This window comes from Zootoca vivipara, chromosome 2 (assembly GCF_965207765.1).
Source record: "Zootoca vivipara chromosome 2, rZooViv2.hap1.1, whole genome shotgun sequence".
In the NCBI taxonomy this organism is placed as follows: domain Eukaryota; kingdom Metazoa; phylum Chordata; class Lepidosauria; order Squamata; family Lacertidae; genus Zootoca; species Zootoca vivipara.
In genome coordinates this window covers 106,908,207-107,042,381 of record NC_142584.1, presented here as the reverse complement: position 1 = coordinate 107,042,381, position 134,175 = coordinate 106,908,207, and the positions used below count along the sequence as shown (strand labels likewise).

The window sequence follows — 134,175 nt, the reverse complement described above, 5'->3', positions numbered from 1 at the left end:
TTTTCCCCTGTCACGGCAAGTCCAAGCTGAGAACGCTGGGTTTCTCACTGTCAACACAGGAAACTGCCATATCTAGTGTTACCAGGAAACCACGAGGGAAAGACAAAGAGTCTCGGCTGCACATTACCAAATGTGCATTTATTCACTGATAAATGCACCTATGAACTTGCTCAATTGGAAAACTATCTAGACCACTTCTGGGTTAGGGTTAATTTTAGGACCAGGTTAGTGTTAGGGTAAGGATTAGAATCAGGTTTGGGTTTGGGTCAGTGTCGTTTTATGTTTTCTTGTGATTTTGATTCATTTGTGGTTGGTTTGCTTTTTTCAATTTGTTGCGTTGCTGCTTTTTCACAAGTTGCAAGTTTGTTGGCTTTGTGGTTTTCTGGAAAGTTTCAGTTTTAATTCAGAATGCTCAGCTGGGGAGCTAAGCCTCCCCCCTTCCTAGCCGAGAGATCCCTGCCCCCACTCCTGCTTGCACGCAGCCAGGGAATGCCTGGCTGCCTTCAGGTGGCGCAGCTTCTGCGGGGGGGGGGGGGGGCTGCCTCCACCTTCCCTGACCCCCAGCAACTATTCGGCCTGGCTACCTTCAGGGAAGGGGGAGGCAGCCCGGAAACCGCATCTGAGAGCCCCTGTACCACCTGAAGGAAACAGAGTTAAATGTTAAATCGTGCATGATAGAAATACCACACCGGTTTTTGATTTGGTGGATCCTTGGAGCTAAGGGGAAAGGAAAGAGGAATTCTGAAGCCATGACTGAAACTGTCCCAAATGGCCGGTTTCCTGCCATGGCTGCTGGCTGCTTTCCCAGAACACCAGACCCCAACCGTGCAGGTTTTCAGGAGTAATATGGGGGTAATTATCCCTGCTGACTTCCCCCCCTCCTCACTACAGAATGTGGGGGCGGGGATGATGGGTGAGACTGCATGACATGAATTGGGATCCCTCCAGAGCGGGAGATCCCCGTTTCCTAAAATCATTAAAATTTGAACTAAGAAACAGGTATGTTCTGGAAAGGAGATGGAAAAAATACCCTTGCTAATTAAATCAGTCACTGGGTGCCAGAGCTTTGATTTGAAAAGGACTTTCATTGTGGGGCTTCATCGTGCGGTGAGCAGCTATATCTTTTTCTGCACTTGCTATTCATGACTTTCTGAACCTCACAAGAAAGGAATTCAATATTTAAGTTGCGTAGCTCTCGGTGGAGAGCCCCAATTAGAACTGGCAAAATGAAATCAGATAAGAAACTCGGGCTGGAAAAAGAAGCATAGGAGATAAATTTATTGCCTCCCCCGGACAGGGGGGCTTAGGACATTTGGACACAATCGGGGAATATTTCACATAAAAAGAACCTGCATTTGATTGCATGGATTTCCTTTTCAATATATAGTGTAATGTGAATGCGAATGTGAAATTTTGATTCGGCTCGCTTCCCTATGGCCCGGGGAAGCAGGCGTATCTTAGATGAGCTAAGCCAAACATTCACCAAACAATTAGTGAAATATATCCCACGGCATTGCTTTTCAATGGAATTTCATTTCTATTTGGAATACTAACACCTTAGATGTATGAAAGACCTAAAGACTGCCGTGCCACAAATCTTATCAAAAGAAGGAGGGTTGGCATCTGTTGAGAAAAGCGGGAACAGAGCCCGGAAGATAAAGCAGAAAATCAAAGATGGGGTCACAGAGAGATTGAAGAACAACAACAACAGAAGAAATTGCCTCCTGCATTAGAATAGAAATATGGATTTAATGGACACGAGAGTCACATACCAGGACTGCAAAAAATAATGGGTTAAGATTGGACTTATGAAGCTGGAAAAAAATCAAGAGAGATGAATGCAGGAACAACTGAAAGAGACTTTCTTCTGACATCCAGAACATGGGAAGCTCCCTTGAAATTATTTAATTCAGATTGTAATATTGGTTTTATTGTTTGTGTTTTAATGTGGCAAGATTCAATTTATTATTGATTGGATTGTCTTTAATTGAAAATTAATAAAAATTTAAAAAGAAAGAAACCGTCCCAAATGAATTAAGTCGCCTCGGGATTTGAGTATTCATCAAGTAATCGCTTGAGTGAATAGTTTAATGGGGAAGCTTGCAAGCAAGGAGCAACTATTTGTTTACGTATGTCTTGCACACACACACCCAGAAAGCGCTGTTTAATCCCATTTACAAGAAATGCGGGGGTGAGTGTCGAAGCACCTCTCGCATTCATGGAAAAATTTGCAGTTCGGCCGCTGGCAAATCCCGTCGTTGAAATCCCAGCAGACCTTGCAATGAGGGTTATGCTTGGAGGTGAACTTGTTGTTATTGTTCATGTGGACAACCTCAAGCCATAATTCCCGGTCCACCTGGTCCCATCTGGTGCTGGATAGGCGGGAAGCGTCCCAGCGAAAACTTGCGTCATAATTAATTGCGGCGGCTTCTCCTGCCAATGCACACACCTCCCTTACAATTTTGAGATATTTGATAAGGTGCCACGCCCGCTTAGGGTAGGCCATAGATACCACTCCCATAAAAACATGGAAACCATCAAGCCAATTGGCGAAGGACCTTACGACCTGCTTTGACTCTCCCCTACGCCTCACTTTCCATGACGGCACTAACTTGAATATGTCCACATATTCCCCATTCAGAATTTTTGCCCGCAATTTTGTGCTCAAATGATAGCCAGGAACATCGCCAGGATGATCGTCTGTTGTGTTATACGTGGATTTCTTTACCTTTCCGACCAAAGCCCCATCCTTCCACTCTAGAGTCCCCCCAAACCGTTTGCGGTGGGAGTTGGCTCTCCGGTCCAAGCACCAGTCTGGGAGGGCCCCCAAATCCTCTCCTTCACCCCAATAACCATCAAGTGAGGCATCGCTATCATCTGAACTTGATGTGCTTGACTCATCAGAGTAGTCCTTGCGCCTTTTCTTCTTTCCTTTACCACTACGCTTCCTTTTGCACTTCTTTGCCAGAGACTTAGGCCCAGCATTCTGACCCTGACCAGCTACTGCAACCGAAACCCCCGAGCCACTTGGCCCCTGCACCCTTGCAGCAGCAGCACCTTGAGCTTGTGCTATTGCAGCCACAGGACGGCTGCCCACTTGGGCACCCTGAAATACACGAGCAGATGTTGTCAAGGACTGGCTAAACGAAACGGATGACGTGCTAGGAAGCTCTGGCGTCGATTGTACTGGAGGCGGGTGAGAATAGGTATGGCCTGGAGAAGTTGGCAAAAAACCTGGAGGCGCTGCCTGGGTTGAAGGGGGTTGGGAATGTGAAAGGCCAGAAAAAGCCGACGATGATCCTGCCACATGACCCCGAGTTGAGGGCAAGGCGTGTGATTGGTTCAGTGCCCGAGCATCGAATCGGTGGGCGAGGGCTTCGAGCGCCTCCATGCAACACATTAAGGCTTGATTGGGAATCGGAGAAACTTGGTGGGGTAACAAACCAGACCCTTGACTAGCGGGGGCTTGCGCGGGAGGAAGCCTAGCAGTCCCATGCCTTGATGCTGCTGCCGGAGGAAGCCTAACAGTCCCACGTCTGGTGCGTGGAGGGGAAACGGCCGCCTTTTGCTTGGAGTTTACAGGCATGGCGACTTGGCCCGAGGTCAATTCAATGAGGAGCCGAAACAACGACCAACAGGTGACAGGAGAGTATTGTCCACACAGGCCGGCAGCAACACAACCAGGGCCAGAAGAAGTCAACTAAGGTTGATATTGCGTAAGCAGGATGGCATCCGGCACCACCCCTGCACAATGCAGCGTAATCAGCTAAGTTCAATATTGGCCACACTGGCAGGCAGCAGCACCTGTGCCCAGCACAGCGCAATCAAGCAAGACCAATATTACCTACACCAAGCTCAACAGACGGGACTTCAAAAGGACTGTCTAGTACTGCCTAGACACTGGCTGCAACACCAGGAGGCGGTCAGAGGCAGTATTGTCGACACTAAAAAGCCAGCGGCCTCCGTATACCTTGGGCTTAGCACTGACCACACTAACCAGCAGCTACAAGCACAAAATAAGCAGGCAGGCGATCAACAATAATCCCCAAAACAACTGCAGAATCCAAATATCCTTAAGCAGGACAAAACGTATTCAAACAAAAGCTAGAGTTGTTATTATTACTCATTTCTTATTACCAATTCTAATTATTTTAACCTACTTCAATTTTGTTTATATTTTATCAATTTTATTTTACTGTTGGGCAGAAAGTAAAAAGGCACATGGAGCAGGGGATATAAACCAGGACTTCCACAGCCCAGTGAGCAATAAGGGAAACTGGGCAGAAAGGAGGGAAAACGCAGAACGAATCTAAAAAGTGTAACAAAACAGCTCAGAATTAATAAGAGGAAGGGGGAGGTGCAAGCCTGCAAAAAACAACAACCAAACAACCGTGCTTAAAAGCACAGAGGAATCCCAGGAAGCAAGTTGAGAGCTGGTGAAAGACCTGCTTCCCGCCGTTTACAGGCCACGTGCCTCTCCCCAAAATGCCCTTAACCAAAATGGCGAAGAACGCGACGTCCCTTAAAGACCAGAAAGCGAACTGGGCAAACAAACCTAGAACAAAAGAGTCAGGACTCAAACTTCCAAGCCAAAAAGGAAGCAGAGTGCCGCAGATTTCCAGAACAACCCCAAAGTAAACAGAAAGCCCCTAGAAGAGGACAAAAGTGGTAAGGACCTAACAGAAGCAGAAGACATCAAGAAGAGGTGGCAAGAATACACAGAGGAATTATACCAGAAAGATATGGAGGTCTCGTACACCCCAGGTAGTGTGGTTGCTGACCTTGAGCCAGACATCTTGGAGAGTGAAGTCAAATGGGCCTTAGAAAGCACTGCTAATAACAAGGCCAGTGGAAGTGATGATATTCCAGCTGAACTATTTAAAATTTTAAAAGATGATGCTGTTAAGGTGCTACACCCAATATGCCAGCAAGTTTGGAAAACTCAGCAATGGCCAGAGGATTGCAGAAGATCAGTCTACATCCCAATTCCAAAGAAGGGCAGTGCCAAAGAATGCTCCAACTACCGCACAATTGCGCTCATTTCACACGCTAGCAAGGTTATGCTTAAAATTCTACAAGGCAGGCTTAGGCAGTATGTGGACCGAGAACTCCCAGAAGTGCAAGCTGGATTTCGAAAGGGCAGAGGAACCAGAGACCAAATAGCAAACATGCGCTGGATTATGGAGAAAGCTAGAGAGTTCCAGAAAAACGTCTACTTCTGCTTCATTGACTATGCAAAAGCCTTTGACTGTGTCGACCACAGCAAACTATGGCAAGTTCTTAAAGAAATGGGAGTGCCTGATCACCTCATCTGTCTCCTGAGAAATCTCTATGTGGGACAAGAAGCTACAGTTAGAACTGGATATGGAACAACTGATTGGTTCAAAATTGGGAAAGGAGTACGACAAGGTTGTATATTGTCTCCCTGCTTATTTAACTTATATGCAGAATTCATCATGCGAAAGGCTGGACTAGATGAATCCCAAGCAGGAATTAAGATTGCCGGAAGAAATATCAACAACCTCAGATATGCAGATGACACAACCTTGATGGCAGAAAGTGAGGAGGAATTAAAGAACCTTTTAATGAGGGTGAAAGAGGAGAGCGCAAAATATGGTCTGAAGCTCAACATCAAAAAAACCAAGATCATGGCCACTGGTCCCATCACCTCCTGGCAAATAGAAGGGGAAGAAATGGAGGCAGTGAGAGATTTTACTTTCTTGGGCTCCTTGATCACTGCAGATGGTGACAGCAGTCACGAAATTAAAAGACGCCTGCTTCTTGGGAGAAAAGCAATGACAAACCTAGACAGCATCTTAAAAAGCAGAGACATCACCTTGCCGACAAAGGTCCGTATACTTAAAGCCATGGTTTCCGCAGTAGTGATGTATGGAAGTGAGAGCTGGACCATAAAGAAGGCTGATCGCCGAAGAATTGATGCTTTTGAATTATGGTGCTGGAGGAGACTCTTGAGAGTCCCATGGACTGCTAGAAGATCAAACCTATCAATTCTTAAGGAAATCAGCCCTGAGTGCTCCCTGGAAGGACAGATCGTGAAGCTGAGGCTCCAATACTTTGGCCACCTCATGAGAAGAGAAGAATCCTTGGAAAAGACTCTGATGTTGGGAAAGATTGAGGGCACTAGGAGAAGGGGACGACAGAGGACGAGATGGTTGGACAGTGTTCTTGAAGCTACGAACATGAGTTTGACCAAACTACGGGAGGCAGTGCAAGACAGGAGTGCCTGGCGTGCTATGGTCCATGGGGTCACGAAGAGTCGGACACGACTAAACGACTAAACAACAACAACAAGAAGAGGCAAGGGACAGACAGAGCCCAGACCAAAGCAATCAATCAGGCCACACACAATCGGTCCCGCAGCTCAAACAAGCAAACGATGCCACCCCGCTCTCAAAAGCACCCACTCAGTAAATGCAAATAAAACACGAGCACAGCCTTCCTTTCTCACAAAATCCACGGAGGAGAAGCAAAAGGGGTGTGTGCAGAAGAGTCAAAACTATCTCGCCCAGAAAGAAGTCGCGCGCGCTGCTCCCTGCCCTTCTGTTGAAATAATACGCGCTGCTGGCAAACTGTACGAGAAGCCTGCTGAGCAAAAAAACACAAAAACGCTGCAGCCCAGCAGATGAGAAGCAGGAGCGCGCAGCTGATGGAGCCTACGAGCAAGCAAGCTGATCATTGGAAGCTTGCTGAAGCCAAAGGCAAAAGCCTCCCTAGGGACAAAGGCAAAAAGCTTCGTGCAGCAGCAGCAGGGAGCAAAATCGAAGATACAACAGCAACAGCACAGTTCTCTAGGTCCTGATCCGAGAAAGAGGCAAGGAAGTAGCACGTGCCGGCCGGCACCGCTGAGATTAAATTGCCCGCGGCCACACCCACCCTGCTAACAGATTGGATGTCCCAGCACCGATGACGCAACCGGCCGTGACGTAGGAGGGGGGAGGCTGCTCCACCCCTACGCGGGAAACTGTCGAGGCGGGGCTGGCTGGCCGTGACGACGCCCCGCCCCCTCCGTGAAAAAGCCCATTTCTGTTGCAGGTGCCTTGTCCTCATGGCCGCAAGGAAGCAGAAGCTGCCCCCCCCCCCAATACTGCAGGGAGGAGGCGCTCGCTTAGTCGACGCCTTGCAGCCCCAAAGGGAGGAAAGCAAAACCCGTCCCTGCTTGGAAATTGGGGGTGCGCGTTGCAATCGCGCAAAGGGTCTTCTCGGCTACGCACAGCAAGCAAGCAATTAGCAAACTCTCAGTTTTGCGCTCTAGGACTGCTAGCAATCTTACAAATGGATTAAGGAAAACCCAGTCTGTGGTCCTCAGTGACTAAGGGAATCCCACCCCCCACATGTGTAAATGATCTTGGTTAGGGTTACTCAAGGGCAGGCATGGCCAACTCGGCCCGCCAGATGTTTTGGGACTACAATTCCCATCATCCCTGACCACTGGTCCTGTTAGCTAGGGATGATGGGAGTTGCAGTCCCAAAAATCCGTAGGGCCAAGTTTGGCCATGCCTGCTCAAGGGGGTTTCCGAAGGTTGTCCTGTCGCTTCCACCCTTTTGCGAGGGAATGAAAGGTTCCATAAAGCAAGTTCCCCAAAAGATAACCTCAAGCTGCTTTTATGGAACTCGCTTCAAGGTTTGCTTTTCTTTTATTATTTTTAGAGGAAGTGGTAGTAGCACATACAGTCTTGGTCTAGTCTGCTCAATCTGCTGCAGCCTGTTTTCGCATGCACGGGAAGTCCCTAAAACAACGAGGTTATTCAGACTCATACACTCCCCTCACCTGGTTTAGCCGGCCACTCAATGCTGTGCTGACAGCTTCTCGGAACCGCAGGGCGAGAGCTGAGTGGAGGGTGGGGACCAGTACCGGATTTACTGTAATTATAAGCTAAACAAAATAAAAAAAAATTTTTTTATTTTTATTTTTTATTTTTATTTTTTATTTTACTTCGATCCAGACCAACACGGCTACCTACCTGTAACCATAAGCTAAACAAGCTATAGTATATGTACACTGACAAACAAAAAACAACACACTTTAAAGATATATACATACAAAAAGACAATCACCAAAAACAAAAACAAAAACAAAAAGATTTACATCTTCTTTATGCTGACTTCTAATTATTCTCTCTGTAATCTATATATGTTAATCTTGTATCACACAATTCTTACATTCTGTTTACATACATTCTTCCCTTAAATTCAATTTAGGTTCAACCTTAATCTGCCTTTGGGATTTTAGACATGCCGTTATTCTTTATATACTCATCAAATATCCTCCATTCTTTTTTTTATTTTTTTGTTTCGTTTGTCCTCTAATTCTTCCAGTAAATTTTGCTAGCTGTGAGTATTCTTTCATTCAAACATGCCAATCCGTTATGCTGGGTGTGTTTTTGTTTTTCCAATTTCTCGCAACCAGAACTCTTGCTGCTACAATTCCGTACATTAACAATATTCTATTTGGTTGGTTCTAAAACATAGGTTTTAGGGAGGGATTTTTAGTTGGGTGTGGGAATCTGTTAAATTTTAGTGTATTTGTAATTTTTATTGTTTTATTGTGTTTTTTGTGTTTTTCTTTTGTTCTGTTCTTTGCTGTTTTTTACAGAGGTTTTATTTTGTTTTTAAGGGGAGGGGTCAGGGCTGCCCGGGAGGGGGTCCCAGCAAGCAAAATGGCTGGGGCAGATTCCACAGGGGGTGATGCACTGGGACAACCGATCTCAGTGGTCACGGGTAGGAGGAGGAGTTGCGCTAAGACCAGACCATGTCATTACCGAGGAGGCAGACTTAGTCGTTGTCTGAGGACTATCCCTGCCTCCGGGTCTGGTCCTGACCGGACGGATATTGGAATCAGCAAGGGATACCCACATGACCTGAAGGTGCTGCTGTGCAATGCCAGGTCGATGATGAATAAGACCACTGCCATTCACGACCTGATTGTGGATGGAGGATTTGACCTGGCATGTGTGACAGAGACCTGGTTGGATGAAGCCGATGGGCCCGTTCTTGGCGCTGCTTGTCCACCAGGTTTCTCTTATGCACAGCAACCCAGGCCATCTGGGCGGGGAGGGGGGGTTGCAGTGATTTTTAGGAAGTCATTAGTTTGCACCAGGCGTCCTATTGGTAAGACTGAGTTTTCTGAGTGCATGTTCTGGAAGTTGGGCAATAGGGGCAGTACAGGATTCCTTTTGGTGTACCGACCTCCCCGCTGCACCAAGGATTCCCTGCCCGAGCTGCTTCAGGTCGTGTCGGATGTGCTCCTGGAGACACCTAGCTTGGTTGTCTTAGGGGATTTTAACATCCATGCCGATACGACCTTACAAGGAGCCGCTCGGGACTTCGTGGAAAGCATGGCCACCATGGGGCTGTCCCTGAATAAGTCTGGCCCAACTCATAGCCGCGGACATGCCTTGGACTTGGTGTTTACCTCTATGGATGTTGGTGATCTGACATTAAGTAAAAGCGAAACAAAAGAAGTGCCATGGTCAGATCACTTTCTGGTGCAACTGGACTTCTCCACAACCCTTCCCCTCTGCAGGGAGGTGGGACCGATTCGGATGGTCCGCCCCTGCTACTTAATGGATCCAATTGGCTTCCAGAGAGTGGTAGGGGATGTTTTATCCCATGTCGATGGCCTTTCAGCTGATTCCCTGGTGGCCCGCTGTAATGCGGAGTTAACCAGCGCTATTGACTGTCTGGCTCCGAAGCGCCCTCTCAGATTGCATGGAGCCCGGACAGCCCCGTGGTTTTCCCCGGCGCTGAGGGCGATGAAACAGTCGTTGAGACGGCTAGAGCGCCGGTGGAGGAAAACTCATTTTGAATCAGACCGGACACGGGCTAGAGCTCAACTTCGAGCCTACCAAGTGGCAATGGCGACGGCGAAGAGGACCTTCTTCACCGTCTCCATCGCATCTGCAGAAAACAGCAGCAGGAGACTCTTCCAGGTGGTTCGCAATTTAGCGGAACCACCTGCTCCATCCGGGCCCAGTACGGGCCACATGATCTCCTGCAATGATTTTGCAAAGTTTTTTGCAGATAAAGTCGCTCAGATTCGGGAAGAGGTAGACTCCACCGTGGGAGCAGGGCCGGGGCGGGGGAGTGCTAGAGTCCTGTCTAGTCAAGTTTTGTGGGATCAATTTCAATCTGTTACCTCCGAGGATGTGGACAGGCTGCTTCGACGAGTGAAACCAACCACCTGTCTCCTTGATCCTTGCCCATCCTGGCTTATAAAAGCTAGCCGGGAAGGGCTGGGCGATGGGCTTCGCAGGTTGGTAAATGCTTCTCTCCATGAGGGAGCCTTCCCAGACCCGCTGAAAGAGGCGGTTATTAAACCGCTTCTTAAAAAACCATCTTTAGATCCGGCCAATATGGCCAACTATCGCCCAGTCTCAAATCTTCCATTCTTGGGCAAGGTGATTGAGCGAGTGGTTGCTGAACAACTTCAGGCACGCCTGGAAGAAGCGGACCATTTGGATCCCTTCCAGTCAGGATTCAGGCCTCATCATGGGACTGAAACTGCCTTGGTCGCACTGGTCGATGATCTCCGGCGGGCTAGGGACAAAGGTAAGAGCTGTTTCCTTGTTCTGCTGGATCTCTCAGCGGCTTTTGACACCATCGACCATAACATCCTTCTGGACCGTCTAGAGGGCTTGGGAGCTGGGGGCACAGTCATGCAGTGGTTCCGCTCCTTCCTCCTGGGCCGTGTTCAGAAAGTGGTGGTGGGGGATGAGTGTTCAGACCCCTGGGCTCTCACTTGTGGGGTGCCTCAGGGTTCTGTCCTCTCCCCCATGCTTTTTAACATCTATATGCAGCCGCTGGGAGAGATCATCAGGGGGTTTGGGCTGGGTGTCCATCAGTATGCTGATGATACCCAGCTCTACCTCTGTTTTAAATCAGAACCAGTGAAGGCGGTGAAGGTCCTGTGTGAGTGCTTGGAGGCGGTTGGAGGATGGATGGCGGCTAACAGATTGAGATTGAATCCTGACAAGACAGAAGTACTGTTTGTGGGGGACAGGAGGCGGGCGAGTGTGGAGGACTCCCTGGTCCTGAATGGGGTAACTGTGCCCCTGAAAGACCAGGTGCGCAGCCTGGGAGTCATCTTAGACTCACAGCTGTCCATGGAGGCACAGGTCAACTCTGTGTCCAGGGCAGCTGTTTATCAGCTCCATCTGGTACGCAGGCTGAGTCCCTACCTGCCCACTGACTGTCTCTCCAGAGTGGTGCATGCTCTAGTTATCTCTCGCTTGGACTACTGCAATGCGCTCTACGTGGGGCTACCTTTGAAGGTGACCCGGAAACTACAACTAATCCAGAATGCGGCAGCTAGACTGGTGACTGGGAGCGGCCGCCGAGACCACATAACACCGGTCCTGAAAGACCTACATTGGCTCCCAGTACGTTTCCGAGCACAATTCAAAGTGTTGGTGTTGACCTTTAAAGCCCTAAACGGCCTCGGTCCGGTATACCTGAAGGAGCGTCTCCACCTCCATCGTTCTGCCCGGACACTGAGGTCCAGCTCCGAGGGCCTTCTGGCGGTTCCCTCACTACGAGAAGCCAAGTTACAGGGAACCAGGCAGAGGGCCTTCTCGGTAGTGGCACCCACCCTGTGGAATGCCCTCCCACTAAAGGTCAAAGAGAACAACAATTACCAGACCTTTAGAAGGCATCTCAAGGCAGCCCTGTTTAGGGAAGCTTTTAATGTTTAATGGATTTTTGTATTTTAATGTTTGATGGATTTCTGTATTTTAGAATTTCTGTTTTGTTGGAAGCCGCCCAGAGTGGCTGGGGGAACCCGGCCAGATGGGCGGGGTATAAATAATAAATTATTATTATTATTATTATTATTATTATTATTATTATTATTATTTGTACTTTTAATATCTTCTGGCATTATATTTAATAAGAACAATTCTGGCCTTTTTCTACTAGAAATTGTACTAATTGTACTAGAAAAAGGCCGTAGCTGGTCTCTAAGGTGCTACTGGAAGGAATTTTTTTGTTGTTGTTTAGACTACGGCAGACCAACACAGCTACCTACCTGTAACTCGTTTCTATATTGTGTGTGTAGGTCAGTTGCATTTTTACCCAGTGCTTTTTTCTGGTGGTACGCAGGGGTACGCATACCCCTAAACATTTTGTGAATCTAAGTTTGGCCTAATTGAGGGGCAGTATTTCAATATGAGCAGGAATGTGAGAGTACCACTAAACATATTTTTTGAAAAGAAAAAAGCACTGGTTTTACCTGTGTACTGGATATGAGATCCTGGGTTTTGGTTTTGTTCATTCAGTGATATAAATTATACTCCAGGATGTGCAGGTTGAGCTGTCCTGTGGCAAAATGCTAGAACAGGAGGCTTGTTGACTGCTTTAGCAAGCCGTTCAGAGTTGCTAACAGTAGGTAGCTGCTATTGCTAACAATTGACAGGTTCTAGGCAGGAGATGGGCAAGGGTGGCGCTGTGCATTAAACCACTGAGTCTAGGGCTGGCTGATCAGAAGGTTGGCGGTTCGAATCCCCGCGACGGGGTGAGCTCCCATTGCTCGGTCCCAGCTCCTGCCAACCTAGCAGTTTGAAAGCACATCAAAGTGCAAGTAGATAAATAGGTACCACTCCAGCGTGAAGGTAAACGGCGTTTCTGTGTGCTGCTCTGGTTCACCAGAAGCGGCTAAGTCATGCTGGCCACATGACCTGGAAGTTGTACGCCAGCTCCCTCGGCCAATAAAGCGAGATGAGCGCCGCAACCCCAGAGTCAGTCACGCCTGGACCTAATGGTCAGGGGTCCCTTTACCTTTACCTTTAGGCAGGAGATGCTGGATGGAAACTGCAACAGGATTTTGTGGGCCTGGTACACTGTATGTGGATTATTATTATTATTATTTATTCAATTTATACCTGGAGGTCTCAGGGCAGTTCACAAACAAGACCACAACGTATAAAATCAAACCAAAAACAATACCCCCCCCCCAAAAAATAGCCATATTCTACAGGTGAAACTTGGAAAATTAGATTAGTAGTAGTAGTAGTAGTAGTAGTATTACATTTTTCTCCAAGGAACTCAAGCTGATGTACTTGGTTCTCCTCTCCTCAGTTAACCCCCACAACAACCCTGTGAGGTAGGTTAGGCTGAGGGACAGTGAGTGGCCCAAGGTCACCCAGTGAGAGCTTCATGGCCAAGTGTGGATTGGCATCCCACTCTCCCAGTTCCTAGCCTGACACTCTAACCACTACACCACACTATTACCCATTTCTACAACAAAATGGTGCTTATTCCTAAGTAGCTGTGTTTCACATCAGAGCAGCAGAAGCAAACTTCATTTTACTCATTGTAACCATAAGGATGCTATGCTTCAAGTGATCTCAAAGCACAAAATCTCCACACACTCAGAGTATTTGTTTTATAATGAAGACTAGCAAACTACAGGTGAAACTCGGAAAATTAGAATATCGTCGAAAAGTGCATTTCTTTCAGTAATGCAACTTTTTATTTATTTTTATTTTTACAAATGCTTTCTTTTGGAAATTCCACAGTAATAAAACAAATTGTTAACAATAGTACAAAAATAAACATCGTTATTACATTTCATTAATTACATTCCATTTATAATTGACCCGCCTAACGACAAATAATTACAATTACAACAAATAAAGGCTTGACATATCTTGCTTTGCATGTCATGCATCTATCTCATATATTGGTTTCACCTTTTAAGTTGCGTTACTGAAATAAATGCACTTTTCCACGATATTCTAATTTTCCGAGTTTCACCTGTAAAAGGGTGTTGGATTAGGCCCGCTGCATCCCTTCAGCTATTAACAAGAGCTGCTGTGCAATGTACATCCATTAGCTTAGTCTATCCGCCTCGCAGGCTGTTGCAATGTGCAAATGTAAAAGGCAGGAGGAGAGGGGAGGAATATATACAACCTTGAGCTCCTGGGTGGAAGAGCAAAAAACAAATATATGGCCTCCAACATGGATGGCTTAAAAAGAGGACTAGATGAATTCATGAAGGATAGGGCTTTCAGTGCCTTCTAGTGATGCTGCCAATCGGAGGCAGCGTGCTTTTGAATACTACGATATTGGCAGCCTGCATATGCGTTTGAGATCTGGTACCGAAGAAAAGTGCTAGATCCTGGGGCAAAGCCCTTGCCTGCTACATACTGTGTTAGATTACTATCTATTATGGTCACTTTTAAGACCTTACCTGTGGTTTCACAGTTGAGATGCCGGAAAAGGTGTTCGCATTTCCTTTGCAACCCTAAGGCCCACACATTCAAGAGAAATAACCAGCATCTAGTCAAGCTCATTCTTTTTCATAAGTCTCTTGAGATATAACCATTTGGGGCCATGGAAGATGAAGACGGCTACATGGCGTTAAGTCCCCAGCCAAGTAATAAAAACTCTACAACGCAAGGTATGGTTTGCCATGTCTCCCTCGGGGTCCTGAACTTGGGTTTGTTTGTTTTTTAAGGAAAAAAAACTTCATTTGCACGTTTATATTATTATTAATATAATATTATTCTTGTGTGCTTCTCTAGGGCACACAACCCTCTCTGAATTAGGATTGAGCAACTTTTGGGGGTATCACTGCTACCGGTAGTTCATATTTTGTTGGTTGTATTCAACTAAGTTTTTACTCAATGTAGATTCGTTGAAATTTATTGCAGCGCAAACCTAACCATGTCTACTCAGGAGAAAGTTCTGCTGAATTCAATAGAGCTTACTTCCAAGGTGAAAGTGGGCTTAGGAGGATAGCCTTGGTCATGTGCATTAATTTCAGTGGGTCTACTCTGAGTAACATTTAGTCGAATACCACCCTGTGTAAGTTACAGGTAGGTAGCCGTGTTGGTCTGACGTAGTCGAAACAAAATTTAAAAAATTCCTCCCAGCAGCACCTTAGAGACCAACTAAGTTTTTTATTTTGGTATGAACTTTCGTCTGTAAGTGAGTTTTATACTTAGTAAACTGCTTAGCAGTGAATGCAGAGAGCAGTGAATGCAGCTTAGCAGTGAATGCAGAGTTTGGCACAAGGTTCATTTTATTTTATACTTTGTATGACTGTTGTGCTAAACTTTTTTATGATTTATATTTGTGTGAAAATTCACAACACCAGTGGCATCAGATAAATTTTGTATCTGATAAAATTGTGTTGCATTGCAAGTTTTACTGTTTTTAGAGCTTGTGGTTTTGTGTTTGGCTTTATTTTTATCATTGATACTGCTCTGATGAATTTATGCTGTGATGTATTCTATAAATTTGTATTATTATGATTATTATTATGATTATTATTACTGCTGTGGTCTACCTCTGGATACCAATTACTGGAGATTACATGTATCCAGTGTCTATAACTGAGGTCAAGAACCTTATTTCACAGTTAAAAAATAATAAAGCACCAGGTATAGACTATTTGCCCCCAGAACTGTTGAAATCTAACATCGATTGGTGGGCCTCCCTGCTGCTGGTAATATTCTCATTTATCGATTCCTCCGGGTTATTCCCTGAATTTTGGGCCACAGCAGTAGTCATCCCTTTATTCAAAAAGGGCCTTATATCCAATCCGGCTAGTTATAGAGCAATTGGTTTGCTACCTGTAATTAGCAAATGACATGCAAAGCACCTTTACAATAAGCTACGTAGTTGATTGGATAATTGATGAAGCTATTCTTGCCGAAGAGCAAGCAGGATTTAGACAAGACAGTTCCACTATAGATAATTGCTCTGTACTAGTCCATTTTATAGATAAGTATGTTAAGAAACAAAGTGGTGTGCTATGCAGACTGTGGGATAAGTTGAACTCTTCAACTACAGAGAAAAGATTATTGTTCTTGATGAAATGTCTATATGAAAACACTGTGCTGAAAGTGTGCTGCTGTACAAATAGGCAGCTCACAGGATCCGTACCAGCCACAAAGGGAGCTAAGCAAGATTGTATCCTAGCTCCCGCATTGTTTAATTCATGTACAAATGATATTTTCCAGAGTTTAACATCTCCAGAGTATTGTGCCCCTAAATTGGCCACAAAAGCCATCTCTATATTATTATACGCAGATGATGTGGTACTTATATCTCTATCACAAACAAAAATGGGCCTAAAATGAGTGATGAGGACATTCTCAGGGCACTGCCAAAGAGAACAGCTGGCTGTGAATTACAAGAAAACTAAAGTCGTGGTGTTTTCAAGAAACCATAGGGCCCATAGATGGTATATGGATAAACAGCTAATTGAACAGATTAAAGTCTTTAAATACCTCAGCCTTATTCTTCAGTCAACAGGGTCATGAGGAGCACATCAGAAATATGCAAATGAAACAGTTTCCCAAAGGGCCAAAATTCTGACACATTTTTTCCATACAAAACATGGCTAAAGCTAAACCCCTAGCACAGTTATTGTATGGGGCTCAAACTTGGACAGGCAGTCGCATTGGATATACAAAAGCTGTTCAATCTAAGTTCCTAAGGCAATTTTTTTCTGTTCCATCCTGTGTTCCAAGTGCTTCATTGCGCTTAGAGGCTAACCTCCACTCTGTTGAATTACAGATTTGACGTAGGACATTTAATTATTGGCTCCGCCGAAATTTAAACCCCACTGGTCTACTACCCCTAGTATTGCAAGATTGTCATGAGAGCGCTCGAACTAAAATTGTCAACCAAAAGCTTTAATTTTCTGGTGTATCGCCACAACAGTTACTAACACTGGGCTTTAGTAAAGCAAATAATTTAAATAGGCAGCACCTATATGATATCAAGCGACAGAACAATCTGGCCACAATAAGGAAAATTTTCCATGGTATGATTATTCTCCCCCTAGTCATTTTGACACTTTGTTACCCTATTTGCAAAAAATTAACCATTCCTAAATACACACACACTTTCACTTTCACAAGGTTGAATAGGCTGCCTTCAGCTGTCCTCGAGGGTCGATTTCAAAAAAATCCACTGGAAAAACAGTTATGTCCCTGTGGAGGTGGCAGTATTGAATCAGTGGCTCATGTGCTTCTGGTTTGCACTATTTATAAAGATTTGAGGAGTGAGGTTATTACCCCTCTATTATTGTCCATGCCAAGCCATTGCTACTGTGTCCTTTCTTTTAGCAGATCAAGATGATCAGGTGACAGCAAAAAACTGCAAGGTTTTTAGCATGGGCAATTAGAATAGGTTATATTATTTGATTATTGATGTAAATCCCCAAAAATGTATTTTCTATAGTTAAGTTTTTACCTCTATTTTCAGTACATTTTGTTTTCTTTTAATGCTATGGCTAGTGGCTGATGCAAATAAAGATACTTCTGCTCTACAAGTGGGGGGAGTGGTATTGTGCTCATATCCTGCTTGCAAACTGTGCATAAGCACCTGCTTGGCTTTGTGGAAACAGGGTGTTGGGCTAACTGGGCCTTTGGCCTGATCCATCAGGGGTTTTTGGTACGTTCTTAGGTCTCCTCCATCAGTGCCACTCAGACACTGCAAAACCTTAGCGCAAAGGAGCCTCTGCAGAAAGCCAATAAGGCGTGTTTAAAACAACAGCTTCTCTGTCCTGAATATAATGATTGTTTCTGATTTCAGATCATACGGTTGTTTCCAGGATAAGGTAAAGGTAAAGGAACCCCTGACCATTAGGTCCAGTCGTGTCCGACTCTGGGGTTGCGCGCTCATCTCGCATTATTGGCCGAGGGAGCCGGCGTATAGCTTCCAGGTCATGTGGCCAGCATGACAAAGCCGCTTCTGGCAAACCAGAGCAGCACATGGAAACGCCGTTTACCTTCCCGCTGTAGCGGTTCCTATTTATCTACTTGCATTTTGACGTGCTTTCGAACTGCTAGGTTGGCAGGAGCTGGGACCAAGCAACGGGAGCTCACCCCGTCACAGGGATTCGAACCGCCGACCTTCTGATCAGCAAGCCCTAGGCTCAGTGGTTTAACCACAGTGCCAAAAATATGAGACAAGGCAATCTTAGTGCTGTGTTTGAATATGTATGCTGCAAAAAAAAAAAAAGCTGCCAAGGGTCAGAACTGTGGTTAAGTTTCCTCATTCCACTTTGAATTCTTGCAGGCAATTCTCAGCTACTTGCTCGGTACAAAATCTCACTGGGGATATTAGGGGCAGCCTGTGTCATTCTGGGATTGGCTGGGATTGCACTGACCGTGTTTGGTAAGTTCTTAGATGTCTATTTTTGTCCCCGACCCCTCCCCCCCAAAACCCACCACCACTTCATTTTGAAATCACACGGCATGTGTAGTGCTCGAGCCAAACTCTGGAAAAAAATGGAAATAATATTCAGTGTGTGTCATGGTCCGGTCGGCGGGCGGTTGAAGCCCTGACTGAGGACGTCAGGACCAGAGGCAAGATGGTGCTGTAGAAGCAGGAACAGGTGCAGGGCTGAGGGTCCAGCAGCAGGCAGTCGCAGGGTCAAGGAGCAAGGCAGAGGCAAAGGTCTGGGAGTCAAGGAGCAAGGCGTCGGCAAGGCAAAGGTCTAAGGGTCGAGGATCAAGACGGCGGCAAGGCAAGGGTCCAAGGAGCAAGGCGGCGGCAAGGCAAGGGTCCAAGGAGCAAGAGGCCAGAGGCAACCAGGCAGGGAGAGAGTTGCTGTGGCAAAGAGCTGAAGGGAAATGCTGAGCTTTTATCCCTCCCAGCTCCTGCCACCAGGTGCAGTGAGGTATCAAGTGGCCTCACCTGAGTGACCACTCCTTGCCTCTCCAGCACAAGCTGAGGCAGCCCCCAGTCCTGCAAAGCACTACAGGCCCCAGAGCCTGACTCCTGCTCATACTCCTGACAGAGTGAGGGGAGGGGGAGACAACGAAGGGGATCTGTGTACCCTCCTCCAGTAAATGTATAGGAAAGGTGGATCATCTTAAACTAGAGCACTTGGTATCTTCTCAGTTTAGATAGAGGTTCTCTGACTCTCAGGGCCGGCTTGCCCACGAGGGAAGGTGAGGCGGTGGCCTCAGGGCGGCAGGCTTTCAGACACCTGAAAGGGTGTGTGTCCGCCCAAATAATGGCTGGCCATGCTGACCATCAGTCTAGACTCTAAAGCTCAGGGTGCAATGTGCCTCTGCCCAAAGCTGCAACGAAAGTGCCTAGTTCTCTTTCTCTCCCTGGTGACACCTAGTAATGCAAAATATTAGGCTTGTTGTTGCATGCAAAGTGTTTTCCATTCCTGGCAAGTGTCAACCAATGAAGCAGGGAGGTGGGGCACTGTAGCCTTTGGTGAAATCGCATTACACATAGCAGAAGATGTTGCAAATGAGAGACAGAGACAGAGACGGAGGAAACTCGAGTTTGCTGCTTTGGGCAAAAGGCATACCGTAACTATCATAATGTTTCATTGCAGCCTTAGAGTATACATTTGCCCTGAGCAGTGGTGCAGTGGTGATTTGTAAAGCACATGCACTGCTAATGACAACCAACGTAGTCAAATCCCTTCTATTTTTTAAAAAATAATTTTTATTGGTTTTATTAATAACACAAAAAAGACAGAACATAAAGAAGAAACAAACATATCCATCCACCTTCCCTCCCTCCCCCCACAAGTCCCCTTCTAAGACTATACGTATAACAAAACTGTGTTGTTGAGCGTTGCAGGCATTATGGCTTCCTAACCGAGTAATAATAATAATAATAATAATAATAATAATAATAATAATTTATTATTTATACCCCGCCCATCTGGCTGGGTTTCCCCAGCCACTCTGGCATAGCTGCCAAGTTTTCCCTTTTCTCGCGAGGAAGCCTATTCAGCATAAGGGAAAATCCCTTTAAAAAGGGATAACTTGGCAGCTATGCACTCTGGGCGGCTTCCAACAGAAAAATGAAATAAAATAATCTATTAAACATTGAAAGCCTCCCTAAACAGGGCTTGTGAGTGTCCTTTCTTTCATCCTTCAAATCATCACTTGAGTGCTTTCTGCTTCATATTATTGGTTCATGGTGGAATTGGGAAGTATGTGATTTAAAGCTCCACCAAATATACAAGAGGCTAGACAGACTTCCTCTTTGTTTCCCTTCCTCTGACAGGATAAGACCTTATTAATCAGGCAGACCATTGAAAAATGAAGTGCAGATGATGTTGACCACCTAGCTGCTGCCAGGGCAAACTGCACTTTAGTGCTGGTTCTGAGTGTGTCTTAACTATTGGTTTATTACCTTGCATTTTATAATGATGTTTTTAAAGCCACCGTGAATCCCAGTTTGGAAGAAAGGTGGAATATATTAAATAAATAAGTAGGTATTTGGGGATGGGGGAGTGCAGTGTGACATCATCTGGAGTGTTGCAAGGCTGGAAGGGTTAAATAAAGATTTTTTTAAAATGGTTCAGGTTGGCTCCCTGCCTTTGATGCTGGGAGGGAATACAGAGGTAAAGGTAAAGGGACCCCCGACCATTAGGTCCAGTTGTGACCGACTCTAGGGTTGCAGCGCTCATCTCGCTTTACTGGCCGAGGGAGCCAGCGTACAGCTTCCAGGTCATGTGGCCAGCATGACAAAGCCACTTCTGGCGAACCACAGCAGCACACGGAAACGCCATTTACCTTCCTGCTGGAGCGGTACCTATTTATCTACTTGCACTTTGATGTGCTTTTGAACTGCTAGGTTGGCAGGAGCTGGGACCAAGCAACGGAAGCTCACCCCATTGCGGGGATTCGATCTGCCAACCTTCTGATTGGCAAGCCCTAGGCTCTGTGGTTTAACCCACAGCGCCACCCACGTCCCTTAATACAGAGGTATAGCAGGCAAAAGGGATGGCTTAACCCTTGCTGCTCCCATCATATTTAACTTGCAGCAGAGGTTTGCATCCAGAAAGGGGGAAATGGCCAGGAGAACAGTATTTTGGGGGGGGGGGAGCAGCAGGAGGAGAGTTTTCCTGTAGTTTCTCCACTTCAGTGGCCCACCACCCAATTCATTTTAGGCCTCAGATGTTAGAAATCCAGTGATTGTTGTCTAAGGACACTTCCTGCCTGTCACTATTTTGGGGTGGGATTCAGTCACTTTCTGGCAAGATTCTGGTTGCACAATTGTCATCGATTGAGCACTTTTATGCAACAAACCCACTTCTCTAAAAGACTTTTATTGGTGTTATGTACTGAGCTGAATCCTAGAACAATAGGATTCAGAAACAGCGGGAGCTACCCAATCCAACTCCAGGTGGAAGTGAATCCGCAACCTGATTGGCCTGCTGAGCAGCCAATCAGGCGGCTGGCAGAAGTGAATCTGCTACCTGATTGGCCTGTAGGAGCAGCCAATCAGGCTGCAGGCAGAAGTCAATCCACAATATAATTGGCCCACAGATGTAGCCCTGAAGTAGCCAATCACGCAAGGCCCATTGTGTAAATAATGTATATAAGCAGATGGTTTTGGGAAAAGAGCCATTCTTCTTCTCCTCTTCTCCTTGATGACTATGAGCTGAATAAAGAGCATGAAATTCACTCTCGACTCCGAGTACATTTCACTGGCGACGAAGGTGGGATCCTGCTGAGCTGACCGCCACCACGCACTGCACCGCAGCACCGCCACCTGCTGCACCGCTGCATCGCACCGTGCATCCAGGCTTCAGCTCCAGGACCCAAGGAACCCAGAATGGCAACCGACAGCAGCTTCTCGCCATTCAAACCAGCATCAGGAGACTGGGAAGGGTACGCCGCCCGTTTCAACTTCCTCCTGCAAGCGAAAGAAGTCACCAACGATGCCATGAAGAGGGCGACATTCTTCAGCGTCTGTGGAGAGGAGACGTTTGAAATCGCCCGGGCTCTCCTTGCACCTAGAGATGTCGCTACCGTCTCTTACAAAACAATAATGGAACGGCTGAAGGAGCACTTCTCACCACAGCCCTCGGTGGTAGCTTGCCGAAATGCCTTCTACGCAAAGCGGCAAGCCCCGGGGGAAACCATAACTGGGTTTGTGACCTCCCTCCGCCAAGCCGCCCGGCTATGCAACTTCTCAGAGTTGGAGAACATGCTTCGTGACCGCCTCGTCGGTGGCCTGAGGGACGAGATGTTGCAACGACGCCTCTACGCCAAAAAAGACCTCACGTTCCAGATTGCTCTGGAGGAAGCCCTGGCAACCGAAGCCGCCGAGAGGTCAACGCAAGAGGCACGACCGGCCCCGCCATCCCAACCGAGGGTCTACCACGAAGACCTCACCGACGAATCCGAATCTGACAGGGAGGAAGTACACCGAGTACAGCGGCGCACTCAAGCAGCACACACACCACAGCAGCCTCGACGAGAAGGAGGGAACTGTGCAAGCTGCGGGGAGAACCACGAGAGGAGGACCTGTCGTTTCCGCAACGCAGAGTGCAGGCAGTGCAGAAAATTGGGACACATCGCCCGGGTGTGTCGGGCTCGACTCACCCGTCGACAAGCATCAGATGACCGACCCAGGAGCCCCAGGTCACACGGCACCATGCACCAAGGCAACTCGACGGAGATCACGGACTACCAGGTATTCCAGTTGCCCCATCCCAGCACAGAGAAAATTTATATAGAGGTACAGATAGAGGGAGCCCCATGCCGCATGGAGCTGGACACGGGTTCAACTCTATCCATAATCTCGGCCCGAACATTAAGGGAACTGTGCCCTAATGGGGGTCCCAAACTAAGGCCGGCCCCATTCACCCTCCGGGACTTCCAGAAACGTAAGGTCCCTACAATGGGGGTGGGGACCTTCAGGGTGCAATATCGAGGGCGAAAGCAACAATTGGACTTGCTGGTAGTTAAGGGCCCCTACGTTAGCTTACTGGGACTGGCATGGTTTGGACCTCTGGGGCTAGCCGTTACCGGGGTGAACCGCACTAGCTTACAAGTGGACGTGGACGCCATATGCAAAGAGTTTCCAGGGGTTTTCGATGGGGCATTGGGACGATATACAGGACCCCCCATTGCCCTACAGCTAGACCCCGCTGTACGACCCATCAGGCACAAGGCCCGCCGGGTCCCGTTCGCCCTGAAACCCCGCATAGACGAGGAATTGGACCGACTCGTGGAGCAAGGAGTGCTGGAGCCGGTGCCCAACGCCCCCTGGGAAACTCCAATTGTCACACCCGTCAAGCCTAACGGTTCGGTCCGCATCTGTGCAGACTACAAATGCACCATAAACAAGGCTCTCACGGCCCATGCATACCCAGTGCCAGTGGTCAGCCATGTCCTCGCCACCCTGGCTGGGTCAAAAATCTTTGGCAAACTGGACTTGGCCCAAGCGTATCAACAGTTGCCTGTGGACGAAGCCACAGCAGAGGCTCAGACGATTGTGACGCACAGAGGGGCATTCAGAGTAAAGCGGCTGCAATTTGGCGTTAGCGTGGCACCAGGCATATTCCAGAATCTAATGGACTCTCTCCTTAAAGGGATTCCTGGCGTCACCCCCTTCTTCGATGATGTACTGATCGCCGGGCCCACACCAGAGGAATTTGAGGACCGCCTCCGCTCCGTCCTGCACCGTTTCCAGACGGCGGGCCTCAAGGTGAAGCGGGAAAAGTGTTTACTGGGAGTGCCGCAGGTGGACTTTCTGGGATTTAAGGTGGACGCAGAAGGGGTCCATCCAACCGGTGACAAGGTACGGGCCATTTGTGAGGCCCCAGCGCCCAAGAGCAAGCCCGAACTTCAGTCATTCTTGGGACTATTGAACTTTTACCATGCCTTTCTTCCGCATAAGGCAGCGGTAGCGGAGCCCCTACACAGACTCCTAGATAAAAGGGCCCCTTGGGTGTGGGGCCAGCGACAAAGGGCCGCATTCCAGGCAGTCAAGGACTTGCTCGTCTCGAACTCGGTCTTGGCACACTTCGACGAGAGGCTGCCAGTGGTGCTGGCATGCGACGCCTCTCCCTATGGCATCGGCGCTGTCCTGGGACACCAACTCCCGGATGGAAGAGAGGTGCCGGTGGCATACTTCTCCCAGACGCTTGCTGCAGCCGAACGAAACTACTCACAGATTGACAAGGAGGGTCTGGCAATCGTGAAGGGCGTAAAAAAATTCCATGATTTCTTGTACGGGCGGCCCTTTACCATAGTGACTGACCACAAGCCGTTGCTTGGCCTGTTTGCCCCCGAGAAGCAGACCCCCCAAGTGTTGTCTCCACGTGTCCTCAGGTGGTCAATTTTCCTTGCCGGCTACCAGTATGCACTAATCCACCGCCCTGGGAAGGCGATGGGCCACGCAGACGCCCTCAGCAGGCTACCACTACCAGAAACAGGCCCCGACCCAGCGCCTGCGCAAGAGGTTATGACCCTGGAGCTGCTTCCCGACCGACCCATTCAGGCACAAGAAGTTGCGCACCATTCCACAAAAGATAGGGTCATCTCCCGGGTCCTGGACTGGGTGTGGCGAGGATGGCCCAGCAGCAGCCCCGGGCCAGAATTCGCTGGCTACACAAACCGCAAACATGAACTGTCGGCCCACAAGGGGTGCCTGTTATGGGGAAGCAGGGTTGTTGTTCCCCAGCCCCTCCGCAAAAGGGTCCTCACAGCCCTACACGAGACACACCCAGGGGTAGTGAGGATGAAGGCCCTTGCCAGGAGTTATGTGTGGTGGCCGGGGATTGACAGAGAGATAGAGGCCTGGGTCCAACACTGCCAGACCTGCCAAGAATCCCGCCCGGATCCCCCAAGGGCCCCAGTCCAGCCCTGGGAGTCCGCCCGACATCCATGGTCACGCTTGCACGTGGACTTCGCTGGCCCCTTCCAGGGAAAAACATTCTTCATAGTGGTGGATTCCTACACCAAATGGCTGGAGGTCGCACTGGTACCGTCCACTTCTACGGCGGCAGCCATCCGGGTACTACGTAAGCTTTTTGCAACCCACGGGCTCCCTGACACCCTCGTCTCGGACAATGGAACCGCATTCACGTCAGAGGAGTTCCAGACCTTCACAGCGCAGAACGCCATCCGCCACATCCGCTCAGCACCATTCCACCCTGCCACCAATGGCCAAGCGGAGCGCATGGTGCGGACCACCAAGGACAGCCTCCGCCGCATGACACAAGGGGACTGGGAATACCGCCTTGCCGCATTTCTTCTAGCACAGCACAGCACCCCAAGCACAACGACGGGCCGGAGCCCAGCTGAACTACTAATGGGCCGGCGCCTTGCAACTAGACTGGACCGACTTCACCCCGACAGAGCTCAGGATGAGGTAGTGGTGGGGAAAGGCAGGAACCCCCGGACATTTGTGGCCCAGGACGCAGTGTACGCAAAGAATTTTGGGGCAGGCCCAGCATGGGTACCCGCCACAGTCACCAAGGTGACCGGTCCCGTGTCGTACGAGGTACTAACGGAAGGGGGGCAATGTTGGCGCCGCCACTGCGACCAGCTACGGCGACGATTCCCAGGAGGAACCCGGGAGGAGAGCGGGACAGAGGGGTCCCAAGGGGACAGCAGGGCAGTGAGGCCTGTAGAGCGAGAGGGGTGGGCAGGGGAAGCAGAAGCAGTAGGCACAGAGGGGCGCCCCGAGGCTGGAAGGACACCGGAACCAGAGCCACAACCTAGTGGTTCAGTGGCGCCAGACCAGACAGCCCCGGCACAGACAGCAGCCTCGGAACACGAGCCAGAACCAGAACCCCTGACCAAGGAACACCCCAGGCCACAACGCACACGGAGGCGGCCAGCAGACCTTGGGGACTACGAATGCAACTTCCCGGGCAGGACTGGAACTTAGAGGGGAGGGGTGTTATGTACTGAGCTGAATCCTAGAACAATAGGATTCAGAAACAGCGGGAGCTACCCAATCCAACTCCAGGTGGAAGTGAATCCGCAACCTGATTGGCCTGCTGAGCAGCCAATCAGGCGGCTGGCAGAAGTGAATCTGCTACCTGATTGGCCTGTAGGAGCAGCCAATCAGGCTGCAGGCAGAAGTCAATCCACAATATAATTGGCCCACAGATGTAGCCCTGAAGTAGCCAATCACGCAAGGCCCATTGTGTAAATAATGTATATAAGCAGATGGTTTTGGGAAAAGAGCCATTCTTCTTCTCCTCTTCTCCTTGATGACTATGAGCTGAATAAAGAGCATGAAATTCACTCTCGACTCCGAGTACATTTCAATTATATTAAATTTATATACCGCCCTTCATCTGAAGATATCAGGGTGGTTCACAATATTTCTGGCAACAAGGAAAGAGATGGGGAGGGGAAATGCATTTGGAACTGTGGGCCAACACTTGCTTTGTGCTACCTTGTGCTGCGATTTATTGTAAAACGGCTTTCTGATATCATCTGCCCCTCTGCGGCTCAAGCTTTGCAGGGAGGCATATGTAAAGGTGAGACTCGTGGAACAGCTGCCAGTGCTACTCAGGATGAAGCAGGAACCTTGAAAAGCGCAATGAGAGCAGGTGGAAGCCCTTGTTCTGAGCAGATGGCCATTCACCTGTGTGAGCCATTTACAGGTAAGCTCCCACCTCTTCCTCCTACAGTGCCTGAAACATTTGCCTGTTATTGGTGTAAATGAGGTTCTTATGTAGGGACGGGTCTGAAAATAGTGAGATATTTGAGTCCCGCGTCCTTTAGGACTTCTGAAACTAACCTGTGCACCGTGAATTGGGCTTGGACACTGATAGACAAGCAGTGTGGCTGCTTCATGCTCCTTCTCACAGCCATCCCCACCAGCAATCTGGCTGCTGAATTCTGTAGTTTCCCAAACAGTTTTCAGGGGAGCTTCACATAGAGCACCTTGCAGCTACCAGAGCATGGAGTATTAGTTCAGTCTTCATTTGTAATACACTGGTACCTTGGTTCTCAAATGCCTTGGTACTCAAACAACTTGGAACCCAAACACTGCAAACCCAGAAGTAACTGGTACCGTTTGCGAACTTTTTCCGGAAGCCGAACATGCTCCGTTTTGAGTGTTATGCTTCCGTTTTGAGTGCCACACTTCCATTTTGAGTGTTACGCTGAGGTCTGTCTGTTTTTGCTATTTATTTTGCGTTTTTGTTTTTGCGGCTCTTTTTTGTTTTGTTTTTGTGACTGTGTGGAACCCAGTTCAGCTACTGATTGATGGATTGTGTGACTGCAGTACATTGTTTATTGCTTTTCTGTCTGACTATCGGTCGAATAAAGTATTTTGATTTGATATTGCTTTCATTTTATGCATCAATTGTCTCATTAGATAGTAAAATTCATGTTAAATTGCTGTTTTAGGTACAGGTAGGTAGCCGTGTTGGTGTGACGCAGTCAAAACAAAATAAAAAAAATCCTTCCAGTAGCACCTTAGAGACCAACTAAGTTTGTCATAGGTATGAGCTTTCATGTGCATGCACACTTCTTCTGAAAGCTCATACCTATGACAAACTTAGATGGTCTCTAAGGTGCTACTGGAAGGATTTTTTTTATTTTGTTTTGCTGTTTTAGGGATTGTTTTTTAAAGTCTGGAATGGATTAATCCATTTTGCGTTACTTTCTGTGGGGAAGCACACCTTGGTTTTGGAACGCTTTGGTTTTGGAACAGACAACCAGAACGGATTAAGTTTGAGAACCAAGGTACCACTGTATGTAAAGAGCTGAAATGATGACTAGACTTAAATACAGTGGTACCTCGGGTTAAGAACTTAATTCATTCCGGAGGTCTGTTCTTAACCTGAAACCATTCTTAACCTGAGACACCACTTTAGCTAATGGGGCCTCCCGCTGCTGCCGCGCCGTCGGAGCACAATTTCTGTTCTCATCCTGAAGCAAAGTTCTTAACCCAAGGTACTATTTCTGGGTTGGTGTAGTCTGTAACCTGAAGCGTCTCTAACCTGAAGCGTCTGTAACCCGAGGTACCACTGTAACCGAATGCCTTTTCTTTCTCTCTTTTTTTTCTCCTTATAGAAAGTGCCAGGTGTAAGCTCTGTCCAAACAACTGGGTTGCACGGGAGGGGAAGTGCTACTGGTTTTCTAAAGAGAAATGGCCATGGCTTCGGGGCTACAGCGACTGTTCCAGGAAGAGATCTCAAATGCTAGTGCTCCGGGATTGGGCAGAAAAGGTAGGGAAAAACAACGTGACTCTGGATTTTGCAATGCAGGTCTTCAGTCAAGTGCTGTGTACAAAAATGCACATACTGGAGTTATGAAACATGCATAAAATGATTGCATTAATAAAAATAAAAAATGCACTGTATTAGGGAAGCTTCCTTTGCAAAAATGTATGCATTGGGCAAAACTGCTTCTAAAATAGGTATACTGTATTAGAAGAAATTCACACACACAAAAACGCTAAGTGGTGTGGAAATGTAGAGGACTGAGTTGAAGGTTGGAAAAAATTAGACCAGAGAAACTGAAACCATCCCTGCCCAACAGTCACTAGGTGTAATGTCATTCAACAAAGAAACAAGAACACTGGCAGAATTACAATTTTCCTCATGTTATTGGCAGGAATTCATACAGGACGTCACGCAAGAGAAATATCCTGTTTGGATTGGACTTAATGTTACACCCCTGCACAACACCTGGATCTGGGTGGAAGGCTCAGCCTTAAATCAAACCCTGTAAGTGTTTTTTCTACGTTTGTTCAAACACAAGCTTTCCTGTAATAGCTTTCTCTGAATTGCAGACACCTCATTTCCATCTGCTAGCTGGACTGGATCAGGGGAACCTTTCTTGGTCCGGCGGGGCAGATTCTTCTCTCCTCACCTTGTGGTCCAACTTCCATGTACCTGTCAACCACCTGACATAATGGCATCAGAAGATTGACACCTGCTGGAGTCTGTCAGCAGCTCTTCTCATGTTCCAGACAAATGGCTGGTCCCTACTTCTTGGCAAGATACAGTGGTACCTCGGTTTGCGACCGCAATCCGTTCCGCGGAGATGTTTGCTCGCCGAAGGCACGCTTCTGTGCGTGCACGAAGCTCCAATAGAGCGCTTCTGCACACACACACACGCTGCACAGATCGCTTCTGCGCATGCGCGAGCTGCGCAGGTCGCTTCTGTGCATCCGACGCCGCGGAACCCGGATGTAAACACTTCCAGGTCCACGGGGTTCGCTCGCCAAAGCGTTCGTAAACGGAGGTAGTCGTAAACCGAGGTTCCACTGTATACCTTTGGTCTAATCCTGCACAGTGCTCCTTGAATTGTGAAATTACTGACCAGAGGTTTTCTCTATTTCCACAGGTTCCCATTGCCTCTTCCGGAAACTGGAGCCGGTTGTGGAGTTGTGAAATCCGGTCAAGTTCGCTCTGAAATGTGCACCGCTGAATTTAGGTGGATTTGTGAAAAAGAAGCCATTTTGTTCTAACCTGTGAAAACCAGCCACCAACCTTCACATGCTAGTATAATAGACCCTTTTTATTTCCCTGAAGCAGAAAGGCTGTACGAGGAAGAGCTGCTATCACAAGTAATCACCATCCCCTCTAATAGTACACCTGAGCCTTAAGTTCCCATTAGTTTGGAAACAGGGCAATCTAAAAATTAGTTGGTAGCTTCTGAATCCTCAGGTATGCAGACATATATATAACTTTGTAAATTAAATGGCCAAGTATTTTTATTTTTTTAATTCCTGAAACAACCTCCTGAACTCTGTGACCCCCTTCAGCCCAAGCCCCATATCTCTGTCACACTCTGCTATTTTGCAAGTGTTCATTTGTTTTTCTAGTGCCACACTGGATGTGGCAAATACACACGCTGGAAACGGGCAGGGCAGGGCAGAGTGGGATAGAGGCGTCCTATTGTATGCCATGATGTGGTCTGGAGAATTTTCCGTGTCATATCTTCACTGGTTTCAAAGTTTTTGCATATTAGTAAAATATAAGTAAAAGACAGCCGTACCTCGGAAGTTGAACGCCTTGCGAGTCGAACGTTTTGGCTCCCGAACACAGCAAACCCAGAAGTGACTGTTCTGGTTTGCGAACGTTCTTTTGGAACTCGAACGTCTGATGCTCCTGCAGCCAGTTGGAAGCCATACCTTGGTTACGGAACTTCCGGAACAGATTCCATTCGGCTTTCGAGATAAACATGCTAAATTAGCTGACCAGAACATTTTCCTATGTACATTATCCTGTGCCAATAACTTAATTTGCATAGAATATTCTCCAGGTCAACTCATACTTAGGGTTGCCAGACTCAGTAGAGGACAGGACTTCTGTGCCTTTAATTGGCCTGCTCCCTTTTGAGTCTGGAAACTTTAAAGAGAAACCAGCAGACCCTTTGTTTAATTTCCAAGCAAAGGGTCTGCTGGTTTCCTCTTTAAGGTTTCCAGACTCAAAAGAGAGCAGGGCAATTAAAAGCACAGAAGTCCTGTCTTCTATTGAGTCCGGCAACCCTACTCATACTACTGGCTGCAAGTGGGAGGTTGCCAGTTAAATATCACAGGTATACAAAGGGATCTGGTGATCAGATGTGGGCTGTATGGAAGGAGCCAGCAAAAACAAAATAAACGCACTTGCTTTCCTACCATTGGCCCACAGGACCATGGGACGCAGTTGGAGCTGTGGTCTAAACCACTGAACCTCTTGGGCTTGCCAATCAGAAGGTTGGCGGTTCAAATACACGCGGCGGGGTGAGTTTCCATTGTTCTGTCCCAGCTCCTAAAAACCTATCAGGTACTGCTGCGGCAGGAAGGTAAATAGCATTTCTGTGTGCTCTGGTTTCCGTCACGGTGTTCCATTGCGCCAGAAGCAGTTTAGTCCTGCTGGCCACATGACCCGAAAAGCCAAGCCCAGGGCTGACAGTCACATATACAGATACAGTCTGTCTGTCTGTCTGTCTGTCTATCTGCACCACATCATTCAATAAATAATTAAACAAAATAACTTTAACATAACCATAACCAGTGTTTTTTTCTTCTGGGGGGGATGCAGGGGTACACATACCCTTAAACATGTTGTGAATCTTTGTACTTTTGTCCATTTCCTGCATTAATTTTTCCCAATTTGAACTATAAAATTGTGATTTTCTTGAGTCAAATTGAGAGTACCCCTAAACATTTTTTGGGGGGGGAGCAGTGACTGTAACAACACAGTGCACTAGACTAGAGTTTGACATGTTGGAAAAGAAAATTCCCAAGCACCCTAAATAAATGTACTTAGCAATGCCCACCAGGGGCTGCTTAGCCAGGGAGACGTCTCAGTAATCTAACCAAAACATTTTTCTGGAGATGTGGCTATTGTATTGTATTGTACAGTCGTACCTTGGAAGCTGAACAGAAGCCATTCCGGAAGTCCGTTCGACTTCCAAAACGTTCGACTTCCAAGGCACAGCTTTTGATTGGCTGCAGGAGCTTCCTGCAGCCAATCGGAAGCGGCGGAAGCCCCACCGGACGTTTGGCTTCCCAAAGAACCTTCACAAACCGGAACACTCACTTCCGGGTTTGTGGTGTTTGGGAGCCAAAACGTTCGACTGCTAAGGCATTCGTTGACCAAGGTATGACTGTACGTCAATAAATGGCCACGTAAAAGAAGAAGGGGTTCCACATATGTACCTGAAAACCTGTTCTACCTGCTTTCACCCTTCTTTACCTTAAATCTTTGCTTTTTAGCTAAGGCAAGAGACCAGACTTTGCACCCCCATCCCTGCAACGGGAACTGCATGGATGGCGATGCATGCAACGGGGAGCTCTTTCTAGCCAGGCAGCAGCTGTCAGATACAGTACAAGATTAAGTCTCTGTGTAACAAGCCATCTGGTTAACAACAGCTGCAATTTCCTGTGCCTGCACCACAGAACAAGATCACATGTAAAAAATAATGTGCCAATCTGGTTACACCCTTCCCATCATAGCATGCTCTCTTCACTGGGTTTAAGCATCCCCCCCTGTCTGTCTGTCTGTCTGTCTGTCTTTCTCTGTCTCACTGTTTCATCCTAAATCCCCTTACAATACCTCTCAGAAATTTACCAGCGGTTCAGAGATAAAAGGATAAAAGGGCTTAATGCAGAATTGTTACGACATCCTTCAATTTGGGGCTATCACTGTTGCAGCAGCGTTCGAAAGTCAGGTCCCTGCATGTAGACCCTTCTTTTTAGAGCTTTGCAAGAAGTCTGCATCTCGATTATTTGCAGCCAATTGTGTCACATTTTTCTGTAGCTTAGCTACATGACCGCCATCTAGGGGCCAACCAGCCACAAACAAGTCATTTGTCCAATAATGCCAATTTGCCTCCCATGCTCGGTACTGCTGTGCTTTGCCTAAGATCTCAGAACGTTGGTGGAATAAGGACAACAACATTGCTCTCAAAAATGGACTCGGGACCTCTTAAAGTTTAGTTAAGTATAATTTATTCAGGGATGGGAGCACCCATATACGAGGTAACCCAGTGCCCTAATGGATAAATCATCAGCCTCCAGAGTTGGGGACTGTGGGTTCGAGTCTCACCTGGGTCATTCCTTGTTCTTGTTTGGAAGGGAGCAGGTGGCGCTGTGGTCTAAACCACTGAGCCTCTTTGGCTTGCCAATTGGAAGGTCGGAAGTTCGAGTCCCTGAGATGGGGGTGAGCTCCCATTGCTCTGTCCCAGCTTCTGCAATAGCTGTTCAAAAGCACACCAGTGCAAGTAGATAAATAGGTACCACTGCAGCAGGAAGGTAAATGATGTTTCGTGTGCTCTGGCACTCGTCACAGTGTCCCGTTGCGCCAGAAGCGGATTAGTCATGCTGGCCACATGACCTGGAAAGCTGTCTGTAGACAAACACTGGCTCCCTCGGCCTGAAAGCAGAGATGAGCACCACAACCCCATAGTCGCCTTCGACTGGACTTCACCATCCAGGAGTCTTTTACCTTTTTATATGATGTATAATTGACATGAATCATGGTGCATTTGTAAATTTTGAATCTCGAGACCGTTCAAAGACCGTTCAATAGACGAGTGCCCATCCTCTAACCCAATGGGCAGCATTTGAAATAAGAATAACAGCTGGGGCAGCCATGAGATGTTTGCCAATGAGATTCTAACCAGCAAAGAGAGGCTAGCCCAGCTTTCCTCATCCAGCCCCTCTCCGCTAGCAGTGGATCATAATCCTTTATCTTAAGCTGAGGTCCTTTGGAATTGCAACCCCCAAGTATCTAATACTGCTCAGATTTAAATGCCATAGTCCTTCTGCAGTGGCATTTGTTGAGACAGCAGCCTACCAGACAGACAACATGGCCCCCTTGTGGTCATTGACAGCCATACTTCATAGCCTTTGGACTTAGAAGAGACCCAGAGAGCACGGAGTTCGACATAGGCATGTCTAATAAAGGGACTTTGGGCTGAATGAATGTGCTGGGTTGAATGTTCTGTCTATGGGAGCATATTAGAGGGGCTTGGGCAACCCAGTCAGATGGGCAAGGTATAATTGGTTGTCATCCATTTGTATTGGGAGACAATGGAGGACTGCGCCTTTGGAGATGAGGTCAAGCTGTTGGACGGTTGCAGCTCCTGCTGTGGCTGGAGAGACTGGTGCGGGAGAGACATGTTTTGTTGCATCTGGGGCAGATGAAGGCGTCTGGTTGTGCTGCTGCAGATCATAGAATCATAGAGTTGGAAGAGACCACAAGGGCTATCCAGTCCAACCCCCTGCCAAGCAGGAAACATCATCAAAGCATTCCTGACATATGCCTGTCAAGCCTCCGCTTAAAGACCTCCAAAGAAAGAGACTCCACCACACTCCTTGGCAGCAAATTCCACTGTCGAACAGCTCCTACTGTCAGGAAGTTCTTCCTAATGTTTAGGTGGAATCTTCTTTCTTGTAGCTTGAATCCATTGCTCCGTGTCCGCTTCTCTGGAGCAGCAGAAAACAACTTTTCACCCTCCTCCATATGACATCCTTTTATATATTTGAACATGGCTATCATATCACCCCTTAACCTTCTCTTCTCCAGGCTAAACATACCCAGCTCCCTAAGCCGTTCCTCATAAGGCATCGTTTCCAGGCCTTTGACCATTTTGGTTGCCCTCTTCTGGACACGTTCCAGCTTGTCAGTATCCTTCTTGAACTGTGGTGCCCAGAACTGGACACAGTACTCCAGGTGAGGTCTGACCAGAGCAGAATACAGTGGTACTATTACTTCCCTAGATCTAGATGCTATACTCCTATTGATGCAGCCCAGAATTGCATTGGCTTTTTTAGCTGCTGCATCACACTGTTGACTCATGTCAAGTTTGTGGTCAACCAAGACTCCTAGATCCTTTTCACATGTAATGCATCATGGCGTTTCTTCTCTCTGCACTCCTCCTCTGGTCACTCCTGTGGGTGCGCAACCTGTGTCTCTGGGCACTGCGGTCACCTGCAAGGGTTTATGTTGCCAACCTTCACGTCACATTTGCATACATATTTGGTCTGCCAATTGGCCTTGTGCCAGGGCAGAGTATCAGTAACCAATTATTATAATCATCACCATCATCCCCCTGTGCTGTTCTGGGGTTATTCCCAGTGGCAGAGCAAGCCACTCAGACGCCCAGGGCGGCGTGCCTGCCCTGCACCCAGGGTCAGGGCCAGCTGCACCCGGCAAGCATCCCAGGGGGGTGCCACGCTTGGTGAGTGTCCCAGGGGGGTGGCACAGCGATGTCAACCCCCAGGGCTGTCTTAAGCATACCCGGCGCCCTGGCGCGACAGATCCCTCTGGCGCCCCGCCCTGTTTCCCAGTGTGGCAGGCGGGCGGGCGCTGCTCCACTGCGCCACTCAGCCTGCCATAGGGCCGGCGCTGGGCCAGGGGGTGCTGCCCGCCCCGTTGCAACACCCCTGCGTGCGGCGGAGGCGGCCCCAGGGCCCGCGTGCCTCCGGAGAGCAGCCTGAAGCCGCTGAACAGCTGAGAGGCGCGCCTGGGGCTGTGCCTGTCAGCAGGCGCAGTGGCGCCCCTGGTGGCCTGGCATCCCACACCACCGGACCCGTGCCTAGAGACGGCCCTGTCAACACCCCCCCCCCCGATGACACCCGGTGCGGGCCGCACCCACCGTACTCCCTTCCTCTGCCAGTGGTTATCCCACCCACCCCAAGGTAATTGGAGGGGCATAGGGGAAGGAGAGCCCATTGCACAGGGCTGTTCTGCAGACAGGGTTGGTGAGATGAATCTCACAGTTTTATATAACTCTGGCCTGGTGCTTTGGGGGTTGCAAGCCCCACTTGAGAAACCTTGTCTCAAGCCCCACTTGAGAAACCCAATTCTGCTACTAAGCCAGGCAGGTGGGAAACCGGTAACAGCTACTTGATAAGGCTTCTTGATAAACCTCTTAAGTGGTTTTTTTTCTTACAATCAAGTGGCATATAAATTTTATTCAATAAATCAATCAATCAATCAATCAAATGCTAGCAGGGGACAGGGATTGGAGGAACGTGAGAAGGCAAGTCTGAAAGAGCTGCCATGCAGCCTCTGAGTGACATACAACAAACAGCCATGTGTTCTTCTCTCCACCTCCCCATCCTTCCTAGAGAATCACCAGCTACCAAGTGGAAGCATAGGAATCAAGCATGACAGAGATAATGGGCTGTATTTATTTATTTTTATTTATTGAATTTATATTCTGCCCTCAGGGCGGAGGTCTCAGGGTGGTTCACAGAAAAGATCACGACTTCAGAATAAAAACAATAACCCAATAACACACACCCCCACCAACCAACCTCTATTCAGAGTAGACCCAATGAAATCAATGAGCCCAAGTTTGCCATGTCCAACAAGTTCAATGAGTAGGATTAGCATTGGATGCCACCCAAATCCAGAACACCCTTGCCTTCTAGGATCCCACTGCATGGACAGAGCAACCAGCTGTTATTTGGGAAACATTTGAAACCAGCAACTGAAGTATCCCTCCCCCCATTCTTTTGATCATTATTAATCGATGGTGTTTGTTTTTTTACAAAAATATATTTCAGGATCATCCATTATACAAACATATGAAAATAGATTTCAAGATGAGTAGGAATAGTTAAATGTGATTTAAAAATGTAGCACCACCATTTTCATTGTGATTAAAAGGTTTTTTTTGTGGTACAAAACAAACAAGGAAAAGTAGCACTTCAACTTTCAATTCATAGATTCTTTTTTCATGGTTCATTTACATTTGTCATAGACATTACATTGTCATAGACATTGAGGAAAAAGAGAGGGAGAGGGTTGTGGGGGTGATGCCGTTTTCATTATATTGCATAGTCTTTGTGGAGGGTTTTTGTGTCAGCATATCATGGGTAGGTTCTTTATTTATATAGTTATTTGTTTTTATTGGCATTGTGAGAGATTGGAGGGTCCAGGGTTTGGTTGGTTGCAGTATGGTTTGCTTGTATGGGGGGGTGGGGTGGGGGGTTGTGTCAGGTTAACCAAATTGATTCGTGTGCTGTTGGGGGGAGGGATAGGCAGCGGAGGAGGAAGTCTATTGGGCACCTGGGGCAGCGTGCTCATACGGACAGGGTGCGCAGCATCCATAAGGACAAGACGGGGTGCGAGGCCTATGCTGCCCTACAACTGGGGGGGGGGAGGCAGTGGGCGGACAGCGTGGAGACTGCAGGCACCCAAAACACATAGCTTGGGCGCGCTGCAGACCCCGTGGTGAGTGCTACCCGCCATTTTGGCCCCCCCTCAATGGGGACACCTGGGGCGGACCACACCTACTGCACCCCCCTTGCTACGACCCTGGGGATAGGTCATTGTCTTGTCATGCTGTATATGTGACAAAGGGGAATCACACCGCGGTGAAGGTGTCCTCCTTTGCTTGTTCCAGTGCTAGTTTGAGTAGCACCATCATTGACTTCCGGTCTACCGCCAGTGCTGATCAGCAAGGAATCCTCGAGCTCTGAGGTTCCTGGCACTGTGAGGGAGCGGGGGAGCCGTGAGAGCAACTCAGACCCCCCAAAGAACCCCAGATTGAGCTTTCTGGGGGCATGAGAGCTCAGCTGCACCCCAAAGTGACTCCTCTGCCCCCCGGTTAGCTCTTTTTAAGAGCTCCAAGAGTGAGCGGAGTGAGTATTTCCGAGTATACCGCTACCCTCACAGAGCGAAGCTCCGAGCCGGCAGTGGAGGAGCGGTGGATTTTTTTTAAAAAAAAAAAAGGATTTGAAGACATTGGACACCGTGAATAACAGAAAGAAATTTAAGGGGGGGATTTAATTGAAAAGAATTGGCCACGGGAGGAGATTTAAACAGGAAGTCGATCTCCCCCATTGAGAGAACTGTGATGCAGTTAATTTGCCTGTACCCGGAAAGACTGAAAGGACTGGGCCCAATACCTTCCCCCTGAAGCAGGGTAAAGGGGAGAAGGGCTGAATCCACTAAAATCCCTGTAAAAAATTTTAAATTTGGACTGGGGAAAGTCCCCCTGGAAGCTGGAGTTGGGTCCCTGGAGAGATCAGCAAGCTGCCATTATGATATCACAATAGAAAGGAATTTGTTTACCTCTTTGAAGTTGAGAACTGTCAATTTGAAGAGAGCGCAAAATATAAAGCTGGGTATAAGAAGTTTGATAAATGCTCTTTTCACAAATGCTCACAAGATTTTTATTTTTATTTTTAAAAAATGTTTTTTAGATTTATTTATATACAAATATACAAACAGAAAATTGAAAGAAGAAAAAACATACAGAAATCATATAAAAAACTATCAATTATAAATCATATATAATTGTAAATCATATATACTATAAATCCTCTTTAAATCATAAAATAATCTTATATGAGAACAAATGACAAAACATGAAAAAATTTTAACATAACAGAAATATATAACTGATAAAGAACAGAACAAACATAAAAAATATAGATAGTAAAATACAAATAATAAATAGCTACCTCCACCTCACCCCCTACCCCCCTTCACCTCCCTTCACCTCGTGTGACTTCCAGTCTTTCCTCTACTCTGGTTTATATACATCTCTGTCATTATGCATACTTTTTCTTATTTTTTCCATCTTTAACTTTGGGCCTTTTATATTTCTGCCAGGAGGTTGGCTTTTTCCACCTGCTTAAACATTTTCCAATCTTTTTCTAATTTTTCTTCTTTCAAGCCTTTCACCTTTTCCGCTTTTATTGTTAAATTTTGATAGGTTGTCAATTTTATAATCCACTCCTCCTTATTTGGTATTTTGTCACTTTTCCAATTCTTTGCAATGAGCAATCTGCTGGTCACAAGATTTTTAAGATACGAAGAAGAATTAAAAATGAGAGTATAACCAGTTCGGATATAAACTTGGTCCCTGATGTTTTTGGAAATAAGATCTGTGCCACTTCCTGCTCTGTTCTGTTCTCATGAAATCTGAGATGAGCAGGATGTCTGTATCCACAACATCACCTGATGGCCTGGACTTTCAGAAGGAACTTTTGGAATTGCTTTTGGACCATAGCTGCCAAGTTATCCCTTATTTTAAGGGATTTTCCCTTATGCTGAATAGGCTTCCTCGCGAGAAAAGGGAAAACTTGGCAGCTATGTTTTGGACTTGAGAAATGAATTGCGACAAAATAATATATTGTTGCGTGAAAGTAATATACAGTTGCGTGAAATGCGTGAAAGGAATCAGAATTGTGTGGACAGTGAAAAGGGATTCATTTTTAATAGAGAATGAAGAGAAGCAAGAAGAACAATCATCAGTCTTGGACAATGTAATTGACTTTAAAGAAGGGGAAGATGCATGGGGGGGGGGGGACAGAACATATGTCTGATCCAAAGAGTCTCCAAAGAAGAACCAGCATGGAATAACGTCCTCCCAGTGAGAGAGGGAGGGCAGGATCCATACTGGGGCCAGAACTTAAAGGGGGGGGGAATTAAGATAGGGCTGGAAAGTGGAAATATAACTGGATGGTTTTGTACTACAGTATTTAGAGAATTGGGGAGGCAGCAGGGGATGATCAAGGAAGAATGGGGGGGTAGGCTGGGACAGGGTGGGAGTGGGGTGAGGGGTAATAATGGATGTAATTTTTTTATTGATTTAGACGGTCCGAAACTGGAACGACTTATGGAACTCGCTGAAGTATCTGGGAGACCCTGAGTCCAGGGGAAGGGGGACTGAATTAGTTTTAAGTGCCAAGTGGCGCTGCGGGTTAAACCACAGAGTCTAGGGCTTGCTGATCAGAAGGTCGGCGGTTTGAATCCCTGCAACGGGGTGAGCTCCTGTTGCTCGGTCCCAGCTCCTGCCCACCTAGCAGTTCGAAAGCACATCAAAGTGCAAGTAGATAAATAGGGATCGCTCCGGCGGGAAGGTAAACGGCGTTTCCGTGTGCTGCTCTGGTTCGCCAGAAGCAGCTTTATCATGCTGGCCACATGACCCGGAAGCTGTCTGCGGACAAACGCAGGCTCCCTCGGCCTATAGAGCGAGATGAGTGCCGCAACCCCAGAGTCAGACACAACTGGACCCTGATGGTCAGGGGCCCCTTTACCTTTACGATAGAAGAATTAATATTTAAATTTATGGAAATTCTTGGTAATAAATTTTAGGCTAAGGGGAGAAATAGAAGATAAAAGGATGGGAAAATAAATTTTGATTTGGATAAATTGATTAATTATTGGTGAAGAATAGATGGTGCTTTTAGAATAGAATATTTGAGTGATAATGATAAAATGTGTTAGAATGATTTAAGATATAAAATGGAAATTGCTTAATTGGAATTTCAAAATGGACCCAGTGAGGGGGGAATTGAGGAAGTCAACAATGTTAAGTAAAAAATGCAAGAATTGGTATGTTTTTTTAAAAATGGTTTTTTTGTGATTTTGTAATATTGGAAAATGAATAAAAATTATCTGAGAAAAAAAAGTAGTGCCATCATTTGCGAACATGATCCGTGCGGGAGGCACGTTCGCAACCCGCAGCATTCGCAACCCGCGTCTGCACACGCGAGGGTCGTGACTCTGAGCTCTCCTCAAGTTTGGTGACTTCTTCTGCATATCCAGTATCTTTTGCTTGTACACCATGAAGAACTCACATTTCCGTCATTTAAGTACGCGCACTGGCCATCTGCTCCAATTAGAAACCTGCAATATTATTGTTGTTATTATTATTATTATTATTATTATTATTCATTAAATTCGTATACAGTGGTATCTTGGTTCTCGAACACAATCTGTTCTGGAAGTCCGTTTGACTTCCAAAACGTTCGAAAACCAAGGCGCAGCTTCTGATTAGCTCAGGCACCCTGGATATAATAGCTGACGGCCAAAACGGATGTTCAGCTTCTGAAAAACGTTCGCAAACCGGAACACTTACTTCCGGGTTTGCAGTGTTCGGGTTCCGATTTGTTCGGCAACTAAGCCGTTCGGGAACCAAGGTTTGACTGTATGACCCTTCATCCAAATAAACACAGCAAGGTTCACAACATAAACATGCAAAATAGGAATACAAAATACCTAATAAAACAAAAAACAACAACAAATACAACACCCTGCTCCCACAAACATGTTTAAACAGCCAATGAAAATTAATCTCCCAATGGCTTGGTTGAAGAGAAATGTTTTTATCTGGTGCATAGAGACACGTTATGATGGTGCCAGTGAGTCTCCCTTGGGAGAGCATTCCACAAATGTGGACACTGTAGAGATGGAGCCCATGTTTATTATTCCTTATTTGGAAAACAACTCAATCACTTCATATTCCAAAGAGCATACAAGCGAGATATCAATACAGTGGAACCTCGGTTTATGAACACCTCGGTTTATGAATTTTCGGTTTATGAACAGCGCGGACCCATCTGGAACGGATTAATTCATTTTCCATTACTTTCAATGGGAAAGTTCACTTCAGTTTATGAATGCTTCAGTTTATGAACAGACTTCCAGAACCAATTACACCCATGCTTCAGTTTATGAACGCTTCAGTTTAAGTACTCCGCGGACCCATCTGGAACGGATTAATCCACTTTCCATTATTTTCAATGGGAAAGTTCGCTTCAGTTTATGAACGCTTCAGTTTAAGTACCCCGCGGACCGTCTGGAACAGATTAATCCACTTTCCATTACTTTCAATGGGAAAGTTCGCTTCAGTTTATGAACGCTTCAGTTTATGAACAGACTTCCGGAACCAATTGTGTTCATAAACCGAGGTACCACTGTATGCAGTTTATTAAGGACTGGTTAGAAACCTGTTAAAAACAACTACCGTATGCTGCTCCAAAATCAACAGTGACCAAATCAGGATTACCCTCCTAGAAAGGCACGGTGGGATAAAAATGTCTTCAATGGGTACCAAAACCCCCAAACAGTCAATGCCGATTGGATATCCATGGAAAGGGAGTTCCACAACATTGCTAAATGTCCTGCAGTGGGGCCTAATGGAGCAGCATAGCACTCCTACATTCACAGGCCTGTGGCGCTGTGGTCTAAACCACTGAGCCTCTTGGGGTTGCAGGCCATAAGGTCGGCGGTTTGAATCCATGTGACAGGGTGAGCTCCTGTTGCTCTGTCCCAGCTCCTGCCAACCTAGCAGCTCGAAAGCACACCAGTGCAAGTAGATAAATAGGTACCGTTGCGGGAAGTCAAACGCCGTTTCCGTGCACTCTGGTTTCGTCACAGTGTTCCAATGCACCAGAAGCAGTTTAGTCCTGCTGGCCACATGACCCAGAAAGCTGTCTGTGGACAAACACTGGCTCCCTCGGCTTGAAAGCAAGATGAGCACTGCAACCCCATAGTCGCCTTTGACTAGACTTAACCATCCAGGGGTCCTTTACCTTTTACCTTCTACCTTCATACCAGCCAGAGCAGACTGGGCAGGTGATTATGACAAATGCCTCCTTGCTACACCAGCTTCCAAATCGCAGCAAACTGGCACAGATCTGGCCTGCCTCCATCATGTGACAGCAGTGAAACTGGTTCAGAATCCAATGGATATTGTGCTTCGAGGGATTCTGCTACCTATTGCTGGCACGGTTACCACTGGGAAAGCTTCTGCCCGCCTGCCATGGGGGGGGGGCACATTGAGGCATCCCTTGCCAGCAGGGCTCCCTCACCAGCATAGGCCAGGGATCCAGGCAGAGATGGGAGAAGGAGCATTTCTGCCTCATCCAAGTCCCCTCTAGCACGGTGGATCATGTGACAGAGGTTTCATTTCCAATTCCTTTAAAAAGAGACATGACTTCTCTCTCTCTCTCTCTCTCTCTCTCTCTCTCTCTCTCTCTCTCTCTGTGTGTGTGTGTGTGTGTGTGTGTTTAATGGAGCAATATCTAACAGAAGTCTGTAATCACAGAACCGCCTCAAGATCATCTGAAACCTGAATCAAATGAAGGGTTACCTTACCATGGGGCAAAATCTGAGCCATTTGCCCATTTCCAGAGCTGTCCTTCCTCCCTCCGTAGCCCAATCCAATAATCAGTTGCTTTCTTCTCACTGTGTAGAAATTTCTGCAGTTTGGGGGGGTGGGGGAAGAGAGAGAAAGCAACTCAGTATTTGACAGACCTTTTTCAGAGGACATTATTCTCAAAAAGAAGAACCTCAGAAATTCTACCCACTTGACAGGATTTTCTTCAAATACATTAACATATTTAAACATTTGCCACAGTACAGTGGTACCACAGAAGTCGAACGGAATCCGTTCTAGAAGTCCTGCAGCCAATTGGAAGCTGCGGAAGTCATGTCAGAAGTTCAGGTTCCAAATAACGTTCGAAAACCAAGGCACAGCTTCTGATTAGCTCAGGCACCCCGGAAACAATAGCTGACGGCCAAAACGGATGTTCAGCTTCTGAAAAACGTTCGCAAACCGGAACACTTACTTCTGGATTTGCGGTGTTTGGGCGAGCCCCATGTGCAAGAAAATTGTTGGAGAACTTATCCTCCCTTCAGAGAAATCTGGCAAGATGGCTCCCAAAATAACTGTGGCGAGAGGGCGATTTATGCAGAGAGGCTGGAACACTGAGCACCATTTGGTGAAAAGGCAGGACATGAATTAGAAACAACCAAGCAAAATATGCTATGGGCTCATATTGCCATTACACAATGGACTGTGTTTTATATCGAAAAGTATTTCTAAACACTCATCCAGGGGAGCCTCACAGAAAATGTATTACAGTCCAGTAGTCCAGTTTGAAGCTAAAAAAGCAGGATGGTTCACTTAAAATGTTTTTATACCACTTTTTAGTTACAAAAGAGAAATATTGAAGCGATTCACATAATATCTAGTAAAAAGCAGTGATAAACAAAGTAATGAAGAACCAGCATTCCATGGGTGGTGCCTGACTGAATGCCATAGGGAAAACATTCCACACGGTAAGCACCAACACAGAGAAGGCCTTCTCTGTAAGGAGGGCCTCTCATCCACAACCCGACTTAGGTGTAGATCTAGGAATGTAGGAGGTGCGCCAAACTGAGCTGGCAAAACATCCCTGGATGATACATCAAATTAAAGTTTCAGGCATGGCAGTGAATCCACAAGCAGACCGATGTCATAATTCTGAATGACCAGGAGATGATTTGCACCCAAAGAATATTTCAGGCCCCTCCACTCCAGTGCTAGGGTTGAAGTGGGTGGAAAGATCCATCTACCTGCCCCTTAAGAGAGAATCTCTAAAGAGCAAGCAGAGGGGTGTTATCTACTGATTTTAGCTAAGCCCTACAGCACTAACTTCAAAGATTGAAGTAAGAGCCACTGAAATACTGTCTCTGACAGTGCAGGGAGAACCTAGCCACACTCCTCCATGAATCTGTCTAATTTAATCCTCTTTCAAAGCCGTCCAAGTTAATGATGGCCATCAATTCCTCCTGATGGAAAAGAGCCCCTGTCACTGTTAAGATCAGAGGTGCGATAGGCTTATCTGTGGTATCCATAAAATGTCATGGGATGACTGGTTAATTACTTTTTAGTTACAAAAGAGAAATATTGAAGCGATTCACATAATATCTAGTAAAAAGCAGTGATAAACAAAGTAATGAAGAACCAGCATTCCATGGGTGGTGCCTGACTGAATGCCATAGGGAAAACATTCCACACGGTAAGCACCAACACAGAGAAGGCCTTCTCTGTAAGGAGGGCCTCTCATCCACAACCCGACTTAGGTGTAGATCTAGGAATGTAGGAGGTGCGCCAAACTGAGCTGGCAAAACATCCCTGGATGATACAGCAAATTAAAGTTTCAGGCATGGCAGTGAATCCACAAGCAGACCGATGTCATAATTCTGAATGACCAGGAGATGATTTGCACCCAAAGAATATTTCAGGCCCCTCCACTCCAGTGCTAGGGTTGAAGTGGGTGGAAAGATCCATCTACCTGCCCCTTAAGAGAGAATCTCTAAAGAGCAAGCAGAGGGGTGTTATCTACTGATTTTAGCTAAGCCCTACAGCACTAACTTCAAAGATTGAAGTAAGAGCCACTGAAATACTGTCTCTGACAGTGCAGGGAGAACCTAGCCACACTCCTCCATGAATCTGTCTAATTTAATCCTCTTTCAAAGCCGTCCAAGTTAATGATGGCCATCAATTCCTCCTGATGGAAAAGAGCCCCTGTCACTGTTAAGATCAGAGGTGCGATAGGCTTATCTGTGGTATCCATAAAATGTCATGGGATGACTGGCAACTGAGACAGAAGCACTGAGCTGGACTGGGAGATGTGGTGGATCTGAAGCTCCCTACTACTGATTTAACTGGTAAATCACAGTACAGCCTTGGCCTAAATGCTACTTGCTTATAAAGCACGTCCATAGGGCAGACTGGAAGGCTCTCACCATTTCACTTGGAGTATCGATTGCCGTCAGGGAGCCACCATAAGAAGAGCAGTTGTTCTGACTAGAGTTCCAGGTTGTCTCAGCAGTTGAAAAATAGTAGCACCAGGCTCCATGCATGACCCAGCCCTGAAGGCAGAGGTTGACACAGGAAGGGTACTGATTTGATGGTGAGGGTTTTGACAGAACCCAGCCCTGAGGGCAGGGGTCATAACCTGAAGGGAACTGATCCGTTGGTGAGCGTTTCATCAAGATACCTAAAAGAAAGAAAGAAAGAAAGAAAGAAAGAGAGAGAGAGAGAGAGAGAGAGAGAGAGAGAGAGAAAGAAAGAAAGAAAGAAAGAAAGAAAGAAAGAAAGAAAGAAAGAAAGAAAGAAAGAAAGTAATTTAAGAGCAGCTAACCTAACTGCACAGCTACTGCTCTATAAATAGAGGGGGCTATAACCCAAACTCCACTTAGCTTGGCTGAATTCAATAGGGCTTACTTCTGAGTAGACAAGGTGAAGAGTGTTGCTCTGCTTAGGCTGCAATCACAACCATTCACCTGGGAGTTCAAGCCCAGTAGGACTTGCTTCTGTGCAGATAACATACCGATTTGTAATTCTATAGATTAAATTTGCAAATCTTTGCATAGGAATAAGAACGATAGCTCTGAAGAAAGTGACTGACTGAAAACAAAGGCCTATTACTTTAACAGTAAGAGGGGAAACAGCAGCACCTGCTATTACTGTGGCATAGTCCATTTATTCATCACTGAGGGTAGGGGTGCACCTACCCTTTTTGTGAGTGGTGCCATTCCAGCACAGTTTCAATCCTTACTGTAGGTAAAGGTAAAGGGACCCCTGACCATTAGGTCCAGTCGTGACCGACTCTGGGGTTGCGCCACTCATCTCGCGTTATTGGCCGAGGAAACTGGCGTACAGCTTCCGGGTCACGTGGCCAGCATGACAAAGCCACTTCTGGCGAACCAGAGCAACACATAGAAATGCCGTTTACCTTCCCACCGGAGTGGTACCTAGTTATCTACTTGCACTTCATGTGCTGTCGAACTGCTAGGTTGGCAGGAGCTGGGACCAAGCAATGGGAGCTCACCCCGTCACAGGGATTCAAACCGCCGACCTTCTGATCGGCAAGCCCTAGGCTCTGTGGTTTGACCCACAATACAGTCCTCCAATCCTCACCTATTTGGACCTTGTGATTCTGGCCACAACCCCTCACCTGCCCTGCTGCACGCCCAGGTTTTACCCAGCTAGGATGCATTCTTGAATTATGACTTTTGACATGTAAGCACAGACGTCTCTGGGTGGAATTTAAACTAGCATTAATGAAATTGTACCACCCTGGTAGAACACATGCGCGACTGGCATGTTGTTCGGGAGCTTCAAAAGCTTTCTTCAGCGACTGATGCCAAAAGGCATTAGCACACTCAGGGATCTGCAGAGTTTTCGCAGTTTGCGTAACAGACATCAGCAACTCAGCATTTTGGCTAATCTACTTTATTTACATATAAACACACACAGAGCACTGCAACATGGCTCCCCCTCTCTCTAGCATCAGGCAACAAAGAGAAAGAACAAAAAACAATAGTCCCACTTCACAGAACACAGTAAGACAAACATCCTGTCTCCTTCACTTCCCACTCTGTGGAACGAAAACATACACCGTCACGTGATAGACAAAAATCCCATGACTGCAGACACGGGGAATGAATCTTCTGTGCAAAGCTAAGAATCACACCTGTTGCATTGCCCCCTTTTTGCCCCTGCCCTGCCCATCATCGGCCCTCATCCCCAGAGGTTCAGCTGGGGCCTGGAAAACCCACACAATAAAAGGCAATGCAAGGGGAATGTCTTGTCTGTCTGAAACAGAAGGCCTCTTCTAAAATGGTGCCTGTCACCCACAGTTTTTGGAAGTGTTAATATTAAATGGGGGCTGCTGCCCTGATTAAACACGGGAGACATTTTTAATTGATTAAAAGGGCTTTTCATTGATCAGTCAAATGGACATTGTAGTCCTAAAACCGTGATACATTATAGTCATTGCCAGAGCCGTCTTCTGCTGGTCTTATGGAAGCTAAGGCTGCGGTCCCCTGCAAAACACTAATTCAGGGGCAAGTGTTTTCAGGGGGTAATTGGTTACATGGGAGAGGAGCCCCATCTCACTGAGAATGCCACATGTTTCCTCCACATTTGTGCTACCTTGGAAAACAGACACAGAAATGCATGTTTGCCAAGGTCCCACTGTTCTGCCTGTTAAGGCACAGAAACAAACAATGACCACAAGGTGGCAATCAAAGGTAATGGATAAGAGAAGAGCTGAGAACTCACCATTGCGAACCCCTTGGTAAATATTGCCAATAACAGAGATAGAAAATGAAACTATTAAAAAATACACAGTCCAATCTTTAAAAGTATACTTTTTCTTCTTCGCCTTCTTTGGTAAATTGTTATCAACTACAAGGGAGAGGGGGGGGGAGAAGGAGAGGGAGAGGGGGAGAGAGAGGGAGGGAGGGAGGGAGAGAGAGTAATGCATATATTAGATTTCTGCTTCGTAATCAATAATCTTTTGGCCAGTTTTGTGAGAATTATGTGCTAAAACAAACCGAAACCACACAACCCTCCCAAGTTTTTGCACCATGGTGATCAAAGTTATGTGCAATTCTGAAGCCTTTATAGATTATGCAAGCTCAACGTATTAGCATAAAAAAAGCTTTGCGGATAAATGAAGATTCACCACCACCACCACCCTGGCTGTTAAATAAAACCTTCTTAGCCATTCTTTTGCTTCCAAGACTGAGTAGGCATTGTGGCATGGAATTATATGGACTAGAAACTTAATGTTTTTAAAAAGAAAAAAGAATGAAATGTGGGATTCTAAAAAAGTTGGATTTTCTACAAATCATGGTTCCACAGCACTGTATCATTCACACTGTCTTGGCTGCAGTCATTCATTATTTTGATAAGTAGAAACATTTTCAGGCTTCTGGACTACAACTAATCCAGAATGTGGCAGCTAGACTAGTGACTGGGAGCAGTCGCCAAGACCATATAAGAACTACACTCATACCTCGACTTCCGAAGTCGAAGCCTCCGGAAGTGTTTTCGGCGTGTGCGCCTGGCGTGCGCAGACCTACGAAAACCTCGACTTACGAAGATGACCGCAGAACGGATCGTCTTCGTAAGTCGAGGTACCACTGTACATTGAAAGACCTACATTGGCTCCCAGTACATTTCCAAGCACAATTCAAAGTATTGGTGCTGACCTTTAAAGCCCTAAATGGCCTCGGCCCAGTATACCTGAGGGAGCGTCTCCACCCCCATCGTTCTGCCCGGACAGTGAGGTCCAGCTCCGAGGGCCTTCTGGCGATTCCCTTCCTGCGAGAAGTGAGGTTACAGGGAACCAGGCAGAGGGCCTTCTCGATGGTGGTGCCAGCCCTGTGGAACGCCCTCCAACCAGATGTCAAGGAAAAAAACAACTATCTGACTTTTAGAAGACATCTGAAGGCAACCCTGTTTAGGGAAGTTCTTAATGTTTGATGTTTTATTGTGCTTTTAATATTCTGCTGGCAGCCGCCCAGAGTGGCTGGGGAAACCCAGCCAGATGGGTGGGTTATAATTAATAAATTATTATTGTTATTGTTGTTTAGTTGTTTAGTCGTGTCCGACTCTTCATGACCCCATGGACCAGAGTACGCCAGGCACTCCTGTCTTCCACTGCCTCCCGCAGTTTGGTCAAACTCATGTTTGTAGCTTCGAGAACACTGTCCAACCATCTCGTCCTCTGTTGTCCCCTTCTCCTAGTGCCTTATTATTGTTGTGTTGTTGTTATTGTTATCATCATCATCATCATCGTGATCACGGCTACAGGTGATTTTTCATTAATGCTGACTGACAAGCTCGCTGGACATTTGACCCACCTCGCTTCATTTGGTAACAAAATCTCCGTGCAAGTTATTTGTATCATTTGAAAATGGCCCACATTTTTTTTCAGTCACACTGTCGTGAATATGGCCCATCGTCACCTATGGCTACAAAGGCTGGGCAGGATTTTGCAAACTACCCAAACCTGCTTAGAAAATGGAATGGAATGACTGTGCATTCTGCAAAAAGACATTTTTAAGAGCTCTTTAAAAAAATAAAATCCAACCAACTACAATCTGTCTCCAGTCTCCGTCTTAATACTTTTCATGCATCAGAATTAACTTGCTTACCAGGTATTTCTCCCCTCTCCAAATGTTCAGAATTGTAACTTGCTCCATTCTGTTGAGGTAAAAACTTAACATGTTCTGCTCCATTTACAGGTTGCTCGCAAGTATTGGCATATTCCCCCATTTTTGTCTCACCTTCCAGCAGATCTTTCACCCTTCAGAAAGATAATAGAAAACCTTATTTACAGGCAAAACAACCCTTGCTTGCCTACATGCTATTAGGAGCACCAGACGCCTTTATAAGAAACAAGAGGGAGGTATCAAAAATTGAGGTTTGCAGAGGTACAAATATTTAAGTGAAGAGGACAACCTCCTCAAAAAAAAAACCCATTGAGGTCTGAGCATGCTCAGTAGCCATGGGAAAGAGGAGAGGTGGGGAATCTTTCCCCCTCAAATTTCCTTCTCATCTACTTGGTGGAGGGCGTCACATTCCACAGAGCTAGAAGCAACGGTCAGCAACTGTTTTTTGCCTTTGTACATAAGCTGTACATCTATAGAAGCTTATAAAATTATGCATGGCACAAAGAAAATGGAAGGAGAAAAGATACTAGCCACCTGCCCAGTTGGGGGCAGCAGTGTTTCTGAATACTGCTGAAAATAGGGTTGCTATACATCTGGAATTTCCCTAACATTGCCGGTATTCAGCTCCCTTAAGCAGTGTCTGGTCGGAAATCGCTGAAATGTGGTGTCCGGATTTTCACTTTTCGAAATATGGCAACCCTACTGAAAACCATGGGAGGTGGGAGTGCTCTTGTTCCCCACAGACATCTGGCTGGCCCCAGTGAGAACAGGATGCTGGAATAGATGGGCATTGGCCTGATCCAGCAGGCTATTCTTATGGTCTTAAGCTGGTTTGTACGCTACTCTCACACCCCTCTCTGTCCTTGACGCAGGCAGGCAAGCAAGAAGCATTTTGATTTCGAAGCCACTTTCAAGTGCATCTGAAGAAGTGTGCATGTACAAGAAAGCTCATACCAAAATAAAAACTTGGTTGGTCTTTAAGGTGCTACTGAAGGAATTTTTTTTATTATTCTTATCTCTATGATGCCATTGGCTACTCATACTTGTGATGAGCACCCATACGAAGTAAAGTAGAGTGATCCGCTTGGCTTCCGATTTCATTCTCTCTCCCCTAAATCAGAAGCAAGCGCTGGCTGCCCATACCCATAGAAACTCAGTGAGAGATCCAGTATTTTAAAATAGCTGTGTTTGGGCATTCTCTCTCTCTCTCTCTGCCCCGGCTCAACCCGCAGTGTGGACAAAGAGCAGCGCGCAACTCCAAGGAAAAAGTTGTTGCAGGGAACCATTTCCGCCCACAAGAGACTGGCTTGCAGGGCTTTTTGTATGTCCCTTCCAGTGGGTACTTTCTCATGTCACCACTGCAGCCTAACACTAACTGCATGAATCCCCGTGGCCGAGCGCGCTCACCGCCACCGCCCGCTATTCCGAAGGCCTCTCTGGGATCAGAGGTGCCACCTTCTCTCTTCTCCACCCCCCCCCTCCCCGCCTTTGTTTCTTAAGTGCATCCAGGGTCGGTGCGTCCATAAAGGCAAGCTAGGCAACGGCCTAGAGCGCCATCATCCGAAGGGCGTTGCCAGCCTGCCATCCGCTCGCCTGCCCGCTCGCCGCTCGCCCGCCACTTGCCACTCGCCGCTTTCCCTCCTCCTGGCCCCGCTCCTTCCTCGCAACGAGCAGCAGCAGCAGCACGGATGGACGGGCGGACGGCGCCGTGAGCGGCTGCCTGGATTTCATTTCACTCCTCTCAACTATCAGTGACATTTCTGGTTAGTTGTGCCAGAGATGAAAGTGAGTCCACTGAGCAGAAAATAGGAGTGGGAGAAGTCTTTTTATTTTCATCAAATGAACTTTTGCATTCAAGATGAGGGGTGCCATTCAGAGAGGGCAGTTGCTGTCCCTCGGACTTCCTCCCCCTCCAGGTTTCAAACCACTTACAATGATGATTAAATATGTATTGGTTGCTTAATAAAAAAATACCAGGACTCTTTCCAGCCCTGCCGGGGCCTCGCACCCAAGCCCCCCTGCGCTCTTCCACACACAAGCACAAACCTCACCGCGATTGCGCTGCTCCCCTGCCCCCCCCCCCCGCTCCGCGCAAAGCTCCTCAAGGCAAGGCAGCGTCTCTCGCGACCCCCGCAGCAGCCCCCCCAGGACCCTTGGCGCACGGGAGAAGCCAACACACCCCGAAATGTCCAATTCCCCCCTTCGGCGTCATCCTCTCTCTCCGCTCGCAGCCCTGTATAGCGATGCCGTTCGCGCTCGAGAGGCCGGCATTGAACATGTCGTCATCCATATATATATCCCCCAGCCGCCCCCTCCACACAGTCGTAGGAATTAGACATCCCCACCCCCACCCCGGAGGTCTGCTTACATCGAGGCAGGGTTTGAGTTGGTATCCGTCTGTCAGGAAAGACAAGGGAGAAGCACGCCTTAGCCTGCCGAGCTAACTGAGGTGAGCATAATTCTACAGGCCGCAAGGTGGAGCTTGGTTGCGGGTGGTGACTAGGGAAGTTCCTGAAGTCGGGCAGAGAGTGAGGGACGAAGCCCGCAAGACTCTGCCTCTTGTTTGAGGGAAGACCGCTTGGGTGTTGCCGCCCGCGCCCTCAGTGATGACACCCGACCCCGGAGTGCTGGCACCCATGGCATACAGTGCAATCCTATAAACAGGGTTGTCAAATTTGCAGATGACAAATCTCTGATAAGGAGGGTGAAACGGATTATAGAGATGAGGTGGAGCGGCTGACAGAGTGGTGCAGAGTTAATAACTTGCTCATAAATACAAAGAAAACAAAGGAGCTTGTGGTGGACTTTAGGAGACAGAAGAAGGAGGTCCAGCCACTTTTGAAAAGGGAGATAGGGAAAGATACAGGAAACTGAATGCAGATTTCCAAAAAACAGCAAGGAGAGACAAGAGGGTCTTCTTAAATGAGCAATGCAAAGAAATAGAGGAAAACAATAGGATGGGGAAAACCAGAGATCTGTTCAAGAAAATTGGAGATATGAAAGGAACATTTCATACAAAGATTACCATAATAAAGGACAAAAGTGGTAAGGACCTAACAGAAGCAGAAGACATCAAGAAGAGGTGGCAAGAATACACAGAGGAATTATACCAGAAAGATATGGAGGTCTCGTACACCCCAGGTAGTGTGGTTGCTGACCTTGAGCCAGACATCTTGGAGAGTGAAGTCAAATGGGCCTTAGAAAGCACTGCTAATAACAAGGCCAGTGGAAGTGATGATATTCCAGCTGAACTATTTAAAATTTTAAAAGATGATGCTGTTAAGGTGCTACACCCAATATGCCAGCAAGTTTGGAAAACTCAGCAATGGCCAGAGGATTGGAGATCAGTCTACATCCCAATCCCAAAGAAGGGCAGTGCCAAAGAATGCTCCAACTACCGCACAATTGCGCTCATTTCACACGCTAGCAAGGTTATGCTTAAAATTCTACAAGGCAGGCTTAGGCAGTATGTGGACCGAGAACTCCCAGAAGTGCAAGCTGGATTTTGAAGGGGCAGAGGAACCAGAGACCAAATAGCAAACATGCGCTGGATTATGGAGAAAGCTAGAGAGTTCCAGAAAAACGTCTACTTCTGCTTCATTGACTATGCAAAAGCCTTTGACTGTGTCGACCACAGCAAACTATGGCAAGTTCTTAAAGAAATGGGAGTGCCTGATCACCTCATCTGTCTCCTGAGAAATCTCTATGTGGGACAAGAAGCTACAGTTAGAACTGGATATGGAACAACTGATTGGTTCAAAATTGGGAAAGGAGTACGACAAGGTTGTATATTGTCTCCCTGCTTATTTAATTTATATGCAGAATTCATCATGCGAAAGGCTGGACTAGATGAATCCCGAGCCGGAAATAAGATTGCCGGAAGAAATATCAACAACCTCAGATATGCAGATGACACAACCTTGATGGCAGAAAGTGCGGAGGAATTAAAGAACCTTTTAATGAGGGTGAAAGAGGAGAGCGCAAAATATGGTCTGAAGCTCAACATCAAAAAAACCAAGATCATGGCCACTGGTCCCATTACTGCCTGGCAAATAGAAGGGGAAGAAATGGAGGCAGTGAGAGATTTTACTTTCTTGGGCTCCTTGATCACTGCAGATGGTGACAGCAGTCACGAAATTAAAAGACGCCTGCTTCTTGGGAGAAAAGCAATGACAAACCTAGACAGCATCTTAAAAAGCAGAGACATCACCTTGCCTACAAAGGTCCGTATAGTTAAAGCTATGGTTTTCCCAGTAGTGTATGGGAAGTGAGAGCTGGACCATAAAGAAGGCTGATCGCCGAAGAATTTATGCTTTTGAATTATGGTGCTGGAGGAGACTCTTGAGAGTCCCATGGACTGCAAGAAGATCACACCTATCCATTCTTAAGGAAATCAGCCCTGAGTGCTCACTGGAAGGACAGATCGTGAAGCTGAGGCTCCAATACTTTGGCCACCTCATGAGAAGAGAAGAATCCTTGGAAAAGACCCTGATGTTGGGAAAGATTGAGGGCACTAGGAGAAGGGGACGAGATGGTTGGACAGTGTTCTCGAAGCTACGAACATGAGTTTGACCAAACTGCGGGAGGCAGTGCAAGACAGGAGTGCCTGGCGTGCTATGGTCCATGGGGTCACGAAGAGTCGGACACGACTAAATGACTAAACAACAAAATGCCTATGGAACAAATGTGCGCATTCATCATGTGGAGGCTCCCCCCCCTTTTACATTGTCATCTCTACTTTTACATTTTCTTTATTGTAAGATTCCAATCAATTCCCCCTTATAAGATACAATGAATTTTCTAGCTTTCCTGCTATGCAAACATTTCCATTTCACATTTCACATTTCTCTTCAACAAATCTAACTTCAAAATTCATAGAAGTAAGTTTTGAAATGCACATTAAATTATGTTCAAGTTGAGGAATAAGCAGAACATTAGTTACAATTGTTCCTATACACTTTACATACATGTCTAAAAATGCAAAAAGTGAAATCAAAACAACCTGTATATTCACCTGCATAAGCCAAGATGGTCAAACGCCACAGCCCAAGCAGAAAGGCGTTACTTCTGCAGAGATGCCATTCAGCAGACCCATCACCAAAGATAATTCCACAAATTCATGGAGCCAATAGGAAAAGATACTTTCCGCCAGATACTTCATGCCAAGTGAGGCCGAGCCTTTTACTCTAGGCCCATCTGCCAAGGTTCATGTCTGAACAGCATTTGAAAATGCCAGTCTTCAGTGTCTCAGGTGGGCAACTGGAGAAACGTCTTCCAACCTGTTCTGCATAAGGTTATGTGTGATGACAACAGATCCAGTAAAATAAAGGTTCTCTCAGGGGACCCATGGTGTTTATTAACCTGGAAAGAAGAGATAATAAGGTATGGTGAGATAACAATGGTTCTCAGGCTGGACCGACATGAAATTGGGCTCATTTAGATTGTCCTTGCATTGGACAAGTGAGAAGCCTGGTTTGTATGGCACAGTAAGTCACATTATGACTTACTGGAACCATGCCGATGTGTAGGCTCCCACGGAGGATCTTACAGCCACTTCGCCCCTCCCTGGTCCTTTCTGGGTGGCACTGTGGTCTAAACCACTGTGCCTCTTGGGCTTGCTGACCAGAAGGTCGGCGGTTCGAATCCCGGTGACGGGGTGAGCTCCCATGGCTTTGTCCCAGCTCCTGCCAACCTAGCAGTTCGAAAGCACACCAGTGCAAGTAGATAAATTGGTACCGTTCCGGCGGGAAGGTAAATGGCATTTCCATGTGCTCTGGCACTTGTCACGGTGCCCCGTTGCCCCCAAAACGGTTTAGCCATGCTGGTCACATGACCCAGAAAGCTGTCTGTGGACAAACGCCGGCTTCCCTCAGCCTGAAAACAAGATGAACCCCGGTTGCCTTTGACTGGACTTAACCGTCCAGGGATCCTTTACCTTCACCTTTGACCTTTTACTTGCCATGCTGCGCTGAGTTGCCTGAACCAGGGCTGAAGGTTAACTTCTCTTCTCACTAACCATGTAGCCTTGGACCACATTTGGTCAAGGTACCGGCAGGGCAAGCAATTTCCAGAGGAAGTCATTAATTCTTTATTGCCAATGGACACATACAAGTTAGGGAAAGACATCAGTCCATCATCTCTCAACTACTCCTAGGTATTCACCCGATTACTCAGTCGCTGCAGCAGAGAGGGCCAAAGTCCTACTTCAGCTTATGTGTCTTCTTCCCTGATCCCATCTTCCAAATCCATCTCCAACCCCACTTCTCCTGGTGCCCACACTCATCACTATCCAGCCGGTCCCAGACACATACGCACCATACATTTAAAGCCATATCATGTCACTTTAAACAATCATGGTGTCAGTTACAGGTAGGTAGCCGTGTTGGTCTGAGTCGAAGCAAAATAAAAAAATTCATTCAGTAGCACCTTAAAGACCAACTAAATTTTTATTTTGGTATGAGCTTTCGTGTGCATATCTGGAGAGACTGTAAAGGCCCCTCCAGCACCACAGCTGGTCAGGCCAGTTTTCCCACTTTCTCCCAGTAGCTTCACTCCCAACCTGGCAGTCTCACATTCAGTCCTAGGCTGCCCGCATAGCAGGGTGAAGTGGAAATCAAAAAGAACCTCTGAACAGGCTGCGCAACTTCAGACTGCAGGTGTCTGGCATTTTAAATGATCAATTAGCAACAAAACAAAACAAAACCTCGGATTCAGAGTGTTTCCCCGTGCTTGTGGTGTAAAAGACGACCGTGGGAAACAGTCCCGAGGGTGGCAGAAATTTCTTTGTGTGTGAGAGAGAGAAATAAATACCGTACTGTAAATACAAACACGAAGGTATATAACACGAAGAGAGACTCGAAATGGCGTCGTGACGGTCGTGTGATTCCTGGCAGCTTTGTACTTATGCTAAGGGAATGGGAGGTATTGCCAGAAATCCGAAGGAAAGGAAGGAAAACAATTTCTTTCTCGGGGCAGTGTCAGCCATTCACGATGGCAGGAGGCCAGCAGATCCTGGCGGAGTCCCGCAGCTCTCCTTGCTTCCCTCCGCCTGAGAGTCACCCTTACCCAGCGTTATAAGATTTAATAATAAGAACCCGCACATTCTCATGGTTCAGGAACAGTATTTCGGGCGCCATTTGGCTTTGCTTTGAAAGAGACGGAGATCCAAGACTCGAGCAGGTCGCCCCCTTCCCCCTCCGACGGATGCAGAAGACAAATCGGCAGAAGCAGCAGGAGGGACACTTCCCCGCCTGTCCTGTTTCTCCTGGCCTCCACCCATTTCAAAAACCAATTATTGTACCTTAACGTTACACACACACACACACACACACACACACACACACACACACACACACACGGGAAAAAGCGAAAGGGATACTGCACTTGCCACTTACCCTCATTGCAAGCGTTCCACCTAAACTCAGAAGGACGTCGACTTCCTAATATGGCTGTCAAACTGAAAGCGGAACAGGCCGTTTCAACATCCAAGCACTACGTGGCGCTCCAATAAGCACTTGTTTTTTGCTTTGGTTTTTGGCAGCCTTCACGATAGGACATATTTAGGAAAGTGTGCCATTGCATATGTGCAGATCGCCGTAGCTTTCCACCCCCCCCCCGCCCCAAATGAATGAAGGAATATTGCATTTCTGGGGGCAGGGAGGGGTAAGGATTTGCTCCGTATTTATTGTTCATTATTTTCATTAATAATCTTTATACAGCATAAGGAACTGAATGACTTCCTCCAAACCACCCCGCTTTAAAAAATGTGACCTAGAGACTGTCATTGGTTCGCTTCCCTATAGCTCAGTTGGTTATAAAGTGTGGTGCTGATAACACCAAGGTTGTAGGTTTTATCCCATTACGGAACAGCTGCATCTTCCTGCATCGCAGGGGGTTGGACTAGATGATCCTCAGGGTCCCTCCAAACTCTACAGTTCTATAATAATGAATTCTGGGCGCGCGAACGCGTCCCTCTCCGTTTCCTTTACACCCACGTGCTTAGATGCTCGCCAAGCCAGAAAACGATTTCATAGATCTAATGAAGAGGATTGTTGCACGGGAACCTGAACAAAAGACACTTCGGTTTTACACTGGGAGCGATTTGCAGCAGCACATCGCTGACACCTAGTGGCCGAGGGCGCGAAATCGGCGCCAAAGATGCGAGAACAGGTGTTAAAACAGGTGGACGTAGGCGCCTAGCGAGAGGGGAATGTGACTCACCCAGCTCGGCTCCTCCCAGCGCCACCCGCTGCTGCCCAGGGCCCCTGTCACCATTCGATGGAGGTGCCCCATGGTCAGTCTGGCAGCAAGAGATGGGGGTCAGGCACCCGCCCCCCCAGGACAGCAGAAGAACCTGCTGTGCATTGTAATTAAGACTCTCCCAGCTCTTGGTGTTGGCCCTTGCCGTCTTTCTGCTGCTTTGGGGGTGCTTTCAGTGCTGTTAAACGTTTACTTCATAAAATTTATAAATCGCTCGATTAAAAAAAAATCAGCACCCTCAAAGCTGTTTACAAAAAAGGGTTCCTTTTGCCAAGCCCACCCAGATATGTAAAGCTGACACGTATTTCAATACGTGATTTCATTTTATAATGTATATATTGAAACTGTGGGTTTCTTTTGTATTTTTGTCATTCTTTTAGGTTAAACTTGTTTTAAACTCTTACTTTATGTAAACCGCATAAAGGTGTTTTTTTTAATTAATCCAGATTCTGTCAAATAAATTAAAAGAAATATTTTAATACCTACATCTATCTATACCATTTTCTGCCAATACTGCAATACTAAATAATTACCTTTATATCCCACCAGTGGTGTGCAGTCAGTGGACGAGGGGGACTAGGCTAGTCCCTTAAATTTTCCCCTCCTTCTCAAAGCCCAGGAGGCTTCTGCCTGGTTCAGGGAGGGAGGTGTGATGCTCATGCGCAGAATGTCACACATGTGACATTGCCCCCCCCCCATCACACTTGCAATCTGGCACCTATCACAATCTGGCACCTAGTGTGTGCAGGATTGCAGCCTGAAAGCCCAGTCACCCACTCACAAGGGAGCAAGCCCCATTATCCTGCACAATTATGCCCACTTCAGAAGACAGGATAAAATACATTTCATGCAGACTATTCAGTTTTTTGTGGGCTACTTTTCAGGGCTGATTAACCACCTGGCTCAAACAAGGGTTGATTCAACTTTCGCACATAGTCCAGAGGAAGCACATTTGCCTGCAGTTCTTGACCTCTCTTAGGGTTTCCTCGATGTACTCGGCAAACCGGCGTGCTGAACTCCTTCATAATGCGAGGAGAGAAGGGAAAGGAACCCATCTAAAATAACTTCAGATGTGGGTGTTTTATTGATACTTCTATCCCAATAAAAACATTACAAAAAAGAGACTATTTACAAATTTGACCCAATGCTGTTCAACTGCTCGATCGAGGTTTTAGATCGAATTACCATTTAAACGGTACGAGTCTGTTCCAAATCCATTCTGGCACCCTGGCATGTACATTTTTAATGGCTGTTTAGTTGTCTTAACCTATTCTGTATCAGCAGTAGCTCAACTAGAACAGCAGGGCCACATCCGCTCAGAGAACGAGTGGCAGCAGGCAAGCTCTAGCCACTTCTGTTAAGAGGAAGCTGAACCTAGAGATGTTTTGCTGCTCCTCTTCATCCGTTCTTGACCGGAGGGGAGTCATCAGGCAACCCCTACGAAACCTTCTTCTCCTTCCTCTCTGTCTCTCTGCTGCTCCTTGACAGTTAGGGGCAGGAGGATGCAGCCACACCCCCACCCCGACTTCCGTTTCCCATCAGAAAGTGCAAGGAGAGAGATATGGGAGTGCCGGCAGTTCCCCGGCCTTCAGGAACTGTGTTTCTGCCGCTTCCAGAAGCGCTTGACATCTGAGTGGCCGGCGGGCGTCACCACCATGAGACGTTTGGCCGGGTTCTCGAAGACAAGGACCCCGAGTTCCTTCGCGTGGTTGCGCAGAAGCTCGAAGTCAACCTGGGACAGGAACTGGTTGTAGAGGACACCTGGGGGGAGAGCGAGAGAGCGAGAGAGCAGAAAGACATGGTGAAAAAGGACAGAGGAGGGCTCAAGAGTTTCATATGCAAGGAGAAGATGGGGAGGCAGGCAGAGAAGGGTCAGGGAAAAGAGATGGGAAAGGCACAAGGGAGAGGACTGAGGGGGAGATGGTGGATGCAAAGAAGTGGGGATGAGAACCAGGGTGGATTTGATTTAAATCAAATCGATTTAAATCACTAGTCAGTAAGAGGCATAATCTTAAAATTTACAACAAGATGGTTTCATTTTTGGAATTTCAGAGTAGTTTTTACAGTTATATCAAAAATTACGAAATTGGTTGTACTATTAGAAATAGACAGATGATTACAAAATTATTGTGAGGTTTAATAAGTTAACTGTCCATATTAGGACAACTTTTCTGCTGTGCTTTACTAGGAGAAAAATAATCATTTCCTTAATAACAATTTTTTTAAAAAAATGAACTAAAACAACAACATTATAGCATATGTATCTATGTTTATTAACTGATGTGGTTAAACAATTTTTTTAAATAAAAAGCTGGGTTTTAGCACACATCCTTATTTCCTGATGAATGGCATTTGGAATATAAAGTAACTTAAATACGGTAGAAAAGTACGTTTAGAAAGATTTTTCCTCCAAAAGCATTTTATTTTAAAAATCCGATTAAATTTTTTAAAAAACTGATTATTATTTTTAATCATTGATTTTTATCCACCCTGATGAGAACACAACTGGCATGCTCCTCTTCTGTGGTTTCCAGAAACTGGTACAGTATTCAGAAGCATTGCTGCTTCGGACCGTGGAGGAGGCAAAAGAGGAATGAGAGCTTGATGTGAAAGAAGGAAGGGGGAAAAACCCAACATGGGTGAACCCAAAAAGGTGGATCCAAAGCAAGAAGGAAGTGGTGTGTGTGTGTGTGTGTGGAAAAGGGAAAAATAATCTACCAAAACACAGAGATATTTCCTCTAGAGATATGCCCCTTCTCTTCCCCATGTTCTTCCCTCTTTTCCACCCCACCGGGGTTCCTCACCCACCAACGCTCACCCTCAGAGAAGCGGAGTCTGTCTCGTTCCAGTTCCCACAGCCGGATCTGATCTGTGATGGTGGGAGGAAGCACCGGGGTCTATGGGGCAAGACATCAGAGAAAGAGTCAGGGACGCATATGGAAAAGACAATGCGGAAAACAAAAAACGATCTACCATATTGGCCTGAAATACAAGCCCCACTCCCCCCCCAATTCCAACCGTGAAAAGTTAAAGAGTGGTTTATATTCACGACCTTACAGTATGCAGCCAGGAGCGCGAGGAAAACAGCACCAGGAGTGTGACGGAGTGGCGCCCACCCCGTGCGTGGTCCCCCGTCCTCCCCCAAGGCCAGGAAGGGAGAGAGCGAGGAAAGGGAAACGCTTATATTCGGCTTTTATTTATTTATTCCCCCCCTCCAATTTTAAAGGTGCAGCTTATATTCGGGCCAATACGGTATTCCTATTGCTGCAGCAGCCGAGGCTTGCATTGGAATCTCCCTAGCATAGGTTACCCAGAATCCTCGAGGCCACATTCCAATTTCTCTTGCCAACATGTGACGCCCATCCTTAGCCTTTCATAAGAGCCCCGCAGGATCAGGCCCAATGACCCATCTAGTCCAGCACAATGTTCTCACAGTGGCCACCCAGATGCTCACGGGAAACCCAAAAGTGTAGCCTGAGTGCAACACTAATTAACAATAATAAAATTATATACAGTGGTACCTCTGGTGGTACCTCCGTTCTTAACCTGAAACCGTTCTTAACCTGAGGTACCACTTTAGCTAATGGGGCCTCCCGCTGCCGCCGCCACGCAATTTCTGTTCTCATCCTGAGGTAAAGTTCTTAACCCGAGGTAATACTTCCGGGTTAGCGGAGTTTGTAACCTGAAGTGTCTGTAACCCGAGGTACCACTGTACTGCCCTTTGTCCGTAGACCTCAGGGCGGTTCACAGCATAAAAATATCCCTCTCCCGACTTGTGATTCCTGGCAACTGGTATTCTGCCTCCAAACAGCTGAGCTAGAACACAGACTTATCCCACAAAGTCATTAAAAACAGCACCAAACCCTTTGGAAAGGGAGGTGTGATTCTTTTATATGCAGCCATCCACTGAGTGACCACACCCCCTGCCTTAGTTGGTCTTTAAGGTGCTACTGAAGGAATTTTTTTATTTTACACCCCCTGCCGTAATCCTCACCTGTTTCAGCATCACAGAGTGAGCTCTGGTACGTAGGAAATGAATGATCTGCGGGACGGAGAAAATAAAAAGGGAATGAAGCAGAGCTGGCCTTAATACTATTTGACTGACGCCATTTCTAGACGGCTTCCCACTGTTCCCAGTGGTGGCTTCGTCTGTGCTGGGAAACATCCAAAGGAAGGCAGGCTAACCAGCCCAGTAGACAGAAGCAAACTACACTCTGCTGTTGTTGTTGTTTAGTCGTGTCCGACTCTTCGTGACCCCATGGACCAGAGCACGCCAGGCACTCCTGTCTTGCACTGCCTCCCGCAGTTTGGTCAGACTCATGTTCGTAGCTTCGAGAACACTGTCCAACCATCTTGTCCTCTGTCATCCCCTTCTCCTTGTGCCCTCCATCTTTCCCAACATCAGGGTCTTTTCCAAGGATTATTCTCATGAGATGGCCAAAATATTGAAGCCTCAGCTTCAGGATCTGTCCTTTCAGTGAGCACTCAGGGCTGATTTCCTTAAGAATGGATAGGTTTGATCTTCTTGCAGTCCATGGGACTCTCAAGAGTCTCCCCCAGCACCATAATTCAAAAGCATCAGTTCTTCGGTTAACAGTTTAAAGGGAGCCTAGCAGAGTGTCAATTCTTCAGAAGAATTGATGCCGAAGAATTGACACTCTGCTAGGCTCCCTTTAAACTGGTTAACCCAACAGCCTCTCCCTGGTTCCCCACCTGGTCTGCCGTGATGCCATTGGCGATGGCTTGCTGCACGCTCTCCCGGGTGACTTGAGCCACCACCAAGTTGGGGAAGCGGTAGAGCATCTCGGAAAAGAGGGCGATGAGCGCAATCTGTAGTTCAGAATCTGCAAACCAGGGCAGAGAGAGAGAGAGAGAGAGAGAGAGAGAGAAAGTCAAGAGCTTAACTTTTGAAAGTAAGTACACCCCTTCTACCCAGAAAAATGTCTACCAAGCTGAGATTGTTTTGGTGCGTGCAAGATGAACAAAAAGTTACTCTGCACATGCTCACATGTACTCTCTTCTAGTATTATTTCACAGCTGAACCCAAGAATGGAAAATTCTTAAAACCTGGGTGCTTAATGATAATAATAATAATAATAATAATAATAATAATAATAATAATAATAATAATAATACCCATCTGGCTGGGTTTTCCCAGCCATTCTGGGCAGCTTCCAACAAAATATTAAAATACAATAATTCATCAAGTATTAAAAGCTTCCCTAAACAGGGCTGCTTTCAGATGTCTTCTAAAAGTCAGATAGTTGTTTATTTCCTTGACATCTGACGGGAGGGCGTTCCACAGGGCGGGCGCCACTACCAAGAAGGCCCTCTGCCTGGTTCCCTGTGAGAACCTACCTTGCCTGCAGAAGGTCTCAGATTCAACCTCAGGCATTTCCATTGAGTTGAGTGGACAAACAGTCTGACCTAGGAGCTTCCTAGTCCTGAACTAGACCCCGAGTGAACCTGGCATTCACAAAAGCCCTCCAAGAGGGTCATGGATAATTAGGGGCTACCTACCTTGGTCTCCTCTCCGCGTTTAAGTGCCACTGGGTTACAAAACCCGTGTCATCATTTTGGATCTGCAGAGGTTGTGGCGGGGAGGCCCACAAAACCACAAACAAGACGACCATAGATAGCTGCCTTATACTGAGTCGCTTCACCGAGCCACCTAGTTCAGTATTGTCTACGGCAGTGTTTTTCAACCACTGTTCCGTGGCACACTAGTGTGCCGCGAGATGTTTCCTGGTGTGCCGTGGGAGAATTACTTTATATATAGTCAATATAGGCACAGAGTTAATTTTTTAAACATTTTCTAATGGTGGTGTGCCTCGTGGTTTTTTTCACAAAACAAGTGTGCCTTTGCCCAAAAAAGGTTGAAAACGGGGGTTTCCCAAACTTGGGTCTCTAGGTTCTTTTGGACTACAACTCCCATCTTCCCTAGCTATAGCAGGACCGGTGGCCAGGGATGATAGGGAACTGTAGTCCAAAAGCCGCCAGAGACCCAAGTGCAGAATTCAGCGGCCAGGTTGCTCACCGGAGCAAGACGGTTTGAGCATATTACACAAATCCTGGTCCGACTGCACTGGCTACCAATTAGTTTCCGAGCCCAATTCAATGCAAAGTGCTAGGTTTGACCTGTAAAGCCTTAAATGGCTCAGGACTGCAATACCTCAAGGACCGCCTCTTTCCATATGAACCCACTCAGACCCTGAGATCATCTTCTGAGGCCCTCCTTTGTGTGCCTCCTCCTTGAGAGGTCCGAGGGTGGCAACACGAGAACAGAGCCTTCTCTGCAGTGGCTCCCCGTCTGTGGAATGCTCTCCCCAGGGAAGTTCGTCTGGCGCCTTCATTATACACATTTAAACGTTCCTTTTTAACCAGGCATTTGGCTGATCTGATTTACATCCTATGACCTTTTAAAATGTGGGGTTTTTTTGGGGGGGGGCTATTGTGTTGTTGTTTTTATTAGGTATTTTGTTGCTTTATACCTTGATTTTATTCTGTGAACCGCCCTGAGACCCCCCCAGGTGCAGGGTGGTATATAAATTCAATCAATCAATCAATCATTAATAATATGGGAAACACGGATTAGCTGGGGCTCTCCAAAGTTTCAGGCAGGGGGCATTCACAGCCCTACCTGGAGATACCAGGAATTGCACCTGGGAGGCATGCAGACACTAAGATCCACCTTGGGAGTCAGCCTCTGACCTGTGTAGGCATAGATCCTGTAGTTGGTCTCCACAATTATGAAGCCCTGGTAATGGGTGTCCACTGTGGTGCCCGAGATGCCGGAGGAGAGGTTGATGGCCAGCCGTGTCGGGTAGTAACGGCGAGATTTCCTCTGGAAGGGGAGAAGGACGGATAATGACAGCAAGGCGCCTGCAGGCTTGAAATCCCTCAAACCTACCTAGCTCTGCTTACAAGTGCCACTCCAAACTTCCACTTTGAACTCATTTAAGTTCCGCATCTTTGCAGTAGGTGGAGTACAACTTTCTGTTCTTTTCCCCCACCCTGTTCTTTCCCGGCTTAGGGAGCTGGGTATGTTTAGCCTGGAGAAGAGAAGGTTAAGGGGCGATATGATAGCCATGTTCAAATATATAAAAGGATGTCATATAGAGGAGGGAGAAAGGTTGTTTTCTGCTGCTCCAGAGAAGCGGACACGGAGCAATGGATTCAAACTACAAGAAAGAAGATTCCACCTAAACATTAGGAAGAACTTCCTGGCAGTAAGAGCTGTTCGGCAGTGGAATTTGCTACCAAGGAGTGTGGTGGAGTCTCCTTCTTTGGAGGTCTTTAAGCAGAGGCTTGACAGCCACATGTCAAGAATGCTTTGATGGTGTTTCCTGCTTGGCAGGGGGTTGGACTGGTCTCTTTCAACTCTATGATTCTATGATTCCCGGAAAACCCCACATACGATCTAACTCAGCCAACGTCCTTGGGGGTCTTACCTTTCTCTGAAAGACGAGGCCAAATTCCCGAAGGTGCTGGAGGAAATTCAGCAGAGACTCGCTCATCCCTTCCACGGAATAGTCCTGGGAACAGATGGGTGGAACTGGGGGCTGATTTACTCACACACATGGTGGGGGGGGGGCACCACTTGGATCATTCAATGCTTCGTGCCTGCCAGCCGAATCAGGCCAAACTACTGAAAACCGCCAGGAGGCAATGTGAAATCTGTTGCAGTGATAGCGCATTCACACATGCAGGTCAACATCACCGCCGGATGCTGCTGATATCAAGCGATAGAACCTGCATTTGTGAAAGAGCCCACAGTGGCTCTCTACAGACATAACACACTTAACCATGCTTTGTTTTCCTGAAGCCCAATGTAAACAGCACCCCCAAGTGACTAAAACTAAGAATGTGGTATTCTTGTGGAAGTTTCCCCCACCTCTGCAGTCTTATAAAAATCACAGTTGAAAGGGGCAAGGACTCTTTTCCAGTCTGAGGTTGCCTTCCTCTTTGGGCAACTGTCCAGGCTGAAGCATATTCCCAAGAGGTAATGTAGCTTCTTATGTGGAGGGGGAAAAAACTAAGAAGGGACACAATAAAGATTTGTCAAGTTAAAAATGGGGAAATAAACAGGAATCAATCCTAAAAGGCATCTGGGGGAAAGGGGAATGTTTTCCCTGCAATGCAGAATTATGCTCCCTGCTTTATAAGCTCCACTAAAAGAGTGCTCCCCCTTTCCAATATCAACCATCACAGACCCTACGATCAACGGGGAATGGTGCCACTACTGCTACTGCCTGGATGGAGCTGCAGGGTCTCTTCAGTGGTGGCTCCCTATCTGTGAAATGCCTTCCCTTGGTAAGCTGTGCCTGCCTTTACCATTATTAACACCCAGGAGGAATTGGATGGCTGAAAGACCATGCTTCCTGACAACCCTGAAGTTCTAAATACATTCCTTGTATTTTCAATTGCTTTTAGGCTACTTTGTTGTTTGCCACCTGGGAGCCTAGGGGGGCAAGAGAGGTGTAGAAATTTAAACACCGCTCCTTCTTTCACTCACCTTGCCGAGAGTGGAGAAGCTGAGCTGGAAGAGAAAGGAAAGAATCTCCACCAGATCCATGCCCCGGGTCTGTAGGGGGAAAGAAAAGGTGGTTAAAACACAGCAGGGAGATAGCCAGAGCTGGGGGGGGGGCAGAGCCGGGGAAGTTGCCCCCTCTTCTCCTCACCTCAGCTGACTGGAGATATTGCAGCATGAAATACCAGAGCTGAGATGAGGTATCCAGCAACAGGAACTGGAAGCCGGAAGATGTGATGCAGGGGGGCTCCCCAGGTTCAGAACTAAGGAGGAAACACACAGAGGCTGGAGGAAAACAGAATGAGGTACTTACTCCTCTGTGGTGTACTTGGGTCTAGATCAGGAGAGGGAAAAGTTTTTCGTTCAACTTTCTGAGAGCCACCTGGCAGTGGTAGGTGGGGCCAGAGGTAATACTCGGTGGAGGAAAAGATATAGGTGCCGCATTTTTTCCTCCTCCCCAGTTTATTTATCATGAAAAGAGAGCCATTTTCTGCAAAAAGAAAATTCCTTTCCAGTCCTATGTTAGAAGCAAAAAAAAAAACTTGTTTTGATGAATTGGAAGAGCCGCCAAAAGATTCCATTGAGCACATGGATTGATAATATGGACAGATTAGCTACATACGAACCAATTGCATGTCAACGCAAAATAAGAATGGATAAATATGAAGAAATCTGGAACGAACATTTAAGCGATCAGGCGGATAGTGGTGGGAAGTAGAGGGAGGAGAGAGAGGTGGGAGAATATTTTTTAAAAAAAGGTGTCATAGGCATATCAGTGTATTCATATTTGAATTGTCAAATTGTGTTATCATGGTTTTTGTTGTGTCTTTTGTGGTTGATGCTTGTATCGAAAAATTGATTAAATAAATTAAAAAGAAGAAAAAAAGAGTGACATGGTTTGTGACCCCTAATCAGACAGGACCACTATTGAGAAATGTGCATAGGACGCTGAGATAGCTTCTTTTGCCATTCATTCCTACTCCCTGAACCCCATAGTTTGTCTATCTGCCTGTCTGGCCCTTTCTTCTTTGCCACTCACCTCTTCATCAGTCCAGCTTCAATGAGTAGCTGAGCTAAGTCCTGGCTCACGGCTGCACTTGGAGAGCCCACCATGAAATGCAGGATGACCTAGGAGGAGGCACAAAAATGGAACCGGGTGGGAGACAAAGGGTTTGTCCAGACTGGTTGGCCATTGGAAACAGGTGCATCCACACTGTTCTACCACAACTGTGGCAAATGGCCGGGCAAACAATCCATCTTCCCACGGCCCAGACTGAGAATCAGCAGCCAGGTGGCCTCCTCAAAAGACTCCTATGATGGAGCCCTGTAATGGAGCACAAACAAAACACTCACCTCCCACCTCTCCTCGGCGTACTTGTCAAGAGAAGGGACATCCCGGGCGTGCTTGTCGGGGCCCAGCTGGCCAGTGTCATCAGACCAGGCCTTGCCTCTGCAGAAATAACAATAACAATAATAATTTATTATTTATACCCCAGGTGGCTCTCAGAAAGCAAAAGAAAATAATCTATTAAACATTAAAAGCCTCCCTAAACAGGGCTGCCTTCAGATGTCTTCTAAAAATCTGGTAGCTGTTTTTCTCTTTGACATCTGATGGGAGGGCGTTCCACAGGGCGGGCGCCACCACCGAGAAGGCCCTCTGCCTGGTTCCCTGCAACTTGGCTTCTCGCAACGAGGGAACCGCCAGAAGGCTCTTGGTACTGGACCTCAGTGTCTGGGCAGAACGATGGGGGTGGAGATGCTGCTTCAGGTATACTGAACCGAGGCCATTTAGGGCTTCAAAGGTCAGCACCAACACTTTGAACTGTGCTCGGAAACGTACTGGGAGCCAATGTAGATCTTTCAAGACTGGTGTTATGTGGTCTCGGCGGCCACTCCCAGTCACCAGTCTAGCTGCCGCATTCTGGATTAGTTGTAGTTTCCGGGTCACCTTCAAAGGTAGCCCCATGTAGAGCGCATTGCAGTAGTCCAAGCGGGAGGTAACTAGAGCATGCACCACTCTGGCGAGACAGTCCGTGGGCAGGTAGGGTCTCAGCCTGCGTACCAGATGGAGCTGATAAACAGCTGCCCTGGACACAGAATTGACCTGCGTCTCCATGGACAGCTGAGAGTCCAGAATGACTCCCAGGCTGCGCACCTGGACCTTCAGGGGCACAGTTACCCCATTCAGGACCAGGGAGTCCTCCACACCTGCCCGCCTCCTGTCCCCCACAGACAGTACTTCTGTCTTGTCAGGATTCAACCTCAGTCTGTTAGCCGCCATCCATCCTCCAACCGCGGACGGAGAAAGAAGACGAGATGCAAGGAATGCTGTTGGACAGTTATAGAGCCAGCAGAAAGCTGCAGGAGGGACAGAGGTTTCTCAAAGCCATGACCCCTGGCCGAATAACACGAGAGCTGGCATTCTGAAACGCAGCCACCATTGGCTTCCACAGGTATGAAAGCGACAATGTCGTTCTCAGTCGGAAACAGAATGGTTGTAATCTACGTGCTCTTTTGCTCCCAAACCTTTTACCCTCCGCATCATGGTGAATTGCATTCCATGACATGAAAGGCTCCTCTCCAGCTCTCAGGGCAATTCCTAGTACAGTGCTTCAAATCAATCCCATTTGCTTGGTTTGTTTTGCTTCTAGTAATCATGGTTTCTCGGAGGGGAGATTGACAAGGAATATGCAGCATGCCGTTCCCAATCACTGATTACACCAGGGTTTCCCAAATGTGGGTCTCCAGCTGGTTTTGGACTACAGTTCCCACCATCCTTGACCATCTTGCTATCTAGGGATGATGGGAGTTGTAGTCCAAAAACAGCTGGAGACTGAAGTTTGGGAAACCCTGGACTAGATGCAACCATGTCTCTGCCAATGCCAGCGTGAGCATTAAACGATGGCTAAAGCAAACCATAAAAATGTGCAATAAATAAATAACATGCAAGGAGAAGGCAAGTGTCTGAAAAACCCATGGTTTGCAAGTCGCCCCACTATATCTGTGTGGAGCCATTAGAAAAGTTTTCTTTATTTCATTGCTCTATTTATTAAGGAAAGCATTCCTAATGCAATGCAACCAAAGTACATCAGTCAGAGGCCTGGTTTGCGCTTTACACCTAACCATGGTTTGTTTCGCAAAGATCTGATTGGTCTGAATGTCTGGATCCAGCCCAGCTGATTAACCACGGTTTGTTTCCTAGAAACAAGGTGAACCCATGGCTTGTTGCTGGATTACAAACTGTGCCCTGTTTTAACTGTTGTTTGGCATTATGCCTCAGCCAACAACCTTGGTTAACCCACCCCACCTCAGAACCTTATATGTTACAGAGATACAGTCATACCTCGGTTTAAGTACGCCTCGGTTTGAGTATTGTACAAGACAAGAGCAGCTTAAAAACAAAAGCAAGTGAAGAATAAACAATCTGTGGCTTGCTTGTTGAACAAATTGAGGTTAAAGCAAACTATGGTTTAGCGTTACATGTGAACACAGGCACATAGGGGATTATCCTCAGTGCATTAAATGCACCGAGCCACTCCCTCGGTTCCTAATTCTCTCCGTGGCTCTCGCTTACCCTCCCAGCAAGGCGATGCGCAGGTTCTCCTTAAAGATGGGGTTCAAGACGATTCCTTGGAGGCCGCCGGGGAGCACCTGCGTGTGCCAGAGCCGCAACCCCAGCAAAACATCCGAGCTTTCATCCTGCTCCCTGGAAGGCAAGAAGCAATTGTGCGCTAAGCTGAGTGCAAAACCAGGCTCTGGGGAAGATAAGGATCAGCTGGGCTGTTCCCTTGTCGAAGGGAAGAACGTAATATAAGAATTGGACCAGAAGATACTCGGAAACTCATCTGTGTGTGTGTGAATCACCAGGCTTCCACAGAACAGCAGCTTGGTTTCTCTTGCTGTTCTGATGCCTTGCTACACAGCCTGAGCTTTTGCTCCCACACTGTCCTGTCGCAACTCACTTGGTGAATTCCTTCTTGACCCACGATGCCACAGCGGCCTGAGGGAGGGGCTGTTCCAGGAAAAGCATCCTCATGACGTAGTTCTTGGCCAACCCCGGCAGCTCCCTGAAAATGCAAGAACGCAAGGCCAGCAGCGCTGTGAACACTAAATGCTTTTATACCATAACGCAGGGGGTGGCTAATCCGAGGCCCTCCGGGCGTTTCTAAAAAACAGCTCCCATTACCCGTGCCCCGTTGACAATGCTAATGGGAACTACATCTGGAGAGTCAGAGATTAGCCACAGCATCTACTGCTCAGAAGGCACCATTAAGGGTCAACAGTAGGGGTGGGGAACCTTTGGCGCTCAAGATATTGCTGGAGACAATTCCCACCCCTCTTGACCATTTGCCATGGTCCAAAAATGTACAGAAGACAATTAGTTAGGGAAGGCTGAGCTGGAATAAATTGTTTAAAACACACAGATCAACGTGTGGACGGTTTAGCGTGTAGCAAAACTGCTTTCACAAGTGATGCCGATCAAGTATTTTAAGGATCGACTTTTTTAAAAACTTGGAAACATGCTACTGTTTATTTTATTTATGTATTTAAAGGATTTTATATAGCACCTGTTCGCATAAACTATCAAGGGCAATGTGCAACATGAAAAACCAGAAAACAATACAAAATATAACCATGGGAATCACTGGCTCATCTAAAACAACAACTTGTTGGAATACTACTGCTAAAAAAAAAAGACTCGCCTTTTCCTGTTCTTGTGAATGGATGCAATTAAATACTAAAAGCACATTGAAGCAAGACACCAGAATGCACATAGAGTCGTACCTCGGGTTACGAACACCTTGGGTTATGAACTCCGCAAAACCGGAAGTATTTTTGCTGGGCGCGCATTCTGCACATGTGCAGAAACGGGGGCGCGGTTTGCGCATGCACAAAGTGCAGAAATCTCAGAAATTGTGCTTTGCGCATGCGCAAAATGGCACTTCGAGTTACGACCATTTCAGGTTACAAACTGTGTCCCGGAACGGATCGTGTTCGTAACCCGAGGTACTACTGTACAATAAAATAAAATATCTGCACATCTTGTTTACAGCAGGATTCTCCCCCAGCGCAGGCAACTTTAGAGAATCGAGGATTCGTGACTCAGTTAAGATCAAGCCTAAGGCTGCAATCCTAACTCCACTTACCCAGGAGTAAGCCACATATAAACAGGACTTACTACTGAGTAAGCATGGTTAAGCTTGAACTGTAAAAAAATCTAGTTAGGAAAGTAAAACGATTCTTTTATTCCACCCTCCCCGCTCTGGCCAGCACCCCAATATTTGGGAAGGGGGTTCTTGCTCACCGAAAGACAGCTAGGCATGTGGCAGGATGGTTGTAGAGCCGGTCTAAGATGCCAGGGCTGAGGCCCCGCAGGAATTCATGAAGGTTCTTGCATTTCAGCTGTACCCTCTGCAATTTCATCATTGACTCCATAGTAATCTACAGGAGGAAGGATGTTTTAACATATATATATGTATTTTTTGGGGGGGGGGGAAATGGGATTCTGAACCCAATCATTATCAGCACAGGTAAGCACCCAATTGTGAATCACTGAACTGCAGAGTGGGAAGAGACCACGAGGGTCATCTAGCCCAACCTCCAGAAATACAGGGATCTTTTGCCCAACGTGGGGCTCGAACCCATGACCCTGACATTAAGAGTCTCTAGAAGAAGAAGAAACACCCTGCCGAAAGTATAACAGCCTGAGCTTGGCCTGCTATGCAGAACATAGACACAAGCAGGGTCAGGATCCTTGCTCCTGTGCAACATTGCAAGCTCATTCTTCTTCTTTTTCCAGATTACTTTAACCAAAAAGATCCCAGATCAGGTTGCAATAATATGTGACTGCTTAGCATTTTTTTATGATTACGTGGAATACATAATTCTGTTACACACACACACACAAATACATTATTATCGGTCAAATAATATATAATCAGAAAAATAAGGTGTATGCGTTTTTTTTAAAAAAATTATTGGTTTAAAACAGAACAACAAATCTACATGAATACATGCAAGCTTAATATCTTACAAATACAAAGAGCCCTTACCCTGAGGCGGGAACCAGCTCAAGCAATAAAATAATCTTCCATATTTTTAATCAGGAAGTCTCTCCGCCCCCTCCCTGCCGGCCTCAATTGCCCTTACTTCCACTACGGGCTGCAATCCTCCTCAGCCAGGTTCTGAAGGTGCAACGTCTACTCAGGAGTAAGCCTCACTACGGTAAATCCAGCGGGAGCTACTCTTAGGCAGTAACTGCTTGAGAGCCGCCTTGGAATGGTGCTTACTCGGAAAGCCTGGATAGGAATTGCACCGATCGTTCGTTGCAAGACGGTTGCAAACGTCTTTTGCAATTTCTTGGCAATGCATGCGGCTTTGTGCTTGCACTTCTCCGCCCCACAACTAATTCCCAGACAGTCCCGTCGCCTTGAGGAACCCCTTTTTTTCCTTTCTGCAACGTCCCCTTAGGCTGCAACCCTCACCTCGCTCACGTGAGAGTAAGTCCCATTGAATTCAATGGAACTTCCTTCCTAGCACGCGCTCCCGGAGCTGCAGCGCTGCGCTCTCCTCTCTCTCTCTCTCTTCCTTTTTACCGTCCTGCAAAGAGACTCGGTCCAGTCCTCACCTCGCATGCATTTTCCCGATCTTCAGCTCCTCCGGATTTCTCTTGGCTCAGACAACCCAGCAAAGCCCTTCCTCTTCCTAGGGCTCTAAGCTCCCGTCATGCATTTCACACGAGACAGACAGGAAACCCGCCAGAGAGAGGTCGGGGTCGGCCTCTTGCTCTGCACGTGAGCTTCTTGCGTTTCCCCTCCGGCTGCAGAAAAAGCCGCGCGTCCCCTTCTCCCTTTTTGCAGCGGGTGCCTATGAAGGTAAGACTAGAGAGTCTCTTCGGAAACTTAATTGCAAACATGTCTTTTTCGCTCTCTGACCTGATCGGAGTCGTTGCCTTTCCCCGCCCCAGTATTTCAGATTGACATTTTCTTTCTGAAGCGCAGTTGTTGTTTTGGCACCATGGCTGTTTCCTATTTTCGGCATTGATTTCTTATTTATTTTTGCTTTCCGCAAGAAAATGTCTCAAAGTGACTTACGCATGCAGTAACGTGTGAAAAGAACCTGACAGTCTGTTTGAAAGCGACACAAATAAATAAGGAAAATGCAACAAATGTCCTTAAAGCAGGCATGGCTAAACTTGGCCCTCCAGCTGTTTTGGGACTACAACTCCCATCATCCCTAGCTAACAGGACCAGTGGTCAGGGATGATGGGAATTGTAGCCCCAAAACAGCTGGAGGGCTAAGTTTGGCCATGTCTGCCTTAAAGGATCGGTCAAGACCCATGACAGATTTTAAGTGATTTTGTCTGTGTTTTGGAAACCCATGCCCTATATTGTATTTCATTGTGTTGGCCACACTAGTGGCCAAAATTGTGGAAACGTTTTGGAAAAAGGGTATTTCTGGGGTTTGATGACTGATAACACCACTTTTTTGGGGGGGGGTAATACCATAAAATTATATATCAATGGGAAGATGATTTAATGAAGAATGTAATGCAACACAGTTTGTTCAATTATCTGTATTCTATCAAATGTTATAGCCAAATAACCAGAAAAGGGAAGCACAACTTGCTTAGGTTGATATGCAATAGCTTTCCTTCCTTTGAATGTAGCCAATGAGCATGGTGTTATGAGCCACCAATCCTCGGAAATACACTTTCCCCAAAAGGTTTCCATAATTTTGGCCACTAGTGTAGGTCCTCAGCGTGGAGAGGATGGAGAAATGCAGTTCGGTGACAAAGAGAAGGCAGAACTACTCCACGTCTGCTTTGTCCCTGTCTTCACCCAAAAGGAAATCTGAAAGATAAAAAACTTCCCTTCTTCCCCTCTTCTGATTCTGTCAGATTTCTGGCTGGCTGGGAGGAAGGGACTACAATTTTGGACTACAATTCCCATCTTCCCCGACCACTGGTCCTGTTAGCTAGGGATCATGGGAGTTGTAGGCCAAAACATCTGGAGGGCCGCAGTTTGGGGATGCCTGCCTTAAAGCAGGTCCTGAACGCAACAGGACCCAGCCCACTTGTGATCCCAAGCAAATGGCATTCAGAGACTATTTCATGGAATTGGAGAGCTGGAAGGGACCCCCAAGAGCATCTAGTCTGAGCCCTTGAAATCAGTGCCGAATTTACATATAAACTAAACAAGCTATAGCTTAGGGCCCCACTCTCTTGGGGGGCCCAAAAAAAATGTAAAGGGGGAAAAAACTGGATGTACATTTCCAAAATATAAGATAATAAACAAAATAAAACCTACATACAGCAACAGTGTTTTTGTGTTGTGTATGGACCTATTAGTTGTTGTGTATTAGTGTATGGACAATTTGTTGTTGACAAAGGACAGCTGGACATATAAAGGGCCCCATTACCTTAAGGCCTCATCAAACCTAAATCCGGCCCTGCTTGCCATACAGGAATCTTTTGCCCAACATGCGGCTTGAACCCACGACTCTGAAAAAGTCCAACATATTGCCTTGGAGAGTAAGCATATAACTGTTTTCAAATGTACACCATTCCCCACCCCCATATATTCAATAAACATTTATTTTGCTTGGTTTTCATTTCTGCAGGTTCCACCTACCCACTGTGCAAGGATGGAAAAGAGAGCTTTTGTTACTGCAAGACCGGGGTAGCTGCGAGAGAGGTGTGCTTCCCCCTCCCCTCTGGACATGGCTGAGAACTGAATGCGTCCCATTCCAAGCATGCCGTTGGCCCGGTACAATTCTGGGCCTGTCCGGCACCTGTGTTCTCTCTGCCGTTTGCTTCTCCGGGCTGGGAAGAGGCACTGGGGGGCACCTGGCGTTTGGAGATCTTACTCCCAAGCGAGGAAGCCTGAAGGAAACCAGACGGATCTCCATAGCCCAGCAGGGAAAACGCCCCACCTGAAAAATAAGGCAGAGAAACAGAAACGGCAGCGGGAGAGGCTGGAGGCCATCGAAGCTGGGCTGCTTGCTGGGTCCAAGGTGAGGCGGTGCTTGGAGGACCAGAGATGTCCCCACTTTGCCTATTTATTTAATAGGGGAGAATCAAGTGAGGAAGGGCCGTTGCTCAGAGGGAGAGCATCTGCTCTGCATGCTGAGGATCTCCGGTTCAATCCTCGGCAGGATTTTTAAAGGTCATGATTTAAAAAATAAATAAATTTTAAAAATGGATTTTTAAAAATTTAAATTGGATATTTAAAATTTAAATTGGATTTTTTTTAAAAAAAATGCTTTTGGAGGAAAAATCTTTGTAAAGAGAGTTTTCTACTCAAGTTACATTACAGTCCAAAGGCTATTCATCAGGAAATAAGGATTTGTTTTTAATTATGTCGCATGAAGCTTTATATGCAATGTTTACATTTTTTGGTAAATGAATTCCATTAACCCATTCACAATGTCATGCTCTTCTAGAGGTTTCTGTAAGATTATTTGGGGCAGTTTTTCTAATGAGAATATATTCTCACAGATGCTTGTTTTTGCAGCTCTCAAAAGTGTGAATTTGTGTCTGCAGAGATAACATGCCTTTTCTTCAAAGGAAAAATGTTATCAAATAAACATACAGAGTTGAGGGGAAAACCTTAATCCCATTGTTCTTTTGCAAATTTATATACAGTGGTACCTCTACTTGCGAATTTAATGTGCTCCGAACGCACATTCGTAAGTAGAAAAAAATTTATAAGTCGAATCCCATAGGAATGCATTGGGAGAAAAAATTCGTAAGTAGAAGCAACCCTATCTAAAAATTTGTAAGTAGAAAAAATCCTATCTAAACCGCATCCAAGATGGCGGATGGAGCTCCGTTCGTAAGTAGAAACATTCATAAGTAGAGGTACCACTGTACACAGAATCAACCCCTTACCTGTTTAATACTAAGTTCCAAGAGGTTCAATGAAGAGATGGTTTGGAGTGGAATAGATCTTCACAAGTAGCTAAGTGTGAAGCCGTAAAAATGAAAGTGCAACCTTGTGAGCAGAATACTCCACAAGTCTTGGGATCTTTGTGTAATAATTGTGCAGGTTTACTATTTCAAAAATGAAACCTTCATCTGGTTGTAAATATTAAGATTATGCCAGCAAGAATGAGTCTTTCTGGGGGAAAAAGTTTTTTTAAAAAGTTTTACTGGCTACCGGTAGTGATTCAAATCAATTTGATTTAAATCAATTCGATTTAAATCAAATCCACCCTCATCCTTGGCATCTCCAAGTAAGACTTGCAGAGGAAAAGCAGGAGCCCAGCCCTGGGAGCCATCTTGTCTCTGCTTTATTTTGCAGGAGCAGCCGCCAAACCAAGGCAGGGGCCGAACCTTGAAAAGCACCGTTCTGTACGACATCCCAACCGCAGCTGGAGAAAAGAAAGGTAATGGTGGGGGGAACAGAACTCCTTGCCGTTCCCATAGGCTCCTGCATCTATGTTATCTCTCGCTTGGACTACTGTAATGCGCTCTATGTGGGGCTACCTTTAAAGGTGACCCGGAAACTACAATTAATCCAGAATGCGGCAGCTAGACTGGTGACTGGGAGCAGCCGCCGAGACCACATAACACCGGTCCTGAAAGACCTGCATTGGCTCCCAATACGTTTCCGAGCACAATTCAAAGTGTTGGTGCTGACCTTTAAAGCCCTAAATTGCCTCGGTCCAGTATACCTGAAGGAGTGTCTCCACCTCCATCGTTCTGCCCGGACACTGAGATCCAGTGCCCAGGGCCTTCTGGTGGTTCCCTCACTGCGAGAAGCCAAGTTACAGAGAACCAAGTAGAGGGCCTTCTCGGTAGTGGCACCCGCCCTGTGGAACGCCCTCCCACAGACGTTTAGAGGACATCTGAAGGCAGCCCTGTTTAGGGAAGCTTTAAATCTTTAAGACATTAGTGTATGTATCCTATATAATAATTTGCAAGTTGTCCCTGCGTCCAAGCTGTCCCGTGTGTCCCTGGGGTACTGCGCATGGGCCCCAGGGACACAGGGATTGGACAGCAGAGACGACGTACACACACACACGCGCGCTCTCCCCCCCCCCACCTACCGTTTCCCTGCGGCCGCCAACTGCTGCTCCCAACAATCATTTAACGGGTGCTAAATTTAATGGGCGGCCTCTTGGTGGTGGTGGCGGCGGGGCAGGCCCAAGGTGGAGGTGCTACTCTTGCCGCCTCCTCCGCCGCCCGAAGAGCAGCCAGCGCAGCAGGCCGAGGGAAGCAGCCCCGGCAGCAGCTACACTCTGCAGGCCACGCTGCTGGCACTATTGTAGTGAGAGAGAGAGGGAGGCTGAGCGGGGGAGGAGCGGAAACAGGCAGAGACCACCCCCGGTGCCCATCTCCGAGCCCAACGGCCCCACTCGCAAACACAGGGGCTACTGGAGACAAAGGCGACCTAACCGAAGCCCCCCCCCATCCAAATAAACCCCCGACCGCCGCGCTTCCCATACGCAGCGCACTTTCAACCGACACACACACAAAGCGGGGTGGGGGTGGGGGAAGGAATTATTTGTTATAGAAGCCGGAACTGGCAGTTTTCAATGCGGTGTGAGGAAGGCCAAGTGACGGGCAAAGAGAAGAGCCGGGTGGGGGGCGAATGTGTGGGGTTGGAGGCGGTGGACTGGCAAGCGAGGAAGTTCCTTCCAAGGGGCACCTTGAAGGAGCGGGCGGGAGAGAAGAAGCACGTCTTTTGCCAGCAGTACAATTCTCTGTCCGCTTACACAGGAGTAAACCCCGCTGTCCCTATAGGATTGCTTCTCCCTCCCCCCACCCGACAGAGCCGGCATTTGGCTCTGTCAGGTGGGGGCAGGGAGAAGCAGAGGATCAGATTGCTTCTCCCTCCCCCCACCCGACAGAGCCGGCAACCCCGGGATGTTCTAGCGCCGGCATCCTCAGTCTGCCGATGTGAACAAGAGGGGAAGAATGAGAGCTGTGGAATGCCATCCTGCAATGTTGAAATTGCCATTGTAATTTCCACTCCCTTCTCCGTTGCCTCGCTCGCTTTCTCACCTCTTTGAACCTCCCCCGCCCTGTCCTTCTTTCTTCCTCCCCCCCCCTTTTCAGCGATCCTATTTTCCTCTCCCCCCCCCCTGCACTCTGGGGTCTGATTAAACGAGAAGGAAGTTTGGGAGTGGAGGCTGCGAAGCTCTCCCTTTAAGAGGCAGCCTGCAACCACGAATTGTTGAAATTGTCATTGCAGGCTGCCTCTTAAAGGGAGAGCTTCACTCCCACACTTCCTTCTCATTTAATCAGACACCGGAGCACGGGCAGGGAGGGGACGTTTGAGGAAACCCTTCTTGGAGTGGTTTAAAGCCACAGCGTCCCCTGGTAAAAGGCTGAGATTTCTTCACCAGCCCTGTTTACTTGCTACAGCCTTTCGCCTTCTTCCCCCAGTGTCCTGCCAGGTTGGCCCCTGATCCTGTTATGGCACTTAGGTCTTTTATTGGGCAGATGATGAGACAACTTTATAGGGACAGGAAAAGGCTGGATCTTCCTGAAACTTTTTCTTTCTTTCTTGGCTTTCACGGGGTGGGTGGGGAGGATGAAAGGGTGTCGTTTCCTCCCTGTCACACAGCCTTTCACGCGATCGTGGAGAGTGACGCTGCCCCGTCAAGAAGGGGGACGCAGCTGGCCCCCCTCTTTCCCTCATCCCCACCGGCCAATATTTCATATTGTGTCTTCCGGGGGAGGGTCCCACACGATATATCTGCGCTTTTGGGCTTAGTCACAGGTGCATCGGTGATAGCAGCACTCCCGGGCGAGGGCAGGGCGCCGACTCTCTTCTCCTAGAACGTGAGAATTGGTGTTTTCTAGGCAGTGCCATCTGAAGTATTCGTATTCTTCCCTAGTGCACCATCAGTTCACTAAAGCATGAGACTCATTAATCTCAGGGAGTCAAGGATTCGAGCCCCACGTTGGCCAAAAAGAATCCTGCATTGCAGGGGGTTGGACTAGATGACCCTGGGAGTCCCTCCCAGCTCTATGATTCTATCCATGTATTCTGAATTAAGTGATCAGGCATTGCTAATGTAATCGTCTAACTGCGGTCACTGAACCCTCCTGTCCAAACTGTTCTAAGGCTGCACCTCCGCTGCCCTTAGTACACAAGTTAAACATTATGTCTTATCATTAAAAGCATTTCTTTCTTTCTAGAGAGAGAGGGAAAGCCGCAGCCCCGCTGCTCCTCTCACATATATTCTAGCGCCCGTTATTGAACGGGCTGAAATACACTAGTAAGTTATAAGATGCTGTATAAGTTATGCTGTAACTGCCGCAAGAATATTAATAGCAAAAAATTGGAAGGCTGTTCACGTTCCGACAAAAGAAGAATGGCAAGATAAATTATTTAATTATTATACTTTGGCTATAAAATATGAAGAAATTAAAGGAATCAAGAAGGATGAATCAAAAAATAATTGGAAAGCATTTACAGATTATGTACAAACCAAAGTAGAGAATTTAAATCTCATCTCCAATAATTAAGGTTCTGTTTTGATATTGTAAAGTGTTGATTGTAGTGTGGTAGGAATAGATTGTAATAGAAATTCTGATGGATGTGATGAAAGGTATGAAATAAGTATAAATGTTTGAGTAAGGTATGTAGAACACAAAAGATAAGGAGTAAAAAGGGGATAAGTTCAGATTAGGTTGAGAAGTCATGGGGAAGGGGAAGATGGGGGGAGGGGGGAGTCAGTGGAAAGTAATAAGACAACTGTAATACTGTTATGGCTGTGAAATTTTGTTTTTATTGATTGTGATGATTGGCAACTGTTGTGATATGTAATAAAGTTTTTTTTTTAAAAAAAGAAAGAAATTAGTGTATTTTAATATTTCTGTTGGAAGCCGCCCAGAGTGGCTGGGGAAACCCAGCCAGATGGGCGGGGTATAAATAAAATATTATTATTATTATTATTATTATTATTATTATTATTATTATGTTGGTTGGGAATGTGGCAGTTTCAGAATGCTGGGTTCCACACCTTGTACATTTTATACAGATCAGTTCTGAGATTTAATGGAAACATGCACTATTATTATTATTTTGCTTTAATAACAGGTTCCCTCTGTTGCGTTCTTCCCCACAGATACCTCGGCACCGCTGCCCGTCTCGTATAGCCCACGCTATGTTGAAGCTGCCTGGTATTCCTGGTGGGTGAAGGAGGGATTTTTTAAACCAGAGCACCAGGTAGAAAAATTGATGCTGTAAACAAGTGATTTTAGGTGGGTTGTGCCATAAACAAGCGAGCCAAAGGTGTGCTGCCCTTCAGAGTTGACAGATGGCTGAATGGCAGAAATGGTGGCCTATCAGAAGCACTAGATGTAATAATGAAAGGGCTGAAGCTAAGAGAAAAGTAGGTTTTGGTGGAGGGATGAAGAAAAACACCTTGATGCAGAGTTTGACAGTGGAACCGATGACTTACAGCTGTTAAGCAATGACTTCCAACACCTGTTGGGAATGCACTGACCCTGGATTATTTGCATCCATCACAGGGTTTAACTCATTTGCACACAAAAGCCTCCTCAATCCTGGGATTAGATGGGCCTTTGATCTTTGCCTGCAGGTCTCCCCTTTCTTTTTTTGGCAAACTTCGAAATTAGCGATTCTGCCATGGTACCATGATGGTGCACTGGCTATTGGGCTGTTCTGACCTTGCACGCTGCTGATCTCTCTTCCTGTTTATCTTTCCCAAAGCACCTCTTGCCCCATCGGAAGCCAGAAACCTTTTCGCTCTCTCTCCCTCCGCCAAATGTCACGGGGTCCCTGCACCTGGGCCACGCCTTGACCGTGGCTCTTGAAGATGCTCTGGTACGTTGGTAAGTGATACTTTGCGTGGTCATGTGGATACTTTGCCTCTGGCAGCCGATGGCTCCCCTGCAGCTTCCTGTTTCTCGCGCATGTATTAATTTTTAGACTTATAGCCATCAAGCCCCTTAAGATAAGGGTGAGCGGCTTGCAACAGGTATACAAATATGCACGAGGGAGCTCTGCAGCTCATGAAAAAAGACCCTGTGCTTTGATGTAAGGCAGCTTCCTTGGTTCCAATGGGCAATTTAAAGCAGTGGCCTCAAACTTTTTTTTAATCCGGACCACACTTTCAGAATAAAAATTTGCTCACACCACGCTGAATTCTCCATGGATAAGAAATACATTGGAAAACAAAAAGAAACCACTGCTAGCGGTGTTTGAGTCACGAGAGCATAACCTGATGCTCTTGCCAATTTTTTATTGGCAGAATAAATTTTCAAAAGGACACTTTTGAAAATTTATTCTGCCAATAAAAAATTATCTTGAACTATACTATACCGAAATGTTTAAATGTTTCTCTGACTGTCCTTGAATCTTCCCCACCACACTTGCCACACTCCCCTGCCATATGGGTGTGGCGTGACACGTCCTTTGAGAACCACTGGTTTAAAGAGAGAGGGGTCCACAGTCTTGAATGTATCACAGCCCGATTTTCAGGGCTCCCAGAACTACAGCTCCCAGAATTCTCTTGGGGAAGCCATGGCTGTTTAAAGTGGTATATTGCTCTCTATCCCTCCACCAAATGTCACAGTGTGGATGTGGCATTGGCCCGATCCAACATAGGACTCTTCCAGTATTCTTAACTTTTGTACAGAAGGCTACGTTCCAGCTATGCAAAATTTATAGGTTTCGACAGGCATCTATCTCCATCCTGGAAATGGGGAGGCATTATTACAGAGCAGGGACACGTTCCAGCAAGGCAAAGGTGCTTGAGGAGGTTGCAGAGCATGGCGTGGCATCAGCAGTGTGCCGAGGGCTAGGCAGAGACGGCTGGTGGGCTGAATTTGTCCCTCGAACCCAAGGTTCTCCGCCTACGCTGTAAAGCCTGTGCTTTGTCCTTGGGATCTGCTTCCTCTTTATGCTGGTTTTTTTTTTTGAGGGGGGGGGGAAGCTATGCTATTTCTAGAGATGCTGGTTCTGATCTGGCATCAGGTCACTGTGCTTAGCGTCAGGGCAGTTGCTGAGTTCTGTGTTGTGGTCTTTCGATGTCTTGCAGGAAAAGAATGCAAGGCTATAAAGTTCTGTGGGTTCCAGGGTCCGATCATGCTGGGATTGCCACTCAGGTGAGAAGAACCGCTCCTATCGCGCGGTTCCCCATTCCTGGCATAGAAGTAAATCCCACTTTACCTAATGGGACTTGGTCCCTAGCATGTCGTCTTAGGATGGTAGCCTTAGAGGAGGATGGAGTAGGGTTCTAGTCCAAGTTTCCTGCATGGGCTGCTTTCAAATTCCTGATGTTTTCTGATGTTGTCTGGTCAGGCTGTGGTGGAAAGAAAGATCTGGAAGGAGAGGGGAGTCCTCCGAAAAGAGCTCAAGCGCGAGGAATTCCTCCAGGAGGTCTGGAAATGGAAAGAGGAGTGAGTATCCGAGGGACTCAGGCCATTTGCCATAAATGTGGGTGAGGGGGGCGGTCCAAGGATAGATTGAGGCGTGTGTGGAAATTACATAAAATGGAATGTGCTTAAGCTTAAGACAAGGAGCAGGTTTGCTTCTTGCATGGCAACAAAACATAAAAGTCTCCTGCTTGTTTTTCCTTTTACCTCTGTACATAAAAGGTTTGCTTTTGCTCTGCTTTTTCTCCTGAGATCAGGAAAGGGAACGAAATATTCCAGCAGCTGAAGGTGATGGGAGCTTCGCTGGACTGGGACAGAGTCTGTTTCACCATGGATTCTGTGAGTAGCGGATTCTGAAAATGCAAATATAGTTTGTACGTAACAACGTGTGTTATAGGAATGTCAGTCCATGGTTGATTTCTTTGGTTGCTGATGCCCTATCAAGTTCTGCTTCTTTTGTACTGTCTTTACATGAAACAAGAAAGATATAAATAGGTAGCATTTTGGAAATTGCAGTTGTAAATACAGTGGCACCTCGGGTTACAAACACCTCAGATTACAAACACTTCAGGTTACAAACTCCGCTAACCCAGAGGTAGTAGCTCATGTTAAGAACTTTACCTCAGGATGAGAACAGAAATCGCGGCGACAGCGAGAGGCTCCATTAACTAAAGTGGTGCTTCAGGTTAAGAACGATTTCAGGTTAAGAACAGACCTCCGGAACGAATTAAGTTCATAACCAGAGATACCACTGTATGATGAATGCAGTGGTCCTGTTATGGTTGCCAGGGCAACTTTTTTTTCTTTTACCTCTTTGTTAACTTTGTTGTATTAAATCTGAACACAGTGGTACCTTGGTTGTCAAGCTTAATCTGTTCTGGGAGTCCATTTGACTCCCGAAACCATTCAAAAACCAAGGTGGGCCTTCCGATTGGCTGCAGGAGCTTCCTGCACTCAAGGGGAAGCCGCGTTGGACGTTCGGCTTCCGAAAAACATTGGCAAACCGGAGCACTCACTTCTGGGTTTACGGCATTCGGGAGCCGATTTGTTCAGGAGCCAAGCTGTTCGACAACCAAGGTACCACTGTATAAATAAAGGTGTGTTCTAAGGGGAAATTTTCATGGACTTCAAGTAATTTGCAAGCTGATGCAGAAACGGGTGCAGACTGCGGCTTCCGTTGTCGTTGCTGCTGCCACAGACTGGTTATAGCTACAATCATTATTTCTCTGCCCCTTCCACCATTACCACAGCTCTTTTCTTCTTAGGGCTTCTCCCAAGCGGTGACCGAGGCCTTTGTGCGACTGCACGAACAGGGCCTGGTGTACCGGGAGAGACGCCTCGTGAACTGGTCGTGCGCTTTGCGATCGGCCATTTCTGACATTGAGGTGAGTGGGAGGAGTCTGGCGGCACACTGCGGCTGGGAGAAGGGGGTGCTCTTTAGGACCCAGGTGGCTCATGGATGGTGTCCCTGGCAGGTGGAGAACAGGCAGCTCAAAGGACGGACAGAGCTCTCTTTGCCCGGACTCCAAGGCAAAGTGCCGTTTGGGGTCTTGGTGACGTTTGCCTACAAAGTAGAAGGAGAGGATGGTGAGTTAACAGTGGCAAGATGTCGTTCCCGTTACTTTTTTTTGTATCTTTATTTTAGATCTTGTGATTTATGTTGAAATGGTTTGGATTGGTTGTGTATCTTTAAATGTTTTATCTATTGTGTTATGACTACTTTTGTTATGTTGTAGTGGTGCATTTTTTGATGTTGTAAGCCACCCTGAGCTGTGGGAAGGTGGCCTACAAATAATAGAATCACAGAACAAAGAGGAAGCTGGTAATAACATAGATATGAACTTGAATGGGGACAGTTTAAGATCCACTATGTTCACTGCTATTTTTAGTGTTTTGATTTTCCATCTGTTTCAATCGTGCTAGCCTCTTTGAAGGCTTTCCGTTACATATAAACAAACAGAAGGTTGTCGTCACATTTGCAATCCTGCCCTTCCTCCTAAGAAACTCAAGGTAGCCTCACTGGGGGCGAGGTGAGCCTACCTGCTTTTTAACCTTGCAACAGCCTTGCAATGTAGGTTAGCTGAGAGATGTTGGTTCAAGATCACTATGCTTCACAGCTGAGAGATGCAAAGGACCCATATCTCCCTGGTCCAAGGCTTTGTCTGCGGCATCAAATGCTGTTGGGTCCAGGTTGAGACAAGTTATCTTTTCATAGACATGAAAGATACTCTTCTAGCTGTTTTCTACAGGAAAAGTCAGTTCTTGGATGTTTCAGTTAGCAACCTATTGAGAAAGACAACAACAGAATCTCTTACAAACAATTGTTTTTCTTTTGTTAATCAACGGAAAGAGATGCGGCTCGGCTGTTGGGCAGTATAAGATAGCAGGCCAAGATTTTGCTCAGTTGGGTTAAATAATAATAATATAATAATAATTTGTTATTTGTACCCCGCCCATCTGGCTGGGTTTCCCCAGCCACTCTGGGCGGCTTCCAACAAAAATTTAAAATACATTAAAATGTCACACATTAAAAACTTCCCTCAACAGGGCTGCCTTCAGGTGTCTTCTAAATGTCAGGTAGTTATTTATCTCTTTGACATCTGATGGGAGGGCGTTCCACAGGGTGGGTGCCACTACCGAGAAGGCCCTCTGCCTGGTTCCCTGTAGCTTTGCTTCTCGCAGTGAGGGAACCGCCAGAAGGCCCTCGGCGCTGTATCTCAGTGTCCGGGCTGAATGATGGGGGTGGAGACGCTCCTTCAGATACACTGGGCCGAGGCCGTTTAGGGCTTTAAAGGTCAGCACCAACACTTTGAACTGTGCTCGGAAACGTACTGGGAGCCAATGTAGATCTTTCAAGACCAGTGTTATGTGGTCTTGGCGGCCGCTCCCAGTCACCAGTCTAGCTGCCGCATTCTGGATTAGTTGTAGTTTCCGGGTCACCTTCAAAGGTAGCCCCACGTAGAGTGCATTGCAGTAGTCCAAGCGGGAGGTGGAGGAGGCCTTATGATAAAAGGTTGGGTAAGAAATCCAATAAGTAAATAAGGCAGCATAAATGGTCATCCCCATTCTCATCACATGGCTACATCCTCCCCCCCCCCATCTTGTGTGCTGATGAGCCCCACAGGAACGCTACCTTTCTGACTAAAACACCTTTGTTTCCCCCTGTCTGGTCTCCGCTTCCTTTGACTGAGGGCAGGCAAGGAACTCCCTGTGGCCACAACCCGCCCGGAGACCATGTTGGGAGACGTGGCAGTCGCTGTCCATCCGGACGACCCGCGGTATAGAGTAAGACTTCTCCGCCCTGTTCTCCCTTCTGATGGGGCCATGGAACCGTAGTTTCGGGGGCGCAGCATAAGTAGGAATGCCTGGACTCAAACCACAGCAAGGCCCAGCTTAAAATGCATATTGGCTGGCCTTGGGGGAACTAGTGGACGTGAAACCTGACATGGACAGCCTGTGACAGATTAATTCATGCAGCCCACAAAAAATGGGGTGCAGAGGAGACAGAAAGAGAGAGAGATGGGATAGCACACAGAGAGCAAGAGAGATGCCTTGGTGTGTTTCAGTTGCTTGGTTGATGATGGTGTCATTCGGTTTGTGGGTGTGGCTTAGATTTCTCAGGAAGGGAGGGGGTGTACTGTGGGAGGAATTCCACTTGAGGGCGCTGTTTGACTTGGTGGAAAAGCAGGTCTGTACCTGGGCAGGTGTGCGATTTGAGGGATTTTTGCCCCCAACAACGCTCTAGGAGTGGCCTGGATCGTTGTGTCAAAATTTCAGGACGATCGGTCAAGCGGTTACGGAGAAAAGTGGCAAACGGGATTTCACGATTTTACACATATATATATATATATATATATATATATATATATATATATATATGAACCACAGAATTGTAGAATTGGAAGGGACCCCCCAAGGTTCATGTAGTCCAACCCCCTGCAATGCAGGTGGATCAACTGCACTGCATGCAGAAGGTTCTAAATTCAGTACCTGGCATCTCTAGATAGCGCTGGAAATGACTCTTGCTTTAAAACCTTGAGGAGCTACTGCCAGTCTAAGTACTAAGCGAGAAGAGCCACCGGTCTGGTTCAGTGTAAGGAAATTTCCTATGTTTTGATGAATCTGGGTGTGTAGATCAGGCAATACTGGGCAGGAGGGATCAGTTAGTGTGAAGCAGCTCCCCTATTCACAGGGGTGGCCAGAAGCATTACTGGTAGCATATTGGGACAGTTCATGTGTGGGACTCTCCCACCACCACCAAAGGGGATCTCCTTTGAATTTTTTCTTTATTGAGAGCTGACCGCAGTATGACCTGGTTTGTCTTTCTGGATTTTTCCGCCAGCACCTTCACGGCAAGAGACTCTGCCACCCGTTCACCGGCCGTCTCCTTCCTGTCCTTACCGATCCCTTTGTGGAGCAGGAGATGGGCACAGGTAGGCCTGCTTTCTGGAAGCTGGATGTTTGTGTTGTTGCAGGCTTTCCCCCAGTCAATAGAGACAGACACGGGTTCTCCAAGGAAGGTCAGAATTTAGTTATCTGCACGGAGGCCAGCGAGATATTTCTCAAATGCTGAGCCCCGATTGCTCGCTGGGGGCTGCCTTTTATAATGAGCAACAAACAACTTCTTACAGGATAACTCAAGTGAAAAAGCAAAACTATCCTCAAAAAGCAGAACTTTTCTAGTCTCTCTCTCTCCCCCCCCCCAATCTACCTGTGCTGCCAGCCTGTGCAAGTTTCCCCAAACGTGCAAATTTAAAAACAGACACGACTTAGCTCATCCCTTGTGACTGTCTTTCTGGCCTAGATGGCTTACACAGCACTTTCTGCTAGTCTCCAGAGTGGGAGCTTTTGGGGGGAGATAGTCTCCATTCAGTGTGATGAATACCGACAGCGGCGTCCGGCGTGGGGTACCTGTTCTCAGAGATGCCCCTTCTCACTTTTCCCCGCCACCTTTGCAGGGGCTGTGAAGGTGACTCCGGCACACAGCCACGCCGACTACGAACTGGCTCGGCGGCACAACCTGCCGTTCATCTCTGTTATTGCAGAAGATGGCACGATGACGGCAGAGTGTGGGGATTGGCTACAGGTAAGCTTGGCCTTTTAAGGGGGCGTCCATGCGAGCTTCCAGTTGCTCAGAGCGTTGCAGCAAGGGCCGTTTGCAGTCGCCACCACATCCCTACGCGTTGGGGCCTACCCAACTGATGTAGCTTGCCAAAGATGGCAGATTTGGAGGCACCGTTAACTGGAAGGAAGTTGTCTGATTCTTCAGTGTGGACGGATTTCTTACATGAGAGGTGACATTTGGATTTCCTGCTGCAATACAAAAATGTCTTAGGTGGGGTCTGTCTTCCATGCGCATGAAAAAGGAAGAACCCCAGGAAAACGTATGTTGGAATAAAACCGTTAATTACTGTACTTTTCCGTGTATAAGACTAGGTTTTTTTCTTTCGAAATTATGCTTTAAAGTGTGGGTCGTCTTATACATGGATAGTGTGTAGGGTGGACGTTTGATTGGTTGCTGTCAGTGGCTGTCGGTCGTGTTATTGGTTTCTGTGTCAAGGGCTGGTGTTGATTGGCTGACGCTGCAGCAATTGGGCGGGTGATTGGCAGCTTCTGCCAGTGAGGGGAAAGTTTGCGCCACCTGCGGGTGAGCGATTTTCGGCAACCGCCCCTACAAAAGCTCAACGACCCTGTGGCATTCCCCCCCCCCCCCAAAAAGCAAAACAACTCTGGGCAATCCTCCAGGAAAAAAAGCTCAACAACTCTGAGCCATCTCCCCCCCCCCATTTTCTTAATTTTGAGTCCCCCCAAATAGACGGCATCTTATACATGAAAAATACGGTATATATTTTTTAAGTTAGCACAAGACACTGGATAATAGGAAAGGTGTTCCGCTTTCAGGGGCTGCATAGATTCCTGGCACGTGAGAAGGTGTTGGCTGCTTTGAAGGAGAGAGGACTCCATCGGGGGGGCAAGGAACATCCCATGGTGCTTCCACTTTGCAGGTAATGGTAGAATGTTTTTATATATACCTCTCCCCTTCCCTCCCCAGCCATCCTTCAGTTTCATCTCGCTGTCTTTATTGATGATGGTGCTGATGATTTAAACCCTGCCAAAACAGGGTGCTATACATTAGGGCTGGGGTAGCCTAGGCCCTGGGGGACAAACGCAGCCATCCAGGGTTTTTTGCCGTTGTAGTCGCAAACATGAATAAATTTCTATACGGCTTGGGTAGTTCTGTCCCTATGTAGAAACAGCAAAACTTACCGGGGGGGGGGGGGGAGAGAGGAGGAAGGGAAGAAATCAAGAGGAAAAACTTTTTAAATAAAAGAATGGAAATGGTTTATTGAATATTTAGAAATAAACTGTAAACAGATAAGAACATTGGCAGGATAATAACCTGCAGTTTTATAAGAGTATATATTTAAAGTAGAGGAATAAATGAGCAAATTAAGTTAATTTGGATGTGCAGAAAATATTAAAAAATAAATTTATGGATCCGCAGAAAGAAAGTCGAGTTTTGAAATGTTAAAACGATTGTAAAATGATTGAAATGTATAAAACTGAAAATCATAAATATTATTTTTTTAAAAATACTGCCACCCAGAGGTCTCTCTCTCCCTCTGGTCCCTGCAAACAACTGAGATTGTATTGCTCCTTGGGGCTGAAGCTTATTATTATTATTATTATTATTGTTATTGTTATTGTTATTGCTTATGCTCCACCTACACCGACACCCCTATATAAATAGCACTAACATCCTGATGCTGGAGGATTTTAGCTTTGCAAGGTGGAAGGTATCCTGGGAATCAGAAGTGACCCTTTGTTCCCTCTCTCCCCCCAACTCCCACCCTTCACAGCCGCTCTGGGGATGTGATCGAAACCCTCTTGAAGAACCAGTGGTTTGTCCGATGTGAAGAAATGGCTCGCGGGGCCTTGGAGGTAACTCCCCAAACGCTTCAACATTGCTAGGATAATCTGATACAGCTCACATTCTAAGAATGGAACTGTAAGTAGCTACAGAAGCTGAGACTACAGAAGAGGGGGAACAGGCATGTGTTAGACTGCAGAGATCTTTTAGGGACCCATCAGACTTACGGTGGTAGAATTGCTATATGGCATGTCCCATTGTGACTACAAGATATAGCGATGCCCACCAATGGTGATGTGGCTTCACTCGAGGGGATTGGGTTTAACTAAATAGTTGTGGCAGTGTGAGGCAGCACAAAGAGTCCCACTAATGCAGGGGTCCCCAAACTAAGGCCCCCCAATCACCTTCTAAATCCAGCCCGCGGACAGTCCGGGAATCAGCAAATGTGTCCTTTTATTTAAAATGCATCTCTGGGTTATTTGTGGGGCATAGGAATTCGTTCATGTTTCCCCCCGAAATATAGTCCGGCCCCCCACAAGGTCTGAGGGACAGTGGACTGGCCCCCTGCTGAAAAAGTTTGCTGACCCCTGCACTAACGCAACAGTACTAGCCCCCTTCTCCTCCTCTGCAATGCCTCCTTAAATCTTTTTTAAAAATCATTTTTATTAAATTTTCCATTTTAACAATCCAATCCAATCACATCTAATATCCCACATTATACATATACATATCAAATAGTCCAAATATTCTGCCAAATTATACTTTTGGTAGGACTCCCCATGCTTCGAAACTTTGGAGAGCTCTAATCAACATCGTAATCATACTGCATTTCATATCTTCCAATAATTCTTATTTCTCTGTCTCTTACTGTTGTCATCCTTCTTCATTCACAGCCTCTGAGTTTTCCCCACAAGCGAGTTAAGACAAACAATAATATGCTTCTGTGTGGATTTTATATCTTTGGTTCCCCAATTAGTTCACAGTATCTCATCACACGCTGGTATTCTGCCAAATCGTTCCAAGGGTCTTTTCACAACAAGCAGACGCTCCTGCCGTCTAACCCCTCAATGCCTCCTTAAATCAGCTCTTTGGGTTTGGGAAAGTCCCCAGAACAGCCCGTGGGGGGAGAAGAGTGGAGATTGGTCTATCCGACAAGCAGAAATGCTTGCTCTGATGGAATGATTACATTACGTGATGTTGAATTCCACCCATGGAGTTACTGGCGGTTACTGGTCATGATGGCTATATGCCACTTTGCAGAATCAGAGGCAACCTTCATCTGAACTTCAGTCGCCAGAGAACCAAGAATGGGCGAGTTTTGGGGTTTGGTTCGTCACCTGTTTGCATGCTTCCTGGGGGGCATCTCGTTGGTTACTAAGAGATGGAAAGACCCAGCTCTCCACCCAAGTTATCAGCTTGCCCTGAATTGAGTTAACCAGGTCTATCCGTTTCTTCCCTAAGGCTGTGGAGTCCGGATTCTTGAAGTTGACCCCTAAATTCCATGAAAAAAACTGGAGGACTTGGCTCTTGAATACCAGGTAAGATAAGGCAGTCCTGCCTCTTTGATCACCTGTATTCTTCTTTTCCTCCTTCCAAGACTTGATGTATCTCTTAGGACTGGCCAATCTGAACTCATATGAGTGAGAGCCAGTTCAAATAACAGCTTCCCCTACACTGGATCATTGAACACTGCATTACACTCTCGGGCTATTCATTCATCCAGCCTGTATTGTTTACTCTGAAAATAAATTTGTGGGGTGCTTTCAGGTGCTCCGCTGTTTTTACCCATCACGAATATACCTTGGGTGCTTTTTTCCTTGGAGATGCTAGGGATAGAGCTTAAAGCCTTCTGCATTTAAAGCATGCGCGCTTGCCCCAGAGCTGTGGTCCCTTTTTCTGTTCCACCTTCCCATTTCAACTCTCTGGCACCCTATCTGCATAACCTAGCAATTCTAAAATATAGACGCGCTTTTACTCTCAAGATTGAATGTATTGCCCTCGGCTGCACTTTAGGCACGATTCCAACAGATTCCACACTCAAGATGCTTATGTCCCTGTGGAGATGGCAGTCCCGAATCAGTGGCGCATGCCCTTCTGGCTTGCACTGTTTATAAAGGCTTGAGTAATGAGATGATCACCCCTCTTTTATTGCCCATTCTGGGTCGCCCAACCACTGCCACCGTGTCCTTTCTCTTGGCAGATCAAGAGGAGCAGGTGACAGCAAAGGTTGCAAGGTTTTTTAGCTGGGGCAATCAGAATAAGATCCACCATTTGACTGTTGATTCAAAACCCCAAAATGTATTTTATATAATTGACTTTTAATTTCTAATCTTTGTATATTGTATTGTTGTTTTATTGCTATGGCCGGTGGCTGACACAAATAAAGATTCATTCATTCCTGTTGCTAAAGTAATGAAGAGGGATTTTGGCTGCAATTCTATGGCCATTGGGGTGGGTTGGCAGCACTTACCTGACCTCCTGTCGCCCGCTAGTGTGTTTGCACTGCACCGACCTCGCTGCCACCTCTCTCTCTTAGTAAGCGACGGCACTGGTTGTGGGTCACTGCCGCCTGGGTGTAAGCTCCATTCAACTTGATGGGACTTAATAGAGATGTTTCTATGAAATCTCCCTCTTGTAAGTGGGAGGTGCTGTTTTGGCTACAACAAGCAGAGGTGCTCACAGCCTGAACACCACAAAATAAAGAGAATAATTATTCCAGGAGCATCTAGCTAGTCCAGTCTGATGCCATCCAGCCGCGTCTGATCACGTCCCATCATCCTCCACAAACTTGGCTAATGGCCAGGGATGATGGGAGTTGTAGTCCAAAACCTGGAGGGCGCCATGTTGGGGAAAGCAGAGCTAGACGGACCTTCATTTGATCTTGCAAGTGGCCCTTGTGTTCTTGAAATCCAAATGGCATCATTTTGATTGATTTTTCTCCTCCCTCCCGCTCAGTGACTGGTGTATTTCTCGCCAGTTGTGGTGGGGACATCAGATTCCAGCCTATCGGGTCACTGTTCCCGGATCGCCAGATGTAGCAGAGGTGAGTTTTAGCCTCTTTGACTGGGCGTCAGCTGCTGTAGCAAAGGGGTTTGCAGGGTTGAAGTTGGAAACGACTCTCTGGTGCCTCTGGTCCTACTTGCCATGTGACTTCAACTTCTTTTCATCTGCACTGCAGCAGGAGGAGAGCGATGGATTATGGGTAGTGGGCAGGACAGATGCAGAAGCTCGGGAAAAAGCAGCAGGCATGCTGGGAAAACCAGAAGAGGATCTGGAGCTGGTGAGAGGTAAGGCAGCAGCACAGATATTCATACTTCTGGGAGGGAGAGTGCCAATGCGTCTGGACGAACGCAAGGAAGTGCTTGAAATGAAATTTATTGGCCTTTGTGGTGGAACTGAGCCAATGTCGTTCTCCATCACACATCCCTACTTTTCCTTTCCACCCCCGTCACCTTGAGAAATTGCTTACATTGCCAGATACTCTGCGCATTCCTATAAGGAAGCCTTCTAAGAACTATACATGGCCTCAACCCAGTATACCTGAAGGAGCGTCTCCGCCCCCATTGTTCAGCCTTCTGGCAGTTCTCTCACTGCAAGAAGCTAAGTTACAGGGAACCAGGCAGAGGGCCTTCTGGGATGGGGGCTAGGGGGCCTTTGAACTCATCCCGATCAGGCACCCTGGGCCTTTTGAATAAAATATTCCAATTTGTTTTTTGCTTTCACCAGATGCCGATGTCCTGGACACTTGGTTCTCATCTGGACTTTTCCCTTTCGCTGCCTTGGGCTGGCCCCATAAGGTGAGTAGAACTGGGAGGGACAAGGCACTGAAAAGCCACATGTTCACCCTGTCCCTGGCCAAAAAGAAGATGGCCAGTGGGTAGTGTAATGGAGGAGCCATACCTACCCCTCCACCCACAGCAATCCCAGGCATACATCCTCATGACCTGCCCATCCTTCTGCTTGCTTGCAACCTTTGAGAAGAAGACAGGACCAAGGATGGAGAGGAGGTTCTCCCAACAGGAGACAGGTGTGGGCACGTAGGGTGATGACTTTTTTACAACCTCATTTCCCTGTATCATAATCTGATGAGCTTTCATTAAAGATTAGATAAAATCTTACTTTCAAAGAGATTTGATTAAAAAAAAACCTCATGCACAAAATGATTTTAAAATTTTTATTTATTAGTTTTTTGACCATTTTTGAAGTCACTGTAAGCAGATATAAAATTGAACCCAAGCTTTAGAGTCACACATATACAACGTTATATAGGGTCATCAAACACACAAGGAAGCTTTTTTTTTAGCTGCAGTAACAGTATAGACGCCGCTAGAGGACGATGTTTTGCTACCTCTCCTGTAGGTTCTTTTCCCAGCATGCCCGGCAGGGTCTGCTGGCTGAGTTTTGAGGTCCCCAAAAGGGGCTTTTACCTTGCGCAGGTGTGACATTTGTATACCGTATGTTGCTAAGAACACTCCCCATTGTGGAATGTGGTGTTGTGTCCAAATTTGATACGAAATATATATAGAATTGTTAATACAATTTTATGAAATGGTAAAACGGCGTACAAAAAAATTAAAAATGGTTTGTGCGTAACCTTTTTTTAATATTTCAATGGAATATACCTCATTTTAGTCATCAATAGGCAAAAGTTCATCCATTTGTGCTACAGGAAATAATTTTTGAGGGGGGGGAAATGAAAAAGTCATCACCCTAGTGGGCAGCTATGAACAAGATAGTTTCAAAGGCCCTAGTTCAGGGATGAGGAGCTTGTGAGTCTCCAGGTGTTGTTGGACTCCAACTCCCATCAGTCCTAGCTAGCATAGCCAATGATGAGGGATGATGGGAGCTGGAGTCCAGCATCTCCAGCCCTGCCTTGGAGGTAGCATGTATGGCTTCTTGTTCACTTGCTGTGGGTGAAGCAAGAACAGCAGGCAGGATATTTTTAATGGGCGTCATGGAAGCACTCGCTTCACTCTTTTTTGTGATCGATCCTCTGTATGGTTGACTTTTTGCACCACAGATAGAGAGGTTGTTGTTGTTTTTAAGCTGAGCACTTCGTAGTCTTTAAGCTTGTCTTTGCACTATGCTTTTGAGTTGGGTTAATACCTTTCCCATTTTCTAAATGGGGCGCCGAGACTTAAGTGGTTGTTTCAAGGCTATTTGGTGAGTTGCTGGCTCTAGTTCTCCCAGGTCCATCTCAAATGTTCAGCTTCACTAAATGCTCTCCTTCTCATGAGATTGGTACAGAAACAGAGTGAGACAGCAGGGAGGGAGGAGGAATGGAGGTACTATTACAGGTCTGATGGATATAACAACAACAACAACAACAACAACAACAACAACAACAACAACAACAACAACAACAACAACAACAACAATTTATTTATACCTCACCCATCTGGCTGGCTTTCCCCAGCCAACAACAACAACAACAATTTATACCCCGCCCATTTGGCTGGGTTTCCCCAGCCATTCTGGGTGCCTTCCAACAGTATATTAAAATACAATAATCTATTAAACATTAAAAGCTTCCCTAAACAGGGCTGCCTTCAGATGTCTTCTAAAGGTCTGGTAGTTGTTTTTCTCTTTGACACCTGGTGTTAGGGTGTTCCACAGGGCGGGTGCCACTACCGAGAAGGCCCTCTGCCTGGTTCCCTGTAACTTGGCTTCTGGCAGTGAGGGAACCGCCAGAAGGCCCTCGGCGCTGGATCTCAGTGTCCGGGCAGAACGATGGGGGGTGGAGATGCTCCTTCAGGTATACTGGACCAAGGCCATTTAGGGCTTTAAAGGTCAGCACCAACACTTTGAATTGTGCTCAGAAACGTACTGTACTGGGAGCCAATGTAAGTCTTTCAAGACCGGTGTTATGCCATACGCCAGATAATTCCGGACATGCACAGATATTGGATGCCTAAAATGACATCCGGGGGAAATTTTCGAATCTTAAGAGATGTCAGGAATTTTCAGGACGTATGGCAAACCAGGGTTTCTTTCAGTTTTCTGGGTTTCCCCCGCCCCTGTGTTGTTGTTGTTGTTGTTGTTTTAAAGGGAGAGGCTGCATTCTGGCAGCAGTGGAAGTGACAAGAGGTTACTTCCCTTGGCCGGGGAGTTAGGGAGGAGAGGAAGGAGGCGGGGAAAGGAGGAAGGCCACGAGCTTGGCCATTTTCACTTTTGGGGGGGGGTTTCCGGGAGGTTTTTGCATTTCATTTCATTTTTTTTTAAAAAAATGTTTCCTTTCGGAGCTAGGCAGAGTGGGCTTCCAGATGTGCTGGGCAGCCATTGCCCCACGGTGTTACAGCCTTGCAACAGGAAAGCCGGTGGGTCTCCTCGTCCAGGGGTGGCGGTTATTCATAAAACCCTGCCAAATGTGCCAGTTCAGGGCAGAAAAGAAAAGCTCAACAACTTTGGGTGTGTGCGTGTGTGTCAGGAATGTTACTTTTTGAAATATGGCGAGCCTAGATGTGGGGCATGTGCTGACGCCACTGGGCCTGCCTTCGTCCCCCTGCAGACAGAAAATCTCCAGCAGTTCTACCCCAACAGCCTTTTGGAGACTGGGAGCGACCTTCTGTTCTTCTGGGTGGCCCGGATGGTGATGCTGGGGAAACAGTTGACCGGAGAGCTACCTTTTTCTCAGGTATGGATTGGATGCTAGAAATTCTGTACTTCGGTTCCTGGAGGGCATTACAATGGTACCTCGGGTTACAGACGCTTCAGGTTACAGACTCCACTAACCCAGAAGTAGTACCTCAGGTTAAGAACTTTACCTCAGGATGAGAACAGAAATTGCGTGCCGGCGGCAGCGGGAGGCCCCATTAGCTAAAGTGGTACCTCAGGTTAAAAACAGTTTCAGGTTAAGAACGGACCTCCAGAACGAATTAAGTTCTTAACCAGAGGTACCACTACAAGAAGATCCATGGGCCTGAGAGAAGCAAAGTGTGAGCCCTAACTATTTATCCACAACGTATGATGTACTTCCTGATTCAACGCAGGGTATGTGAACACAGCTGTTGAAGAGGTTCTTGCAATGTGCATTTTAAAAATACTATTTTAAAATTAATCCTTATCAATCCCCTGAGTTCTGCCTGGATTCCGGTATTCTACCTTTCTGTCCTCCTGAGTCTTGAAATGGGTGTGATAAGAACTTCATTCCCAGGTGGCCAGGTTTTTTTTATTTTATTTTGATTAATCCCCACTACTTGCTTTAACCTGAATTGTCATGTTGTGCTTCTGTTCTGCTGGATCTTCATGGTGGGGCTAGAATTGCCTTTTCAACTCTCCTGCTGTGTGTTCTATTTGAAGAAATGTAGCGCATACAGGGCATGGATAGGGAGCCAGCGGCCCTCTAATTGTTGTGTTACAACCCCCATTGTTGCTGACCGTTGGCATTGTCGACGGGGGCAGATGGAAGTCCCAAAAGTATTTGGGCAGCCACGGGCAGGGGCGGCACATCCCATTTCGCCACTTGGGGTGAAACAGAAAATGCCACCCTGCTTTGCCACTCCTGCCGCCACCAGGCTGCTGCCACATTCCCCGCTGCGGGATAACAAGCAGCAGTTTGTGATCTTGAGAAACTGTAGCTGTTTCAGAAAAGAGAACTACTGTAGTCTGTGATTTGTAAGCGTACAGACCAAAGTCTCACGAATCTGCCAATTAAATAAGAACACCCGGCTGTATTCTTCATGTTCCTTGTGCCCTTGTTTTCCCTCGATATCCTGTTGGTGCTCTTTGCAGAGTTTTGAAGACATAACACATTTCCTGTTTCTCTCCCTTTCAGGTTTCCCTTCACTCGATGGTCCGTGATGCTCATGGCAGAAAGATGAGCAAATCTCTTGGGAATGTGATTAACCCTTTGGATGTCATTTATGGTGCCCCCTTGCAGGTACTGTTCAGAAAATGGGAACAAGTCTTTCTCTACACCCTCTGTACAGGTGAAACTTGGAAAATTAGAATATCGTCGAAAAGTGCATTTATTTCAGTAATGCAACTTAAAAGGTGAAACCAATATATGAGATAGATGCATGACATGCAAAGCAAGATATGTCAAGCCTTTATTTGTTGTAATTGTAATTATTTGCTGTTAGGCGGGTCAATTATAAATGGAATGTAATTAATGAAATGTAATAGCGATGTTTATTTTTGTTTATTTTTGTATTATTGTAACTATTTGTTTTATTACTGTGGAATTTCCAAAAGAAAGCATTTGTAAAAATTAAAAGAAAAATAAATAATAATAAGTTGCATTACTGAAATAAATGCACTTTTCGACAATATTCTAATTTTCCGAGTTTCACCTGTAGACCTTGACATCCCACTGCATTGCCTGCACTTGTAAAGGACTGTGCCCCTAGTATTTTTCTTATTATACCACGTTATGATAATGCCATCAAAAGTACCTAATAAAAGGTTTCCTTATACCAGGCATGTCCAACTACCAAGAGACTGCGATCTACTCACAGTATAAAAAAAACTGCCCTCCATTATCACTGGAGGATTGACCAGAGCTGTTGAGCTTTTTTTTTAGGGAGCCAGAGTTTGCTGAGTGTCCTGTAGCCAATGGGAAGCCGTGCCTGACATTCAGCTTCCAAAAATCGTTCGAAACCAATCACTACCGGTTTTAGATCGTTCGGGAGCCAAAACGTTCGAGTTCAAAGGCGTTCTGTCTCCAAGGTTCCACTGTATTCATAGTTAGGAGGTTTAGAAACCTGCTTTAAAAATAAAGTTCTAAACGCCGAGATTCTTGTGGTGTTATATGTTGCCTAAGGTTCCGTATATATGGTGGTGATTTTCCTTTATCTCTGGCTCCTCCTCTCCCTGAAGTTTCCCTCTTATTATTATTATTATTTATTGTTTTCAGGTCCTACAGGAGAAGCTTCAAAACAGCAATCTGGACCCAAGAGAGGTTGCCATTGCTATGGAAGGCCAGGTCAGTTCCTCCCCACACCTCACCCCGCCCTCCAACCGGACCCACCTACCCTTTTACTTTTGGGGTTCCTCTTTGTTCTCACCTCCTCCTGTCATTGTCCCTTTCCAGCAGCGAGATTTTCCTCGAGGAATTCCCGAATGTGGAACCGATGCCCTAAGGTTTGCTCTCTGCTCCTATTCTGCCCAAGGTGAGAAGCTGGAACGTTCCCCTTTATTTTCTGGGGGGCCCTGTCCATGAAATAACCAAAGGGGAAATGGCTTCAGCCCCTGGCATTTCCAGTTGTGGCTGGGAGAGATCCCTGTCTGAAATCCTAGAGAGCTGCTGCCAATATGATTGGCAGACAGAACTGAGCTTCATGTGTTTCTGTTTAGCATTGTTGATGTTGTTTTTAAATCATTTTTATTAATTTTCCAATACAAACAACCAATTAACATATAATCATATTCCAATTAAAAACAATAAACAATAAACAAAATAAGAACCAAATGATAGTCCTAATTATTATTATTTTCCAGGCAATCTGGACCTCTTAAAGAACATTTCTCATGTCTCATTCCTGCCTTCTTCTGTTGTTCTATTTTCACATTCCGATTTTATCGCCTTAAAGTTCTCCGTCCCTGGCTATGCGATTCTCAATCATGTCCAAAATCATATATCCTCACATCCATCGAGTACAGCTTTATTTGTAAATATATATATTTTTCCAACTGTCTGTTTGCCAGCACAGTTTCTCCTGACTTCCTTCCAGTCTCCCGATCCGGGCTGTTATCCAAGTCTTCATTAAAAGTTCAATGACGCAGCAACTCCCATGTCGTTAAATTGTTAAGTTATTCCCATCCGGGCTGTTGTCCAAGTCTGTCTTTGATGTTAGGCATTCTGTTTGCATATTGCAATGTAAATGAACTATATTCCACAGATATAAATCATTTGACAATCGATCGGCTTTCGGAGACCACACAATCCCCCCTCCTGGGTCTGTTTAGCATTGTAACCGGTTTTAAATGTGGTTTTGGCCGACTTGGAAACTGAGGCCCTTAACATCACATGCATGCCTTTCCTCAGGCGACGGCATTAACCTTGATGTGGCTGCGGTGGAGAGCGCCAGTCGCTTTTGCAACAAAGTGTGGAATGCCCTGAAGTTTACTTTGGGAGCCTTGGGAGACGGATTTACACCAGTGCTGCCAGAGAAGGTAACTGGGAATGTGTGTATGCAGGGAAGGGGGTGATTTGCTTACAGAATATGTTGGTGTCTGTCGGTCTGTCTTTCTGCTGTGTAAAACGTAGAATAGAGGTCTCCTGAAGAAACAGACGTCTCCTTAACCTTTCAGCACACCTAGGATTTGACTAGTAAGCATTTTCTGCACTCGTCTATCACACTTACAGCCAAATCCTAGACATGTTCGCTCAAAAGTCAGTTCCACTGGGCGAAGCTTTTTATGTATGCCACTACTGTGGCTCATGTTTTGTTAGGTCAAAAATGGAAAGCGAGCAAGGTCCCAACTAAAGAAGAATGGCAACTTAAACTGATGGAATATGCACAGCTTGCAGACCTAACACACAGAATAAGAGAACAAGAAGAACATATATTTAGAGAAGAAAATGTTTATTGAATATATTGGGGGGGGGAATTGTGTACTCTTGAAAATGCTGGCAGCGTTAAGATAAATTCAACAGTGTCAATAAGTTTTGATGGATGTAATAATGGAATACTAAATGGTTTAGTTTATGTAAAATATGCAGGGATTTATTATATGCAAAATGGACCATGGAAAGAGAAGAAGGGAAGTCACTGATATTTTAAGGTTGTTTAAATGAATATTTTAAATTGTAAAACACTATGTGTGTGTGTGTGTGTGTGTATATATACACACACACACATACATACACACGCACACACACACACACACATACACACACTCACACACAGTGGTACCTTGGTTTGCGACCGCAATCCGTTCCGCGGAGCTGGTCGCTCCCCGAATCGGTCGCTCCCCGATGCACGCTTCTGCGTGAAGCTCCGATAGAGCGCTTCTGCGCAGATCACTTCTGTGCATCTGAGCGCCGCGGAACCCGGATCTAAACACTTCTGGGTCCGCGGTGGTCGGAAACCGAAGCGGTCGCAAACGGAGGCGGTCGCAAACGGATGTTTGACTATATGTACAGTATATGAGAATGAATGAAGTAGGATGTGCTTGAGAGCAAAACTCTCCTCTGACGTTCAGGCGCAAGCTGTGCAGGGAGCACGTGTATTAGGAATACTGGAATACTTCTGCCACTCGTTTGCCTCTTCCTCCAGGTCTTCCCTAGCTCCCCGATGGAGCGCTGGATCCTCAGCCGTCTCTACCACACAGCAGAAGATTGTGGCCGGAGGTTTGAAGGGTACGAACTGCATTCTGTCGCGTCCTCGGTCCATCTTTTCTGGCTGCACGATTTCTGCGATAACTACTTGGTGAGCTCTGCCTGTGGGTCCAGATTCCTACCACCTCTCTGGGAGTGGGATGGGCAGGACTAGATCGTAGCCCAAGAAGTGAAAAACTTGCAGGTCGAGATACAGGTGGGCAATGTCTAGAGAGTATGATTCTGGTTTTCATATTTTCCGTGAGACTTTTCACTGGAGGTGAGGCTTTGAGTAATCTGGGTGCTCTTTACGCTGAAGCGGGGTTTGATTTATTGTGGGTGGCAAGGATGATTGTGTGGGGAAGGGGTCATGGATAAAGAAAGAGAGAGGGGGCAGAAAGAGAATATGGAGTGCAGAAAGAGAAAGAATAGGATGTTGGGAGTGGCAGAGTGCTGTTGCACTCATGTGCAGCTAATAATAATAATAATAATAATAATTTATTATTTATACCCCGCCCATCTGGCTGGCTTTCCCCAGCCACTCTGGGCGGCTTCCAACAGAAGAATAAAATAATTGATTAAAGATTAAAAGCCTCCCTAAACAGGGCTGAATTCAGATGTCTTCTAAAAATCTGGTAGCTGTTTTTCTCTTTGACATCTGACGGGATCGCGTTCCACAGGGCGTTCCACCAAGAAGGCCCTCTGCCTGGTTCCCTGCAACTTGGCTTCTCGCAACGAGGGAACCGCCAGAAGGCCCTCGGTACTGGACCTCAGTGTCCGGGCAGAACAATGGGGTGGAGACGCTCCCTTATTATTATTATTGTTATTGTATTGAATTTATATACTGCCCTATACCCGGCGGTCTCAGGGCGGTTCACTGAACAATCACAATATATGAAATCAAAATAAAAACAATAACCCAATAACATGCCCCCCCCAAAAGAGCCACATTTTTAAAGGGTATAGGATGTCAACCAAAGGCCTGGTTAAAAAGGAATGTTTTTGCCTGGCGCCTAAAGGTGTATAATGAAGGTGCCAGGCGAACTTCCCTGGGGAGAGCATTCCACAGATGAGGAGCCATTGCAGAGAAGGCCCTGTTCTCCAGGTGCAGGTTTCCCACAGGCATCTGGTCGGCCACAATGAGAAAAAGATGCTGGTCTAGATGAGCCATTGGCCTGATCCAGCAGGCTTATTTTATGTCTTCCATCCTTTTTTCGCTCTCTTCCCACCCATTGCCCTCTAACAGGTTACCCCAAAGTAAAGGAAAGCTCTGCCCTCGGCCGGAAAAAATACCCCCCACCCTCATGCTGCATGAGGCCTTTGGTATGTTACGGGACTGGCTGACGATCAGGAGCGATGGGAGTTGTAGTCCGTCAACATCTGGAGGTCCTCAGCTTCCCTCCATGCCCTGGCATGGAGTTGGATCTTCAGAAAGCATCTCTCCTCCCAGATGATGGTAACACACCTGTTTTTCCTCCACAGGAGTCTGTGAAGCCCATATTGAGGAGCGGGGATCCGTCTCGGCTACTCTCCACCCGCCGGACCTTGCACAGTTGCGTGGACGTGGCTCTGCGCCTCCTTTCTCCCTTTATGCCTTTCCTCACAGAGGAACTGTGGCAGCGCCTCCCCAAGACTGACTCCCAGTCTCCTCCCAGTATCTGCGTGGCCGGATATCCCAGTACGGAGCAACTGGTGAGAGCGTTTCCAGGGATCTGAAAGAAGGAAATGTGTTAAAACTGTGTGTGTGTGTGTGTGTGGAGCATTTCAAAGTGGTTCAGAGCTCACCTGTGCATTTTCCAGAAGTGCTTGTACAAGTTTACTTCATAAACCTTGGAGTACAGTGGTACCTTGGTTCTCAAACTTAATCCGTTCCGGAAGTCCGTTCCAAAACCAAAGCGTTTCCAAATCCAGGGCGCGCTTTCCCATAGGAAGTAATGCAAAACAGATTAATCCGCTCCAGACTTTTAAAAACAACCCCTAAAACAGCAATTTAACATGAATTTTACTATCTAACGAGACCATTGATCCATAAAATGAAAGCAATAATCAATGTACTGTACTATAACATAAATAAGACAGTATTGTAGATGATAAAAATAATAATATTTTTTTTTTGTTACCTGCACTGATGATACTAATTGTTTGGATGGAGGGCTTTTTATCCATTTCCGCAGTCACACAATGCGTAGCTGAACTGGGTTCCACACAGTCACAAAAACTAATTAATCGAAAAAGCCTCAAAAACAAAAACACGAAATAAATAGCAAAAACAAAAGCGCCAAACTTAACCAGTTCCGGAAGTCCATTTGTCTTCCAAGAAGATTGAAATTAGCCAGCATGCTAAATATACTTGCTCCTTCTGTGGCAAGACCAAAATGAAGAGGAAAGCTGTGGGTACCTGGAACTGTGGCTCTTGTATGAAAACAGTAGCTGGTGGCGCCTGGACATACAACACCACTTCAGCGGTGACTGTGAAATCTGCCATCAGAAGACTGAAGGAATTAAAAGACCAGTAGAAGCATATTTTTGTTCCACTGTTACTCTTCCTCTACAGTTCATGTCCTTATTGTCAATTAAAGGTGGCTGTGAACATTGAAAAACAAAACAAAAAAACACCAAGGCGCAGCTTCTGATTGGTACAGGCGCCCCGGAAACAATAGCAGTCAGCTGCATCGGATGTTCGGCTTCCGAAAAGCGTTTGCAAACCGGAACACTTACTTCTGGGTTTTCAGAGTTTGAGAACCAAGGCGTTTGAGAACCAAGGTACCACTGTACAAGGTCCCTGTTCTGAATATCCAGTAATGTAGACATTACAGCAAGTTCTAGTTTCAACTTTGGCCACATCTGCACCGTACATCGAAAGCACTGTGGTGCCATTTTGGAGGTGCTGTGAGTTGTTGGGAGATTGTGATTCCTCTCGGAGAGATAGAATTCCCAGAATTCCCTGGGAAAGGGATTGGATAATTAAACCACTCTGAGAATTGTAACTCTGTGAGGGGGCTAGGCATCTCCCAACAAGTCTCAGCACTGTTAATAAACTGCTGCTCCCACGATTCTTTGGGGGAAGCCATGACACTTAAATTGGTGTAAGGTTTTCTACTATTGAGATATATATAAGTTTCACAAAATAAATATGAAATAAAATAGTGTTTTAAAGGTATGGTGTAGCCGTGGCTCTAATTCTACAAGGAAAGAATGATTTTTTTCAAGTTTTATTTTATTTTTTCATTTCTATACCGCTTTATATTTTTAAGAAAAATCTCAAAGCAGTTTACAGCATATTAAAACATCAATAAAACAATCCAGAATCAAACATTTCTGGAGAAATTCAAATATAAAGTATACAGTCAAAAGAAACATCAACAGGAAACTAAAATATTATCTTAATGATTTCAAAACAAAACATTACAAAGGAGGTCAGCTACAGAATATACATTTAACACAAAGTTTTAAAAAAAGATCTTAAACATTTCAAAAGGAAACATTGCTAAGTGAAGTCAAATATAAAATGCACATTTAAAGGTAAAGGTAAAGGGACCCCTGATCATTAGGTCCAGTTATGACCGACTCTGGGGTTGCGACGCTCATCTCGTGTTATTGGCGAGGGAGCCGGCGTACAGCTTCCAGGTCATGTGGCTGGCATGACAAAGCTGCTTCTGGCGAACCAGAGCAGCACACGGAAATGCCATTAACCTTCCCGCTTGAGCGGTACCTATTTATCTGCTTGCACTTTGACGTGCTTTTGAACTGTTAGGTTGACAGGAGCAGGGACTGAGCAATGGGAGCTCACCCTGTTGCGGGGATTTGAACCACCGACCTTCTGATCGGCAAGCCCTAGGCTCAGTGGTTTAACCCACAGCGCCACCTGCATCCAAAATGCACATTTAAAACAGCATAATTAACAAGAGAATAAAATACTATCATAAGCATGTCAGTTTTCCCTTCCTCCACATTTCTAGGCTCACTGGTGTCATCCCGACGAAGAGGCAAACTTCCTGTTAGTACAGGAAGTCATTAGAGCCGTGCGTGCCCTGAGGGCAACTTACCAGCTGACCAAAGCTCGGCTGACAGGTAAGACCTCTTCAAATTTCTGCTTTGTGGAGAAGTGTTCATTTAGCACAAGGGCTTAGTAAGGAAATGTGGTCATTGGGATAGGAAAAATTGTAGTTTCAAAACATCTGGGGGCCGAGTTTGAGGAAGCCTGGTATAACTGGAGCCCCCTCCCTCCAATTGGCTGATACCTTTGATTGTCTGAGGACAATGCCTGTATTTTTAAATCTCTCTTTCTGTCCCTAGTGTATCTGGTTTGCCCAGAGGCAGTTTCCCGTGGCATATATGAGACCTATCGAGAACCCTTGCAGACTTTGTCTTTGGCTGGATCTCTGAGACTCCTCTCAGGTATTGAGGGAGCAGAACTACCTGCGAGTTGCGTGGCTGCGAAGGGCCACGAACAAACTGTCATCTATGTGGATTTGCAGGTAAGACCCAAGTTGGGGCAACTGCTTGGTTCAAGGAGACAGATTCATAAGGAAACCAAAGAAAGGTGGTGTTATAAGGGGGGGGGAACTGTTCCCTTTCCCTTATGGGGTATTCCGGAGCCCGTATAGAGTCCTTAAGTGGGTTTCCTATTGGTAGGAGAAAACAGAGGCCAAGCAAAGTAATATTGAGAAGCAAAGCGGCGAGTAAGCCTGATCTTTATTCAAGGAACTGTTGCAACAGGGTCACCACGTGCAAGAGGGATGAGAACCCTGAACAATGGTGCGCAAGCCCCTATATAGACTTTTGAAATTGCCCACCCTGTAGCCCAAGACCACCACCCCCTGAAATATCATACATACGTCACAGAAGGAGGCCATCTACAGCAGAAATCCTGCCTGCCAGGATACCTGATAATGGCCACTGATTGCTTTACCTGGGCAGTCTGGGCATTCTTTTGTGATGGTAAATACTTTTAGTTCCTGAATCCGGTTCATAGGCTCACCCTATTCATACACATATATGCCCTTAAGACAGGATTTGCAAGCAAAAAGACAATGGGAAGGCTCCCTTATTGCAGAGGAACATTTGAGGTCATTGGGAAAGTAAAAATGGCATCAGAATTGCTCTCCTGTACTATATCAGACACATGGTTCATATATTTAGATATGTGTGTGTTTATGAATATTTATTCTACATCTGAGACCTTAAAATTCTTGTAACAGTGGTGACCAGGTGAAATGCATTGTGGGAGAATTATGGCCACCTTTTGGGGAGTAACTGCAAGTAGGTCTAGATTAGAAGGAGGTTCTTTTAAATGTGTATCATGCATTGAACCTGTGGCTCTTCTCTCACCGTAGGGATTGGTTGATCCCCAAAAGGAGCTCCTCAAATTTGCATCTCGGCAAAAGAAACTGGAGCGGCAGCTGGCAGATCTCACCGTACGGGTCCAAGGGGCCAGATATCAGGAGCAGGTCTCCCCAAAAGCCAAACTGGATCACCAACAAAAGGTATTAACTGCTATTTGGGAGGGGGGCTATGGTTGCACGCCACATTAAACCACAGGTAATGTTTAATTGTGCAACACGAGCAAGCAGCGATCTGGATTGTGTGGCTCAACAGTTGCTTTTTTGCTCTGGATTGTAACAAGCTTTATTGCATTGTCTGAGCCCAAACTCGTGGCTTTATATTTGCCAAACGAAACCGCAAGTGGTACTATGGTTTGGTTGGAGAAAAATAAACCATGAGCCCTGGTTCAGATGACAATCCAGGTTTGTAGTTCGCTGCCTGCGATGTGGTCGGGAGAGGGAAAGGAGCAGAGCAGGGATTTTTGAGGGGCATGTACCAACACAGACTTCTCATTCACGTTTAAACCATAGTTAAACAAGAAACGTGATGTGTAAACCCAGCCTTGAATACTTTCTTTTCTTTCATTTTAGGCTTTTGACCAAAAAAAATCCTCATTATAATTTTCTTTTTCTTTTAACATCTATATTGAAAGTTCAAAGAGTACATAGTTATATGTGCACTAAACACGGTGAGACGTAAATAAAAGAGAGAAAAAGAGAAACAGCACCCATGTAGAAGGGAAAATAAATGGGTGGGGAGGAAAAACCCAAAACTGTATACTTTACAAGGTTGGTATTGTACTTCACCAGATCTTAACCTATTACAGTTGTACTTCGGCTCCCGAACACCTTGGAACTCATACGTTTCGGCTCCCAAACACTTGAAAACTGGAAGTGAGTGTTCAGCTTTCCAAACGTTTTTTTTGGAAGCCGAAAGTTCAGTGGGGCTTCCGCGGCTTCCAATTGGCTGCAGGAGCTTCCTGCAGCCAATCAGAAGCTGCGCTTTGGTTTTTGAACATTTCAGAAGTCAAACAGACTTCCAGAACGGATTCCATTCAACTTCCAAGGTACAACTGTACGGTATTTGTAAGAATGGATTCCAAATATTGAATTTGTCCATGGCAAGTCTGCGTTTATATGCAAGTTGCTCATAAGTTGCGAGTTTGTATAAGTCTTCGATCCGATGTAGAAGGGAGACACAATTTTTATTTTTCCAATTCATCAGTATCAGTCTTTTTGCTGTGGAAAGGGCATGGAGATTATAATTTCCTTCTGTTAACATAGTGCAGGCATCCCCAAACTTCGGCCCTCCAGATGTTTTGGACTACAATTCCCATCTTCCCTGACCACTGGTCCTGTTAGCTAGGGATCATGGGAGTTGTAGGCCAAAACATCTGGAGGGCCGCAGTTTGGGGATGCCTGACATAGTGTATCTGTCCTGTGCTTTGCTATTCAACCATAAACTGTTTCTTGGGGCCGACGTTTATAGGATTATACTGCAAGTTTCACTAAACGAAATAACATAAATACATGTCTGGGACATCCTTTGGGTATGAACTTGTGGGAAAATAAGTCTGCGTTGGCAACAGTGTACCCTCCTTATCTCACTGGTAGCAGTGATGCTTCATCTGCGTGTTTAACTCTCTATTTTTTGTCACAGATTTCCTTGCTGCGTTCCGAGCTGGTGCAAATAGAACAGGCCCAGTCAACGCTCCAGAACATGCCTGTGAGGCAGGGATTGGCTCCTGAACCACTTGAGTAGTGAGGACTGGCAGAATTAGCCTTGCACAGCGTAGGTGGAATACTACAAGACCGAGGAGATATGGAAGACTGGGAAAAGAAGTTGGAAGCTCTGTGTGGTTCTGAGACACCCAGTTCTGCGATGGGGCCTGTCTCGCGGCAGGGTGGTGGGTGGGTCGGCACACTGACTTGATTGGACAGAAGGGATATTTTATCGCCCACAAGGTTCAATGCCAGCCTTTACCGCTGCAGAAGCTGTGGAACCGTTACGATGTGCCCTTAGCCAACCACCGAGGGTCAGTCTTGTGTCACAGGATCGCCACACCTAGTATGCTTGATGGGTTCAGCTGGTCAAAACCTTCTCCAGGCAACTTGTTCTCACTCTCCCAAGGGATGCATTCACACAGAGAGAATAAATATGTGAGCCAGGCTGCCCATGGAGGAAGCCACGGCTACCCACAAGTAATTCACACAATCGTGTTTGCTGCAGTTGTGGAAAAGTCTTCGTCTGTGGCTATCTGCTTTTTACACTAAATTTGTCCATGCGACTGCACTCCAGAGACTGTTGGCACACATCATTCGGAAAAGGATTTGAACGCCTGCGCTTGTTGTCCCATCAATATTTATTTTACTTTTTTAAAAAAAAGAAAGAAACTTGGTCTTTGTAGTCAAACAAAAGGCTGTCTAAAATAATTTTCTTTTTCACTGCTTGCGATAATGCAGAGAGTCAAGAACGTATCCACCGGCGAGGTTAACTATGCAGATTTAAGAGGCTTTCATGCAAAGATGAAGTGTAAAATAATGTTTGGAATTACATCTTCCTTTTAATTCAATACAGACCGTCTTTCTTACCATGGCATTTTTTTAAAACATGCAACATGGATTTCGAACATGCAGCATGTGCTTAGCACCCCCCTGCAGGAGAGATTAAGGGCTGCAAATTGTGAAAGAGGTGGACAGGGAAAGAGAGCGGCTGGAACCCCCCCCCCCAAAACAGAGATGTCCCTCCCAAGCACCCCTAAAAGTTCAAGATGCGATCTAGGTGATTAGGATCATGGGCAGCTTGCTACTTAACAAGACTAAAGAGGAGGACAGGCTTGAAAGGGTTACTCTAGAAAAAGGCTGGAATGAAGTTTAGGTTTGCACAGACCTGCAGCCCAGGTGGGTGTCTCCTGGTCCATCACCTCAAGGTGCAAACTGCTTGAGGTTGATTCCGAACACCTGTTGCACCATGAGAACAAAGGAACAAGAACAAGGGCTATAGCCAACTAAATTATTCTGAGAGCAGAACCATTGAAATTAATGGACCCAAGTTAATCATGTCCATTATTTTTAGTGGATCTACTATGAGCAGGGCTAACACTGATGAGCAACCCTTTTAATGACCAGTTTGCAACACAAACTGAACTTACTGAAAAGCAGCTGGAGGAGGAGCAGAAGCAGCCAAAGGCCAAAAACACAACTGGTAGTATTGGGTGAGTGTGAGTGTGAGTGTGAGTGAGTGACCTTTCCTCATCCTGGGAACTGGGTTTGGGGGGGGCAGATGACCGCTGGTTCGGCCACAGCTGCGGGCGGCCTGAGGAAGCTTCCTTCAACACCTTGCCTGTCTATAAAAAGCAAACCCAGAGAGGGAGAGACTAGGGTGGTGTTAGCACTTTCCAGAACAGCTCCATGGTGAGCTGTTGTGGTGGTAAGTTTGGGCCCCCGGTGGGTGAAGGCATAGGCAAAAGCCCGGCTGCTGCTACAAGAGAGACAGAGGGGAGTGGCAAAGGGATCAGGTGAAGGAACTGAGATTTATCTCTATTAATTTGTATGAATTGTTAGGGAAAATTCTGGGTGTGAGGCTGCTCAGCCACCCAGTTCGTCAGGCAAGAGCAGGGGTCCCCAGACTTACCGGCGTTTGGGCCGGTTCCCACCGCGCCGATTGCGCAGCGGGCCGGAGGGCGGGGGAGCGCGTGCCTGTGCGGGCCGGCGGGCGGGGGAGTGCGCGCCCGTGCGCATGCGCACGGGCGCTTACTGGCGCGGCGGCACGCTTCCCGGGTGGAAAAAGCGCCGAAAATCCGTTGTGCGCGTGGGCCTCCCCCGACCCGGAAGTGCACCAGAAATGACATCTTCCGGGTCGGGAGAGGCCCATACGCATGCGCAGAAAGGATTTTCGGCGCTTTTTCCCAACCTGGAAGAGCGCTGCCGCGCTGCGCGCCGTAAGAGCAGGCGGCGGGGTGTCGCCGCGGGCCGGATTGGCAGGCTAATTGGGCCGCATCCGGCCCCCGGGCTGTAGTCTGGGGACCCCTGGGCAAGAGCCTGCGGTCCGCTGCGGAATAAAGGAAGGAGTCCAGCCACCAACCAGAGCAAAATAGCAAGGTTTGTTGTACAATAGGTTCGAGCCAAGACTGAACACTGAGAACAGGGTTACAAGAACTTTTAAAGCTTCCCACCCAAATCCCACAATGCATTTCAGAAGTGTCATTCCTACATCATAGTTACATAGCTAAACGTCAGAAAAGGGGAGGTACATACAATATTAACATACTGGTAAACAAGATGTAACATAAGGGTAATGTTTCAGGGCAAAAGTAAATGTGTGATAAGTACTGGGAGGAACTTCTTGAGTATTCACAGGAAAAGAACAATAAGGTCCTGGTTTTGTATCATCTGCCACCTGGGTGGGTCTGGTGATAGGGTTGCCAGACTCAATAGAGGACAGGACTTCTCGTGCCTTTAATTGCCCTGCTCTCTTTTGAGTCTGGAAACCTTAAAGAGAAACCAGCAGACCCTTTGCTTGGAAATTAAACAAAGGGTCTGCTGGTTTTTCTCTAAGGTTTCCAGACTCAAAAGAGAGCAGGGCAATTAAAGGCACAGAAGTCCTGTCCTCTATTGAGTCTGGCAACCCTATCTGGTGATGGGATTAGGCTTGGCCAACAAAGTGCCTCTGGGCACTTCCTGGAGTCCCTTTTCAAGGGCAAAATAGCATTGGAATGGAGGAAACGAGTTGATTTTATATGATTTTAAAAACTAGGTAACTTCCCTGAGCTGTCAAGTCGAAAGGATACGTTTATGCATAATATTTATAACATTTAACAACTTTAAAGACGTCCCCCCCCCCCGTGATTTCCATAACAAAATGTAACTTTTGTATATATATCTTTAGTATTGCTGTTTTAAGTTGCCCGTTACTTTGGGGATAGCTCCACACTCTATCACCACCACCACGCCCCCCAAAATCCAAGGAACTGTAGTTTAAAGGTACCAGGAATTGTAACTCTTCGAGGGGAAAACGATAGCTCCCGGGATTCTCTGTGCATTAAATCTGCTTCTTGTGGATCTGCCCCTTAGTCCAGGCGTGGGGGGAAACCTTTGGCCTGCCAGGCGTTGTTGAATCATAGAGTTGGAAGAGACCACAAGGGCCATCTAGTCCAACCCCCTTCCAAGCAGGAAACACCATCAAAGTATTCTTGACATATGGCTGTCAAGCCTCTGCTTAAGGACCTCCAAAGGAGGAGACTCCACCACACTCCTTGGTAGCAAATTCCACTGCCGAACAGCTCTTGCTGTCAGAAAGTTCTTCCTAATGTTTAGGTGGAATCTTCTTTCTTGAAGTTTGAATCCATTGCTCCGTGTCCGCTTCTCTGGAGCAGCAGAAAACAATCTTTCTCCCTCCTCCATATGACATCCTTTCATATATTTGAACTTGGCTATCATATCACCCCTTAACCTTCTCTTCTCCAGGCTAAACATACCCAGCTCCCTAAGCCGTTCCTCATAAGGCATCGTTTCCAGGCCTTTGACCATTTTGGTTGCCCTCTTCTGGACACGTTCCAGCTTGTCAGTATCCTTCTTGAACTGTGGTGCCCAGAACTGGACATAGTACTCCAAGTGAGGTCTGACCAGAGCAGAATACAGTGGTACTATTACTTCCCTAGATCTAGATGCTATACTCCTATTGATGCAGCCCAGAATTGCATTGGCTTTTTTAGCTGCTGCATCACACTGCTGACTCATGTCAAGTCTGTGGTCTACCAAGACTCCTAGGTCCTTTTCACATGTACTGCTCTCAAGCCAGGTGTCACCCATCCTGTATTTGTGCCTTTCATTTTTTTTGCCCAAGTGTAGTACCTTACATTTCTCCTTGTTAAAATTCATCTTGTTTGCTTTGGCCCAGTTGTCTAATCTGTTAAGGTCATTTTGAAGTGTGATCCTGTCCTCTGGGGTATTAGCCACCACTCCCAATTTGGTGTCGTCTGCAAACTTGCTCAGGATGCCCTCAAGCCCATCATCCAAGTCATTGATAAAGATGTTGAATAAGGCTGGGCCCAAGACTGAACCCTGTGGCACCCCACTAGTCACTACTCTCCAGGATGAGGAGGAGCCATTGATGAGCACCCTTTGGGTTCGGTCAGTAAGCCAGTTACAAATCCACTGAATGGTAGCATTGAACTACAACTCCCAACAGCCCCAGCAAGAAAGCACGGGCTAATGCATTGGGATGATGGGGACTGTAGTTCAGCGACGTCGGCGGGCCAAAACTTTCCCCGCGCCTGCTTAACTTTTTTATGTACACCGCTGGAAGTTGGAAATAATTTGTCCTGCAGTAAGCGGTATAGAAATCAAATAGTCGCGTATTTAGGTTCCACGCGGCCCCGCCCCCCTCCCAGAATTTTCTTTTTGCCGCGCGCACACCCACTTCTGGCTTTCTCCCCGCCTACTTTCGGTTTCGGGTGGTGGTTGTTTATTTTTGCACGCTTGAGCAAGAAAGAGGCAGGCGGTGCCAGCCGGGGCCGTTGCAAAAAGCGCTTCTTCTCCCTCCTTCCTCCATGGCCGCCGCCGTCGCCGTCGCCCGCGCCCTGCGGGAAGAGCTCTTCTGCCCGATCTGCCTGGATTACTTCGGCGATCCGGTGATCCTGAGCTGCGAGCACAACTTCTGCCGGGCGTGCATCACCACCTACTGGAGCGGCCTGGGCGACAGCTTTTTCCCCTGCCCGCAGTGCAGGAAAAGGTCCCGCTCCGGGAAGCTTCGGCCCAACGCGCAGCTGGGCAAAGTGGCCGAGAGGGCCAAGGAGCTGGCCTCGCTCGCCGAGCTCCCCGGCACCTCTCGGGGCGCGCCTTCCCCGCCGCCGGCCAGCAGCAGCCCAGGAGCGGGGCTGGTGTGCCGGCAGCACCAGGAGCCGCTGAAGTTGTTCTGCCTGGCGGACGAGGGTCTCATCTGCGTGGTCTGCGACAGATCCAAAGAGCACCGATCTCACGCGGTGGTCCCCGTGGACGAGGCAGCCAAGGACTACAAGGTAAAAGCAGCGAGAAGAGCGGCGCCTTTCCACGAAGTTCCCGCCGGAAGCAATGACCCCCCTTTCGCAATCAGTAAAGTTCATTGCCTTCAGTAGGGCTACTCTGAGTAAGGCGAGCTTTGCACGCAGCCCAGAGTGGTGGGAAGGATCGTAGCTTGGGGAGCGTTTCCTCCAGTGATCTCTGTTCACGAGATACTTGCATTAAAAACAAAACATTATTTTGCTTTTGATTTGTTGGGGGGGGGAGCCGAGGTGAGAGATTGGGGATGCATTTTGCACGCAGAAGATTTCTTAGGAATTGCAGCACCCTTTGCTTTATGTATCGAAACAATAAAAGAAACACACACATGTGTTATGCAGTGTATTTACCCTAAGACTTCACACGTATCAGCTTTACGTAGATATATATATACCGGCGTTACATATAATTTATAGTGTCCATATAAAGATTTATTAATTGTATAAAAAACCATGAATCCACATAACGCCAACAGTCCAAGATCGTATTCATAAATATCCTTCCCTGTTTCTAGAGCAGCTTTTGGGGAATCTTCAGCCCTGCAAATGTTCCTGAACTACAACTCCCATCATGCCTGCTCATTGGCCATGCTGGTTGGGACTGATGGGAGCTGGCATGCAACAAGAAATGGAAGGCCACAAGTCCCCTGTCTGTGCTGTTAAGTGCACTTGAACGTAAATATGCAGAACTATTGTGCACTGCCTGCTTCCTATCCATCGCCCAACACACTGCCTATTCTGATCGTACGCCAGAACAGAATGCATGCTAAAAGCAAGCTAAAATTCAGCCATTCATCTGTTTGGCGGGAGGAAGAGCAGAGTCCAGTTTTCATCTCGCCCCTCTAAACACCAAAGTTTTCTAGCTTTTTAGTTTGTTTTTTTATAAAAAAGTTCTCTGCATGCACAGTAACTGCAGCAAAATCAGAGTCCTTGAGGACCTGTTTGCACACCCAAACAGGGGAACACATGCAGCAAATCTACTGTACTTCTGCAAGCAGAAAGAGCTTGGTGCCCAGCAGATGGATTCCTGTCCCCTTCAGCTCCAGCTAGCATGGCCAGTGATCAGGGAGGATAGGAGTTGTAGTCCAGCAACATCTTGTGGGCTGTGAGTTCCCCCACCCCTGCCCTAGCTGCAGTGGGGCACGCTAGTCTTCCTGGCTTTTTCCTGCTGACATTCAAGCAAGGGGCTCCTTCCAGCAACAAGCCCAATGTACCCGAGCTTCCGCATTTTGCTTTTCTTTTCAGTTAGGCTCCCCGCTCCCAGTTACTTCATTTATTATTATTATTTTTATATATATAAAAAAGCCAGGCAGCGCCCGCGGGTGTCAAACCGCTGGAAGCGATTAAGGGATCTAAGCAATACTTTGGTCGATGGAACCGCTGGGCTAAGCTGGCTCCCCAGGTACTTCATTTGACGTCATTTCCATATTTCTCTATTTCATAACTTGAGGCATTAAAAAAAACCACACGTGATGCACGCAACCATGCATTTGAAACCCTGTGCAGGAAAGAAGTTTCTCAGGGGTGGTTTTGTGGTAGGGAAGTGGCTGGTGGGGAAAAGAGTTAAAGCATTTATTTCCCCCGCCACCTGCTTCTTCCACTCTCAGCCTCTGCCCCTCCAGTGGATTTTTCAAGTTAAAGCAGGCTGTTTGGCTGCTGTTTCTGTTTGCATACTGAATGCACTTTGGCTTAGGAACTGTTGCCTATGACCTGCAGTCACAGGGCATTTTGAGATGGAAGGCTTTGCAAGGGTTCACATTTCAGGAGCCTTGCCATTGTCTGAAATGGGTTTTCAGGATCCTCTTACCAGCATAGCTGCCAAGTTATCCCTTTTTTTAAGGGATTTTCCCTTATGCTGAATAGGCTTCCTCGCGAGAAAAGGGAAAACTTGGCAGCTATGCTTACCAGGTGCTCACAGGAAGCTAGAACTAGAACCTCGCAGGAAAGAGTGCACACCTTTTAAGGAGGCTTGAGGTCCTATACATGACCTGGAAGCTGTATGCTGGCTCCCTCAGCCAATAACGCGAGATGAGCGCCGCAACCCCAGAGTCGGTCACGACTGGACCTAATGGTCAGGGGTCCCTTTACCCTTATATGCTATTTGGTCATTTATGGACCTAATAGGTATCTAAAGCCATTTGCCCATGTTGCCATGCAACCAGTCCATGCAGAATGTAGGCATCCTATATATAGAAATGAGCAAACCACTGATATTTTAGAGAGCAGGCTAGCAGGCGGGGCCCATGACTTACACCATAGGAGCCTACACAACACAAAACACTATTGTTGTATGTAGACTTTATTTTATTTGTTTTTTCTCTTATATTTTGGAAATGTACATCAAGGTTTTTTTTCTTTGTTTTTTTTGGAGGGGGGCACCAAGAGGGTGGGGCCCTAAGCTCTTGTTTAGCTTATACGTAAATCTGGCACTACTCATGCCTATGGAGGGAGCCTACGGCAGAAGAATGATACAGAAACCCAAAACTGTCCACTTCCTAAACCTTGAACACCCACCTGCTCTTTGCTTTGGGCAGGCCCAGTTTCAACACCACCTGGCCTTGTTGAAAAGCGAGAGGGACAGCAGGGAGGTCCTCGCAATGAACCAAGGGAAAAGGCTAGAGATGTTGCTGGTAAGTTTGCCTTCTTAGGCAAAGCTGTCTTTAATAATAATAATAATAATAATAATAATAATAATAATAATAATAAATTTATACCCCGCTCATCTGGCTAGGTTTCCCCAGCCACTCTGGGCGGTTTTCAATAGAATATTAAAAACACAATAAAACATCAACCGTTAAAAACTTCCCTAAACAGGGCTGCCTTCAGATGTCTTCTAAAAGTCAGATATTTGTTTATTTCCTTGAAATCTGGTGGGAGGGCATTCCACAGGGCAGACGCCACCACCGAGAAGGCCCTCTGCCTGATTCCCTGTAACCTCACTTCTTGTAGGGAGGGAACCGCCAGAAGGCCCTTGGAGCTGGACCTCAGTGTCCGGGCTGAACGATGGGGGTGGAGAACGCTTGTATATTTGGGGCTTGAGTGACATCACTTAGAAAAGAAGCACATTTTGTGTCAGAATGTATATGTCCATCCGGCAAACTCTGTTAGACCAGCTGGGGTGACAAATAGCAACAGTAGCTCTTGAAACAATGGTGCCACAGATCAAAATGTGTAACATGTGGCACATGTATGTATATAATTAGCAATTAAGAGGCAAATGACTACACAAATAGAGAGCAGTTGTGCTGATGAATGGATAGCACACAGTGACCCCAATCCGTACCTTGTAGGGGAGGGTTTCCCAAACTTGGGTCTCCGGCTGCTTTTGACTACATCTCCCATCATCCCTGACCACTGGTCCTGCCAGCTAGGGATGATGGGAGTTGTAGTCCGAAAACAGCCGGAGACCCAAGTTTGGGAAACACTGTTGTTGAGGAAGTCGAAACAAAAAGCAGAGTTGCTCTGTTTCAGACCGGTGTGGGATGTAGAGTATAGTCCTCAGCCCAAACCTTAGTTGTAAGCAAAACCCCATAAGACCCAAACTAGACACGGCAGCAAATGCATGGTGTAAGGTAAGCTGACACCATGCATTTAAAGCAGCCATCCCCAAACTTCAGCCCTCCAGATGTTTTAGACTACAATTCTCATCTTCCCCGACCTGGTCCTGGTCCTGTTAGCTAGGGATCATGGGAGTTGTAGGCCAAAACATCTGGAGGGCCACAGTTTGGGGATGCCTGATTTAAAATATGATGTTATCCCCCAAGGGATCCTGGGAACTGTAGTTTGTCAAAGGCAATGTTGGTAATCATAGCTTTGTTACGAAGGCTATGTGGGTTGTTGTTTTTTTGTGGCTTTATATTGTAAACCGCCCTGTGATCCCCGGATGAAGGGCAGTATAGAAATTAACAAATAAACAAAGCAATAGCTTTGTGAGGGGTAAACCACAGCGCTCAGGGGTCTTTGTGGGGAGACCATGTGCTTTAAATGTGTGTATGCAGCCAAAACGTCGCAGGCCTCCCTGCTGCCTCAAATGGCGGGCCGTGAAGTGCAGCAAAGATGGGGGGAGTCACTTCACTTGTCAGGGCCTGTTTGCAGAACTCCCACAGGCATCTAGTTGGCCACTGGAGGAGCAGGCTACTGGATGAGATGGTATATCTAGGTTCTTAGGATATGCAATCACACAGTATTAATGGATGTTACTGGGCGAATCATAGAGTTGAGGCTGCGCTGGGAAGCTTGCAGTAGGCCAAAGGGGAGCCAACATGACCCCCACCCCCAATAGGAACATAGGAAGCTGCAGGGTTTCAACTTGGGTTATCTCCTAGCCTTACGTGGAAATGGTGGGGATTGAACCTGGAATCTTTTGTATGCAAGCCGGGTGCTTTACCGCTGAGCCACAGCCTTCCCCAGATGTTGTTGGACTCTGAACTCCCATCAGGACAAGCCCGAGGAGGGGCAACTGCATGGAAACATAAGAGCCTTGCGTCCTCACAGCAGCTGAGCAGTTGCTTGTGGGAAGCCCAGCAAGCAGGATTGAAGCAAAAGGGCCCCCTCCCCTCCTGTGTTCCCCAGCGACTCGTATTCAGGAGCATCACTGAACTTACTAGGCTCTGATACACTGGTTTTGCTGCAGCAAGGAGAAAAATTGCTTTTCGATATTTCCTGTCCTCACCCTTTTGGAACAGCACCGTTTCACGTTCCTTCCTCTACAGGGTCGTGCGGAAGCCGAGGGGCAGAGAACTGCCCACGTGTTCCAGCAGTTAAGGAAGACCCTTCAGGACAGGGAGAGCCATGCCCTACAGGGGCTTTCGGAAGTGGCCAGCGAGGTGAAGAAAATGCAGCGGGAGAACGAGAGCAAGATCCTGCAGGGGGCGCCGCTTCTACGAGGGCTGATAGTTGAGCTGGAACAAATGTGTCAGCGGCCGGATACTGAGCTCCTCAAGGTAAAAGCAGCGGCATGGTCGTCCAGCAAACATGTGGTCCAGCGGCGTGGTCGTCCAGCAAACACGTTGCTGTTTCTGCAGCAGGGTTCCTGTCTCCAGTGTCTTGGAGCCGCCCATTCAGCAGGAGAGGGGGAGCTTTTAAGCCACTGCATGCTCCAAAGCTAAATGTTTGGAAGCACTGAAAACAGAAGGTGCATCTGCTCCGAGAGAATGGTGTGCAAGATCTGTTAATGTACAATGAAACTTCCCGAAAAACACAACTATAAGTCCCTCTGAAAGAAGTTGGTTTTATTTTATTTTTTTAAAATATTTTTTTCTTTGGTTTTACATATTTAAGTTTATAATCATACAACAACACACCCAAAATTACAATATTCCATCGAATCTCTGGACCTTCCCCTCCATGGGTTCTGTTGTTAAACCTTTTCTACTGCATCTTTTTTCTACAATCCAAATTTTTTACAACTCCATTACGTTCATAGTTCTTGTTACATTACAAGTGTTATTACAGTCCTGCTAATGTTTTTAACTGCTTACAGTGGTCTTCCAGATAAATTTAAATTCCCCCCCATTCCTTATTAAAGTTTTGGTCTTCCTGGTTCCTGAGCTTTCCGGTCAGTTTTGCCATTTCGGCATAGTCCAACAACTTGATTTGCCATTTTTCTCTGGTAGGGACTTTATCTTCTTTCAATCTCTGGGTTAACAACATCCGTGCAGCTGTCTTCGCATGCATAAAAAGTCTTTTCTGCTCCCTTGGAATTCCAGTACCTACAATTCTTAATAGAAAAGCCTCTGGTTTGTTTTTTATAAAAAGTTATTTTAAACCAGGCATCCCCAAACTGCGGCCCTCCAGATGTTTTGGCCTACAACTCCCATGATCCCTAGCTAACAGGACCAGTGGTCGGGGAAGATGGGAATTGTAGTCCAAAACATCTGGAGGGCCGAAGTTTGGGGATGCCTGCTTTAAACCTTTCTTTCAGTTCATTGTATATCATTTCCCAGAATGCTTTTATTACCTTACACGTCCACCACATATGATAGGAAGTGCCTTCTTTTTCTTTGCACTTCCGACAGACATTTTTACCTGTCTTGCACATTTTTGCTAACTTACTAGGAGCACAGTATAAGACTTGCTTCGGTGCAGCAGTATCTAAACTCCCTGCAAACAGATTGGTAAATAGGTCATCTGGAAGCACTCAAAAGCAATAGAATACAAATATACAAATTTAATAAGCCGTCCCACCACAAAATTAGACTTCAGGAAGAGCCCAGTTCATACATTACTCCCCACCCTACCACATAGTTCATGGAGGAATTTTGAGTTGTGAATTATGATACAGTACTGTGAAAGGGCACCCCTTACAATTCTGCTTTCTCTCCATTTCTCCTCCCCTTTTAGGATGCTGGGAGCCTCTTGAAGAGGTAAGCAACTGTGGTTGTTAAGTGTGGTTCATTCTGTCATCAACCAGACTGAGAGGTTTGTATCCACTGCCAGTCATGCTCAGAGCAGACCCATTGAAATGCTGTTAATTTTGTTGTTGTTGTTTAGTTGTTTAGTCGTGTCTGACTCTTCGGGACCCCATGGACCAGAGCACGCCAGGCACTCCTGTCTTCCACTGCCTCCCGCAGTTTGGTCAGACTCATGTTGGTAGCTTCGAGAACACTGTCCAACCATCTCGTCCTCTGTCGTCCCCTTCTCCTTGTGCCCTCAGTCTTTCCCAACATCAGGGTCTTTTCCAGGGAGTCTTCTCTTCTCATTAGGTCGATTCATTTTCAGTGTTTCTGCTCTGTAGTTGAATACAGCCCAGAGTTTCTGCCAAACAGGATTATGTGCCCAGCAGCCACCTGATTTTTCTCTCTCTTTCGCGCTAGGTGCAAAAACTGGAACTTTCCAAAATGGTCACCTGTGTCCACCACTGAATTGGAAGAGAGAATTTTCCATCTCTCTCGGAAGAAGACTGCCCTGTGGGAGCATATGACCGAGATGAGAGGTTTGTGCTTTGCACTAACTTCTTCGCGCAACAACACACAGGTGCCCTGTGGAACTCACTGCCACAAGAGGCAGTGAAGGCCACCGACTTGGCTGGTTTTAAAAGAACATTAGTAGAATATCAGGGGCTATCAATTCAAACTAGCCACAATGGCTGTATCCCACCTTTGGCTCTTCGTAGGTTAATAGTAGCATTGATGATGTTAGTTATATCCTAGACATGGTACTTCCAAGGAAGGGATGGGAGAAAGGTCTCCCCCCCCCTTTTTTTTTTACAATGGACATTGAATAACTTCAGGTAGGGTTGGGTTTTTAGTGTAGAGTGGTCAGGAGAACAGGTATAGAGACAAAAGCATGCCAGAGATTACTATACCACTTCCATGATACAAAAATCCGCTTATCCAAACATGAGGAATTAGCACCCCAAACCTCGCTACACACACCACAGATTCAGATATCCAAACAGTTGGACCTGCATGTAGCACGGTAAACAAATAAGCGGCCTTGAGCAAGCCTTACTTTTTTTGTGTTTTGCTCAAGGCAGAAACCGTGAGTAGAAGGGGAGGAGGTAGATTGTACAAATAAGATCATTTCCCCCCCCCCTTTTTGGCTTTTGCAATGTTTCAGAGGGTTTCCCCTGTTTGTTTGTTTTGTTTTGGGGTCAAAATTCCATGTCCGGGAATGCATTAGAAATTTCCACGTAGGAATCCATGGAAATTGTTGACTCGTTAAGCAAACGCTTGCCTTGACAAGCAATTTCCTGAAAATGCAATGTGTTCGGATAGCGAGACTTGCATTTATATGCAGTGCTTTTTTCTTCTTCTTCTAGAAAAAGAGGTGCAGGAACTCTCACCTTTTTGGGATGAAAGAAATTACAAAATTGTCCTGTAGCACCTTAAAGACCAACTAAGTTTGTTCTAGGTATAAGCTTTCGTGTGCATGCACACTTCTTCAGATACACTGAAAGAAGTCACCAGACCCTTATATATAGTGGGAGGGTGGGGTGGAGTGGACAACCCTGTTGTTCAGCTTTTAGAGCAGCGTTTCTCAACCGCTGTTCCGTGGCACACTAGTGTGCCGCGAGACGCTGGCTGGTGTGCCGCGACGTGCGGCGACGAGAAGGGCCAATACTCAGCGCTGACCCGCCGGAAAGCAATATTTCTCCTCCTCTTTCCCAAAGCTCAGTGCAAACGAGCCTGGCAGCCGCCAATACACAGCACTGACCCGCCGGAGAGCAATATTTGGCAAGTGTTTCTTACAGTCGTAATTATAATATAGGGCGGCACAGAGTTAATTTTTTTAACTTTTTTAATGGTGGTGTGCCTCGTGATTTTTTTCACGGAACAAGTGTGCCGTGGCCCAAAAAAGGTTGAGAAACACTGTTTTAGAGGCGCCACAGCCACTTTTAGGGGCGCCTCCGACGAGTTCCAGCTGAAAAACAGCCCTGGTTAGATGTAAAAAAAAGAGTCTCCAGTAACCTCCTTCCAATGGAAACCAAACATAGTAAGCACTGCACTACTGAAACGTCTCATCGCTCTAGGAATTGGAGGGAGCGCAATAATACTAAGCTGGGCAGCCAGTTTCTCCTTTTATTAATAATCCAGAGCAGATCTTATCTGTGCATGCGCTTCATATGTGATGTAGATAAGAGGCACACATTCCTCTGTGTTATTACAGAGATCATCACCTTGGATCCCGATTCAGCTCATCCCAACCTGGCGATTTCAGCTGACCGGAGGACTGTGAGCCGCAGGGATGGCTTCCCAGCTTACCTCAACACTTCTAGAAGATTCCACCCCTCCTTCTGTGTGCTGGGCTCTGAGGGATTCTTGAGCGGCCGCCACCACTGGCTGGTAGATGTGAAAGGCCGCTGCGGTTGGGCCCTCGGTGTAGCTCAGGAATCTGTGGAAAGGAAGAGGCCCGTGGTACTTCAACCAGAACATGGGGTTTGGGCTGTGGAGTTGGGGCCCTACCAGCTCCTTCCTGCAACGCCAGCAATTGTGGCAGAGCCGGAGACCCCGACCCGCAGGATTCTGGTTAGCTTGGACTATGAGGCAGGGCGGGTGACCTTCTCCGACCCTTGTAGCTCAGAAACACTCTTCACTTTGAGGGCCTCCTTCACAGAGAAGCTTTACCCGTTCTTTTGGCTGTGGTCCCCTGACTCCTCTCTCACACTGTGTCCCTGAGGCAAAGTTGAAGGGTGGAAAGGAACGGGAGATGCTGTCGCCTGATCACCATCTTCTTCCCTGGAACATAGCTGCCAAGTCTCCCGTTTTCCCCGGGAAACCCCCGTTTTTACTTACCTTTTCCCGGTGGTCCCCCATATCATTTCGTCTCCCGTTTTTCTCCGTTATTTTCTCCTGCCGGCGGCCATTTCCCCCCCCTGATTTGCCCTTCTATGGGCACAAAAATTGGCCGCCGCCGGCTTCAAAAGTCGTATCTATGCATGACCGGAAGTGCATAGATGCGACTTCCAGTGTCGGCGGCGGCCATTTTGGTGCCCATAGATGGGCGGGCCGACCCCAGAAGTTGCGTTGACGCACTTCCGGTCATGTGTAGAAGCTACTTTTGAAGCCGGCGGTGGCCATTTTTTGTGCCCATAGAAGGGCAAAGCAACACCGGATGTTACGTCAATGCAACTTCCGGTGTCACACGGCTGCCGGTCCCGGATTCTGCAGTCCGGGACTTGGAAGTTAGCCCTGGAGTGATGTGGGGGGAAATAAAGAACAACTCGTACTGGTTCACCCACAAAACTATTTTTGTTAACTCCCAATATACAAGGTCATTCAAACAGATTCCGGGTCTGTGAGTCCTGTTGGAGCCAAGTAGGACTCAGAATCTGCCATAGTCTGTATCACGGGTTGGCAAAGGATGATGGGAGTTGAAGTCCAACAGAGGATTGTGGGCCACACATTCTATATACCCTTGATCTATAGGCAATCGTGCATTGCTAAACCCGGGTTTGCCAATAAGGCAGAGTGCCCTGGATAGACTGCTGCACATAGGGTGGGGAGATTTAGGACATTCAGCACATGGTACTCCGTCCCTTCAAAAAGTATCGCTTTATCTCTGCTGAATCTACCTCAAAGGGTTGAATAAATGGAGAATAAAAATGCACACTGGCTTGAACTCTTGAGGTCAAGCGTGATGGGAGTTGTACTCCAATAACTCTGGGAGGGCACTTGCTTCAGAAGACGGACGGGATCGAAATGTAGTTGTACTTGACACGGTTTTGAAATATTTATTCCTACCTGGCTGGAAAAGAGTTAATCCACCTCCAGCCTGACTGACATACTATTCTGGTGGGGGCGGGACTGTTCCCAGTTTAAAAGGAGGGAGCAGCGGTTTTGTCAGTTGAGGAGAGGGAGTGGGTAGGTGTGAAGAAGAAAGCTGAGAGGTCAGGATAGTGGGGATCTAGATGAGGTTCAGGAAGGCTCGATGTTAAATGTTTGACAGAGATTATCTACAACCGAAACATATCTTATAAACACATGAAACGTTAAATAAACAACTATGTTCTAAGGTTAATAAAATTCTTTTCTTTTGTGCCAAGAAGTACCGTCATTCTTTTTCCAGCAAGGTATCGGGACTCACAGAAGTGGTAACTCATTAGAGGACAAAACTTACCTCAGGAAAAGAGGCGAAAGTTTGTGTCTTACAGTAACACTGAGGAGGCTTAGAAACTTGTTGGGGTGTCAACAAGTTGCCAGCGTGGAAAGGGCAAACTTTTACAGTAGAGGATATCAAGCCCAGAGAGAGACCCTTTACTGGTGGCAGGAGGTTATTCTATCAAACAGCCTAGAGTTTTTATTTGATACCAGGCCACGTGAGCTGGAAGGAGAGTCTCTTTACAGTACTTATAAACCCACAAGAATAAAGGGCTTTATTTGGAGGAGGCGGGAGAAGAGTGTGTGTGGCTTCACCTCTGGATTCCTGTGCCGCATTTTAGTAATAGAGAGGGGGACATTCGTCGCAGTAGTCATAAATGAGAAGGCCCAGCGGGAGAGGGAGGCGCCTCCATCATCCTGTGCTTCCTAGTTTTCTCCTGCAAATACTCCTTAATGGTGTTTCCTCCCCTCAGCTGTGCAGAAAGTAATTAAAGATAGTGGAGAGGAGGGTTAAGCATTCCTTATCAAAGTCAATTTTCCCCAACAAGTGAGAAAGAAGACTTTGGGATCAAATGTTTTGGCATATGAGAGAAACCACAAGTCTGGGGGTGCTGTTTGCTTCATAACGTCTAGCTCCACACCTGGGTTAATATAACTTGAGTCTGGTGCCTTATTACATTACTAACTTTGTTGTATATATATGTGGCACTCTAATCACGGTCCTCTTGCTGGTTGGGGAAGAAGCTGTGGAGGCACCAAGAGCTGACAGTCCTTCAGGCTTGCTTTTCCAGCAAGCCAGTCTCCCTCCTCCCTCTCATTGCTAGATCTCTAGGCCAGGCATAGGCAAACTTGGCCCTCCAGATGTTTTGGGACTACAACTCCCACCATCCCTAGCTAGCAGGACCCAGTGGTCAGGGATGATGGGAATTGTAGTCCCAAAACATCTGGAGGGCTGAGTTTGCTTATGCCTGCTCTAGGCTATTTAAGGCCACATTCACACCATAAATTTAAAGCACTATGCTCCCACTGTAAACAGCCATGGCTCCCCCTCAAAGAATTCTGGGAGCTGTAGTTTCCATAGGGTGCTGAGAGGTGTGAGGAGACCCCTCTTAGAATTGTAGAGTTGGGAGGGATCCCCTGCAATGTAGGAATCACAGCTGAAGAATTGCTGACAGGTGGCCATCCAACCTCTGTTTAAAAACCTGCAATAAAGGAGAGGCAAAGGAGTCTGTTCCGCTGTCAAACAGCTCTAGCCAGTCTCCTTTCTCGTAATTTGACTCTGTTGGTTGGGTCCTGCCGTCTGGAGCAGCAGAAAGCAAGTGCTGTATTCTGTGTGACAGCTCTTCAGATAGAGCTCATTTATCTCTTGTTGCTTCTATCCAATTCACTTTTATTGTTAATAGAATGCTAAACTTGGGGGTTGGCTGGTCATCTGTCATCATAGCTGCCAAGTTTTTGCTTTTCTCGCGAGGAAGCCTATTCAGCATAAGGGAAAATCCCTGTAAAAAAGGGATAACTTGGCAGCTATGTCTGTCATGGATACTTCAGTTGAGATTCCTGCCATTGCAGGGGGTTGGACTAGATGACCCTTGGTCCCCTTCCAGCTCTACAATTCTATGGTTTGAAGATGGCAATCGTATTACATCAGGCTAAACATACCCAACTTCCATTCCTCTTAAGGCTTGATTTCCGGACCCTTTATTATCATGGTCACCCTCTGCATTCGTTTCTACCCCTCCCAGAGCTACAATTCCCAGAGTTTGTTTTTTAAAAAAATTCAATTTATATATCACCCTTTGTCAGAGGACTACACCTGTTTCCTGTGAAGAAGGATTGATTGTTTTAACCACTCTGGGAATTGTAGCTGTGGGAGGGGAATAGGAGTCTCCCCACAACTATGAAACTGCAGCTCCCAGGATTCACGACTATTCACATCTGAAGGCAGCCCTGTCTAGGGAGGCTTTTTAATGTGTAATATTTTATTAGGTTTTTTATATACAGTGGTGCCTCGGGTTACAAACACTTCAGGTTACAGACTCCGCTAACCCAGAACTAATACCTCAGTTTAAGAACTTTGCTTCAGGATGATAACAGAAATTGCGGCGCAGCGGGAGGCCCCATTAGCTAAAGTGGTACCTCAGGTTAAGAACAGTTTCAGGTTAAGAATGGACCTCCGGAATGAATTAAGTTTGTAATCAGAGGTACCACTGTATGTTGAAAACCACACAGAGTGGCTGGCGCAACCTAGTCAGATGGGTGGGGTACAAATAATAAAATTATTATTATCGGTACCGTTGTCCTTTAAATGTGAGGTGGGAATGTGACCTAAATTCCTGAGTGCAGTGAGTTCTTCATTAGGCCTTGGTGGGCAGCACTTGGTTGGCCTGACTGAATTACTGACAGCCCTGCCTCCTGTAGAGGTGGATTGGGGCCTGCTTAAAGGGACAGTCACAGTAGAAACCACTCTCTTCCGAGTCAGTAATCAGGAGGATGCTGCATTCCCCTGAGGAGAGATTCTGAATCCCAGAAGGTCAAAGGCACTGTTTCTTCATTGTTGCCTTATGCACACCCAACCCAGTCTCAATTCTTTTATTTGCCACCTTGGCCTCCCACTGCAAGGGGATGTGTTGACTTACGAATCATACGCAGTGACAGCAGTGATTCATGTGCAGCTTCGGTGAGCAGCAAATGCTCCCAAATAGGCAGTTAGTGGCACAGGAGATGGGTTTCCATGCTTACTGATTGTCCATTATGGGCCAGGTATGCTTTTCAGAGCTTGCACCCAAAGAAGAGACCAGCTAAGTTTGTCATTGGTATGAGCTTTCGTGTGCATGCACACTTCTTCAGATGATAACTGTGCAGTCAAGAGAAGGAATGGATCCCGCAACAAAACGTAGCAGCGTGGCATGCTCCCCTGTTAAGGATTCCAGTTGCGCTGTGCCTCTGAATACCAGTTGGTGGGGGAAGGACAGCAAGGGAAATGCCATTGTGCTCAAATCCTGTCCACCAACCTACAGAGGACCCTGGACAGTTAAGTCCAGTCAAAGGTGACTATGGGGTTGCAGCGTTCATCTCGCTTTCAGACCGAGGGAGCCAGCGTTTGTCCACAGACAGCTTTCCGGGTCATGTGCCCAGCATGACTAAATCGCTTCTGGTGCAATGGGACACCGTGATGGAAGCCATATCACACGGAAATGCCGTTTACCTTCCTGCCACAGCGGTGCCTATTTATCTATGGGTACTTGCACTGGCGTGCTTTCGAAATGCTAGGTTGGCAGGAGCTGGGACGGAGCAACAGGAGCTCAACCCGTCGAGGGGATTTGAACTGCCAAACTTCCAATCTGCAAGCTCAAGAGGCTCGGTGGTTTAGACCACAGTGCCACCCGCGTCATAGATAGCTGGTTGGCCACTTTGCAAGACTACTTGACTAGACAAGCCTTTGGTTTGATCCAGCAGGGATCTTCTTGCTTTCTTAGTCCCCCTCCCCATTACTAATCTTTTTTTCACCCCAGCAGTCAGTCAGTATCTCATAGCCAATGAACACTTTCCTTCATTGGATTCCATATGATTCTCCCACCAAAGAGGCTTTCTGTATTTTTCAAACCATGTGATTTGCTCATGTTCCGTGTGGGTTGGTGCCTTTTGGCAACGACACTCAGAGCCCAGAAATAAGAAAAAGGAAGATTCTGACGAATGCAGCTTCTTCCATCTTAGTGCTCCCATGGGAGAAGTAGCTACTCCAGATCTGCCTTTGATGAGTTAAAGATGTCTTTGAAAGAGCATTTGGAAATTTTACAAGCTGTATCAAAAATAATGTGAGATCTGGTACCACTATCCTGAGAGTTGCAATATCTCATTATGAGATCAGAACGGGAATGCTCTCATGCTGCAAAACTAACTACAAAAACAATTATGCAGGGAGAATGCTAGCAGGAACGTGGGGCTTTCCAGTGTTTTGCACTTTCTGCCACGTGTACAACTATCTCCTTGTTGGACAGAAGCCCTAGGTGTGTCCAAGATGCAGTGAGTGAGTTCCCCTGAGGCCAAGGTGACAGACATGCTGAAACTTAGAGAGGCTGCGGGCTGAGGCCTTCAGGGATATTATAGCTGTGTCCCTTTCCCACAAGGATAGCTCTTTTGGTGCCGGGGAGAATGAAGGTGTTGGCAGAAGAGCATCACTCTGAGGAAGAGGGAAACATTCACTTAGAAGAGACCAATTCCTTACCAGAAGAACAGTTATCCTCTGGTGTCAAGGATGCTCTCAGGCATGGGTCAGCAATAAAACAACACAGTTCACTCTTCATTCAAAGAAACAAAACTGCTCAAGCCTAGTGATCACAGCAACTCTTCCTAGTAGTCTTGCCCCAATGAGGCAGTTGCCAGGACTGAAGGTCCCCACCTTCGCATGGCTCTCCAAGGCTCCTCCTCTTCCCAAGGAGTCTGAGACTCTGACGCCTTGCTGCCTCTGCTGCTCCTTCTTCATTTCTCTGCATGTTCTGGGAAACCAAGGGGGAGTGGAGCTGGTTGCAGCAGGAGGGGGAAACTCTCTGCTTCTTCAGAAGCTGAATCTCTGCCTCTGATTCTAAACTGCTCTCTGCCACAGCCTCTTCCTGCTCACTAAACCCTGTTGCCTCTCCAGCTTCCGACACCTCCTCCTCCCAGTCTGCTCACTCTTCTCCCTCTGACCACTCGTGGTCATCTCACCACCAGTTCCTTGACTCTGAGCCTTCTTCCTCTGGGGGTTCCCTTGGGGGTTCCCTAGCTGGTGCGTCCCACCACTCCTGGATCTAACCAGTCCACCATGACAGTTACTTGTCCGGAGGTGGGAAGGATCCTGGTAGTAGGTGATTCAGTTAGATAGTTGGGTGTGTGATGGGCATACAGACCACAAAATATACAAATGTAAGATTTTTTTTTTTAACCAGCATATCTGAGTTGTTCATGGACGCTTCAAAGTATGGCAGTACCTATGGGTTTAAGGAAATCCATTCAGCTCTCATGGTCTCTTATTTCTTTGCCCCTATAATATTCAGATAATGCTCCAGTTTTCTATTTCCTAGAAAGGTTTCCTAGTGAGAGGAGATGCAATAAAAAGAAAAACTGGAGAAATCTGGTTTGGAAAAACTTTGACCCAACTAGAAGCAAGGATGTGAGGATTTAGCCCCAGACGAAAGGCTGTTTTATTACGCTTTACCGGCTATAACTTTCTTGCTGCCCATCGCCACCGGATGAGCTCCCCTATCACTAGGCAGAAGCACCTCCATTTTAATGGAAACACTCCTCGGTGTCACTGGATACCAGGCGAACTCCTTCCCATAAAACCATCCCGTTTGTTTTGTTCCCATAAAACCACGCAATCGCTGGCACTCCTGCCTCGGGCAGCCGGTGAAGTCGCTAAGGAGCAGCTACAATGGAGCCGGTTCTAGCTGCCCCCTGGAAGATCATCTTCCCAGCAATCCTGTGCCTTGCGGAAACCGGTAAGACCTCCTGGATTTGCAGCCAAATCGGGTGCATATTTACTTGGAAGCAACTCCCGCTGTGGTCAATGGATCTTGCTCCCGTGTAAGTGTGCTTACGATTTCAGCCTGTGTGTGTGGCAGAGGCCAGAATTTTTGACACACAAGCTACAGACAGTGTAGTGTAGTGATTACAACGATGGACTAGGACTCGGGAGTTCAACCCCCCACTAAGTCCGGAAACTCACTGGGTGACCTTGGGCCAGTCACCAACTCTTAGTCTAACCAACCTCATGGGGTTGTTATGGGGATAATACCAAAGGGAGAGTGATCTATGCCACTTTGAGGTCTTGGAGCAAATGTGGAGTGTCAATGCAATAATAAGTAAATGAAAGCCGTCTCTCTCTCACTGAGTAATGTGGAGTAGGCTGTCTCATGCAGCAAATTTGGAAGACCATTCTGGGGAGCCTTCCCTTGTTGAGTTGGATAGCTCAGTTGGTTAGAGCATGGTGCTGATAATGCCAAGGTTGCAGGTTCAATCCCCATAAGGGACAGCTGCTTATTCCTGGATTGCAGAGGGTTAGATTGGATCAGGGTTTCCCAAACTTGGGTCTCCAGCTGTTTTTGGACTACAACTCCCACCATCCAAAGCTAGCAGGATGATGGGAATTGTAACCCAGGCCATCTGGAAACTCAAGTTTGGGAAACATTGGGCTAGATGATCCTCAGGGTCCCTTCCAACACTATGATTCAAGGTTGTCTTATATCGTCAGACCACCACTTCATTTGTCTAGCTCAGTATTGTTTACACGGATTGGCAGCAGCTCTTCCCAAGGCTAGCCGTACCCGGAGATATCAGGGGTTGAACCAGCATGTGCTCTACCACTGAGCCATGCACCCACTCCTTTCAAGTATAATTTATTTATACCCCGCCCATCTGGCTGGGTTTCCCCAGCCACTCTGGGCGGCTTCCATCCGAATATTAAAAACAGTACACCATCAAACATTAAAAACTTCCCTAAACAGGGCCGCCTTCAGTTGTCTTCTGAAAGTAGAATAGTTACTTATTGCCTTGACATCTGCTGGGAGGGCGTTCCACAGGGCGGGTGCCACTACCGAGAAGGCCCTCTGTCTGGTTCCCTGTAACCTCACTTCTCGCAATGAGGGAACTGCCAGAAGGCCCTCGGTGCTGGATCTTAGTGTCCGGGCTGAATGGTGGGGGTGGAGACGCTCTGGGGACAGTCCTGGATTTACAGAAACCGTCTCAGTTTCTGATTTGATCTCAGAATGGCCCACTTTTCCTTAGGAAGCCCCTATTTTCATCGCAGAAATGTTGGAGGGTATGGAGTTATTTGACCCCTGAGTCAATGAGATAGTATATAACCTTTAGAAGACATCTGGGCAGCCCTGTATATGGAAGTTTTTAAAATGTTTTATTATGTGTTTACTAGTCTCATTCAGCCCGTTAAGAAAACGGGCGCTAGAGGTGTGACGGGGCCGCGGCCTTCCCTCCCTTTCTGCGCTCGGCCGCGGGGCGTGCCAGGAACGCAATTAAACAAAGTGCTCTCCCGTCGTGTCCTGTGGCCGAGCGCAGAGAGGGAGGGAAGGCTGCGGCCCTGCCACTCCTCCCATGGGCCAGGTAGGGTTGTCAGGAGGCGGCGGCGGCGGACCAAGATGGCGGCATCGGGCTCCGGGGCCGGCGGGGGGGAGTCGGACCGGGCTCCTGCCGCCGCGGCCCCGGAGCCCGATGCCGCCATCTTGGTCCGCCGCCGCAGGGGAACGGGAGGCAGAGGGTTGAGGGGGGGAGAGAGCGTGTGTGTGTGTACGTCCCGCCTCTTCGTCCAGCCCCTGTGTCCGTGGGGCACATGCGCATTAGCGCGGACACAGGGACTGGACGCAGAGACACAGGGACTTTATTATATAGGATATATGTTGGAAGCTGCCCAGAGTGGCTGGGACAACCCACCCAGTCAGATGGGTGGGTATAACTACTACTACTACTACTAGCTGGCCATGCCCTGTGTTGCTGTGGCTTTTTGTGTTAGATGGACCTTTTTATGTTAAATGGACCTTCAGAGTCTCCCTTCAGAGTCCCCTCACCTTCAGAGTCCCCCTTCATTTTGCACACAATCATTCCCCCCAATATGCGTGCTGTGTAAAATTTTGCCCTGTCCCAACCCTGACTCCCCTACCCACGAGTGTTCTGTAAAATCCCCCCACCCCGCCCCGACACATTTCTCCTACCCAAAGGCACGGCCCTGCAAAAGGCCCATATTCAGTTGGTTGTGGCCTGCAGCCTAGTCAGTTCTCCCGGCTGGCCAATGCTGTGGCCTAGTCAGTTCTCCTGGCTGGGCAATGCTGCGGCCTAGTCAGTTCTCCTGGCTGGGACATGCTGCGGCCTAGTCAGTTCTCCCGGCTGGGAAATGCTGCGGCCTAGTCAGTCGGCTAGGCAATGCTGGGTCTTGTTGCTGCAAAAGGCCTGTTTTCAGTTGGTTGCCGTGGAATTTTGTGATGTCACCGATTGTCTGCAGCCAATGGAGACGCTGCTTCTCTGTTCTATTTCCCAGCATGCACTTTCGTCTGAGTGGGGAGGTTTTGAACACGGGGTTTTGGGGTTTTTACGTTGCACAGGTGTGACATCTGTCTTTGAAAATGGTATGGGCTTGCTCTCGTAGTCACATTTGACTTTGTGTCAAAATTTGAACGCAATCGGTCAAGCGGTTTTGTTGAACATCGGAGACGAACACACATGCCCAGTTTACATTTATCTCTCTCTATATATTATTATCATTAATAAATTATTAACACCCCTGTTTTCATCAGAGGAATGTTGGAGGGTATGCAAATAGTGAGGCAAGGGGACACTTTGTAGGGGAGAACTGGTGGGTGGCAGGAGGTGATGCCCACCCCTTCTTCTGTCTGCTGATTCTGCCAGACCTAAGGACATTCCTCCCCACCCCACACTTTGGAATGCAAATATGGGGTTTGGAATTTGTGGCTGGGGATGGTTGGAACCAGTAGGATGCTAGGCAGGGAGACCACCAGCAGGTGGAGCCAGAGTCAACGACAGGCAGAACCAACTAATTCTAGCCTTGTCTGCCACCGTCCTCCCTGCTGAGTTCTGCAAGGGCAAAGGTGAGACGGAGGAGAGGATGATGGGGAAACTGACGGACAGTAATGCAGCTCCTTTGGACACGTAGTATGTAAGAAGGCAGCCCTGTTTAGGGAAGCTTTTAATGTTTGATGGATTTCTGTATTTTGATATTATGTTGGAAGCCGCCCAGAGTGGCTGGGGGAACCCGGCCAGATGGGCGGGGTATAAATATTATTATTATTATTATTATTATTATTATTATTATTATTATTATTATTATGACAGGTGGGCAGAAATGAGGTTGGTGGCTCCATTCAGTCTTAACGGAGGGCTGTGGGTTTGAGCCCCATGTTGGGCAAAAGATTCCTGCATTGCAGGGGGGCGAACCCTACAATTCTATGATTCTACAACCGAGCTATGACCCAGTAGTGGTGGAAGGGATGACAAGGAAGCAGCAGCAGCAGCAGCTGGGTTCTCAAAACAGGATTTTTAAGACAGTTCAACATTCTCACAATAAAGGGGTTTCTGGGCAATATGTGTGCCTTCCCAGAAATCACTACTTTCAAGCAAAAATCTAAGCTGGAGAACATGTTGATGTAAACCCCCCCCCCCAGCTGCCATGTGTTTGGAATGTGGATCGCCCATAAGAAGTTGTTGATGAGTAAGTTGTTGTCAGGTTAGTTCATATACTAAATATATATTTTCTTAATCCTGTCGTTTTGTAGAGAACACCACATGCTCTCCCGACTGTGCTGCTTTCCCAGGATGGGCCACAGTCCTCCTATGCCTGACGATGTCCTTCTTCATTTTCATGCTGGTTGGCTTCCTGTTTTTGGTAAGTTTTTTTTTTTTTTTTTAAATAGAATTGGTCCGTTCTGGGTCCAACGTCTATGAAACCTCACCAGAGCAGAGAAATAGCGTTTACAGATGCCTGGAAATCAGGAGGACCCTGAAGGTCTCTGAAAAAGGCAGGGCACTCGGGTGGAGTAGAGTAGAAAACTAGTCTGGAACTTTGTTCCCAGTGCCTGTTTCCCCTTGTTACAAAATGTTTGTCCTCCTCCACAAGTATGCCCAGGCCCATTCATTTGGCACAGGACACACCTGTCCCAAACATGAGCCCTGGAGGAAACAGTAAGCCATCGCTTCGATGGGAGTGATCCTACTTAAGAGAGGGGGGGGTGCTTGGGAAATTTATTTTATTGAATGTTTAACACAACTACGTAGGAGCATTGCAAGTGGGCTGTACTGTGATCCATTTGAAAGTGTGACTCCCTGCTAAGTCCATGAACTTAAATTATCCTGTTATGTATATGAGATCGATTTCTTTTTGTAAGATATATTGGGAGGACTTTGTTCAGAACGACAGCACAGCATTTCTTTAAATCAGAGTGGGGGACCCTTTTCAGCCAAATGCCACATTGAAGGGCTTGTATACTACTTGTGGGAGGAGCCAGAGGCAAAAGTAGGTGGAGCAATGGATATTACCTTTTTCCTTTGCACGGCTAGAATGTAGCGTTCATACCGTTCGACTGTCCCGATTTAAGTGGGACATCAGAAGCCATCCCCTGTTTTTGGTCAGCTGGTTCCCACAAGAGCTTGGGACACCCCCCCCCCCAAAAAAAGACCTGAGGGCCAGATAGAGAGACAGCTGCATTTCGCCCCTGTGCCTGAGGCCCCCCCCCCGCTTTAAATAAATAAAATATAATAAGGTTGCAAATCTTTCCTCTCCTTCAATGAGCTCAAGGAAGCCTACATGGTTCTTCTCCTCCCCTTGTTTTAGCCTCACAACAACCTGTGTGGTAGATGAAAAGAGCGTGGTTGGCCCCATGAGTTTAATAGGTGAGCAGGGATTTGAATCTAGGTCTCTCCAGTTCTAGCTAGTCCAACCACCACACCACATAGAATCATAGAATCTTAGAGTTGGAAATCCTTTATCCATATCTTTCCATTTGTATCCTGCTGCCTAGAGACCACAGCACACAAACTGCTGCTTGGCAGCCCTCACCCTTCTTCTTCTTCTTCTTCTTCTTCTTCTTCTTCTTCTTCTTCTTCTTCTTCTTCTTCTTCTTCTTCTTCAGCAATCACTCGTAGCCGAGTAAGATGGTCTTCCATAAATATGATTTTAAAATTGAGTCTGTAAGTGACTGTGGAGGCCAATTCTGGATCCACACGTCATTCCACAGTGGGGACATTGGTTTCCAGATGGGAGTTGATCGCGGTGAAGGTTTTCCAAGTGTTCCTTCCTCTTAGCGTGTTTCTCCCTTTCATCCTGAGGTTGAGCATCTTCAAAACCCATGACACCTTTTGTGGAGGCTGTTCTCCAATTGGAGCGCTCGCAGGCCAGTGTTTCCCATTTGTTAGTGTTTATGCTACATTTTTAAAGATTTGCCTTGAGAGATTCTTTGAACCCCTTTTGTTGACCACCAGCATTACGCTTACCATTTTTCAATTTGGATAGAGTGGTTGCTTTGGAAGACGATAATCAGGCATCCGCACAACATCCACCCTGGCCCTGACATAACAGTTGTAGCCATGGGCAAGAAGGCTAGAGGAAAAGACCTGGAATGCGAAGATGCTCTTAAGTTTTAGGACGAAGTGGGGACTTAGGCTGGATCCAGATTTGCAGCAGAGTCAGAGTTGGAAGGGTGTTCAAAGGTCACTGAGTCAGCCCCTTTCGATGAAAGAAACCTAGTAATGACTACATTAGAATGAGGTGATAAATGTTGAGCTAATAGGAGGG

At 46.8% G+C, this 134,175-nt stretch overlaps 5 protein-coding genes across 8 annotated transcripts; 3 read left to right on the top strand and 2 right to left on the bottom strand.

Annotated features, from left to right (window-relative positions):
* Positions 1-13,024: 13,024 nt before the first annotated feature.
* On the top strand, positions 13,025-30,697 carry LOC118076210 (killer cell lectin-like receptor subfamily F member 1). The gene is made up of 6 exons (XM_035098838.3): positions 13,025-14,416; positions 18,052-18,150; positions 26,219-26,368; positions 27,789-27,943; positions 28,332-28,444; positions 29,067-30,697. The coding sequence occupies exons 1-6, from the start codon at positions 14,350-14,352 to the stop codon at positions 29,188-29,190; spliced, it is 708 nt and encodes a 235-aa protein (XP_034954729.2). The 5' UTR covers positions 13,025-14,349; the 3' UTR covers positions 29,191-30,697.
* A 6,631-nt stretch (positions 30,698-37,328) lies between these two features.
* On the bottom strand, positions 37,329-56,198 carry LOC118081069 (C-type lectin domain family 2 member D). The gene is made up of 7 exons (XM_035107216.3): positions 56,098-56,198; positions 53,718-54,064; positions 48,686-48,837; positions 46,803-46,928; positions 44,480-44,733; positions 42,062-42,165; positions 37,329-39,808 (listed from the first exon to the last, which is right to left on the bottom strand). The coding sequence occupies exons 3-7, from the start codon at positions 48,804-48,806 to the stop codon at positions 39,697-39,699; spliced, it is 717 nt and encodes a 238-aa protein (XP_034963107.3). The 5' UTR covers positions 48,807-48,837; positions 53,718-54,064; positions 56,098-56,198; the 3' UTR covers positions 37,329-39,696.
* Positions 56,199-58,023: 1,825 nt separating this feature from the next.
* GTF2H4 (general transcription factor IIH subunit 4) lies at positions 58,024-72,199 on the bottom strand. Of its 3 annotated transcripts, none has more exons than XR_015948321.1 (14): positions 72,121-72,199; positions 70,798-70,934; positions 69,455-69,559; positions 69,067-69,198; positions 66,846-66,942; positions 66,532-66,620; positions 65,644-65,755; positions 65,478-65,546; positions 64,414-64,497; positions 63,603-63,806; positions 61,676-61,806; positions 60,957-61,004; positions 59,781-59,859; positions 58,024-58,723 (listed from the first exon to the last, which is right to left on the bottom strand). XR_015948321.1 is itself a non-coding variant. In XM_035107219.3 (14 exons), the coding sequence occupies exons 2-14, from the start codon at positions 70,926-70,928 to the stop codon at positions 58,551-58,553; spliced, it is 1,383 nt and encodes a 460-aa protein (XP_034963110.1). In that variant the 5' UTR covers positions 70,929-70,934; positions 71,978-72,199; the 3' UTR covers positions 58,024-58,550. The 3 variants fall into 3 exon arrangements, 2 of the variants coding, with proteins under 2 accessions (XP_034963110.1, XP_034963109.1); XM_035107219.3 differs by having other exon boundaries at positions 63,674-63,806; positions 71,978-72,199; XM_035107218.3 differs by having other exon boundaries at positions 63,674-63,806.
* A 32-nt stretch (positions 72,200-72,231) lies between these two features.
* VARS2 (valyl-tRNA synthetase 2, mitochondrial) lies at positions 72,232-107,880 on the top strand. Of its 2 annotated transcripts, none has more exons than XM_035107223.3 (30): positions 72,232-72,367; positions 74,115-74,507; positions 75,797-75,881; positions 79,578-79,678; positions 80,186-80,307; positions 81,516-81,582; positions 81,779-81,876; positions 82,110-82,191; positions 83,118-83,237; positions 83,328-83,439; positions 85,049-85,137; positions 86,195-86,285; positions 86,811-86,938; positions 87,754-87,857; positions 88,713-88,794; positions 90,185-90,261; positions 91,679-91,766; positions 91,902-92,010; positions 92,450-92,520; positions 95,232-95,357; positions 96,498-96,602; positions 97,578-97,646; positions 97,755-97,833; positions 98,709-98,836; positions 99,943-100,095; positions 101,466-101,675; positions 103,943-104,054; positions 104,280-104,461; positions 105,320-105,469; positions 106,968-107,880. In XM_035107223.3, the coding sequence occupies exons 2-30, from the start codon at positions 74,229-74,231 to the stop codon at positions 107,067-107,069; spliced, it is 3,321 nt and encodes a 1,106-aa protein (XP_034963114.3). In that variant the 5' UTR covers positions 72,232-72,367; positions 74,115-74,228; the 3' UTR covers positions 107,070-107,880. The 2 variants fall into 2 exon arrangements, with proteins under 2 accessions (XP_034963114.3, XP_034963117.3); XM_035107226.3 differs by having other exon boundaries at positions 72,237-72,367; positions 80,186-80,299.
* Positions 107,881-111,764: 3,884 nt separating this feature from the next.
* Positions 111,765-122,832, top strand: LOC118081072 (E3 ubiquitin-protein ligase TRIM7). Its single transcript, XM_035107229.3, has 6 exons — positions 111,765-112,326; positions 114,879-114,974; positions 117,057-117,287; positions 118,687-118,709; positions 119,160-119,278; positions 120,955-122,832. Exons 1-6 carry the CDS (start codon positions 111,859-111,861, stop codon positions 121,461-121,463), a joined length of 1,446 nt encoding a protein of 481 aa, XP_034963120.3. The 5' UTR covers positions 111,765-111,858; the 3' UTR covers positions 121,464-122,832.
* The last annotated feature ends 11,343 nt before the right edge of the window (positions 122,833-134,175 follow it).

What these genes read in the sequence shown, in the direction of transcription:
- GTF2H4 (XM_035107219.3), bottom strand. Translation starts at nt 70,928, where the DNA reads ATGGAGTCAATGATGAAATTGCAGAGGGTACAGCTGAAATGCAAGAAC. An exon ending in CGCATCGCCTTGCTGGGAGG is followed by an intron (nt 66,943 to 69,066) that starts GTAAGCGAGAGC and finishes TTATTTCTGCAG; the next exon opens with AGGCAAGGCCTGGTCTGATG. An exon ending in GCCTCGTCTTTCAGAGAAAG is followed by an intron (nt 63,807 to 64,413) that starts GTAAGACCCCCA and finishes CTCCCCTTCCAG; the next exon opens with AGGAAATCTCGCCGTTACTA.
- VARS2 (XM_035107223.3), top strand. Translation starts at nt 74,229, where the DNA reads ATGCGTCCCATTCCAAGCATGCCGTTGGCCCGGTACAATTCTGGGCCT. An exon ending in CAAAGTAGAAGGAGAGGATG is followed by an intron (nt 83,440 to 85,048) that starts GTGAGTTAACAG and finishes GACTGAGGGCAG; the next exon opens with GCAAGGAACTCCCTGTGGCC. An exon ending in ATGGTGCTTCCACTTTGCAG is followed by an intron (nt 87,858 to 88,712) that starts GTAATGGTAGAA and finishes CACCCTTCACAG; the next exon opens with CCGCTCTGGGGATGTGATCG.
- LOC118081069 (XM_035107216.3), bottom strand. Translation starts at nt 48,806, where the DNA reads ATGGGGGAATATGCCAATACTTGCGAGCAACCTGTAAATGGAGCAGAA. An exon ending in TTACCAAGGGGTTCGCAATG is followed by an intron (nt 44,734 to 46,802) that starts GTGAGTTCTCAG and finishes TCTTTCTTTTAG; the next exon opens with GTATCTTGATGAAACGCTCA. An exon ending in GGCTCAGATTTTGCCCCATG is followed by an intron (nt 39,809 to 42,061) that starts GTAAGGTAACCC and finishes ATAATATTGCAG; the next exon opens with GTTTCTAATTGGAGCAGATG.
- LOC118076210 (XM_035098838.3), top strand. Translation starts at nt 14,350, where the DNA reads ATGGAAGATGAAGACGGCTACATGGCGTTAAGTCCCCAGCCAAGTAAT. An exon ending in GATTGCACTGACCGTGTTTG is followed by an intron (nt 18,151 to 26,218) that starts GTAAGTTCTTAG and finishes CTGCGGCTCAAG; the next exon opens with CTTTGCAGGGAGGCATATGT. An exon ending in TCAGCCTTAAATCAAACCCT is followed by an intron (nt 28,445 to 29,066) that starts GTAAGTGTTTTT and finishes CTATTTCCACAG; the next exon opens with GTTCCCATTGCCTCTTCCGG.
- LOC118081072 (XM_035107229.3), top strand. Translation starts at nt 111,859, where the DNA reads ATGGCCGCCGCCGTCGCCGTCGCCCGCGCCCTGCGGGAAGAGCTCTTC. An exon ending in AAAGGCTAGAGATGTTGCTG is followed by an intron (nt 114,975 to 117,056) that starts GTAAGTTTGCCT and finishes CTTCCTCTACAG; the next exon opens with GGTCGTGCGGAAGCCGAGGG. An exon ending in CGGATACTGAGCTCCTCAAG is followed by an intron (nt 117,288 to 118,686) that starts GTAAAAGCAGCG and finishes CTCCCCTTTTAG; the next exon opens with GATGCTGGGAGCCTCTTGAA.